At 43.9% G+C, this 144179-nt stretch overlaps 2 protein-coding genes across 4 annotated transcripts; one reads left to right on the top strand and one right to left on the bottom strand.

Moving 5' to 3' along the window:
* The first annotated feature begins 40278 nt into the window (after window positions 1-40278).
* On the top strand, window positions 40279-50012 carry LOC311127852 (uncharacterized protein). Its single transcript, XM_084159742.1, has 7 exons — window positions 40279-40684; window positions 40855-40969; window positions 46258-46373; window positions 46806-46905; window positions 47512-47633; window positions 47896-47990; window positions 49751-50012. The coding sequence occupies exons 1-7, from the start codon at window positions 40594-40596 to the stop codon at window positions 49796-49798; spliced, it is 687 nt and encodes a 228-aa protein (XP_084015868.1). The 5' UTR covers window positions 40279-40593; the 3' UTR covers window positions 49799-50012.
* A 601-nt stretch (window positions 50013-50613) lies between these two features.
* On the bottom strand, window positions 50614-127104 carry sec16a (SEC16 homolog A, endoplasmic reticulum export factor). Of its 3 annotated transcripts, none has more exons than XM_084159739.1 (30): window positions 127075-127104; window positions 121494-125018; window positions 115021-115157; window positions 114605-114693; window positions 105499-105670; window positions 103239-103437; window positions 102883-103066; window positions 102465-102607; window positions 101273-101334; window positions 100850-100988; window positions 91300-91542; window positions 90902-90999; window positions 85654-85735; window positions 84802-84919; window positions 68410-68521; window positions 67785-67890; window positions 67236-67376; window positions 66850-66963; window positions 66553-66754; window positions 61855-62255; window positions 61713-61760; window positions 61485-61628; window positions 60801-60896; window positions 60571-60627; window positions 59258-59381; window positions 58630-58764; window positions 58348-58433; window positions 58166-58219; window positions 53760-53843; window positions 50614-53440 (listed from the first exon to the last, which is right to left on the bottom strand). In XM_084159739.1, the coding sequence occupies exons 2-30, from the start codon at window positions 124941-124943 to the stop codon at window positions 53369-53371; spliced, it is 7092 nt and encodes a 2363-aa protein (XP_084015865.1). In that variant the 5' UTR covers window positions 124944-125018; window positions 127075-127104; the 3' UTR covers window positions 50614-53368. The 3 variants fall into 3 exon arrangements, with proteins under 3 accessions (XP_084015865.1, XP_084015866.1, XP_084015867.1); XM_084159740.1 differs by having other exon boundaries at window positions 121506-125018; XM_084159741.1 differs by lacking the exon at window positions 58166-58219.
* Window positions 127105-144179: the final 17075 nt, after the last annotated feature.

Below are 144179 nucleotides of genomic sequence, written 5' to 3'. Positions count from 1 at the left end.
ATTTCGTTTTTGATAGTTTGTATGATATTTCATTTATTTTTACCCACACTATTTCATTTTTTGGGATTCTTATTATTCACCCGCACAGTAGGTGGTGGAATGCATATCACATTTTTGCGAACGCCATTATACCATAGAAGAAGAAGAAGAAGGAGAAGAAGAAGGGACACTATTTGACAGAGGTTTGTCGTTTGTCTCTTATGTCATCGCCTCTGTTTATTTCGCAGAATTGATTGAACGAACAGCACACGGATCTGTGGGGATCTAGATGTGATGACTAGCTTAGAAAGAATGCATTAATGATTAAACATAAAGGGTTTGTACTGTACTGATATAAATTGTTTCACATAACAAGCTGTGATTCATGTGAGGAACGTTAGGGGGTAGGATGAGATAAGACTTGTATTTCTCACAGACACATACACACTGCCTATTTGTTAAACCATCATACTCAAGGATGTGTACTGCAAAAAGTGCTGACTTTCTGGATAAGTTGCAAAACAACTAGACACCTGGCAACAGTGGAGCGCCAAGGGACTGGGACCAGCCTGTGCGCCAACGGATTGGCTTAGTAAGTCTAAACCACGCTCAGTCTCTACCCTGATAGGCCCAGTAAGGAGTGGGAACTATCACTGTCAAGGTATTTAACCCTCCCGTTGTCCTGTCCGGGTCAAAATGACCCAGGCTACGTGTTAGAGTGAGTGGCTGTATAACCCCTAGCGTTGTCCAGTCCTGTCCTGGCTGGGGTCAAAACGACCCAGGCTACGTGTCAGTGCCTATGTGTTAGAGCTAGTGGCTGTATATCTCCTCCCGCTGTCCTGTCCTGTCCTGTCCGGGTCAAAACGACCAAGGCTACGTGTCAGAGCCTAGGTGTTAGAGCTAGTGGCTGTATATCCCCTCCCGCTGTCCTGTCCGGGTCAAAAAGACCCAGGCTACGTGTTAGAGTGTTAGAGCGAGTGGCTGTATAACCCCTAGCGTTGTCCTGTCCTGTCCTGGCCGGGGTCAAAACGACCCAGGCTACACGTTAGAGGCATAAGCTCTGAGCCAGAGGTAGTAGGTAAGCCGTAAACAAACACCAACACCAAGAACAACTACAACTACAACTACAACTACAACTACAACTACTACTACTACTACTACTACTACTACTACTACTACTACTACTACTACTACTACTACTACTACTACTACTACTACTACTACTACTACTACTACTACTACTACTACTACTACTACTACTACTACTACTACTACTACTACTACTACTAATATTGCCTCGGTGGCATGTCCGGACACGTCCCGAAGAGAGAGGTCTTGGGGACTTCCCCAGCCTGGGTGCCGAAGCTATTATGAGTGCTGTGCGTTTCACGGCCAAACAGGTCCTAGAACATATATTTTCCAATGACTCTGACTGCGACGAGGAAGCGGAGGAGGAAGCATCCGAAGAAGAAGACGGGGAGGAATACAACCCAGAGGACGAGGAGACCACAGAGGACGACGACGACGATGACTACGACGCCGCCGCCGCCGCCGCCGACGAGGATGATGTCCAAGTAGAAGAAGGCCAAGGCGTAGAAGACGAACGAGACGATGACGACGACGACAATGACGACGACGACGACCACAACGACGACGACGACCAACAAGAAGAAGAAGAAGAAGGAGAAGAACAAGGGGAAGGTGAAGGTGAAGGAGAGCGAGGAGACCGCCGCCGCTGCCGCCGCCGCCTTAGCCGCTGCCGCCTTAGCCGCTGCCGCCTTAGCCGCTGCCGCCTTAGCCCCCGAACACAACACGATATCCCTCGAGTGGAAAGAGAGACATTCGTGTCGAGAAACGGCCAAATCCAATGGTGCTCGGTGCCCTGTGACAACAATCGGGGCGTCGGAGGGGCCGCCGCAGCGGCAAAAAGTAACAGGCCGGTTGCTGAGGTGCCGGAGGACATGAGGCCCGGGCCTACTAGGCAGGCCGTAGGCCAAGCCCGCGACATCCTCTCCACGTTTCGCTTGTTTTTCACACCAGAGATAGAAGACATCATCCTGGAGATGACCAATCTGGAGGGCGTTCGAAAATACAGAGTCCGAGGCGACGGCTGCTTTGACAACGACCACCGCCACAACGCCGACGACCACGAAGACCACGACCGCGACCGCTACGGCGGCTGGAAAGCGATGGACTCCACCGACCTGCGAGCCTACGTAGGGCTGCTCATCCAAGCAGGCGTGTACAGGTCCCGAGGCGAAGCAGCCTCTAGTCTCTGGGACGCCGAGAGCGGGAGGACCATTTTCCGCGCAACCATGCCGCTCAAAGTGGGTCGAGAGGCTGCCGCTCCTCTACAACCCCGGGCCCGACGTGACGGTGGACGAGCAACTGGTCCCTTTCAGAGGTGGGCCGGGCCAACAACACCGTACAAGAGCACAACAACACCGTACACAACACAACACAACACGCTAAAGCTAATCTCTCTCTCTCTCTCTCTCTCTCTCTCTCTCTCTCTCTCTCTCTCTCTCTCTCTCTCTCTCTCTCTCTCTCTCTCTCTCTCTCTCTCTCTCTCTCTCTCTCTCTCTCTCTCTCTCCTCCAGGCCGATGTCCTTTCCGCTAGTATATTCCAAGCAAGCCGGCCAAATACGGCATCAAGACCTGGGTGGCCTGCGACTCCAAATCCAGCTACGCCTGGAAGATGCAGGTCTACACCGGGAAGGCCACATGCGGAGGCCCCGAGAAGAACCAGGGGATGAGGGTCGTGCTCGATTTGACGCAGGGACTCAGGGGTCACAACGTCACCTGCGACAATTTCTTCACCTCATACGAGCTCGCGCGCCAGCTCCTGAGGAGGAACGTCACCGTGGTCGGCACAGTCAGAAAGAACAAGCCAGAGCTCCCGCAGGCACTGCTCGCCTCAAAGGACAGGCTCCTCTTCTCCTCCAAGTTCGCCTTCACGCCCACCACCGCTCTAGTGTCCTACCTGCCAAAGAAAAACAAGAACGTCTTACTCCTGAGCACGCTGCACACCGAGGCTCACGTTAGCCGTCGCCAGGACAAGAAGCCGGCCATTGTCCTAGACTACAACAGCAACAAGGGAGGTGTGGACAACCTAGACAAGGTGATTGGAACCTACAGCTGCAGGAGGATGACCGCCCGCTGGCCCCTGGTCATCTTCCACAACATCCTTGACGTGTCCTCCTACAACGCTTTTGTCATATGGCGAGAGCTCAACCCTACTTGGATGCCTGGTAAGCTAAACAAGAGGAGGGTGTTCCTCGAGCAGCTGGGAAAGGCACTAGTGACTCCGTTCATACAAAGAAGGGCCCGTCTCCCTCGCACCGAAGCCTCTGCGGTGCTCGTCAAAGCTGTTCAGAGGGCTACGTATCGTGATCAGCCCCGGGATCACGCCCCCGCCGCACCGGACCACGCACCGGCCCAAGCAACCGACCCCGCACAACCCAGTAAGAGGAAGAGGTGTCAGGTCTGCCCCACAAAGAAGGACTGTAAAACACACACTGTGTGCACCAGGTGTAACAAATACATCTGCAAAGGCTGTTCGCACGCATACTGTCTCACATGTTCCAATTGGGCCTTTAGTGAGAGGGGGACAGTTCGACCCGGAGGGCACGGCGTGTGTACAGAATACCAGGACAACGGGAGGGTTAATGAACAGCCTGTAACAATGGATCAGTTCTCTGTCTGCCCTGCGTGGTATTTCAGTGAGCCCGTATACGAACCATCAGACTTATCATACATACATTTTGCGTATAATACATTTAGCTTTGATTGAATATCTCTTGATTATGTTTTCTCTTATTCCAATACCAGATTTGAATTACGCTATTTCTAACAATTGGTGACCTCCGACTGTGATCTGGTAGCGGAACTTCGCTGGAATTCATCCAGCCCATTGGACATCGCTGTCGTCGGACAGTGTGTTTCACAAAGTGCCCGGGCTTCTAAAAACAGGTAAGCAGACACCTATTGTTCTGTAACTAAAGTTCTGCACATTGGCTTTATCCAAATTAATTTTGTGAAGCACCTGTTTGATGTAAGTGAACCCTATTGTACTATAAATAAAGATTACAGTATACTCCTTCGATTTCACAATATACTATGCAAATGTTTGATAATTGTGATGGTAAAACCCATGGGAATTGTATGATCATCAGTGCAAGCTATGACTGAGACTCATAGGAGGTACTTTAAATAGTTAGACAGTGCGAGCTATGACTGAGACTCATAGGAGGAACTTTAAATAGTTAGACAGTGCGAGCTATGACTGAGACTCAAAGGAGGTACTTTAAATAGTTAGACAGTGCGAGCTATGACTGATACTCATAGGAGGTACTTTAAATAGTTAGACAGTGCGAGCTATGACTGAGGCTCATAGGAGGTACTTTAAATAGATAGGCAGTGCGACGCTATGGCACATATCAGTTCAGACTAGATATGACTAGGTTCATATGAGGCACTTAAAATTCTTTAAGAAAGGGGTGACGCTATTGACACGTATCAGCAAAGGCTAGGTACGGCTAAGATCAGAGGGGCACTTTAGCGAGTAGAGTGTTGTCGTCTGCATGAGAGTGTGAATGATAAACCTGTATACCTTGATAGAAAACTAATTGGGAATTAAAGATGTCTGTGGCTGTCCAAACTGTATAATTTGTGAATAACTGTTGGGTTTGTGGTTGCTTAAACCGTATAACCCGTTAATAACAATTGGGAACATAAAGGTAAAGTGATGAATGGCTAGTGTGACTGAACTGAAACGTTTGAGCTGATATGATTGAACTGTGGCGTTTGATGTTTGACATAGCATAATACTGGTTTAAAATAATTATGTTGAAGCAATTTGGTTTATAATTTGATTTAATGTTTGATGTTTGACATAGCATAATACTGGTTTAAAATAATTATGTTGGAGCAATTTGGTTTATAATTTGATTTAATGTTTGATGTTTGACATAGCATAATACTGGTTTAAAATAATTATGTTGAAGCAATTTGGTTTATAATTTGATTTAACGTTTGATGTTTGACATAGCATAATACTGGTTTTAAATAATTATGTTGAAGCAATTTTGTTTATAAATTGATTTAATGTTTGATGTTTGACATAGCATAATATTGGTTTTAAATAATTAAGTTGAAGCTATTTGGTTTATTGTTTAATTTAACGGTTGATGTTTGACCCTGCAAAATACTGGTTAAATAATTAGACGGAAATAATTTGGTTTGGGTTTGGGTGCCTTGCTCGAGGGCACATCGGCAGATTTTCCACCTGGGGATTGGAACCGGCGACCTCTCGGTTGCTGGCACGGTGCTCTTGGTTACTGGGCTACCTGCCGCCCCATATGAGTTTAAGGTTGTACCGTTGTTTGATTATGTGATGGGGTTTGACGGGTGATCGGACTATGACTGGTGTGGTTATGGAAGTCATGTATAAATAGTGGAGAGCCAGTAGGGGGCTCCATTGAACTATTATGTTTTGTTTGGCATTTCAATGGCATAAGGTGAAATCTGTGTGTATGAGTGAATTCGGCGGCTGGTATGGGTGAAGGGAGAGAGAGTTTTTTGCTGAGGTGAAAGCTAGTGCGATTTTCATTTGGTGACGTCACTTGCTCTATGAACTGGAAGTAGTTGCTTTAAGAGAATCGCAGATGGTGTGGAGTGACTGGCGATGTATGTAGAGGGTCCCGGGTTCAAACACAGGTAGGGACAGTGGGTAAAGCTTTCGCATTGGGGCTATAGACCTAGATTACTACGTGGATTGAGAGATGTGGAAGGTTGAATTAGATGGCTTGAGTGGAAGTGTTCTAGAAGGGTCTGAGGATGTGTTGCAGGGTCCCCGCGCCTCCCCCGTTGTGTAGGAAGGAGCAAACGGGGGTGGGGGGGGAGAGACAGTACATAGTTCAAAAATGATAGGGATGTGAATTAAATGTGTGCTGGTAAATTATAGCCAGTGTTGTTTTATTAATTAGGGCCTAATCAGAGAGAACAGGAATTAGATTGATACAAACAATTATTGATGGGTTAGGACTGGGGATATCTGTATCATGTTTTGTGTGTACTACCATCTTTAGATTATAACCAGGAGAAAGAGAATTAGCTTATCTCATTGGAATGTTGCCCAGGGCTAGGGGGAGCAGTAGTGAAGTTAGGCAGTATTTAGGTCATAAAAGTGAGCTACCAAATCAAGTGAGGCCTGGCTATTTGTGGTTGTTGTTTTTCAAATTGGGTTTTTCAAACAAAAACAACACACCTAGTATGATGTTTATAAAGCCTTGTTGTTTCAATTTTGGGGGGGTTTCAGCAGGTCAAGGGTGATAGGTCTTAGAGGAGCACGCACAGTGAATTTTATGGAGTTTTTTAGGTTTTGGCTGAGTTTGGGGTATATATGATTTCTTATGAGAATGAATGTCATGAAGACTTAATGAACACTTGGGATAACTAACATTTATGAAATATTTAGAATAATGGTAATGTTTAGTATACTATGGGATGGAAAAGTTCGTTGAATGATTTCAATGGCCTCTGAACTCTGTTTTAACTTTCTGGTGTTAATTAATCATCCACACTAGTAAATTCTAAAGGCATGAGAGGAGGACTTTAAGATAGTTTATTTTACTAAGTTGAGGGTAATTTATAATACTGTGAAAAGTGTGAAGAAGATTATAATTTGGTAATAATATATATGATTTGAACCATAAAATAACAGAAGAGAGAGTGGAGGGATGGCAATTGGATAATGAATTACCAATATTACCTAAGTGATTGTTTAGGTAGGTGGTAATATTGACACATGGGCAAATCATGTGTCAAAAGTGGGATGGTAGGAGATGGTAGGATTAAATAATAAATATATACGAAGGAGAGGACAAAATACTTAAAAACAAAAAACAAAAAAACAACAAGAATAGAAATTGAGAGTTGAACATGTATGTGTGAAGATAGTTTATTAACCACACCCGTATGTCAGAGGTTTTGTGCCCCACAGGTGAACTAAAGGAGAAGGTAACCCACTCCATCCAACGAGGCGACTGGGTGTGGATCCAATCCTTAAAGAAGAAAAACTGGAAGCAGCCCCGTGGGGAAGGTCTATATCAGGTCCTGTTGGTGACGGCCTTCGCCATTGGAATAGCTGAGAGATCCACCTGGGTGCATGTCACACACTGCAAAAAGGTAAACCCAGCTACACTTGACGAACAAACACATAGTTAGGAGAAAGAACCGATCACCACTAGGGCTCAGGGGTTGGCTCCTTAACGAAGATTCCCTTACCCTGTCTGATCATCCCTGTGTGAGTTCGATAGAAGGTAAAGCAATGGGTTGGCCTCTGGCGTCTGACATGTTCTCAGGGAGAGGGTGGGGATTCACAGGTCTCCTGACGGTAGGTAGCTGTCTGATTGTGGGGGCCATATTCCTAACACACTCAAACCCTCCTGATCCGCCAGAAGTAGTAGTTAACCTAACACAAGTTGATAAAATAATACCTGAGCACAGTCTACGAAGGCATAGGAGACAGCTAGACGTAGGGAAAGGGGAAGTACTAGGGACTTTAGGGAAGGACATCACCTTTTGAGGTCTTTGCGGACCAGTTGGGGAGTTGGGGACTACTGGCTGGTAGTATCGTAAAGGATGGGAGATATATATGTATGTCACCATGTACATCCTGGGACTATGTAGTTGCTCATACCGAGCGGGGGGGGGGGGGGGGGGGGGATATGTCAATCTCCATACACAGTTTAAGGACAGGTGTAGTATTGTGAAAGTAGGGAATTACCAGAAATGGCAGTGCGACCCATATAAGGGTAGGTAGGTACTGTCTGAAAGTCTGAATTACGCTAAAACAGGTTACAGACCTGACAAGTGAGATATCCTCTTCAACTGGGGCACCCTATAGAGTAAACCTCTCTGAGGGAGATAGTGAGACCGGGGCTGTGGTGAAGATATAGACCTGAAGGAAGTAGTACAGGTGGAGACGGGGTATAGAGATCTTAACCTGTGGTTGGAATGGATTCAGTATACGGCAATAACTATGTCTAAAGAGGACTGTTATGCCTGTGGGACAGCCAAACCAAGGTTAACAACTACTCCGTTCCCCTTGACAGGCTTTAACTCTCCGTCAGGTTTATCCTCCATTATTATATTGTTCAAGCCACCTGGGAATGTGGTGAAAGAGTCTTGTAGTAACTTGCACTATCGGTATCCCCCGATAACAAAGTCACCCCGACCTAGGTTGCCTCCGTTTGAAGTCTCAGGGGATTCTTATTATTGTTTATCTAGGACTAATAAGATAGGATACAGGGTAGGGCTTCTTAGCTGCTGCTCCAACACAGAGAATGTCACAACTAAAGAGACCATGACTAATCTCTCCTCTTTGTTGCAGCCAGAGGATTTTAGGAACCAAAACCAGGCCCGTGCTGACATCTGATGTTTGTGTGGTGATAACAGATTGTGAACTCACCTACAGTGGGGAGAACAAGTATTTGATACACTGCCGATTTTGCAGGTTTTCCTACTTACAAAGCCTGTAGAGGTCTGTAATGTTTATCATAGGTACACTTCAACTGTGAGAGACGGAATCTAAAACAAAAATCCAGAAAATCACATTGTATGATTTTTAAGTAATGAATTTGCATTTTATTGCATGACATAAGTATTTGATCACCTACCAACCAGTAAGAATTCCGGCTCTCACTGACCTGTTAGTTTTTCTTTAAGAAGCCCTCCTGTTCTCCACTCATTACCTGTATTAACTGCACCTGTTTGAACTTGTTACCTGTATAAAAAACACCTGTCCACACACTCAATCAAACAGACTCCAACCTCTCCACAATGGCCAAGACCAGAGAGCTGTGTAAGGACATCAGGGATAAAATTGTAGACCTACACAAGGCTGGGATGGGCTACAGTACAATAGGCAAGCAGCTTGGTGAGAAGGCAACAACTGTTGGCGCAATTATTAGAAAATGGAAGAAGTTCAAGATGACGTTCAATCACCCTCGGTCTGGGGCTCTATGCAAGATCTCACCTCGTGGGGCATCAATGATCATGAGGAAGGTGATGGATCAGCCCAGAACTACATGGCAGGACCTGGTCAATGACCTGAAGAGAGCTGGGACCACAGTCTCAAAGAAAACCATTAGTAACACACTAAACCGTCATGGATTAAAATCCTGCAGCGGACGCAAGGTCCCCCTGCTCAAGCCAGCACTTGTCCAGGCCCGTCTGAAGTTTGCCAATGACCATCTGGATGATCCAGAGGAGGAATGGGAGAAGGTCATGTGGTCTGATGAGACAAAAATAGAGCTTTTTGGTCTAAACTCCACTCGCCATGTTTGGAGGAAGAAGAAGGATGAGTACAACCCCAAGAACACCATCCCAACCGTGAAGCATGGAGGTGGAAACATCATTCTTTGGGGATGCTTTTCTGCAAAGGGGACAGGACGACTGCACCATATTGAGGGGAGGATGGATGGGGCCATGTATCGCGAGATCTTGGCCAACAACCTCCTTCCCTCAGTAAGAGCATTGAAGATGGGTCGTGGCTGGGTCTTCCAGTATGACAACAACCCGAAACACACAGCCAGGGCAACTAAGGAGTGGCACCGTAAGAAGCATCTCAAGGTCCTGGAGTGGCCTAGCCAGTCTCCAGACCTGAACCCAATAGAAAATCTTTGGAGGGAGCTGAAAGTCCGTATTGCCCAGCGACAGCCCTGAAACCTGAAGGATTTGGAGAAGGTCTGTATGGAGGAGTGGGCCAAAATCTCTGCTGCAGTGTGTGCAAACCTGGTCAAGACCTACAGAAAACGTATGATCTCTGTAATTGCAAACAAAGGTTTCTGTAACAAATATTAATTTCTGCTTTTCTGATGTATCAAATACTTATGTCATGCAATAAAATGCAAATTAATTACTTAAAAATCATACAATGTGATTTTCTGGATTTTTGTTTTAGATTCCATCTCTCACAGTTGAAGTAATAATAATAATAATATTGTCACGGTTTCGGCCGAGGCTGCTCCTCTTTCTTGTTCGGGCAGGCTTCGGCGGTCGTCGTCTCCGGAGTACTAGCTGCCACCGTTCTATGTTTCATGTTCATTTGGTTTTGTCTGTTCATAACACCTGTCCCTTATTTGTGTCTTAATTGTTTCCCTATTTAGTTTCGTGTGTGTGGGTCAGGTGTTATGCGTGATTGTTTGTTGTCAGACTGCCTCTGATGGTTTATTTCTCTCGTTGTTGGCGTGTCCCGAGAGTTCGCACTGCGTGCGCTTTTCCTGTGTATTTTCGCACTGTGTTTTGTGCGTAATTGTTTGCGCCACCCGGTTGGGTAGGCGACTATTTTTGTTCACGTGTTGAACAGTACTATAAAAGACGGTTGTAGTCATCCTGGTTCCTGCGCTTGATTCCTTCCACTCATCTACACACACCACTCTGACAGAATCACGTATCATATCCATGGAATCAGCAGGAGCGACCGAGCCGACAGCCGAGATGGCTGAACGTCTTCGTGGCCAGGAGGACCGCATCAACCAGGTCTGTCATGCCCTGGAGGGGGTGATGAATACTCTGCACCGATGGGAGACCAGCGGGGTTCCCACACCTCCACGAACCGAACCAGCCCCATCGGTCAGCCCTCCTGTCTCATCTCCGGAACCTAGTGGGATTCGGCTCTCGCTCCCGAGGGCGTACGACGGCTCCACTGCCGGGTGTCAAGGGTTCCTGCTGCAGGTGGAGCTCTACCTCGCCACCGTACACCCGGCGCCCTCGGGACACGAGAGCGTCTCAGCCCTCATCTCCTGTCTCACCGGCAAGGCGTTGGAGTGGGCCAACGCCGAGTGGAGGAGAATGGACGCCGCTACCACGAACTATGCGGAGTTCTCCCGCCGCTTCCGTGCTGTGTTCGACCATCCACCAGAAGGGAAGGCGGCGGGGGAGCGTCTATTCTACCTCCGACAGGGGATGAGGAGCGCCCAGGACTTTGCCTTGGAGTTTCGGACCCTAGCGGCTGATGCAGGGTGGAATGAGCGGGCCCATATCGACCATTTCCGCTGCAGCCTCCGGGAGGACGTCCAGCGAGAGTTGGCGTGCAGGGACACTTCGTTGACTTTCGACCAGCTTGTCGACATGGCCATCCGGCTGGATACCCTGCTCGCCACCCGTGGACGTTCCGGGAGGGGGTTGCCCATTCCACTCTCCAGCACCTCCGAGCCGAGCCCTATGGAGCTCGGAGGTGCTGGCGCTAGGGAACGGAGGAGGAGGAGCCCGAGGGGACCCGGCCCTTGCACCAACTGTGGTCGTGGAGGGCACACCGCGGCTAGGTGTTGGGGCGGGTCCTCCAGTGAGGGAGAAGGCAGGTCACGCATTGGGGGGTCCACCCAGGTGAGTAGGCGCCCTGCTTACCCAGAGCTTTCTGTCGTGCACCTAACCTTGCCTGTTTGTTTCCCACAGGTTGCACCTCGTTCCCAGCATAAGGCGCTGGTAGATTCAGGCGCAGCTGGGAATTTTGTAGATCGCCAGTTCTGTATAGAGTTAGGGATTCCCCTCCTTCCAGTGGATAAGCCTTTCCCCGTCCATGCCCTAGATAGCCGTCCGTTAGGGTCTGGGTTGATTAGGGAGGTCACAGCACCCCTTCAGATGATGGCGCAGGAGGGTCATGAGGAGAGAATTCAGCTCTATCTGATTGACTCTCCTGCGTATCCGGTAGTGCTGGGTCTTCCCTGGTTGATGACTCATGACCCTATTATTAGGTGGCGAGAGAAAGCTCTTAAAGGGTGGTCTGCTCAATGTGAGGGGCGGTGTCTGGGTGTTTCCATAGGGGCGACCTCGGTGGAGAGTCCGAATCTAATGCCAGCACTGCAGATTCCCCCCGAGTATGAGGATTTGGCACTGGCGTTCAGTAAGACTCGGGTGGCGCAGCTGCCGCCTCATAGGCGGGGGGATTGTGCGATAGATCTCCAGTCAGGAGCAGCTCTCCCGCGGAGCCATGTGTATCCCTTGTCTCAAGAGGAGAGAAAGGCTATGGAGACGTACATCTCTGAGTCTCTTAGACAGGGATACATACGGGCCTCCGTTTCACCAGCTTCCTCAAGTTTCTTTTTTGTAAAGAAAAAGGATGGAGGTCTGCGCCCGTGTATTGATTACCGCGGTCTCAATCAGATCACAGTGAAGTACAGCTATCCACTTCCTCTGATTGCGACTATGACGGAGTCACTGCACGGTGCGCAGTTCTTTACAAAATTGGATCTTAGGAGCGCATATAACTTGGTGCGCATTCGAGAGGGCGATGAATGGAAGACAGCGTTTAGCACGACTTCCGGACACTACGAGTATCTAGTCATGCCATATGGGTTGATGAATGCTCCCTCAGTCTTCCAATCCTTCGTCGATGAGATTTTCCGGGACATGCAGGGACAGGGAGTAGTGGTGTACATCGACGACATTCTGGTGTATAGTCCTACCCGTGCTGAGCATGTAGCCCTGGTGCGCCGAGTATTGAGGCGGCTGTTGGAGCATGACCTATATGTCAAGGCAGAGAAATGTCTGTTTTTCCAGAAGTCGGTCTCCTTTCTGGGTTACCAGTTGTCTGCGTCAGGGGTGAAGATGGAGGTAGACCGGGTGTCAGCTGTGCGTAATTGGCAGACCCCAACCACTGTGAAGGAGGTGCAACGGTTCTTGGGTTTTGCGAATTATTACCGGAGGTTTATCCGGGGTTTTGGACAGGTGGCAGCTCCCATAACGTCTCTGTTAAAGGGGGGTCCGGTACGCTTGCGGTGGTCAGCTGAGGCGGACAGGGCATTTGGGAGACTGAAGGACCTGTTTACCTCGGCGCCGGTGTTGGCGCATCCGGATCCCTCTTTACCGTTCCAAGTAGAGGTGGACGCGTCAGAGGCCGGGATAGGGGCCGTTCTTTCCCAGCGTTCTGGCACTCCACCTAAACTCCGTCCCTGTGCGTTTTACAGTAAGAAGCTCAGTCCGGCGGAGCGGAATTATGACGTAGGAGACAGGGAGCTGTTAGCCGTGGTCCAGGCCCTAAAGGTGTGGCGGCATTGGCTCGAGGGGGCTCAACACCCTTTCCTCATTCTAACTGACCATCGTAACCTGGAGTACATCCGGGCAGCTAGGAGACTGAATCCTCGCCAGGCTCGCTGGACTATGTTTCTAGCCCGGTTTGTGTTTAAAATCACATACATCCCTGGGTCCCAGAACGGGAAGGCAGATGCTCTGTCTCGGCGGTATGACGCAGAGGAGAGGTCAGTTGAGTCCACGCCCATACTACCGGAGTCTTGTCTGGTTGCTCCGGTGGTGTGGGAGGTTGATGGTGAGATCGAGCGGGCGTTACGTACCGACCCGAGTCCTCCACAGTGTCCTGTGGGTCGGACGTACGTTCCGCTCGAGGTACGCGATCGCCTCATTTGTTGGGCTCATACGTCCCCCTCCTCTGGCCATCCGGGTATCGGCCGGACAGTGCACTGCCTTAGCACGAAGTACTGGTGGCCAACGTTAGCTAGGGATGTGAGGATTTATGTCTCCTCCTGTTCGGTGTGTGCCCAGTGTAAGGCGCCCAGACATTTGCCCAGGGGTAAGTTACAACCCCTGCCTATTCCACAACGACCCTGGTCCCACCTCTTGGTGGATTTTGTTACCGACCTTCCCCCCTCACAGGGGAATACTACCATCCTGGTCGTTGTGGATCGGTTCTCTAAGGCCTGTCGTCTCCTTCCCATGCCGGGTCTACCCACTGCCCTACAGACCGCAGAGGCTCTGTTCACCCATGTCTTCCGGCATTACGGGGTACCCGAGGATATAGTGTCTGACCGAGGCCCCCAGTTCACCTCTAGAGTGTGGAGAGCATTTATGGAACGGTTGGGGGTTTCGGTAAGCCTTACCTCGGGTTACCACCCGGAGAGTAATGGGCAGGTTGAACGTGTCAACCAGGATGTGGGTAGGTTTCTGAGGTCATACTGTCAGGGCCGGCCGGAGGAGTGGGCGAGATATGTGCCCTGGGCCGAGATGGCACAGAACTCTCTTCGCCACTCCTCCACCCAACTAACCCCTTTTCAGTGTGTATTAGGGTACCAGCCGGTTCTGGCACCATGGCATGAGAGCCAGATCGAGGCCCCCGCTGTGGATGAGTGGGTGCGGCGCTCGGAGGAGACGTGGGACGCTGCACACGTCCATCTGCAGCGTGCCATACGTCGACAGAAGACGAGCGCCGACCTACACCGCAGTGAGGGGCCAGTATACGCACCTGGAGATCGAGTCTGGCTCTCAACCAGAAACCTGCCCCTCCGCCTGCCCTGCCGGAAGCTGGGTCGGCGGTTTGTGGGGCCATTTAAAGTCCTGAGGAGATTGAACGAGGTGAGTTATAGGTTAGAACTACCTGTTGATTACAAAAATATTAACCCCTCGTTCCATGTGTCTCTCCTCAGGCCGGTGGTAGCTGGTCCACTCCAGGACTTTGAGATTGAGGAGACTCCTCCGCCCCCGTTGGACATCGAGGGGGCTCCGGCGTACACCGTGAGGTCCATCCTGGATTCTAGACGCCGGATGGGGGGTCTTCAATATCTCGTGGAGTGGGAGGGGTACGGTCCGGAGGAGCGGTGCTGGGTGCCAAGGAGGGACGTATTGGACCAGTCCCTACTGACCGATTTCCATCGGGGTCATCCTGCGCGCCCTGCTCCGCGTCGTCCGGGTCGTCCCCGAGCTCCGGGTCGGCGCACGGCTGGAGCCGCGCGTCAAGGGGGGGGTACTGTCACGGTTTCGGCCGAGGCTGCTCCTCTTCCTTGTTCGGGCAGGCTTCGGCGGTCGTCGTCTCCGGAGTACTAGCTGCCACCGTTCTATGTTTCATGTTCATTTGGTTTTGTCTGTTCATAACACCTGTCCCTTATTTGTGTCTTAATTGTTTCCCTATTTAGTTTCGTGTGTGTGGGTCAGGTGTTATGCGTGATTGTTTGTTGTCAGACTGCCTCTGATGGTTTATTTCCCGAGAGTTCGCACTGCGTGCGCTTTTCCTGTGTATTTTCGCATTGTGTTTTGTGCGTAATTGTTTGCGCCACCCGGTTGGGTAGGCGACTATTTTTGTTCACGTGTTGAACAGTACTATAAAAGACGGTTGTAGTCATCCTGGTTCCTGCGCTTGATTCCTTCCACTCATCTACACACACCACTCTGACAAATATGCCATTTAGCAGACGCTTTTATCCAAAGCGACTTACAGTCATGCGTGCATACATTTTTTTTTGTGTATGGGTGATCCCGGGGATCGAACCCACTACCTTAGCGTTACAAGCGCCGTGCTCTACCAGCTGAGCTACAAAATGACAGACCTCTACATGCTTTGTAAGTAGGAAAACCTGCAAAATCGGCAGTGTATCAAATACCTGTTCTCCCCACTGTACATATGCAAACAATCAAACGTGTCAGAGACTGGTGAGTTGTCACGTAGAAAGTGGGACCTCCTCCCGGGATCCTTTGATGAAAGGATATATATTGATGGGATAGGAGTACCTCGAGGGGTTCCAGAAGAATTCAAAGCTAGGAATCAGATCGCAGCTGGGTTTGAATCAAGTCTTTTCTGGTGGTCAACAATTAATAAAAACGTAGATTGGATAAATTATATTTACTATAACCAGCAAAGATTTATAAACCACACTCGTGATGCAATAAAGGGATTGGCTGAGCAGACAGCGGCAACTAGCTTAATGGCATGGCAGAATAGAATAGCTTTAGATATGCTTTTGGCTGAGCGGGGTGGAGTTTGTGTTCTGTTTGGATCTATGTGCTGTACTTTCATCTCCAACAATACAGCACTGGACGGGTCAATGACCAAAGCGCTTCAGGGACTCACCATGCTGGCGAACGAACTGGCTGAGAACTCTGGTATTGATAGCTCCCTAAACGGTTGGTTTGATAACATATTTGGTAAATGGAAAACTATTGTTGTAACTATTCTGGGTGAAGTTATAGCTTCTATGGGTATACTTGTTCTTTGTGGATGTTGTCTTATTCCCTGTGTCCGAGGGTTGGTGAGAAAGGAGATGGAGAAGGCGGTTTCCCAACAGATGGTGAGATACGGCCCAATCCCGGACTCCGACCTAAGGAATGAAGGATATGACCTACCAGGTTGGGGGAGTGACACCCTAGAGGGTGTCTAAAGGGGGCCAAAATGTACTTCCCTGTTTGTGTTTTATGTTTTAATAATCTTGTGTTTTGTGTTCTATTAATCCTGTGTTAATGCTTTATTAATCAAGTTAACCATTGTGAATGTTTGTCTTTCCTAATGTGAAGGTTTGAAGTTCCTGGGTGGCTGGTAGTCAACCTAGTACAAGTTAGGTGTAGATGGAAGGACTGAAGGCCTTTTTATTATCATTATTGCCTATTAATAAAAGTGTGATTATTTTTGTTTGTATTGTATTTTAATGAGTGACACCCTGTGTTTTCTTATTTTGGGTTCACACCCAGTGGGTGTGAAAAGGGGGATTGTGGGGATCTAGATGTGATGACTAGCTTAGAAAGAATGCATTAATGATTAAACATAAAGGGTTTGTACTGTACTGATATAAATTGTTTCACATAACAAGCTGTGATTCATGTGAGGAACGTTAGGGGGTAGGATGAGATAAGACTTGTATTTCTCACAGACACATACACACTGCCTCTTTGTTAAACCATCATACTCAAGGATGTGTACTGCAAAAAGTGCTGACTTTCTGGATAAGTTGCAAAACAACTAGACACCTGGCAACAGTGGAGCGCCAAGGAGCTGGGACCAGCCTGTGCGCCAACGGATTGGCTTAGTAAGTCTAAACCACGCTCAGTCTCTACCCTGATAGGCCCAGCAAGGAGCGGGAACTATCACTGTCAGGGTATTTAAAGAACAGCCTGTAACAATGGATCAGTTCTCTGTCTGCCCTGCGTGGTATTTCAGTGAGCCCGTATACGAACCATCATACTTATCATACATACATTTTGCATATAATAAATTTAGCTTGGATTGAATATCTCTTGATTATGTTTTCTCTTATTCCAATACCAGATTTGAATTACGTTATTTCTAACAGATCCAATAGCTAGTAATATTTGCTTCCCATGGGTTTTATTAGATTTTAGGCTTAAACTAATATTGAAAAAGATAGCTAATAGCTAAATCTAATAAAACCCATGGGAAGCAAATATTCATACAGCCAAGTAGATATCAACGTCGTGGGAACATGTTTGATTATGACAACGGAACTGTTTTACTAGCTATTGGATCCGTGTGCAGTTTGTTCAGTCAATATGCGAACTTAAACAACTAACACAGATAATCATTTTGACTGCATGAATTAATTTTCCTTATGTCGTCCACAAGATTGAATTAATGAGCAGAGACGGTGTGGGAATAATGAAGGAAAGTTATTTGTCCTTGTATTTGCTAAGAGGTTGAAACAAGGCTTATGTCATATAATTGAGAAAACTAATAAGACATTTCATTATACAGTCGGGTTTTATTGTCCAAAGCTGAAGGGTTATCCAGATCGATTTATGTCTCGTAATCACTTGACTTAGATAAGGACTTCGATAAGATTCTTCATAGTTTTATTTGGAGGAACAAGCCTCACTATTTACGGAAAGATATTCTCAGTTATACCCAAGAACAAGGAGGTCTTGAGGTTTTAGATTTCAATACTCTAAATAAATTGGATTCTAAAGTATATTAAGAGCCAGAACAGTATTTGGAATTTTAGTCATTTAGCAGACGCTCTTATCCAGAGCGACTTACAGTTAGTGAGTGCGTATATTTTCATACTGGCCCCCCGTGGGAAACGAGCCCACAACCCTGGCGTTGCAAGCGCCATGCTCTACCAACTGAGCTACAGGGGACTATGGAATGTCTTCCGTAAGTATTTATTTGACTCTGTTGGTGGTTTAGAATTTCTGCTTCGGTGTAATTTTGATGTTAATAAAATCTCAGTAAAATTGGCCAAATTCCATGCACGTTTAGCTTGGATGTTAGCGTATAAACATAATTTCCCCCCTCACAGATACTTTCTATGGAACAACAAAGATATGATTTAAAAAGAAGTCTCTTTTTTTCGTAACTGGTTTGAGAATACATTTATTTTGGTTGGTCAGTTACTGAATGAGGATGGATAGCTACTCTCATATGGGGAATTTCTTGATAAGTTTAGAATTCCAATAACCCCGAAAGATGCGATTTTTGATGCAATTCCAAGTTTTTTAAATTTGTTTTTATTCCTCTGTGGTTGATGTAAGTAACATAGATTTACATTAAAATATATTAATTGGCAATATTAACATCAAAGATAAATGTAGTAATAAACAGATTAGGAATATTGTTTGTGATACTACATTTCCATCAGCAAGATTTTTTTGGTCGAATATCTATGGTGATATACAATGGGAGAAAGCATGGAAAATTCCTAACAAATCAGAATCAGTAACAAGGTAAAGGAAGTTTCATTTAAAATGTTACATAGAATTTTGACTATAATTGTGATTGATTTCTGTGGAATGGAGGATACCTTTAAATATATATATATATATATATATATATATATATATATATATATATATATATTTATAGTATAATTTTTTGGATTGACATACAGAACTTTGTTACAAAGAAAACAGGACAGGTTGTACAATTTAATGGTTTTGATATAATGATTTATTTAAGAAATTCTGACATTGATAAAAGATGTAGTATATTTAATTCAACTGCTAATAAATATTAGGTACATTTCATATTCACAAATGCAAATGATCTAATTCAAAACCTAACTTTTTTCACTTTATAAATGAATTAAACAATATAGCACTACTTTAACTAAAACAAAAAACAAAAAGGCAATTAAAACTTGTTGCATTATTAATTAATATTATTTGTTTGTTTAGGATTCCTGGCAATGTATGTATGCTTGTTTGCATGTGACTATTCCTCTTTTGTTTGTTGATATTTGTTTGTTAAACAAAAATTAAAAATAAATAAAATAAAGGACTGGTCGCCAGCTACCCATACTTGAAACTCATGAACAAGGAACTCCCGTGAAAGGCTGTTGGAGGATTGTCTTGGTAGCCGGAGAGATGGATAAAGATGGTGGAAGCGGATGATGAAGTGGATTCTGAATCTAATGGTGGTATGGGCGCTGAGTGGCGCAGTGGTCTAAGGCACTGCATCGCAGTGCTAGCTGTGCCACTAGAAATCCTGGTTTGAATCCAGGCTCTGTCGTAGCCGGCCGGGACCGGGAGACCCATGGGGCGGCGCACAATTGGCCCAGCGTCGTCCAGGGTAGGGGAGGGACTAGCCGTCAGGGATATAGCTCAGTTGGTAGAGCATGGCGTTTGCAACGCCAGGGTTGTGGGTTCGATTCCCACGGGGGGCCAGTATAAAAAATAAAATAATAATAATGTATGCACTCACTAACTGTAAGTTGCTCTGGATAAGAGCGTCTGCTAAATGTAAATGTGGTAGAATCAAGGAGGATTTGAATATTGTCCAAAAGAATGGAAAATGGAGCAAAGTAATGTACAGTGATGAGAATGTCAGTTTGTTAATGATGAGTAGCTGATCGAATTACCAATCTTGAGATATCCAAACTGGTGGAGAGAGTGCTGGGTAGAGTGAAGGCTGTGAGGAGAGAGGCGGGCTTGTTTAGATTTTTTGTGCTTCTGCGTCTCACACGATTTGATAAGTTTGAAGTGTCGTGTGTGTCTCTTAGTAACAGGGCACCCCTCAAGGGGGTTATATCTGGCGTCTCGTGGGAAGTCGATGTTGAAGACATTAAAAATATTCCTGGAGTGATTGATGCATGTCGGATGAATTGTGTGGTGAATGAATAAAAAGTGAAGAGTCTATCTGTTCTTTTGTTTTTTGATATGGAATCTATCCTTATTCAAGTGCATTTAGGGTATATTAACTACAGAGTCAGAGCATTTATCCCAAGACCAATGCAATGTGATCATTGTAAAGCTTTTGCTCATGTTTCAAGTGTTTGCAGAAGGGAGAAGCCGAGATGTCCAAGTTGTGGAAAATATTATAGAATGTGTTATAAAAGTGATGAAAATGTGACGTTGCAATTGTGATGGGAACCATGAAGCCACGTCTTTCGAATGCCCCACAAGAGTGAAAGAGAATGAGGTGGCCAAAGTCAGGGCTGTCCAGATAATTTCATATGCAGCAGCTGTTAAAAGGGTTGAGGGTTTGAATGGTGCACCTGAAGAGTCCATGGGGGTGGATAGGCCTTCACTGCAGGCTGCAGGGGTTGCCTTTCACCAGCAGGATACTGACATTTTAAAGTTTAAGAAGGTGGACTTTGTAGCCTTTATAGCTATGGTGATTAATGGAACTGCCAAGGTGGAGAGCAGGTCCAGGAAGATAGAAATCATTGTGGATGCAGCAGAGCGGTTCCTGGGGCTGAAAGATTTCTCGGCGAAGGAGTTACAGTGAGGGAAAAAAGTATTTGATCCCCTGCTGATTTTGTACGTTTGCCCACTGACAAAGACAAGATCAGTCTATAATTTGAATGGTAGGTTTATTTGAAGAGTGAGAATAACAACAGAAAAATCCAGAAAAACGCATGTCAAAAATGTTATAAATTGATTTGCATTTTAATGAGGGAAATACGTATTTGACCCCTCTGCAAAACATGACTTAGTGCTTGGTGGCAAAACCCTTGTTGGCAATCACAGAGGTCAGACGTTTCTTGTAGTTGGCCACCAGGTTTGCACACATCTCAGGAGGGATTTTCTTCCACTCCTCTTTGCAGATCTTCTCCAAGTCATTAAGGTTTTGAGGCTGATGTTTGGCAACTCGAACCTTCAGCTCCCTCCACAGATTTTCTATGGGATTAAGGTCTGGAGTCTGGCTAGGCCACTCCAGGACCTTAATGTGCTTCTTCTTGAGCCACTCCTTTGTTGCCTTGGCCGTGTGTTTTGGGTCATTGTCATGCTGGAATACCCATCCACGACCCATTTTCAATGCCCTGGCTGTGGGAAGGAGGTTCTCACCCAAGATTTGACGGTACATGGCCCCGTCCATCGTCCCTTTGATGCGGTGAAGTTGTCCTGTCTCCTTAGCAGAAAAACACCCCCAAAGCATAATGTTTCCACCTCCATGGGGATGGTGTTCTTGGGGTCATAGGCAGCATTCCTCCTCCTCAAAACACGGCGAGTTGAGTTGATGCCAAAGAGCTCGATTTTGGTCTCATCTGACCACAACACTTTCACCCAGTTCTCCTCTGAATCATTCAGATGTTCATTGGCAAACTTCAGACGGCCCTGTATATGTGCTTTCTTGAGCATGGGGACCTTGCGGGCGCTGCAGGATTTCAGTCCTTCACGGCGTAGTGTGTTACCAATTGTTTTCTTGGTGACTATGGTCCCAGCTGCCTTGAGAACATTGACAAGATCCTCCCGTGTAGTTCTGGGCTGATTCCTCACCATTCTCATGATCATTGCAACTCCACAAGGTGAGATCTTGCATGGAGCCCATTGTGTAGGGAGATTGACGAGGGAGATTGACAGTTCTTTTGTGTTTCTTCCATTTGCGAATAATCGCACCAACTGTTGTCACCTTCTCACCAAACTGCTTGGCGATGGTCTTGTAGCCCATTCCAGCCTTGTGTAGGTCTACAATCTTGTCCCTGACATCCTTGGAGAGCTCTTTGGTCTTGGCCATGGTGGAGAGTTTGGAATCTGATTGATTGATTGCTTCTGTGGACAGGTGTCTTTTATACAGGTAACAAGCTGAGATTAGGAGCACTCCCTTTAAGAGTGGGAGCCAGAAATCTTTCTGATTGAGAGGGGGTCAAATACTTATTTCCCTCATTAAAATGCAAATCAATTAATAACATTTTTGACATGCCTTTTTCTGGATTTTGTTGTTGTTATCCTTAACCTACCATTAAAATTATAGACTGATAATTTCTTTGTCAGTGGGCAAACGTACAAAATAAGCAGGGGATCAATTTTTTTTTTCCATCACTGTACATATTGTCACAAGCCTGAGAAGAGAGATATGGAGATTTGAAAGATGGAAGAAGGGGGAGTTTTGCTTTGGTTTGTCAATGTACTATTTTTATTTGGGTGGATGAAGTTAGTTTCCCTATTACGTATGGATTTTCTATTTACTTTGTTTTGGTTTCAACCCATTCAGTTGGTGGCGACAATAACCGTTTTTGTGTAGTAGTCCGCCATAAAACCGACAGAAGAAGAAGAGCGAAAAAATAAATAATAATATATATATATATACAGTGGGGAGAACAAGTATTTGATACACTGCCGATTTTGCAGGTTTTCCTACTTACAAAGCGTGTAGAGATCTGTAATTTTTTATCATAGGTACACTTCAACTGTGAGAGACGGAATCTAAAACAAAAATCCAGAAAATCACATTGTATGATTTTTAAGTAATTCATTTGCATTTTATTGCATGACATAAGTATTTGATCACCTACCAACCAGTAAGAATTCCGGCTCTCACAGACCTGTTAGTTTTTCTTTAAGAAGCCCTCCTTTTCTCCACTCATAGGTACACTTCAACTGTGAGAGACGGAATCTAAAACAAAAATCCAGAAAATCACATTGTATGATTTTTAAGTATTTCATTTGCATTTTATTGCATGACATAAGTATTTGATCACCTACCAACCAGTAAGAATTCCGGCTCTCACAGACCTGTTAGTTTTTCTTTAAAAAGCCCTCCTTTTCTCCACTCATTACCTGTATTAACTGCACCTGTTTGAATTCGTTACCTGTATAAAAGACACCTGTCCACAAACTCAATCAAACAGACTCCAACCTCTCCACAATGGCCAAGACCAGAGAGCTGTGTATGGACATCAGGGAAAATATTGTAGACCTGCACAAGGCTGGGATGGGCTACAGGACAATAGGCAAGCAGCTTGGTGAGAAGGCAACAACTGTGGCGCAATTATTAGAAAATGGAAGAAGTTCAAGATGACGGTCAATCACCCTCGGTCTGGGGCTCCATGCAAGATCTCACCTCGTGGGGCATCAATGATCAAGAGGAAGGTGAGGGATCAGCCCAGAACTACACGGCAGGACCTGGTCAATGACCTGAAGAGAGCTGGGACCACAGTCTCAAAGAAAACCATTAGTAACACAGTACGCCGTCATGGATTAAAATCCTGCAGCGCATGCAAGGTCCCCCTGCTCAAGCCAGCGCATGTCCAGGCCTGTCTGAAGTTTGCCAATGACCATCTGGATGATCCAGAGGAGGAATGGGAGACGGTCATGTGGTCTGATGACACAAAAATAGAGCTTTTTGGTCTAAACTCCACTCGCCGTGTTTGGAGGAAGAAGAAGGATAAGTACAACCCCAAGAACACCATCCCAACCGTGAAGCATGGAGGTGGAAACATCATTCTTTGGGGATGCTTTTCTGCAAAGGGGACAGGACGACTGCACCGTATTGAGGGGAGGATGGATGGGGCCATGTATCGCGAGATCTTGGCCAACAACCTCCTTCCCTCAGTAAGATCATTGAAGATGGGTCGTGGCTGGGTCTTCCAGCATGACAACGACCCGAAACACACAGCCATGGCAACTAAGGAGTGGCTCCGTAAGAAGCACCTCAAGGTCCTGGAGTGGCCTAGCCAGTCTCCAGACCTGAACCCAATAGAAAATCAGAAGGGGATCATATATATATATATGATCCCCTTCTGATTTTGTACGTTTGCCCACTGACAAAGAAATGATCAGTCTATAATTTTAATGGTAGGTTTATTTGAACAGTGAGAGACAGAATAACAACAACAAAAATCCAGAAAAACGCATGTAAAAAATGTTATAAATTGATTTGCATTTTAATGAGGGAAATAAGTATTTGACCCCCTCTCAATCAGAAAGATTTCTGGCTCCCATGTGTCTTTTATACAGGTAACGAGCTGAGATTAGGGAAACACTCTTAAAGGGAGTGCTCCTAATCTCAGTTTGATACCTGTATAAAAGACACCTGTCCACAGAAGCAATCAATCAATCAGATTCCAAACTCTCCACCATGGCCAAGACCAAAGAGCTCTCCAAGGATGTCAGGGACAAGATTGTAGACCTACACAAGGCTGGAATGGGCTACAAGACCATCGCCAAGCAGCTTGGTGAGAAGGTGACAACATTTGGTGCGATTATTTGCAAATGGAAGAAACACAAAATAACTGTCAATCTCCCTCGGCCTGGGGCTCCATGCAAGATCTCACCTCGTGGAGTTGCAATGATCATGAGAATGGTGAGGAATCAGCCCAGAACTACACGGGAGGATCTTGTCAATGATCTCAAGGCAGCTGGGACCATAGTCAACAACGAAACAATTGGTAACACACTACGCCGTGAAGGACTGAAATCCTGCATCACCCGCAAGGTCCCCCTGCTCAAGAAAGCACATATACAGGCCCATCTGAAGTTTGCCAATGAACATCTGAATGATTCAGAGGAGAACTGGGTGAAAGTGTTGTGGTCAGATGAGACCAAAATGGAGCTCTTTGGCATCAACTCAAATCGCCGTGTTTGGAGGAGGAGGAATGCTTGCCTATGACCCCAAGAACACCATCCCCACTGTTAAACATGGAGGTGGAAACATTATGCTTTGGGGGTGTTTTTCTGCTAAAGGGACAGGACAACTTCACCGCATCAAAGGGACGATGGACGGGGCCATGTACCGTCAAATCTTTGGTGAGAACCTCCTTCCCTCAGCCAGGGCATTGAAAATGGGTCGTGGATGGGTATTCCAGCATGACAATGACCCAAAACACACGGCCAAGGCAACAAAGGAGTGGCTCAAGAAGAAGCACATTATGGTCCTGGAGTGGCCTAGTAAGTCTCTAGACCTTAATCCCATAGAAAATCTGTGGAGGGAGCTGAAGGTTCGAGTTGCCAAACGTCAGCCTCGAAACCTTAATGACTTGGAGAAGATCTGCAAAGAGGAGTGTGACAAAATCTCTCCTGAGATGTGTGCAAAGCTGTTGGCCAACTACAAGAAACGTCTGACCTCTGTGATTGCCAACAAGGGTTTTGACACCAAGTACTAAGTAATGTTTTGCAGAGGGGTCAAATATTTATTTCCCTCATTAAAATGCAAATCAATTTATAACATTTTTGACATGCGTTTTTCTGGATTTTTTTGTTGTTATTCTGTCTCTCACTGTTCAAATAAACCTACCATTAAAATTATAGACTGATAATTTCTTTGTCAGTGGGCAAACGTACAAAATCAGCAGGGGATCAAATACTTGTTTCCCTCACTGTAGGTGTTCCTCTTGTCCAGGTGGGAAAGGGCAGTGTGGAGTGCAATATAGATTGCATCATCTTTGGATCTGTTGGGGCAGTATGCAAATTGGAGTGGGTCTAGGGTTTCTGGGATAATGGTGTTGATGTGAGCCATGACCAGCCTTTCAAAGCACTTCATGGCTACAGACGTCAGTGCTACGGGTCGGTAGTCATTTAGGCAGGTTATCTTAGTGTCCTTGGGCACGGGGACTATGGTGGTCTGCTTGAAACATGTTGGTATTACAGACTCAGTCAGGGACATGTTGAAAATGTCAGTGAAGACACTTGCCAGTTGGTCAGCACATGCTCGGAGTACACGTCCTGGTAATCCGTCTGGCCCTGCGGCCTTGTGAATGTTGACCTACTTAAAAGTCTTACTCACATCGGCTACGGAGAGCGTGATCACATAGTCATCCGGAACAGCTGGTGCTCTCATGCATGCTTCAGTGTTGCTTGCCTCGAAGCGAGCATAGAAGTGGTTTAGCTCGTCTGGTAGGCTTGTGTCACTGGGAAGCTCGCGGCTGTGCTTCCCTTTGTAGTCTGTAATAGTTTTCAAGCCCTGCCACATCCGACGAGCGTCAGAGCCGGTGTAGTACGATTCAATCTTAGTCCTGTATTGATAGCGGGATTTCTTATAAGCGTTCGGGTTAGAGTCCCGCTCTTTGAAAGCGGCAGCTCTACCCTTTAGCTCAGTGCGGATGTTTCCACATCAGTCACATGGCTTCTGGTTGGGGTATGTACGTACGGTCACTGTGGGGACGACATCATCGATGCACTTATTGATGAAGCCAGTGACTGATGTGGTGTACTCCTCAATGCTATCTGAAGAATCCCGGAACATGTTTCAGTCTGTGCTAGCAAAACAGTCCTGTAGCTTAGCATCTGCATCATCTGACCACTTTTTTATTAACCGAGTCACTGGTGCTTCCTGCTTTAGTTTTTGCTTATAAGCAGGAATCCGGAGGATAGAGTTATGGTCAGATTTGCCAAATGGAGGGCGAGGGAGAGCTTTGTATGCGTCTCTGTGTGTGGAGTAAAGGTGGTCTAGAGTTTTTTTTCCTCTGGTTGCACATTTAACATGCTGGTAGAAATTAGGTAGAACGGATTTAAGTTTCCCTGCATTAAAGTCCCCGGCCACTAGGAGCGCTGCCTATGGATGAGCGTTTTCCTGTTGATTCATGGCATTCAGTGCAATCTTAATGCCAGCCGACTTCTTGCAGTTCCTTTTACTACAAAAACCGAGCGACATCTTCATGTTCGACCACGAGGACTTCTCCCCCTTAGCCTCACGCCGACCCCCGGGGGGCACCTTAAACACCTCTTCTTGACGACACACACTGGCTGTGTCTCAATAGTCTAGTAGCTTCCTTTCACAGGCACTTTAGTGAGGACAATACTCTTCTTGTTAGCACTTGTCACTAGTATGTAGAGGCCCTCGAGATCATCAAATATAAATGCTTTTATTTATGTTTTGTATTTTTTTTTGTGATGGGTCAACTCTGATATGGCAATCACAAGATTTACAGTTGTCAGTTGGTGTGAATATAATAATGTATTTCATGTCTTGTATATTTTCCCAGCTTTAATTCTGTTAACTTTATCATTGAGTGTGATAATTTCAGCTACTGCTTTTGCTCTGATGTGATCACCCCATAAATTTGTAAGAATTAAGTTCAAATTTAAAGTAATGCTATTGTTTGGATAACTTAGCTGCCCTTATTTCCGAAGGATATTGTCATGTATACACATATCAATTAATGAAATCGGACAGCTGGCAAAGATGTTACAAATTCATCAATTTACAGAACTCTATGCATTTCCTAAAATGTATTGTAACATAAACAACGAACAAATTTAACATAGAAACAAACACGTTCAAGTCAACCAACTTCACATCAAGAAAAAATGGTCAGGTTCAATATTTTTGAAACCCTTGATAAAGATGAGCAAAAAAAGACTAACACAAATATAGAGTTATATTGTATGCTCCAAAAAAATGATATTTTATACTAATACAATTGCTCAGAGAAATAGATTTTATTTACCAACTAATAATTTCAAAAAGCCCAGGACAATGGATGCATGTTAGAACCAGGTATAAACAGGGCTTTTGTCTCCTTGGCAACCTGGGCAATCTTGACCTTCTACCCCACCAAAACAAACTTCTCTGGATTCATTTTGCTCTGTTAATCTTTCAAAACTGGAAAAACTAAAATACCTCCATGCAGCACTGGCACCAACTGATCATTGAATATGTACCCATGGAACAAATCACAACGACAACAACCCATCAAACAGCTGCATTCATTAAGGTCTGGAATACATTACTAGTCCATCTGAATCTCATTTCCAACTTATCAATTCAACCCCTTCATGTACACTCCAAAAGTTGTGTATCCCTACTTTGTGAGTTGTGTGTTGGTGGTTCTACCACAGAGTAAGTAGTGCGTCAAGCGCATTAGCCAAGGGCCACAGATTGAAACTAGATGTAGTAAGCCTGCTCCTGCCAGTAGCCTTTCCACTACAAAGATCAGTGGTGGAAAAAGTACCCAACTGTCATACTTGAGTAAAAGTAAAGATACCTTAATAGAAAATGACTCAAGTAAAAGTCACCCAGTAAAATACTACTTGAGTAAATGTCTACAAGTATTTGGTTTAAAATATACTTAAGTTTCAAAAGTAAAAGTATAAATAATTTCAAATTCCTTATATTAAGCAAACCAGATGGCACCATTTTCTTGTTTTTTATTTATTTACGGAAGGCCAGGCGCACACTCCAACATTGACATAATTTACAAACGAAGCATGCGTGTTTAGTGAGTCCGCCAGATCAGAGGCAGTATGGATGAACAGGGATGTTCTGTTGATAAGTGCGTGAATTTGACTATTTTCCTGTCCTGCTAAGCATTCAAAATCTAATGAGTACTTTTGGGTGTTAAGGAAAATGTATGGAGTAAAAAGTACATTATTTCCTTTAGGAATGTAGTGAAGTATAAGTAAAAGTTGTCAAAACTATAAATAGTAAAGTAAAGTACAGATACCCCCAAAAACTACTTAAGTAGTAATTTCAAGTATTTTTTTCCTAAATACTTTACACCACTGACCAAGACCCTTGCAGTGCCTCCTCATGGCAACACATATGATAAGTAGCTAATTTATGACTCAGGCTAAGATGCTTGCGATCTTGCAGCAGCAATGGGCCACAGATATGTAGTATTAACCCAGCTATGGGTTAATAGCCAGTTAAAGAACTCCAAGCATCAAAGGGTGGAGTAGGACTCTGAGCTAAAACAGCCAACAGCAAATGTCAGGAGGATCTGTGCCCCCTGATGCTCCAGGACTTGGGGAGATTGAGGCAAAAAAAGATGGTAACTATTGCCCACTACTTTTCCAATTGTAGAAAATATAAATGGTATTCTTTATTGCTATCCTCATATCCATTGATATGCCTGGTTTCTATCGTTTATTCATATAAATGCACCTGTGTCATGTAGGCCATTGGTCCAGAGTCCTTAAAGAGTAGGGTTATTGTAAGTACACATGTTATATAAGGAAATTATTTATCTGCAAATAAGCATGGAACTATGGTCATATCCATATACAATGTCATATCTAAGGTCTAGACTGGATTGTATCAATACTATGTTGGGGTGTGGATAAGGCAATGGAGCTTAAATGTAAGAAGCGTATGTTGTGTGAGAAATTGGGTTTAGGTGCAATTTACTGCCAAGCTGATGTGTGGCAGTAAATGACTGTTTTGTTTATTTACAAGTACATGATATTCAGGAGATGTCGCTCTGCATCTCAATATTTGTTTGAATCTCTTTTAAGCCGTGGGGAGGAAGACCCCTCTTCCCTCTAGAGCAGGGGTGTCAAACTCATTTTAGCTCAGGGGCCACATGGAGGAAAATCTATTCCCAAGTGGGCCGGACCGGTAAAATCATGGTATTAATAACTTAAAAACAAAAACTTCAGATTGTTTTCTTTGTTTTAATACTATCAACATAAAACATAAAGCTGGAGCCTGAGGACAGTGTGTCCAAAATAGTACAAGCACAACATCACTATTAATCATAAAGCACCTGAAGTTTATTTGGAAATTCTGAAGAAAAAGAACACACAAACACACAATGCCTCAGTGATTCACATAACTGTTTCACAGATCACAGAACTATATCAGGGTGTCATTTCTCAGGCAGAAATGTAGATACAAATAATGAAATCCTGTTCCCCAAACAAGTGCAAGAACCACAGAGTCAAGAATAGGTTAAATATACAAATAAAATAAAATCAATTAAAAACAATAGCACATCAACATAAAAACATATAAACATAAAGCTGGAGCCTGAGGACAGTGTGTCCAAAAGCACAACATCACTATTAATCATAAAACACCTCAAGTTATTTGAAATTCTGAGGACAAACAACACACAAACACACAATGCCTCAGTGATTCACAGAAGTATATCACAGATCACAGAACTATATCAGGGTGTCTCATGCAGCACTTTAAGTGGGGTTGCATAGTTTATTTGACTCCTGATACCTGGCATCTTTTAGCTTTCACCAGCGCATCAATATCAGGCGTCACATCCTGAGTGGCAGCCAACTTCAGGATGTGATTCAAGTGCTTGTGCGTGAGCCTTGAGCGCAGCTTTGTTTTATTTATGCTCATTACAGAGAACTTGCTCACAAAGATATGTGGTTCCGAACATACACAACAGTTTTGCAGCGAGGGCTGTCAAGTTGGGGTAACCTGGCAAGAGATTCTGATAAAATGTGTCCAAGCCAGCTGCGGCAAATTTGCCCTTCAAATCCGAGTCACACTGCAAGTCTATTATTTCAAGTTGGATGCTGACGGGCAGATGAGAGGGATTCACGGTGAATGGCGAACAAAAAACTTTTAAGTCTTTCTCCAGTTCACCAAAAATCTGAAAGCGTTGCTCAAACTCCCTTAACAGTCCCGTTATTTTATCTTTGAACCGCTTCATGTCTGCCACATGTTGGGTCGCGCACACATTTTTCAGACAGGGGAAGTGAGCTGCATCACCACCGGCGAGTTGCGTCTCCCACAATGACAGCGTCAACTTGAAAGAACGTATGCTGTCATAATACTGCGTGGCAACTTTGCGCCCTTGCAGCTGTTTGTTCAAGTTATTCAGGTGCTCTGTAACATCCACCATAAATGCAAGGTCCTGCATCCATTCTGCGGAATTAAATTCTAACACTGGTTTGCCCTTTTCTTCCATGAACTGTTCAATTTCTTCTCGTAAATCAAAGAAACGCCTCAGCACAGCACCTCGGCTTAACCATCTTACCTCAGTGTGGTATGGCAGGCCATAGATGTGGTCTTTCTCTCTGAGAAGGCTGTCAAACTGACAGTGATTCAGGCTTCTGGATCGGATGAAATTAACAGTTTGGATGACCACCTTCATGACGTTATCCATCTTTAATGACTTGCAACACAAAGCCTCCTGGTGCAAAATATAGTGAAATGTCCAAAAATCACGTCCTCCATTTGCAGATTGCACTTTCTCTCTGAACTTTGTCACAACGCCTGCTTTTTTCCCGATAATTGAGGGCGCACCATCTGTAGCCAGGCTGACAGCGCGGGACCAGTCCACTCCGACCCTGTCCAGCGCGCCGACGAGTGCAGTGAAAATATCAGCTGCTGTCGTTGTATCTGTCATCGGCACCAACTCCACGAACTCCTCTGTGACGGTCAATGTGTCATCAACTCCGCGGATGAAAATGGCTAGTTGTGCAACATCTGTAATGTCCGTGCTTTCATCAATTGCAACCGAAAACGCAATAAATGACTTTACTTTTTGCTTCAACTGGCTGTCCAAATCCACTGAAAGATCGGAAATCCTGTCTGCAACTGTGTTTCTTGTCAGGCTGATATTTGCAAAAGCCTGGTGCTTTTCAGGGCACACAATCTCTGCTGCCTTCATCATGCATGTTTTTACAAATTCAACCTCACTAAATGGTTTTGAAGCCACTGCGATTTCATTAGCAATGAGGTAGCTAGCTTTCACTGCAGCGTCACTGATGTCTCGGCTGTGAGTAAACACAGACTGCTGTTTCTTCAGACCCACCAACAGTTCATTCACCTTCTCTCTTCTCCGCTGTCCTTGAAAGTTGTCATATTTGTCGGCATGAAGACTCACATAGTGGCGACAAAGGTTATATTCTTTCAGCACTGCAACATGCTGTGAACACACCAAACATACAGCTTTCCCATTCAATTCCGTGAATAAATAGAAGGATGACAATTTTTCTTGGAACACTCTGCACTCTGCGTCCACTTTTCTCTTTTTTGAAAGAGACATATTGGGGCAATGAGGATGCCAAAGCACATAATGTTAAAAGTAGAAGCCGTAATAAATATTGCGGGCAAAACAAAGTAGCTCATCCGGACTGGCTGCACTTGCTTGACCTATTTGCTCTGCCCCGGTATAAACAGTTTGATTGCTTAACACAATTGCTATTGCACCATCCAGTGGACACAATTGGAACAGCAGTTTATTTTATTTAAAAATTGCAGCTCATTTTTATACTTTACAAAATCATCTTGCGGGCTGGATTAAACCCGTTTGCGGGCCTGATCCGGCCCGCGGGCCAGACGTTTGACACCCCTGCTCTAGAGAGTTTATAGCAAGATAGAGAAAATGGTTCTTGCAGCTGACTCCCTTCCTGCAGTGGTGTAAAGTACTTAAGTAAAAATACTTTAAAGTACTACTTAAGTATTTTGGGGGGGTATCTGTACTTTACTATTTATATTTTTGACAACTTTTACTTTTACTCCACTACATTGCTGAAGAAAGTAATGTACTTTTTACTCCATACATTTCTCCTGACACCCAAAAGTATGCATTACATTTCGAATTCTTAGGAGCACAGGAAAATTGTCAAATTCACACACTTATCAAGAGAACATCACTGGTCATCACTACTGCCTCGGATCTGGTGGACTCACTAAACACATGCTTCGTTTCTAAATTATGTCTGAGTGTTGGAGTGTGCCCCTAGCTATCCGTAAAGAAAATAGAAAAAAAAAAGAAAATCGTGCTGGTTTGCTTAATATAAGGACTGTGAAATGAGTTTTACTTTTGTTACTTAAGTATATTTGAGCATTTACATTTACTTTTGATACTTAGGTATAATTAAAACCAAATACTTTTAGACTTTTACTTAAGTAGTGTCGTGGAAAATCTAACCAATAAGGAGAGACTTTGTTAATTCTTCAAACCATCAATACTTTATTATACAAATTGCAATAAGGAAGCTGGTCGACCCCACACTCTTGAGTGTAAGACCGAGGCTTAAAAATCATACAGAGAATACAGGGTCTTATATAGCAACAAAAAAAAATGCTTAGTCATGGCTGGTTCCACCCCTCCCCGGAAGATCGGGCATCATAAGCTACCTTGTTTTCGTCCTGTGGCTATGTGTATCGGGTTATAGCGCACAAACAACTGATAACATTACTCCTTTCCGCTGACAGAATCGTCAAAGGTGTTCAAGCCAGCCTCTGTCACCTCATATCTCCACACAGCTGTGCCCTTGAAAGATATGAGAAGAACAGGATAGACTGAAGAACTGTGGTCACTCTCCGAGGCTCTTTGTCTTATGCCGTGTGACCAAGTTTCTCTGAATTTAAATTTTTTATGTAACCTTTATTTAACTAGGCAAGTCAGTTAAGATCAAATTCTTATTTACAATGACGGCCTACCCCGGCCAAACCCGGATGATGCTGGGCCAATTGTGCGCCGCCCTATGGGACTCCCAACCACGGCTGGATTGTGATACAGCCTGCAATCGAACCAGGGTCTGTAGTGACGCCTCTAGCACTGAGATGCAGTGCCTTAGTCCGCTGCGCCACTCGGGAGCTCCTCAGCCTCAGAAGCCCAGATGGTTGGAAACAATAACAGGTCGGTTCTGTTCCTCAAGTTATCTCTATCTCAAGTCGCAAGTTATCTCTGAGTCGCCCCATGTCCTTGACGATACGCCCAGACCAGCTGCAGGGAGAAGAGAGGGGGGAACCATCCTTTCTCAGAAGCACAGTATTGCAAGTTATGAAAATCTCTTCACCAATGTTAAGCATATAGTTATTAACTATCGATATATAGTAAACAGGACAGGTAAATAGTATTTTACTAAGTGACTGACACTTTAGTAATTTTCTATTAAGGTATCTTTACTTTTACCAGAAGAGTATTGTCCTCACTAAAGTGCCTGTGGGAGGAATCTACAAGACTATTAAGACGCAGGCACAGTGTGTGTATTGAAGGTGGCCCCTGGGGGTCGGTGGGAGGCGAAGGGAAAGAAGTCCTTATGGGCGAACATGAAGACATCGCTCGGTTTTCTTGGTAACAGGAACTGCAAGAAGTCGGCCATCATGGCACAGAGCTCTGGGTGCTGCCACAGGTACGAGGCATGCTCCGCCTTCAACTCGTCCTGTAACACACACATGTCAAGTCATGTTGGAAACTTAGGGGTTAGTGGTTTAAGAGTAAGGGACTAGGTGAAAGTACAGGGTAATGGTAGGGTTTAGGGAAACACTAATATGTCACCTTTCTATCCAGGAACTTGGAGTGCATATGCTTGTCCTCCTCCCACACCAGATGCCTCTTCTTGGCTTATCATCCCTCAACTCTGACACACATACAGTGGGGAAAAAAAGTATTTAGTCAGCCACCAATTGTGCAAGTTCTCCCACTTAAAAAGATGAGAGAGGCCTGTAATTTTCATCATAGGTACACGTCAACTATGACAGACAAAATGAGCATTTTATTTCCAGAAAATCACATTGTAGGATTTTTTATGAATTTATTTGCAAATTAAGGTGGAAAATAAGTATTTGGTCAATAACAAAAGTTTCTCAATACTTTGTTATATACCCTTTGTTGGCAATGACACAGGTCAAACGTTTTCTGTAAGTCTTCACAAGGTTTTCACACACTGTTGCTGGTATTTTGGCCCATTCCTCCATGCAGATCTCCACTAGAGCAGTGATGTTTTGGGGCTGATGCTGGGCAACACGGACTTTCAACTCCCTCCAAAGATTTTATATGGGGATGAGATCTGGAGACTGGCTAGGCCACTCCAGGACTTTGAAATGCTTCTTACGAAGCCACTCCTTCATTGCCCGGGCGGTGTGTTTGGGATCATTGTCATGCTGAAAGACCCAGCCACGTTTCATCTTCAATGCCCTTGCTGATGGAAGGAGGTTTTCACTCAAAATCCCACGATACATGGCCCCATTCATTATTTCCTTTACACGGATCAGTCGACCTGGTCCCTTTGCAGAAAAACAGCCCCAAAGCATGATGTTTCCACCACCATGCTTCACAGTAGGTATGGTGTTCTTTGGATGCAACTCAGCATTCTTTGTCCTCCAAACACGACGAATTGAGTTTTTACCAAAAAGTTATATTTTGGTTTCATCTGACCATATGACATTCTCCCAATCCTCTTCTGGATCATCCAAATGCACTCTAGCCAACTTCAGACGGGCCTGGACATGTACTGGCTTAAGCAGGGGGACACATCTTCACTGCAGGATTTGAGTCCCTGGCAGCGTAGTGTGTTACTGATGGTAGGCTTTGTTACTTTGGTCCCAGCTCTCTGCAGGTAATTCACTAGGTCCCCCCGTGTGGTTCTGGGATTTTTGCTCACCGTTCTTATGATCATTTTGACCCCCACGGGTGAGATCTTGCGTGGAGCCCAAGATCGAGGGAGATTATCAATGGTCTTGTATGTCTTCCATTTCCTAATAATTGCTCCCACGGTTGATTTCTTCAAACCAAGCTGCTTACCTATTGCAGATTCAGTCTTCCCAGCCTGGTGCAGGTCTACAATTTTGTTTCTGGTGTCCTTTGACAGCTCTTTGGTCTTGGCCATAGTGGAGTTTGGAGTGTGACTGTTTGAGGTTGTGGACAGGTGTCTTTTATACTGATAACAAGTTCAAACAGGTGCCATTAATACAGGTAACGAGTGGAGGACAGAGGAGCCTCTTAAAGAAGAAGTTACAGGTCTGTGAGAGCCAGAAATCTTGCTTGTTTGTAGGTGACCAAATACTTATTTTCCACCATAATTTGCAAATAAATTCATAAAAAATCCTACAATGTGATTTTCTGGATTTTTCTTTCTCAATTTGTCTGTCATAGTTGACGTGTACCTATGATGAAAATTACAGGCCTCTCTCATCTTTTTAAGTGGGAGAACTTGCACAATTGGTGGCTGACTAAATACTTTTTTTCCCCACTGTACATAGGGGAACATTCCTAATAGTGTGTGTCTGTGTACCTGTGTATGTGTGTGCCTGTGTGTATTTGGGGCGGGAGCAGCAGGAGCCTCATCTTGACGTGAAAGCCCACCTGCACTCGGCTGGCCAGGTACCTAAACAGGAAATGAAATCCTACAGGGAGAAAGATGGTAGGAGCAGTGGTGCCCTGTATGTCCCGGGTTCGCCTGGTGTAGGCCAGGTTACTGTAAAAGTGCTGATGTTAAAAAAAACAAAGGCCATATATAATTTTGATTGATTGATTGTATAAGTGATGTCTACATACCCATCAGGTGGAAAGTAGCAATGCCAACACTGCCAACTGCCAAGTGGCTGGGATGTCCTCCACTGAGTCCACCGTCCAAACCACCTCCACCACTTTCACTCACACAGTCTGCTGTCTGCACCTCAGCTCCCTCTGACCAGTTTGACGCGTTGACCCACCAGACTCGTCACACATTTGGGCAGAAGTGAGATTAATTCAAACACAACTGAGAACACACATCAACTTCATAGAACAGTGAACACACTCATCTTGCAAAAAACATGAGTATTATGAGTAGGGCAGACTAAAACAACTGACACACACACACACGGACGGACACACTCACATTATGTGGAGTTTGAGATGCGTGTGTCCTGGTGAAAGGAGAGGATGGTCATGTTTTTCGGGATGTTTTTCCTCAGATGGAGCAGCATCAGAAGCAGCAGGCTTGAGCCCTCACACACTAACCCCTTCAGAGAGGACAGAGTCTGCCTCCTCACTTCATACACACAGGTTAGAGCGTTCAGATACATACCCTCTAACAGAGCACATCGGGGAAACACTCACTTTGCCCCCTTACATCACACCACACAGACACGTTTTTTCTTTAATGAGAAAGACACGAATAATATACTGCTTCTCTGACACCAGGCCCAAATCCCCGCCATTCGCGTGAAGAAAATACGGAAATACAGGGGGGGGGGGGGGGGGGTCAGGGTGCCTTGTTAGAATTTGTCAGCGAGTGGGTAACCCGTCTCTACCATCCGTTCTATTGTCCAACGTGCAATCACTGTAAAATAAACTGGATGATCTCCGTTCGAGACTATCATACCAACGGGACATTAAAAACGGTAATATCTTATGTTTCACCGAGTCGTGGCTGAACGACGACACGGATAAAATACAGTTGGCTGGATTTTCCGTGTATCGGCATGACAGAACAGCTACATTTGGTAAGACGAGGGGTGTGTGTGTGTCTATTTGTCAATAACAGCTGGTGCGCGATGTCTAATATTAAGGAAGTCTCGAGGTATTGCTCGATAAACTGTAGACCACACTATCTACCAAGAGAGTTTTCATCTATATTTTTCGTAGCCGTTTATTTACAACCACAAACCGATGCTGGCACTAAGACCACACTCAACGAGCTGTATAAGGCCATAAGCAAACAAGAAAATGCTCATCCAGAAGTGGCGCTCCTAGTGGCCGGGAACTTTAATGCAGGCAAACTTAACTTCTACCAGCATGTCACATGTGCAACTAGAGGGAAAAAAACTCTAGACCACCTTTACTCCACACACAGAGACGCATACAAAGCTCTCACTCGCCCTCCACTTGGCAAATCTGACCATCATTTTATCCTCCATTCCTGCTTACAATCAAAAACTAAAGCAGGAAGTACCAGTGACTCACTCAATACGGAAGTGGTCAGATCACACGGATGCTACGCTACAGGACTGTTTAACTAGCTCAGACTGGAATATGTTCCGGGATTCATCCAATGGCATTGAGGAGTATACCACCTCAGTCACCGGCTTCATCAATAAGTGCATCGACGACGTTGTCCCCACAGTGACCATACGTACATATCCCAACCAGAAGCCATGGATTATAGGCAACATCCGCAACGAGCTAAAGGCTAGAGCTGCCGCTTTCAAGGAGCGGGACACTAATCCGGACGCTTATAAGAAAACCCGCTATGCCCTCAGACGAACCATAAAACAGGCAAATCGTCAATATAGGACTAAGATTGAATCCTACTACACCGGCTCTGACACTTGTCGGATGTGGCAGGGCTTGCAAACTAGCCGCGAGCTGTCCAGTGACGCGAGCCTACCAGATGAGCTAAATGCTTTTTATGCTCGCTTCGAGGCAAGCAACACTGAAGCATGCATGAGAGCACCAGCTGTTCCGGGCGACTCTGTGATCACGCTCTCCGTAGCCAATGTGAGCAAGACCTTTAAACAGGTGAACATTCCCAAGGCCGCGGGGCCAGACGGATTACCAGGACGTGTACTCAGAGCATGCGCGGACCAACTGGCAAGTGTCTTCACTGACATTTTCAACATCTCCCTGACCGAGTCTGTAACACCTACATGTTTCAAGCAGACCACCATAGTCCCTGTTCCCAAGAAAGCAAAGGTAACCTGCCTAAATGACTACCGGCCCGTAGCACTCACCTAGGTAGCCATGAAGTGCTTTGAAAAACGCTGGTCATGGCTCACATCAACACCATTATCCCAGAAACCATAGACCCACTCCAATTCACATACCGCCCCAACAGATCCACAGATGACGCAATCTCAATCGCACTCCACACTGCCCTTTCCGACCTGGACAAAAGGAACACCTATGTGAGAATGCTGTTTATTGACTACAGCTCAGCGTTCAACACCATAGTGCCCACAAAGCTCATCACTAAGCTAAGGACCCTGGGACTAAACACCTCCCTCTGCAACTGGATCCTGGACTTCCTGACGGGCCATCCCCAGGTGGTAAGGGTAGGCAACAACACATCTGCCATGCTGATCCTCAACACGGGGGCCCCTCAGGGGTGCGTGCTTAATCCCCTCCTGTACTCCCTGTTCACCCACGACTGCGTGGCCAAGCACGACTCCAACACCATCATTAAGCTTGCTGATGACACAACAGTGGTAGGCTTGATCACCAACAACGATGAGACAGCCTATGGGGAGGAGGTCAGAGTCCTGGCAGTGTGGTGCCGGGGCAACAACCTCTCCCTCAATGTGAACAAGACAAAGGAGATGATCGTGGACTACAGGAAAAGGAGTGCCAAACACGCCTCATTAACATTGACGGGGCTGTAGTGGAGCGTGTCAAGTGTTTCAAGTTCCTTGGTGTCCACAGTCTTGAAGAGGGCATGACAACACCTGTTCCCCCTCAGGAGACTGAAAAGATTTGGCATGGGTCCCCAGATCCTCAAAAAGTTCTACAGCTGCACCATCGAGAGCATCCTGACCAGTTGCATCACCGCCGGTATGGCAACTGCTTGGCATCTGACCGTAAGTCGCTACAGAGGGTAGTGCGTACGGCCCAGTACATCACTGGGGCCAAAGCTTCCTGCCATCCAGGACCTATATACTAGGCGGTGTCAGAGGAAGGCCCAAAAAATTGTCTAAGTTTCCAGTCACAGTAGCATAGACTGTTCTCTTTGCTACTGCACGGCAAGCGGTACCGGAGCACCAAGTCTAGGTCCAAAAGTCTCCTTAACAGCTTCTACACCCAAGCCAGAAGACTGCTGAGCAATTAATCAAATGGCCACCCAGACTATTTACATTGACCCCCCCCTTTGTTTTTACACTGCTGATACTTGCTGTTTATTATCTATGCATAGTCACTTTACCCCTACCTACATGTGCAAATTACCTCGACTAACTTGTATCCCCGCACATTGACTCAGTACCGGTACCCGCTGTATATAGCCTCGTTATTTTAATTTTATTATGTTACTCTTCATTTTATTTTTTACTTTAGTTTATTTAAGAAAATATTTACGAAATCTATTTCTTGAAATGCATTGTTGGTTAAGGGCTCATAAGTAAGCATTTCACGGTAAAGTCTACACCTGTTGTATTCGTCGCATGTGACAAATACAATTTTATTTGAAATAAACAGAAATAAATCTCCTACGATTCTCTGTGAAGATTTTAAGCCTTTCAAAATAAAAAATTGCACACACAGACACACACATATGACCATTTGTGTGTCTGTGTGTGCTCATCCAATCCTGTGTGTGCGTGTTACCTGTAGGAAATGGCCGAACTGCTGCAGCAGCTCCATGTCTATGGATGTTCTGCTCTCTACTGAACAATTGTGGTGGGAACCATGAAGCTACATCTTTCGATTGCCTGACAAGGGTGAAAGAGAATGAGGTAGCCAAAGTCAGGGCTGTCCAGAGCATTTCATATGCAGCAGCTGTTAAAAGAGTTGAGGGTTTGAATGGTGTTCCTGAAGAGTCCATGATGGTGAATAGGCCTTCACTGCAGGCTGCAGGGGTTGCCTTTCACCAGCAGGACCCTGATATTTTAAAGGTTAAGAAGGTGGACTTTGTGGCCTTTACAGCTATGGTGATGAATGGCACTGCCAAGGTGGAGAGCAGGTCCAGGAAGATAGATATCATTGTCGATGCGGCTGAGCGGTTCCTGAGACTGAAAGATTTCTCAGCGGAGGAGTTACATGGAATATTGTCACAAGCTGTGGCCTGTTAGGCCCTAGAGCCTGAGAAGGGAGATATGGAGATTTGAAAGAAGGAAGAAGTGGGAGTTTTGGTTTGGTTTTGTCAATGTACTATTTTTATTTGGGTGGATGAAGTTAGTTTCGTTATCACATACGGATTTTCTTTTGACCTTGTTTTGGTTTTCAACCCGTCCAGTTGGTGGCGGCAATACACATTTTGGGGTTGTAGTCTGCCATAAAACCCACAGAAGAAGAAGAAGAACGAACAGTTTATGGATCTTGTTGTTGTCGATGTGCGCTCTGAATCAGATATGTGTCAACAAGCTAGCTAGCTAGCTAATTTTGCTATACATCATCAATTGAGTCTCACTGTCAGTCAGATCTAGCTAGTCGATCACAGTTGATATGTGTTGCAGCTTTTGAAGATAGTTAGTTAGCTCTGTACTTTTCGTTCGACGTCTCAAAGATGAACTTCTAAGTCGGAGACTAATCAGACGGTAGAAAATGGCCGGTTAGCATTGTAAACAACAACGACAGCAGTGAAGAACCAGCCAAATATCACATCATCATGGAGGATGAGGAAGATCTCGAGGTACTTGGTGAACAGCTGTATGATTTAATTTACCCCAAATACGCCGAGATCGCCGGGAAACTCACAGGTGAGTCACCCAAAACGTTTTACATTTACACTAACATTCAAATTGCAAAGCATTACGCAGCTATGTAGGCATATGCATTACTACCAATATGTTATAGCTAGCTAGTAGATTACATTTTTACAACATTGTTTCATATGGTATATTGAGATGGCATTGTCATTGGGTCGCAGGCATGTTGCTGGAGCTACCTGGTCCTGTTTTGACTCAGATGCAGCAGGATGAAGCTATGCTGACAGAGGCCCTTGAGAAAGCCCTCAGAGCTCTGCAACTACCTCAGGGCCCAAGGTAAGATTGAGAAATCCCCATTCATAGACGCTAACTACTTTAGCGCCTATTGACGAAAGTATCTTCTGATCGGAGGAGTTTTGTTAAGAGCCCCGAGTCTTGCTTTAACACGCATCGCTTTCAGTACTGTTTTGGAAACATAAGCAACGAATCTTTCATATCAGCGAGAAATAATAATATAAAAAAAGGTAAATTACTACACACCTTTTCTAGGGTTAATGTTCCCACACATACCTACATGTTACAGGGCTTGTTTACAGAAGACAAAGGCGACCACCTGTGCTAATTAGCTATGGAGCCTGCACCGAACACCTTTACATTTTAGTCATTTAGCAGACGCTCTTATCCAGAGCGAGAACACCTGCGCTAACTGGGGAGGAAATTTATGGATTTCACATGACTGGGCATATGCCCACCCACTTGGGAGCCAGGCCCAGCCAATCAGAATGAGTATTTCCCCACAAAAGGGTTTATTACAGACAGAAATACTCATCAATTTCATCAGCTGTCCAAGTGGCTGGTCTCAAACAATCCTGCAGTTGAAGAAACCGGATGTGGAGGTCCTGGGCTGGCGTGGTTACATGTGGTCTGCGGTTGTGAGGCCGGTTGGACCTACTGCCAAATTCTCTAAAAAAATCCAATCAAATTGTGTTTGTCACATGCGCCGAATACAACAGGTGTAGACCTTACCGTGAAATGCTTACTTACAAGCCCTTAACCAACAATGCAGAAAAATAAGAGTTAAGAAAAGATTGACTAAATAAACTAAAGTAATTTTTTTAAAAGAGTAACAATAAAATAACAATAATGAGGCTATATACAGGGGGTTCCAGTCAATGTGGGGGGGTACAGGTTAGTTGAGGTAATATGTACATGTAGGTAGGGGTAAAGTGACTATGCGGGGGCGGGATCAATGCAAATAGTCTAGGTACATTTTACATTTTAGTCATTTAGCAGACGCTCTTATCCAGAGCGACTTACAGTTAGTGAGTGCATATGCTCTACCAACTAAGCTACAGGGGACCTGCACAGGTCCTCAACTGGCAGCTTCATTAAATAGTACCCGCAAAACACCAGTCTCAACGTCAACAGTGAAGAGGCGACTCCGGGATGCTGACCTTCTAGGCAGAGTTGCAAAGAAAACGCCATATCTCAGACTGGCCAATAAAAAGAAAAGATTAAGATGGGCAGTCTGAGATATGGCTTTTTCTTTGCAACTCTGCCTAGAAGGTCAGCATCCCGGAGTCGCCTCTTCACTGTTGACGTTGAGACTGGTGTTTTGCGGGTACTATTTAATGAAGCTGCCAGTTGAGGACCTGTGAGGCGCCTGTTTCTCAAACTAGACACTAATGTATTTGTCCTCTTGCTCAGTTGTGCACCGAGGCCTCCCACTCCTCTTTCTATTCTGGTTAGAGCCAGTTTGCGCTGTTCTGTGAAGGGAGTAGTACAAAGCGCTGTACGAGATCTTCAGTTTCTTGGCAATTTCTCACATGGAATAGCCTTCATTTCTCAGAACAAGAATAAACTGACGAGTTTCAGAATAAAGTTCTTTGTTTCTGGCCATTTTGAGCCTGTAATCGAACCCACAATTGCTGATGCTCCAGATACTCAACTAGTCTCAAGAAGGCCAGTTGTTTTGCTTCTTTAATCAGCACAACAGTTTTCAGCTGTGCTAACATAATTGCAAAATGGTTTTCTAATGATGAATTAGCCATTTAAAATGATAAACTTGGATTAGCAAACACAACGTGCCATTGGAACACAGGACTGATGGTTGCTGATAATGGGCCTTTGTACGCCTATGTAGATATTCCATTAAAAATCAGCCATTTCCAGCTACAATAGCCATTTACAACATTAACAATGTCTACACTGTATTTCTGATCAATTTGATGTTACAAAAAAATTGCTTTTCTTTCGAAAACAGGAATTCCTAAGTGACCCCAAACTTTTGAACGGTAGTGTATATAGCTATTAAAATACATTTCAATTCTAATGTCTTGCATATCTTAATTTCCATCAATATCAATTAATATGCGTAATAATGTCGGCAGTTCATGCGAAGGATTGTTACCTATAACCCGGATTGCCATTGTTCTACATTACATTTTTGTCAAGCAATTCTTATTTTAGCAAACAATTATTGTGGTTCATCCTATATTCTCCCTAACATCCTTACCCCCTTGCAACAGATGTGGGATACACGCACACGCACATTCTCAACCCCTTTCCTCCACAATCAACCTTAAGCTCAGATGCTCAACGGTTGTTACATTCCAGAGCCTACCTCAAGAAAGGACCTGATTTACGAATGCATATACAGTTACAGCTGTTTGAAAAAGCATGCAAGATTGAGCAAAATTTGACACATTTGAGCTTTGATTAACCTATGTCAAGTCCTAGGTGATGGAGATCAGATCCACCCCCTTCCCCTGAAACACACAAACTCTGGTCCCCCGTTGTAACCATTTTCCCAAGCATCTCCGTGCAGTCAGACCTTTGATTATTTTGTGCCACCAGGGCCACAATAATATGCCCCCTCTCTGATTGTCCAAGTGTGACCCCCTCCCCATGGGTTACTGCAGCTAGTGTTGCCAGCACTGCCACTACCTGGGTGGGGGTTCCCACCGGAATCCCCACCGGCTAGGTACAAGGTCGTCAAGGTTCGCATTAGCAGCTTTGAGAAATTCCTAGTAGATTATGCTCTCCAATCAAGGGGACTCTGCCTTTGTAGGACCAACCTTGCCAGGCAGGCTCAGAATCTTGAGGGGGCGGTGCTGCTCTAGTAGGTCTCTGACCGCATTTATCTTTCTGTTTTGGCTGCATATAGGCAACTTACAGCAGGGCCATAAAACAGATGGGGACTTCTCTTTGGTGTATGAGTCGCTCAGGTGGGTGTCTAGGATATAGGGTTGGGGACCGTTCCATCATGATAGGACAATAAAAAATCAATTAGATGTATACGTTATTTTAAAATGTATATCCCTCATCTGCACAATTTGAAAGCTCTCTCTCTCACAACCCCTGCTCACAGACACACATTGGTTCTGGGATATGCAACCATTTCCTTTCTCACTCACTTAACGCCACACTTTTCCAAACACAAAAACGCACACCACACCTTCCATCACAATACATCCACACATACCCACATACTGTGCCTTCTATGTCTTCTGTTTGCTATGTTTTTATCTCCACTATGTTGAGTACTTTTGTGTTCTTAAGAGCTGCAGTTAGTTTCAGAGTGGGTGGCAAGGAATAAGTTAGTCCTAAATATTTCAAAAACTAAAAGCATTGTATTTGGGACAAATCATTGACTAAACCGTAAACATCAACTAACTCTTGTAATGAATAATGTGGAAATTGAGCAAGTTGAAGAGACTAAATTGCTTGGAGTAACCCTGGATTGTAAACTGTCATGGTCAAAACATATTTTTATTTTTTTTAATACAACAGTAGCTAGGATGGGGAGAGGTCTGTCTATAATAAAGCGCTGCTCTGCATTCTTAACAGCACTATCAACAATGCAGGTCCTACAGGCCCTAGTTTTGTCGCACCTGGACTACTGTTCAGTTGTGTGGTCAGGTGCCACAAAGAGGGACTTAGGAAAATTGCAATTGGCTCAGAACAGGGCGGCACGGCTGGCCCTTGGATGTACACAGAGAGCTAACATTAATAATATGCATGTCAATCTCTCCTGGCTCAAAGTGGAGGAGAGATTGACTTCATCACTACTTGTATTTGTGAGCGGTATTGACATGTTGAATGCACCGAGCTTTATGTTTGAACTACTGGCACACAGCTCGGACACCTATGCATACCCCACAAGACATGCCACCAGAGGTCTCTTCACAGTCCCCAAGTCCAGAACAGACAATGGAGGCGTATAGTACTACATAGAGCCATGACTACATGGAACTCTATTCCACATCAAGTAACTCATGCCAGCAGTAAAATTAGATTAAAAAAACAGATACAAATACACCTTATGGAACAGCGGGGACTGTGAAGCAACACAAACATAGACACATGCATGCAAACACGCGATAACATACGCACAATACACACGTACACATGGATTTTGTGTTATAGATATGTGGTAGTAGAGTAGAGGCCTGAGGGCACACACTTAATATGTTGTGAAAGCTGTTATGAATGTATTGTAATGTTTTTCAAATGTATAACTGGCTTAATTTTGTTGGACCCCAGGAAGAGTAGCTGCTGCAGCTAATGGGTATCCAAAATAAATACAAATCTGTTGCCAATGACCTTGAGCCTTCTTGGATGGGCACTTCTAATGTAACTATGGCAGCACCCAAGGGGCTTGAATTCTTGAATTCTCGAACTCTCCCCATAGATTGTGCGGTGACGTAGTGTCCCCATGAGTGACAGAACACTGAGCCAATCACGGCGCAACTAGAGAACATTACCAATCCCATATTTAATTCCAAGTAAGTCACATCCTATATGTGCAATTTATAGACTATAATGATTTAATAAAACAAAATGTTGTTTAAATGCTGAGTGTTTTATGTCCCTACCAGTCTATTGTGTCGCACTCGCAAATGCTTCACAATGTATTTCTTTGTAGGCTATAGCCTTGAAATAATTGAAATAATATTGCCTAAATAATTCATTTTCAGGCTCCCTGTCTGGCACCTGACCTATTTATGCTATTTAATGACATGTAGCCTATTTGAAATGATGTGTGAGTCTTACATTCACCTTTTCATGTTTATTCAAATACTTTTCATTCAAATCATATGGTTTGGTTTCAATACTTCAAAACCAAATGGTAGGTCCAGGTAGTCACAACAATAGATGGATGTTGGTTAAATTGTGATTTTAATTAATGAAGCGAATTTGGAGCTGCAGCTTTTTTTCCTGTGAGCACGGAGCAGTTTTTAGCTGAGTGGTTGGAAAAAGACCGGAAATCCAACCACTCAACTCCGCTCACATACTCTGATCTGTAGACACCTCCGCCACACCGTCATTTATTTGATCTCCACCCCAAACGAATAGCGGGTGAATAGCATGCTATTCTCATGCTTAAGTTCAAGGTCAGAATACGTGTAGAGAGAACAGTGCATACAAAGGGAATTACGTTCCATTTACGAATGCTTAACTCGGGTTGGACTCCGCCCCCATGTGAGTTTCTGTGTCACAATTTGGTTGAGTTTGATCTTAACTAACCTCCAGAGCCCAGGCTTCTCGTAGATTTGGAAGGATGGCCATGTGAGACTAGATCTCAACTAACTATGATCTCTCCATGACTTCTGTCCTGTCAGCAATACGGGGATGTCAAAGGAGGAAGATGAAGCATCTGCCTCTTCTGACTCGCTTGGGGAACAGCTGTTTGAGCTAGTGGACTTCTGCAACACTGGCCACACACAGAAAATCACTGGTAATCAACCTACTGATCAGTAAGCCAATCATCTCTCCTCCCTCCAAACGTATTATTTATTTTATTTACTTAACCTTTATTTTACCAGATTAGTCTCATTGAGATAAAAAAAAATCTGGCCAATTTTACCAGATTAGTCTAATTGAGATAAAAAATCTGGCCAAAAAAGCAACACACAAAGTTTGACACTTTTCTGCTTGACCAGAAAAGCTTAATTCCTGAATGATTTTAGTCTTTTTTGACTCAACTAAAATCCTATTTTATTTAAAACATTTTAAATGTTGGGGGCCAAGAAAATCACTTGCTGGCCGCCTGTTGCCGACCCCTGCCCTATACAATGTGAATCCACACAGTGCAAGCGCAGGCTGATCCTTTATGAACCAACAGCTTATTATGCTTCCCTAACATGTATGTACCAATGTACCACTCCAGGCATGCTACTGGAGCAGCATAAAGAAGCGGTGCTGCATCTTCTCTCAGAACCCTCACTACTGGAGGAGCAGGTGAACCTGGCCTTGAAGACACTGCAGGAGTGAGTGTGGAGCGTGGACATCATTGTGGGGAATAAAGATATTATGAAGGACTTTATTTGTATATCCGGACACAACGCCTATCACAGATATTATGATGAACCTCTGAATGGATGGAAACTAGACTGTGATTAGGCTACTCTGTTAATGGCTGTTATTAATTGTAGATCTGTCAGTCAAGCAGACTGAGGCCCTGTCCAAATATAACCCATATTACCCTAGATTTGGGTAGGTATAAGCAATATGATAGTAGCCACTGATGAACTAGATTATATTTTTCTGCCATATTGGTTATACCTATCCACACTCAGATCTACTAAAAAGCCTTGAGGACTAGGGGTTGTTTCTGAATGGGACATTGGTCTCGAAAGGAGAGCCTAGAAGCCTGACACGGAAGGCTTCCCACTTATACAGTAATATAACATTATTCATCCATTTTATGGTGTCATTATTGTACATCCAATAGTAAATACATGGTGATACCAGAATAATATCTAATATCTCACTAGTCGCAGGCCATAATGTGTGGGAAGCTTAGCCTATAATGTGCAGTTTTTTAAAATGATATTCATAGCATGATATGTTTCCCCTACCCTGTTTTGCTGTAGGCTGGGTGTGGAAGAGACAGATGTGAGTGACTCATCAGATGCCGATGACACTGAGAGGCTGGAAGAGAGGCTGTTTCTACTGGTGCAGGAGATGAACGCAGCGCACTCAAATGACATTACAGGTTAGCCCTGCCACTAGCGGGTCCCAATTTGATCCCTACTCTCCTTTTGGCCCTTCAATATTTGCAGATCTGTAAGGCGGAAGCAATATGGTGGCAGCTTTACCACTAAACTGTTTAAACATATTGCGCATTTGGTTCTAATCTCTAGAACAAAATGTCTCATTGAGTGAACTGTAATATCACAGATACCGCTAATGTTTTCTTTCATAAACCATATTAGTGGTCTGTAATGGTTGGAATTTAGAAGGACTCTGTCTCGTAGGCATGCTTCTGGAGATGGACCCTGCAGCTCTCAGACAGATGCTGAGCGACCGCACCATGTTGGAGGGAGCTGTTCAAAAAGCACAAGCAGCGCTGGTAACATTTTACATTTACATTTTTAGTCATTTAGCAGACGCTCTTATCCAGAGCGACTTACAGTTAGTGAGTGCATACATTATTATTTTTTCATACTGGCCCCCTGTGGGAATCGAACCCACAACCCTGGCGTTGCAAACGCCATGCTCTACCAATTGAGCTACATCCCTGCCGGCCATTCCCTCCCCTACCCTGGACGATGCTGGGCCAATTGTGCGCCGCCCCATGGGTCTCCCGTTCGCGGCCGGCTACGACAGAGCCTGGATTCGAACCAGGATCTCTAGTGGCACAGCGATGCAGTGCCTTAGACCACTGCGCCACTCGGGAAACTATCCATGTCAATACATTGATTGTTTGTTTCGTACACTAATTGGTGCCCCGCACATATGGGCTTATAATACACTATTTCATCAAGTATGTGTGCACAAAGCTACATTTAACAAACTAAATGCATAATTAACCTCGCCCCCAGGCTATTGTGCACAGCACATATTATAAGCCTGGGATATCAACGATTCAAAGTTGGCCTTAGTGGGAGTGACCTTACTGAGTAAAGTATTTGTCATCATTTAATTTTAGCGAATCACATGGCTACAAATGGAGGCAAGACACGTACGGGGAGGGTAGCCTCAGCGCAGTCATAAAATAACCATATGTTCCGGTTTTCAAGGGAAATTGAAGAGAGCCTGTGAATGGACTCCCGCTTTCGGACGTTAACAAGGCGACAGTCCATTTCACCTCCACATTTACTTGATTGGTTGAACACTGCAGAAGAGAACCTCTCGACAGTTTTGTTATTCTCGTCAAGACCAGAATGTGGGGGATCTTGTTCCAGGCACTTATTTTACGACTGCCAAGTTAGGTTAGGAGGAAGGTGCTGTGGGAGATGATTGGTTGGTAGATTAAGCCGATTAAAATAATGCCTATGCGCAGGGAGTTTATCCCATCCTTTCTATTCGCTAAAGAAGGCCAAGGCTGCTACTGAAAGATTGGGCGGAGTCGAATATGCTGAGCCGCGGGGGCACCGGTCTATGGCCCGTGAAGTGAACGTTCAAAAGGGGTGAGGGAGGAGAGCCTTTCTCAAATCGAACAGTAATCTGCGCCGCTCGGTCATGTTGTCAACAAGGCAGCATCTTCCAGAAACATATCTCTTTCCCATAAAATGTTAGAATTTTCATTGGGAAGGCAGATAAAGCGTTTTTATCAAAAGCAATCACTTTTGCATGTGAAAACATAGAATCCTACCCATTACTCCACGTGCTTAATTAAGTCACGTTTGTTTTGAGCCTACTTTAACGGGGCACCTGGCTCAAACCCGGGAGGCAGCCCGGTTCCCAAATGAATGCAATCAACTTTCACCCAGTGCAAAACAGGCCTACCCGGCACCCGTGCCAGATTAATCTAATTCCATCATTGCTATAACATGACGTTAGCTGATACTTAAAATACCTACCAGGCGTTATAAGATCTGGCATGCGTCAGCAATGCCTGGGCAGAGGAACGCTCCCCAAGTTTGACACTTTGGTCCACCAGATTCTTTGTGCATTTGGGAGAAAGTGTCTGGGAAAGAGATTAATGCATAATTATCAATCATAACAAAGTACAGCTTTCATCTTGTCACACTACACAAACACTTCTCCCCCAGGCTTTTGAAATAAATTGTGCAATGTCGAAAACTCCCATATACACATGAATTATAATCTATAATTTGTTAGCCTATAGATTGAGTAAATTTGTGTTTTATTTTGGGATTTTTATAGGAAAGCCTTTGGATCCAAGAGGACAAAGAAATCACCAAATCCAAATGAAGTTGGCAAAAATACTGTGACATTTCAGCTGAAGAACACTACTTTATGAACACAAGCAGAGTTATGTGCCACTAACCCACAGGATCATAGATTGCCATGAAGGGATGTATGTATACTGCACTGTAAGCGGTTATTCCAGACTTCTGCCATTTCTCATTGCAGATATTTTTCCCACTCTGACTCCCAACACTTGTCAGTGACGTGTTTCGGAGTGCAATGCACTTTAGTTAAGCCACACTCATGATTGGACAGGAAGGGGAAACTGAGCCAGTGAAGTGTGCTGCGATGCCCTCACACGCTTGCTAAAAATTAAACCAGGCACCCTACACTCCTGGAAATGCAAATGCTTCTTTAGACTGCAGACTTCAGGAGTGGAGAATGGGACAGGCCTGTATTCTTTTTGCTTCCAATTTGACCACTGTCTGGGTTGATTAACAACTCGGGCAAGTAGAAAAATCCAATGAGGGATAGGTAGTGCTGGTCCAAAATACTTTTATCCTGCAGAAGGGAACTACATCTGTAGTGCGACAGTGATGCCAACAGTCTTGATATTGCACACATTTTAGGTCCACTGGTTTGTAATTCACTCAATAATAAAAATGAATTCAGTAACATTACACAAAGATGAATATAATACTCCATATTCAGACAATTTTAGCCAACTGTTGTGATGTACTGCAATAATGTGTGAATAGGAAATGTATTTTGATATGTAGATAAATGACACTCCATGATGAACCTTGGATACTAATCAGAATAGAACGCACCCTTCACTAGACATACAACAAAATGAAACATACTTTCTTTCAAAGTGCTAAAGAGCGCAAAAATATCTTTATTACCATTTTTGTCAAGAATTTTACAGGGTTGAATTCTAAAACAGGAAAAACAAAAAGCTTTTCTCAGACAAAGGGGAGCTTTGGAAAAAACTAAATTGGGTGTTCAACACAGAAACAAAGTCAAGAACACAAAAGGGGAAGCAAGGCATTTTGGATAAAGAAAAAAAAAGAGGGCATTTTGAGTAAAATTTGCTCTCGTTTCACAGATTAATTAATGATGGGCTAGTTCATCTGCAGAAGCAGCTGATACAAATGTGAATCCAGGTATTATATCATCTATTAATGACATTTCAAAGCTAAATCAGCGGAAAAAAAAGTTGCTCTCCACACTTTTGCTCATGACTTCAGCTCATAAATACAATCGATCATAAATATTTGGATAGATTAATGACATTTAAAAATTGTTGTCTCAAATGACACCATGACTATTCCCAATAAAGTGCACTACTTTTGACCAAAGCCACCTAGTTGTGCACTATATAGGAAATAGGGTGTCATCTGAGACTTGACCGATGTATAGTCCTGGGGCCTCATTTATAACTGTTGTGCAAATTTCACACATTTCTGCATGAGCCATTTCTGAAAAGTCAGTGCAAGTACAAAAATATTTAGATTTATAAATTTGATGCACACCCTATATACCCATGTTTGTTTCCTGTTATAAATCGGACCGGTTGTAAAACTGTACGCGCATTAAAACTCAGCCTGGAAAACCCCTCCATTCACCTTTTATGGTGACAATAACGCACTTTATTTGCTGTATAATTTGGAATTTGGAATTAGGCCATGGCAGTATCTAAAATAGCAATTGCAATTTTGATCACATTTCTGTGGGCAGAATGTTTTGCAGTTACTTTCAAACTAAACATGCATGGTGCCTATAGCAAGTGCCTGATGTCTGCGCATTCTGCAAGATTGATTGTAGCCTATAATTTAAAAGTAGGCTAAACATTACACTTCAGTGCAAAATACAAATTGTTCAATATTTTGTTTATCAATAGATAGAAACAATGTCCTGCCTTTAGTATAGGCTCTGATTAAATTGACAATGTCGTGCTTCTATCGCACAGCAATACAATATCCTACCCATACTCTCAAATATTTTACATAAACTACCGGTCTATTTACTGTGTTGGCAGAATGTTCTAATACAGTTTCTGAAAGAGAAAACAAAGGCAAATTGTGTTTGAATTCAACAATGTTTTGCATCGACTTTTCACCTAAATATGATGGGACTGGCCGTGAATTCTGAAACATTGTCTAAGGCAGGCTACCAATTTATTTTTATTTTTATTACAGTAGGCCTACTTAAATGTAAAATAAACTGTTCACCTTTTAAATTAGACTGTAGGCTATATTATAAACCGAACTGCCTATGGGATTGCAAATCTTGAAATACATAGCCTATCTATTTACTAGGCTCCTAGGTCCAATTAAATGAAAGATGCACATGCTAATTTGTTGTATGGCTTCTTTGAGAATATGAACCTGTCACGGCTAGAAAAGGTGAGGAATTTATTCTGCAATGGTTATGAAAATAGATTCAAATGTCTAATTATTTTAGAGTAAATAAAGATTTTCGATCTTCTCACTAACAGATGCATTCATGTTAATGTTGTCCTGTTTTTAATTTTTTTATGAATAAGCTTTTCATCATATCCTCCATTTGCACAAAATACTTACTTGCCAGCTTGCAATACAATATTTCAACCACTAATAGATGTGCGTACGCATGGTCTAAACGGGGAGCTGAGCACATTCTCACGTCACGTTAGATTTTTATAAATGCCAACTTGAGCGTGAACTGGTGCATGCACATTTTGGGGTATATTGTATGTACGCACGGTTTATAAATGAGGCCCCTGAATCCCGCGATTCGGAAGCTCACTCCTTGTTCCTATAAAGGCCTGCTTCTAAACTCAGTTGGGAGAGGGGGAGCCTAGCTGAGACTTAAGACCTTTGTGCATGATAATGAGGTGTTGGTAGGCAGGAACATTTTATAAATATCCAAAAAGCACATTCTAACACTCAAACTTCTAAACTCCTGCGGTAGCGAGGCGTGACAAGACAGTTGCTCTTATTTCCTCTGCTGGACCCCACCTCACACCTGAGCACATCTGAATGAGGGGTGACTGAGGGAGAGGGAACACAGCAGGCATTGCATTACTGATACTCCACACACATACTTCAGCGCTACCTTCAGTATCTGTACAGGAACATTGAGAAGCCATATACACTAGTATAAACAGTGAGTTGAGCTCCCGAAGTGCTACACATTTTTTAGTCTTTTACACACCAACACACTCACCAAAGGGGCCAAAGACACACATAATAGATAAAAATAGGACCAGAACAGGCCCCGTGTGTGTAGAGGGAATGTTGTCTAAGAGCTGAACACACTAGCATGTCTGTCCCCACAGTCAGGGGAGGGCAATATGTTTTCACATACAGTATAATCAAGAAAGTTAAGATCCATTGCAGCAACTAACTCCGTATGGACACATGAAAAGCCCTTTATGACAATCTTGCCTGCAAATAATTATTAACTCATTTTCATATATTTGTTTTAATTAGTGAAAGAGTGGTATAGCCGTTTGACGATGATGGTAGTGCTCATCTGGGGTGTAAGGGGGGGTCCTTCAGAGAGGGAGTCGAGGTGTCTACGCGCTTCAGTCATTCACAGGGGGTGGTTAAACCCATAGTCTGTTTTAGGATGAACTAGGCTGGATGTTTACTTCAGCACTGGGTATGCCCTCTGACCGCCCAACCGGCCAGACAGAAGCCGTCCCGATGGAGTACTCGTCTGGGGAGAAGGAGAGAGGGTTGATTTGACAGTGTTAACATAGCCACTGGTGTGTCCTAACACCCCAATGGTGGAACAAGCCTTACTTTTCTTTTCTTATTAGCACCGATTTCACTGCTATATTGAGGAAAGTTTTACTTGCAATGGCTGTGATATGTGGTTGTACCTTTTGGCTAAATTACCTTAATGTAAATGGTGTCATCACAACTTCACTTGAGATCCTCGAATTTTCCCACAGATGTCAATGTAAACATTTACATAAGTGTTAAGTCTTATTGGGAACCCTGGCCTAACCGTTCTTAGCAGAACCCTAACTTACCTGTGCAAACTGGGCGGGGTCATAGAACGTCACGCCTCCAGAGGGTGGAGCTCCCTGGGGAGGAGGCTGCGGAGTCAGGGGCACCTGGAAGGCATAGAGGCCAGAGTTACCATGGTAACCAGGCAGTGAGGCAAGGCAATAATCCCCTTTCCTCCATGGCTACAGAGAGGACAATCTGTGATCACAGGGTCGTGTTCATTAGGGCACAAAATGGAAAAGTTTTGCAATGGAAAGCGAAAATGAGCATTTCTTGTACAGGTAATAGTTTGGTACCTAATGAACACGACCTAGGTTTCCTCTACTGACTATGGACTATGGGGATGGAAAAACAGACAACTCTTGTTGAGTTGAGAGAATCCACCTGCCATTCCACCCCGAAGTATCATCATACACGTGACATCACGCCAGAAGCCTGGGGTCGGGGAGGATGACCAGCGGCGTGGGATCTAGAAGCATCATTTGCCACCACCCACTGATGTTAATAAGCATGTGTAGCTTGGAGGGTTAATGATGTAACCAAGGGAACAGGCCAGGGGCAGGAGCAAGTCTCCAGCATGCCTCTAGTTTGTAATCCAAGGTATTTTATCAGTTTTTGTATTATCGTATTTGTGATATACACTGAACAAAAATATAAACGCAACATGCAACAATTTCAAAGATTTTACTGAGTTACAGTTCATATGAGGAAATCAGTGTATATCAATTAGGCCCTAATTTATGGATTTCACATGACTGGGAATACAGATTTGCATCTGTTGGTCACAGATACAGTGAGGGAAAAAAGTATTTGATCCCCTGCTGATTTTGTACATTTGCCCACTTACAAAGACATGATCAGTCTATAATTTTAATCGTAGGTTTATTTGAACAGTGAGAGACAGAATAACAAAAAAAACCAGAAAAACGCATGCCAAAAATTTTATAAATTTATTTGCATTTTTATGAGGGAAATAAGTATTTGACCCCTCTGCAAAACATGACTTAGTACTTGGTAGCAAAACCCTTGTTGGCAATCACAGAAGTCAGATGTTTCTTGTAGTTGGCCACCAGGTTTGCACACATCTCAGGAGGGATTTTGTTCCACTTCTCTTTGCAGATCTTCTTCAAGTCATTAAGATTTTGAGGCTGATGTTTGGCAACTCGAACCTTCAGCTCCCTCCACAGATTGTCTATGGGATTAAGGTCTGGAGACTGGCTAGGCCACTCCAGGTCCTTAATGGGCTTCTTCTTGAGCCACTCCTTTGTTGCCTTGACCGTGTGTTTTGGTTCATTGTCATGCTGGAATACCCATCCACAACACATTTTCAATGCCCTGGCTGAGGGAAGGAGGTTCTCACCCAAGATTTGACGGTACATGGCCCCGTCCATCATCCCTTTGATGCGGTGAAGTTGTCCTGTCCCCTTAGCAGAAAAACACCCCCAAAGCATAATGTTTCCACCTCCATGTTTGACGGTGGGGATGGTGTTCTTGGGGTCATAGGCAGCATTCCTCCTCATCCAAACACGGCGAGTTGAGTTGATGCCAAAGAGCTCGATTTTAGTCTCATCTGACCACAACACTTTCACCCAGTTCTCCTCTGAATCATTCAGATGTTCATTGGCAAACTTCAGACGGCCCTGTATATGTGCTTTCTTGAGCAGGGGGACCTTGCGGGCGCTGCAGGATTTCAGTCCTTCACGGCGTAGTGTGTTACCAATTGTTTTCTTTGTGACTATGGTCCCAGCTGCCTTGAGATCATTGACAAGATCCTCCCGTGTAGTTCTGGGCTGATTCCTCACCGTTCTCATGATCATTGCAACTCTACGAGGTGAGATCTTGCATGGAGCCCCAGGCCGAGGGAGATTGACAGTTCTTTTGTGTTTCTTCCATTTGCGAATAATCGCACCAACTGTTGTCACCTTCTCACCAAGCTGCTTGGCAATGGTCTTGTAGCCCATTCCAGCCTTGTGTAGGTCTACAATCCTGTCCCTGACATCCTTGGAGAGCTCTTTGATCTTGGCCATGGTGGAGAGTTTGGAATCTGATTGATTGCTTCTGTGGACAGGTGTCTTTTATACAGGTAACAAACTGAGATAAGGAGCACTCCCTTTAAGAGTGTGCTCCTAATCTCAGCTCGTTACCTGTATAAAAGACACCTGGGAGCCAGAAATCTTTCTGATTGATAGGGGGTCAAATACTTATTTCCCTCATTCAAATGCAAATGAATTTATAACATTTTTGACATGCGTTTTTCTGGATTTTGTTGTTGTTATTCTGTCTCTCACTGTTCAAATAAACCTACTATTAAAATTATAGACTGATAATTTTTGTCAGCGGGCAAACGTACAAAATCAGCAGGGGATCAAATACTTTTTTCCCTCACTGTACCTTAAAAAAAAAGTAGGGGCGTGGATCAGAAAAAACAGTATCTGGTGTGACCACCATTTGCCTCATGCAGTGCGACATCTCCTTCGCATAGAGTTGATCAGGCTGCAGATTGTGGCCTGTGGAATCTTGTTACACTCTTCAATGGCTGTGTGAAGTTACTGGATATTGGCGGGAACTGGAACACGCTGTCGTACGTGTCGATCCAGAGCATCCCAAACGTGCTCAATGGGTGACATGTCTGGTGAGTATGCAGGCCATGGAAGAACAGACATTTTCAGCTTCCAGGAATTGTGTACAAATCCTTGTGAAATGGGGCCATGCATTATCAAGCTGAAATGAGGTGATGGCGGCGGATGAATGGCACGACACGGTATCGATAAAATGCAATTGTGTTCGTTGTCCGTAGCTTACGCCTGCCCATACCATAACCCCACCACCACGGGGCACTCTGTTCATAACGTTGACATCAGCAAACCGCTCGCCCACATGACACCATACACCTCACATTGTCTGCCATCTGCCCGGTACAGTTGAAACCGGGATTCATCAGTGAAGAGCACACTTCTCCAGCATGCCAGTGGCCATTGAAGGTGAGCATTTTCCCACTGAAGTCGGTTACGATGCCGAACTGCAGTCAGGTCAAGACCCTGGTGAGGACGACGAGCACGCAGATGAGCTTCCCTGAGATGGTTTCTGACAGTTTGTGCAGAAATTCTTCGGTTGTGCAAACCGACAGTTTTAGCAGCTGTCCGGGTGGCTGGTCTCAGATGATCCTGCTGGTGAAGAAGCCGGATGTGGAGGTCCTGGGCTGGCGTGGTTACACGTGGTCTGCGGTTGTGAGGCTTGTTTGGACGTACTACCTAATTCTCTAAAACGACGTTGAGGCAACATATGGTCGAGAAATTAACAGTCAATTATCTGGCAACAGCTCTGGTGGACATTCCTGCAGTCAGCATGCCAATTGCACACTCCCTCAAAACTTAATACATCTGTAGCATTGTGTTGTGTGACAAAACTGCACATTTTAGAGTGCCCTTTTATTGTCCCCAGCACAAGGTGCACCTGTGTAATAATCATGCCGTTTAATCAGCTTCTTGATATGCCACACCTGTCAGGTGGATGGATTATCTTGGCAAAAGAGAAATGCTCACTAACAGGGATGTAAACTAATTTGTGCACAACATTTGAGAGAAATATGATTTTTGTGCGTATAGGAACATTTCTGGGATCCTTCAGCTCATGTTGTGTTTATATTTTTGTTCAGTGTAGTATCTTAACGTTTCAAAATAGAGTCAGAGCACCATCAGAACAGCTCTAATTGGCTGCATTCTCCTCCAATCTGAGGGATGTCGTTTACCTCCAATCAGTTGAAAGTTAGCTAGCATGCTAGTGGGTGAGAGAGTGGTGCTTGAGATAGCCAGGGGAATACAGCTGCGGGAATGTTGAGCAGCAGGGCAGTGAGGTGAGGGAGTGGGGGGGGGGCGATTGAGGCCCAGCTAGAGGTACCTGGTTTATATGCTGACTCAATTCACGTGATAAAGAACTCATTGAGCTAGAACGCGACAGCTAAAGACGGCGGGGGAGGGAAATAAACACGGACAAACACAAAACCACAGACCCAGATTAATTATTTAATCATACCATGCATGGATTAGATCAAAAACTGCCTCCACTCCCAGTTTAATATAATCTCCTCAAAAGCAGATTTAATCAAAACATAAATCATTATTGTCAAAATGCACAACATGGACAATCTTGGGGAGAGGATCCATTATTAGACAATCAACAGCAAGAATATGTGAGTCTTTTACATGTCGTCCTGCCCAGGTGTTTGCATGGTTATGAGGCCCACATCGGAAAATAAAGGCTGGAAGTTGAAACATGCGCCCATAAACACGCACGTACCAACCACCACTCCACTCAACCAAGCTAGATGACTGTTAAAAGTGGAAGGTCATATGTTTCAATGGGGGCATGAGGGTTTATGGTAGAGTAGCAGGGGTACTACAGTCCTCTAGGAGGATAGAGGTGCTTCTACCTCCCCTGATGGGAGCCTCTCTGGACCGGGCGGTAACAACGTTGGGTTGAACATCTGGACAGATCAAACAACATCTTAATTCAGTTCTGCAGATATTGAATTGGTGTGTCTAATCTGATGGTCAGTTGGTGTGAAATATAGTTTATACAACTATAACCATCACTGGAAGTGTAATACAGTACCTGGGGCACAGCACTGGGGTTAGGGTCACTCTGTTCCTGGTTTCCTCCCGTCTCTGGGACATTACCCTCCATGGGCTGCTGCTCCTCTGGAGCCGGACAGGAGAGAACACATTAGAATACAGATACAGTACACACACAAACACACACAGAAACACACACACACACACACGTCTCAAAACAACACGCAAACAAACTAATATTCCCAACCCAGTCACACTCATAAAGACCTATGATGACCATCCTAGAGTACATTGATATTTTTTTTTCCAAAGGTTAGCATACCTGCTCCAGGCACAAACAGGTTGGCTGGCATGGGAGCCAACGGGGCAAAGAAGTCTGACGGGGCAGGTGCCGATCCACCGGGCTTGGCACGGGGTCCACCTGGGTTCAGGACATCCACGTAGCGGCTCTTAGTACCTGAGATGGGTGAGAACATAGTTTTATTTTTTTTTCTGGTAAAAAAAAATCCCCACAAAAATCTGACGTGCCAAAATGACAAGCACTATTAGTGTGGTTCCTAGCAGTTTGTAGTGGTTTCAAGTACAATGTGACATGTATAATTATTTTTCATCCCATTCCTGAAAGCCAAGACTCTCAGGAACATGCACCTGCCTCTGTTTCCCTCTACAATGTTCACAAGCCATGCAGGACTTGCTAGAACTGGGAGTGAAACACACCTGGCTAATTCAAAGCGTACTCCCTTCAGACAATATCATATTTGCCAAGTGTGAGCAGCGATTGATCCGCTCCCACTGTAGTCAATGAAACCTGATACACTTGCCATATGAGCAGCAGCACAAGTGAAGCGTAGCCGCAAGAGGTTTGCGGCACTGCATTGAATCTATAACCTGTATCAGCTAAAAACCCACAATGATGGTCTGCTTACGTTATGCCAATGAGTAAATCTCACCTGCTCTCCTGGAGAACATGTTGACAGGCGGCCCACCAGTAGGGGGACCTCCAGGACCCCCTTGTCCCGGCATGGGTCCCAACATCTTAGGGAAGCCCGAGGGAGGAGGAGGAGGGGGCTTGTACTGGTTACACACACACAAACACACATCAATACTTTATTATTAGGATCAATGATTTCTCTGTGTTAGTATGATAACCCAAAATACTGTATAAATACAGATGGTCATACATGTGCTAGGACACTGATCTAAACCTCTTATTATGAGGACTAGGAAAGCACATTTCGGTCAATTTTGCTACCGACTAACCAACCCTCATTAACCGGTCAACAAACGGTTAAAAAAAATCCAAACAGTAATTTGACGTGACCAAGGGGTAATACTATGCATGCATACAAGGAACTGACATTTTTCATTAAGAGCTTAATGGAAACATGCAACAATAGCAAGCCTATCGTCTTACAGTCAAAAGGCTATACTATTCAACATGCAACTCCTATAATGAAGCAGCTAATAAAAAGTCATTTTCAAACATTTGCCAAAATACAATTCACGGGAAAACACCCTTCTAAACAGCGCACCTAATGCGAGCGGTTCCATATGTGACAGAGATTAAAATCTTTGTTCGAAACTTAGAAAGAGAGGGAATCTAAAGGTGCAACAACTAGGATGGGTTGCTAATATGACCAGGATTGTGCCATTGGCTTCTAAACAACTAAAGAAAGTTGATATGAAAACCAATAGAACAGGAGAGAAATGATGGTTAATGGCATGAGGAAGTCTTTATAAAATAATTGCCTCATTTTTCTATGGATGGATTGTGGCTAGGCTACTTTGAAGTAATGTAAGACATGCCTCATTATTTGAAGTAAAGTAAAACAGGTTTCAAACAACTATACTGCCTCAAACTCACATTGCAAAGTTTAACACGCGATTGCATTTAGAATTGTTATTTGTTGCGCAATGCCTGGGCTTATAAAAGCACACATTTCACTCCAGAACCAGATTTTTGAGGAGCTGCTGTCGCGCTTTCTGACAGGTGATAGGCTATTCTGCTCCTCAAACTAGGCTCTGTAGCTGTACGCATGTGATAAATAAGGACTAACATAAAATATACATGCCAATTTAATTCCACTAAATTATGCAAGTTAACCTATAGACCGATAAGCATGACCGGTCAAATGTAGCTTTGGCGGCTAACCGATTAACAGATAACCGTTAACATCCCTAATGAGGACTAATAAAAAGAACAATACATATAGACTTGCTAATCATAACGGCTGGAACGCACGCACACAAAACACAAACTCACCTCCTCCTCTGGCTCATCCAAGTTCACCCATTTCTGTTTCTTCTCATCCCAGACAATCTGACAGAACAGACCAGTCAACTAAAGCCACTCATCAGCTCCAATACACACACATACTGACCACACTACCATGTATAAATTGTGAGCTTTTACAGACAGGGCTCAGCAGAGTAGTAAGGAAGAATAAGTACAAAGATGACTGGAAAACAAGGAGTGCCGAAGAGTTGACTTACAGATTTGTTCTTGTCATCCGGAAGGTGGGCCTCATTCTTCCCCTTCCTATAGAGCCAGTTCAGCCAGCTGCCACCACCACCCCCCCCTCCACCTCCCTGAGAGAGAGAAAAATAAAACCCGAAATGGTCAGCAGAAATAAAGAACCTTTAAATGTGTAAGAGCTGAAACGATAAACTGAAAATTAACGACACCAACCACAAATCAAAGACATTTTGCTGATATCAATAATTACTATAAGTAGCCAATATAAAAATGAGTTTAAAAAAAAAAGCTGATCTGGGCGATTGCAAACGGGACAATTTATAGCTACAAAATTCAAAGTAGTAGTAGTTTTAAGTAAGTAAGTAGCCTTGCACGAGCAGTGGCTTGTGCGAGCTGGAACGGCTCATAGTGCAGGAGCCTATCTCCTGTTTCTGTAGTGTGAGGCAGCTTGATGCTTGATATTTTATGTACATGTACACCCCCTGGACAGGATGCTTGTCTATCACAGGGCCTTACCCACAATCTATCTCCTTAATGCTGAGTGCCAAGCAGAGACGCATCAGGTCACATTTTTACAGTCTTTGGTATGACTCGGCCAGGGATTGAACTCACAACCTTCCAATCTCAGGGCGGACACTAACCACAAGGCCACTGGGGTAATAATAAAAAGTAACTGTGGTGTGTGTGTGTGTCTGCATAACCTTTTTAGGTGAGTCCTTCTTGGGCTGCTCAGGGATGGAGGGTGGAGGCGGAGAGGACTGCTTGGCTGCTGAGTTGCTCCTCTCTCGTCCTCCGGAGTGTGTGGAAGATTCCGACATGGTGCGGGAGCGGCGACCTGGAGGCTGCTGCAGACAGAACAGAGCCAGTCAGTCAAACACATGCACACACACTGCCAAAGGTAACAGTGACGTGACACGCACACACCCTACCATGTGCATTGAGGACTGTGAAGTAGTCCTGGATCTTCTTCCTGGGCCCTGTGCAAACAAGACAAGAGTTAGTGACATCGCCATATCGCCTCAAACTATCTATTCCAACAAGGCTAAATGCACGCAACACACACACACGCACCATGTGAGCCATTTGGTCATAGAAGTCCATCTGAGGCGTGAAGGTGTTCCTCTGTGGAGAGGTGGACATGGGAGGAGGCTGTAGTTCCGGTGGACCCGTCGACTGATTATCGGCAGAGGGCATCATCTGTGGCTGCTGCATTTGCAGGGGCATCATTTGTTGCTGATGCTGTGGTGGCACCATCTGCTGGTGCTGGGCTCCAGCAAACATGTCAGGCTGGTCCGGTTGGGGCTGCTGGGGTTGGTAAGGTAGGGCAAAGCCAGAGCCTTGGGGAGGGAACCCTGATAGGGGGATCTGGCCGGGTGGTGCAGGGAGACTGGGGGGTACTGGGTAGAACTGGACCCCCTCGTTGGGGGGTAGCGGCTGGGAGACCATGCCGTCCTGGAAGATAGTCGAGGGAGCTAGATGGGAGGGGAATGTTTCCGTGATTAGTGGTAGCTGCTTTGATTTGTGAATTGCTTTAGGACAGTGGCTGTTTGTGTTTGTATTTATATCCCCATTAGCTGCTGCCAAAGCAGCAGCTACTCTTCCTGGGGTCCAGAAAAATTAAGGCAGTTGTACATTTAAAAAACATTACAATACATTTATAACAGATTTCACAGCACACTAAGTGTGTGCCCTCAGGCCCCTACTCCACTACCACATATCTAAAACACAAAATCCATGTGTACGTGTGTGTATAGAGCGTATGTTATCGTGTGTGTATGCATGTGTCTGTGTCTATGTTTGTGTTTCTTCACTGTCCCCGCTGTTCCATAAGGTGTATTTTATCAGTTTTTATTTTAATTTTAAATCTGATTCTACTGCTTGCATCAGTTACCTGATGTGGAATAGAGTTCCATGTAGTCATGGCTCTATGTAGTACTGTGCGCCTCCCATAGTCTGTTCTGGACTTGGGGACTGTGAAGAGACCTCTGGTGGCATGTCTTGTGGGGTATGCATGGGTGTCTGAGATGTGTGCCAGTCGTTCAAACAGACAGCTTGGTGCTTTCAACATGTCAACACCTCTCACAAACACAAGCAGTGATGAAGTCAATTTCTCCTCCACTTTGAGCCAGGATAGATTGACATGCATATTATTAATGTTTGCTCTCTGTGTACATCCATCTAATTATGGACATACTTCTCCCCATCCTAGCTACTGTTGTATCAATATGTTTTGACCTTGACAGTTTACAATCCAGGGTTACTCCAAGCAGTTTAGTCACTTCAACTTGCTCAATCTCCACATTATTTATTACAAGATTTAGTTGAGGTATGGAGTTTAGTGAATGATTTGTTTGAAATACAATGCTTTTAGTTTTATAAATATTTAGGACTAACTTATTCCTCGTCACCCACTCAAACTGCAACTCGTTGTTAAGTGTTGCAGTAATTTCAGTCGCTGTAGTAGCTGACATGTATAGTGTTGAGTCATCCGCATACATAGACACACTGGCTTTACTCAAAGCCAGTGGCATGTCATTAGTAAAGATTGAAAAATGTAATGGCCTAGACAGCTGCCCTGGGGAATTCCTGATTCTACCTGGATTATGTTGGAGAGGCTTCTATTAAAGAAAACCCTCTGTGTTCTGTTAGACAGGTAACTCTTTATCCACAATATAGCAGGTGGACTAAAGCCATTACACATACGTTTTTTCCAGCAGCAGACTATGATCAATAATGTCAAAAGCCGCACAGAAGTCTAACAAAACAGCCCCCAATCTTTTTATCATCAATTTCTCTCAGCCAATAATCAGTCATTTGTGTAAGTGCTGTGGCTGTTGAATGTCCTTGTCAATTTGTTTACTGTAAAATAGCATTGTATCTGGTCAAACACCATTTTTTCCCAATAGTTTACTAAGGGTTGGTAACAGGCTAATTGGTCGGCTATTTGAGGCAGTAAAGGGGGCTTTCCTATTCTTAGGTAGCGGAATTACTTTTTCTTCCCTCCAAGCCTGGGGGAACACACATTCTAGTAGGCTTAAATTGAAATTATGGCAACATCGTCCACTATTACCCTCAGTAATTTTCTATCCAAGTTGTCAGTGGCTTGTCATTGTTTATAGACAACAATAATTTTTTCACCTCTTCCACACACACTTTATGGAATTCAAAATTACAGCGTTTTTCTTTCATAATTTGGTCAGATATACTTGGATGTGTAGTGTCAGCAAATGTTGCTGGCATGTCATGCCTAAGTTTGCTAATCTTGCCAATGAAAAAATAATTAAAGTAGTTGGCAATATCAGTTGGTTTTGTGATGAATGAGCCATCTGATTCAATGAATGATGGAGCTGAATTTGCCTTTTTTCCCAAAATTCCATTTAAGGTGCTCCAAAGCTTCTTACTATCATTCTTTCTGTCATTTATATTTATTTCATAGTGTAGTTTCTTCTTATTCAGTTTAGTTACATGATTTCTCAATTTGCAATATGTTTGCCAATCGGTTGTGCACCCAGACTTTTTTTGCCATTACTTTTGCCTCATCCCTCTCAACCATACAATTTCTCAATTCCTCATCAATCCACGGGGATTTAATAGTTTTTACAGTTATTTTCTTAATGGTTGCATGCTTATTAGTAACTGGAATATGCAATTTCCTAAATGTGTCAAGTGCAGTGTCTGTTTGCTCCTCCTTATACACCACGGACCAACATACAGTGGGGAAAAAAAGTATTTAGTCAGCCACCAATTGTGCAAGTTGTAATTTTCATCATAGGTACACGTCAACTATGACAGACAAAATGAGAAAAAAAATCCAGAAAATCACATTGTAGGATTTTTAATGAATTTATTTGCAAATTATGGTGGAAAATAAGTATTTGGTCAATAACAAAAGTTTCTCAATACTTTGTTATATACCCTTTGTTGGCAATGACACAGGTCAAACGTTTTCTGTAAGTCTTCACAAGGTTTTCACACACCGTTGCTGGTATTTTGGCCCATTCCTCCATGCAGATCTCCTCTAGAGCAGTGATGTTTTGGGGATGTCGCTGGGCAACACGGACTTTCAACTCCCTCCAAAGATTTTCTATGGGGTTGAGATCTGGAGAATGGCTAGGCCACTCCAGGACCTTGAAATGCTTCTTACGAAGCCACTCCTTCGTTGCCCGGGCGGTGTGTTTGGGATCATTGTCATGCTGAAAGACCCAGCCACGTTTCATCTTCAATGCCCTTGCTGATGGAAGGAGGTTTTCACTCAAAATCTCACGATACATGGCCCCATTCATTCTTTCCTTTACACGGATCAGTCGTCCTGGTCCCTTTGCAGAAAAACAGCCCCAAAGCATGATGTTTCCACCCCCATGCTTCACAGTAGGTATGGTGTTCTTTGGATGCAACTCAGCATTCTTTGTCCTCCAAACACGACGAGTTGAGTTTTTACCAAAAAGTTATATTTTGGTTTCATCTGACCATATGACATTCTCCCAATCCTCTTCTGGATCATCCAAATGCACTCTAGCAAACTTCAGACGGGCCTGGACATGTACTGGCTTAAGCAGGGGGACAACGTCCGGCACTGCAGGATTTGAGTCCCTGGCGGCGTAGTGTGTTACTGATGGTGGCTTTGTTACTTTGGTCCCAGCTCTCTGCAGGTCATTCACTAGGTCCCCCCGTGTGGTTCTGGGATTTTTGCTCACCGTTCTTGTGATCATTTTGACACCACGGGGTGAGATCTTGCGTGGAGCCCCAGATCGAGGGAGATTATCAGTGGTCTTGTATGTCTTCCATTTCCTAATAATTGCTCCCACAGTTGATTTCTTCAAACCAAGCTGCTTACCTATTGCAGATTCAGTCTTCCCAGCCTGGTGCAGGTCTACAATTTTGTTTCTGGTGTCCTTTGACAGCTCTTTGGTCATAGTGGAGTTTGGAGTGTGACTGTTTGAGGTTGTGGACAGGTGTCTTTTATACTGATAACAAGTTCAAACAGGTGCCACTAATACAGGTAACGAGTGGAGGACAGAGGAGCCTCTTAAAGAAGAAGTTACAGGTCTGTGAGAGCCAGAAATCTTGCTTGTTTGTAGGTGACCAAATACTTATTTTCCACCATAATTTGCAAATAAATTCATAAAAAATCCTACAATGTGATTTTCTGGATTTCTTTCCTCTATTTGTCTGTCATAGTTGACGTGTAGCTATGATGAAAATTACAGGCCTCTCTCATCTTTTTAAGTGGGAGAACTTGCACAATTGGTGGCTGACTAAATACTTTTCTTCCCCACTGTATGTTAACGAGGGCTATTTTGAGCACTTTTCTGGGATGCTTATTTGTTTTTATTGCTTTACTGGGAAGCTTAGCAGCAGTAGATGTGCTCATGTTAAAATAATAATTATAATAATGCCATTTAGCAGACGCTTTTATCCAAAGCGACTTACAGTCATGCGTGCATATATATATTTGTTGTTCTTTATGTTAGTGCAGGGTGAGCTGCAGACAGTGGACTTCCTCCTCGGGCACACCGGCTCAGTGCTAACAGTATAAATCTGGTTCTTAGGCACATGATTACTGCATACAATAGCTGTAGGATCAGCAGAGGCATTCAGGGCAGTTAGAGGGACATAAATGAGGTTACTTATATTGTGTCTACCGACGCCCCTTGTGTAATGTACATTGATTAGGAGTCAAAAGGATCTAAAACGTACATGAACAAACACACACTTTCAAACACACACACACACACACCTATCGTGTTACAAGATAGGCTTGTTGCTCACCTGGAGGCATCAGCTGCACCCCTTGCGGAGGCGGTCCGGGCATGAGTGATGTCATCAGAGGGTTGTCGGAGGTGTGGCCATCCATGTCCAGAGGCTGAGCATATGGCTCAGGCGGGCTGGCCTGGTCTAACTCAGAACTGGGGGTGCTGCAGTCATACTGCTGAGGAGTAGCCCTGTCTGCATCGTATGCAATCACCCCAGTCTATGGGGAAAAATAGAACAGCCCAGTCAGTTACAGACACACCTACAACAACATGAATTGGCTTCTCATACACATTAATAAACAAACACACACACCCTCATCTGTCCATCCAGCTGTCTCAGATTAATCAGCCACTCTGGCTCGTTGAAGAGCTCCTGATCTGCCTTCTCCTTCAGTTGTGGATCGAAGAATCGCATCTTCTCAGACATCTACAATTAACAGCAGATCAGACATTCACAATTCTCACACATAGCAACAATCAACACCTAAGAGATGGGTAAGAGTAAGTGAGTGTGTGTGAGCGCATGGATGTGTGAGCGCATGTTTGCGTGTATCTATGAGTGAGTGAGTGTGTGTGTTTGTATGTGTGTGCAAGTCTGAGTAAGTGAGTGAGTGAGTACGTGTGTGTGTTGAGAGCACGCTTGTGTGTGTGTTGTGAGAGCGAGTGTTTGTGGGTGTGTGTGCGCGCACGTGTATCTACCTGTATGAGCTGGCTGGTGAACACAGGAGAGTGGTAGGACGGCTGCATGAGCACACTCCTGGAGATAACCTCACAGTAATGGAAGGCCTGAGCACACAGGCCGGCCTCGGCCAGGCGACACGCATAGATCAGCTTGAACACCTAGAGGGAGACAGGATGAAGAAAGGGCAAAGGTCACGATAGCTGATTTAATCGCACAGAGGCCGGGTACATTCACTTACATTAGGAGTGAAGAGGAAATTCAGCATCTCTTGGAGGGCAGTGGAAGTTCATCAAAATGCTTCTTTAATGATAAAACCAACGTGTTTCAGTCCTTAGCCTTCATATCAGGGTTTCACTTAAATTCGGAGAACAGGGATCAGACGGCACTACTCGTAGAAATATAATTACTAGAACAGACATTCTATTTCTATGCGGCTACTGTTATGCTATACAGCATCTCTAGATGACCATTCAGTCAATTTCTGTAAGATCATAGGGGGAAAGCTTCAGGAGGTATTTCTATTGTGTGTTCTCAAGTTCAGATGTTGGATACGTGTGTGTACTTACCTGGAAGTTGGGCAGGGAGCAGGGCTGTGAGCCCAGAGACTGGGCATACTCATAGGCCTCCGTCCTCTGGATCGCTTCGTTAGACGCAAACTGGAAGAACGACAGACTAGCGAGAGAGAGAGAGAAAGGAGAGAGAACTCATTAAAGCCTTTGTATGCCATATGCATGAAAGTTCATATTTGTATGTAAGATGCCTGTGAGTTTATGGTCCACAATGTGGCAGCGAAAGCAGAGCAGAGAGGTGTGTGTGTGAGAGAGAGTGAGAGTGAGTGACTGACTGCCCGTGTCCGAATACCCGTACTTGCGTTCTAAATAGTAGGCATTTTGGGTATGTGAAAAAATAATGTTATAGTATGTGACATTTCAAAACTTGAGTATGCGTTAAATGCCAGGATGTCATACTAATTTCAGCTAGTCATCTAGTAGAATTTGCTGTACCACCATTGAGGAAGAGAATAGTATTTAATAGTATTTAAAAACCAAAATTAACGAATGGCGGGAATCAATGCAATATGTAGTATGTAGTCTGATTACTACACAGTACTCAGTTTAAGTAAGTAGTAGGGAAGCCAGATTTCCACAACGGCCAACAAGTGAGAAAGGGACAGAGCAGCAGATGTCTAACCTGTGGTTTGAGCCGATTAGAACCATCTTGGTGCTCTTCTTGGTGAACACCCCCAAACCAACCTGGGCCATCAGGTAACAGAAGTGGGCCGCATCGGTTAGCCCCTTGGAAGCTGTAACACACACACACCAATCGACTGTTGAAAAGAGCCTGACTGTACCTCAAATTCAACTCAATTGATGAATATCCCAACTATGTTCTAACTTAGCTAATAAAAAATGTATTTGTTTTCGGTCAGGATTTCAGCAGGTAGTTATATTGCATTTATTATCATAATATATACAGTGGGGAGAACAAGTATTTGATACACTGCCGATTTTGTATAGGTACACTTCAACTGTGAGAGACGGAATCTAAAACAAAAATCCAGAAAATAACATTGTATGATTTTTAAGTAATTAATTTGCATTTTATTGCATGACATAAGTATTTGATACATCAGAAAAGCAGAACTTAATATTTGGTACAGAAACCTTTGTTTGCAATTACAGAGATCATACGATTCCTGTAGGTCTTTACCAGGTTTGCACACACTGCAGCAGGGATTTTGGCCCACTCCTCCATACAGACCTTCTCCAGATCCTTCAGGTTTCGAGGCTGTCGCTGGGCAATACGGACTTTCAGCTCCCTTCAAAGATGTTCTATTGGGTTCAGGTCTGGAGACTGGCTAGGCCACCTGACCTTGAGATGCTTCTTACGGAGCCACTCCTTAGTTGCCCTGGCTGTGTGTTTCGGGTCGTTGTCATGCTGGAAGACCCAGCCACGTCCCATCTTCAATGCTCTTACTGAGGGAAGGAGGTTGTTGGCCAAGATCTTGCGATACATGGCCCCATCCATCCTCCCCTCAATACGGTGCAGTCGTCCTGTCCCCTTTGCAGAAAAGCATCCCCAAAGAATGATGTTTCCACCTCCATGCTTCACGGTTGGGATGGTGTTATTGGGGTTGTACTCATCCTTCTTCTTCCTCCAAACACAGCGAGTGGAGTTTAGACCAAAAGGCTATATTTTTGTCTCATCAGACCACATGACCTTCTCCCATTCCTCCTCTGGATCATCCAGATGGTCATTGGCAAACTTCAGACGGGCCTGGACATGCGCTGGCTTGAGCAGGGGGACCTTGCGTGCGCTGCAGGATTTGAATCCATGACGGCATAGTGTGTTACTAATGGTTTTCTTTGAGACTGTGGTCCCAGCCCTCTTCAGGTCATTGACCAGGTCCTGCCGTGTAGTTCTGGGCTGATCCCTCACCTTCCTCATGATCATTGATGCCCCATGAGGTGAGATCTTGCATGGAGCCCCAGACCGAGGGTGATTGACCGTCATCTTGAACTTCTTCCATTTTCTAATAATTGCGCCAACAGTTGTTGCCTTCTCACCAAGCTGCTTGCCTATTATCCTGTGGCCCATCCCAGCCTTGTGCAGGTCTACAATTTTATCCCTGATGTCCTTACACAGCTCTCTGGTCTTGGCTATTGTGGAGAGGTTGGAGTCTGTTTGATTGAGTGTTTGTACAGGTGTCTTTTATACAGGTAACGAGTTCAAACAGGTGCAGTTAATACAGGTAATGAGTGGAGAATAGGAGGGCTTCTTAAAGAAAAACTAACAGGTCTGTGAGAGCCGGAATTCTTACTGGTTGGTAGGTGATCAAATACTTATGTCATGCAATAAAATGCAAATTAATTACTTAAAAATCATACAATGTGATTTTCTGAATTTTTGTTTTAGATTCTGTCTCTCACAGTTGAAGTGTACCTATGATAAAAATTACAGACCTCTACATGCTTTGTAAGTAGGAAAACCTGCAAGATCGGCAGTGTATCAAATACTTGTTCTCCCCACTGTAGTTTGTCATCAACATGAACATCATAACGATTAGTGATGGGTGGGAAAGAAACGATAGTTACATATCGCAATATTATTTTGACCAATATTATACAGATACTTTGACTCCAAGTATCGATTTGTCAGCTGTACTTGCGCCAAAACGCCTGTATTTTTCATCCTATAGCTTGTTCTCCATCTTTTTTTTATTTTATATAGCGAGCCAATATGTTTTCAGCACTTTTATTTCCATGACTGATCAAAACTTGTTGTATTATGGCTCTCTTGTCTCTGCAGCAGACAAATAGTGAGCAATATGTTTGGAACATCAATTCACAAAATCACAATACCAAATGGCAACAATGGAGGCTCCTCAGAAGAGGACCATCCTAGTCAGTGAATTTAAGATAAATAAAAAGTGAAACATAAAAAGTTATCGCTCTTAGATTTTCACTACATTACCAAAAGTATGTGGACAGCTGCTCGTCGAACATCTCATTCCAAAATCATGGAGTTGGTCGCTCATTTCCTGCTATAACAGCCTCCACTCCTCTGGGAAGGCTTTCCACTGGAACATTGCTGCGGGGACTTGCTTCCATTCAGCCACAAGAGCATTAGTGAGGTTTGGCACTGATGGGCGATTAGGCCTGGCTCACAGTCAGCGTTCCAATTCATCCCAAATTTGTTCGATGGGGTTAGACCTCCCTTTGTACACAGGGGCATTGTCATGCTGAAACAGGAAAGGGACTTCCCCAAACTGTTGCCACCAAGTTCGAAGCACAGAATCGTATAGAATGTAATTGTACGCTGTAGCGTTAAGATTTCCCTTCACTAGAACTAAGGGACCTACCCCGAACCAGTATTCCTCCTCCTTTACAGTTGGCACTATGCATTGGGCAGGTAGTGTTCGCCAAACCCAGATTTGTCCTTCGGACTGCAAGATGGTGAAGCGTGACTTATCACTCCAGAGAACGCGTTTCCACTGCTCCAGAGTCCAATGGCAGCGAGCTTTACACCACTCCAGCCGACGCTTGGCAATACGCATGGTGATCTTATGCTTGTGTGCGGCTGCTCGACCATGGAAACCCATTTCTTGAAGCTCCCGACGAACAGTTCTTGTGCTGACGTTGCTTCCAGAGGCAGTTTTAAACTCGGCAGTGAGTGTTGCAACTGAGGACAGACAATTTTTACAAAGCTTCAGCACTCGGCGATCCCTGTCTGTGAGTTTTGTGACCTACCACTTCGCGGCTGAGCCGTTTTTGCTCCAAGACATTTCCACTTCACAATAACAGCACTTACAGTTGATCGGGGAAGCTCTAGCAGGGCAGAAAGTTGACGAACTGATTTGTTTGCTGTACAGCTATAGGATCAGGTGCAGCGCAAACGTCAAATTGTAGGGAGAGAGGATTGCCATAATAAATATGCAGCTCCAAAAATAGTTTGGTGATCAAGAATATTAACCGTTTACTTTGCAAGGTCACCAGCAATGGGGCAACAATTACTAGCATAGGCCTACTGTTCTTTTGGTTTGTAACAATTGTTTGAAATTGATCAATTTAATTATGAAGCTTGTATTTGGAATTTGTTGTTAAAATGAATTTTTACTGTGGCGAAGATGCAACATAGGCGCGGCTCTTCACTTGCGCCCGCCAGTGGAGGGTGCTTTTTTTCTCTTGTTGAAATGTTTGCTGTTGTATTCACACGTTTAAATGCATAGGCCCTATGTGGTAAAATCTATATTCCATCTAATACTACAATAATTGGTAGTGTTTCATCAGTCTCATAGCAAAGGGTCTGAATACTTATGTAAATAAGGTAGTTCTGTTTTTTGCAAAGATGTCTAAAAACCTGTTTTGCATTGTATTGTGTGTAGATTGATGAGGGAAAACATTTATTTAATCAATTTCAGTATAAGGCTGTAACGTAACAAAATGTGGATAAAGTGAAGGGGTCTGAATACTTTCCGAATGCAATGTATGTCTTGATCATTTTTGTTGCGCGTAATAGGAGGGCGCGCGACCCAGTGCACATTGAAATAGGATACGTGGCCTGCACTCCACGCTTTGGAGTCAGAACGTTGAATAAGACAAAATTATTGTTCCATGTATGCATGGTGTTGAAATATCATGAATAATCATTAAGTCTGATTAATGCTCAGCATATGTGGGAACTCCTTCAAGACTGTTGGAAAAGCATTCCAGTTGAAGCTAGTTGAGAGAATGCCAAGAGTGTGCAAAGCTGTCATCAAGGCAAAGGGTGGCTATTTGAAGAATCTCAAATATAAATTATATATTTTGATTTGTTTAACACTTCTTGGGTTACTACATGATTCCATACATGTTATTTCATAGTTTTGATGTCTTCACTATTATTCTACAATGTAAATAATTGTAAAAAATAAAGAAAAACCCTTGAATGAGTAGTTGTGTCCAAACTTTTGACTGGTAGTGTATATAGTGTGTAAACTCAGCAAAAACAGAAACGTCCCTTTTTCAGGACCCTGTCTTTCAAAGATAATTCATAAAAATCCAAATAACTTCACAGATCTTCATTGTAAAGGGTTTAAACACCGTTTCCCATGCTCCATAAACAATTAATGAACATGCACCTATGGAACGGTCGTTAAGACACTAACAGCTTACAGACGGTAGGCAATTAAGGTCACAGTTATGAAAACTTAGGACACTAAAGAGGCCTTTCTACTGACTCTGAAAAACACCAAAAGAAAGATGCCCAGGGTCCCTGCTCATCTGCGTGAATGTGCCTTAGGCATGCTGCAAGGAGGACTGCAGATGTGGACGGACAGCTGATCGTTCTCGCAGTGGCAGACCACGTGTAACAACACCTGCACAGGATCAGTACATCTGAACATCACACCTGCGGGACAGGTACAGGATGGCAACAACTGCCCGAGTTACACCAGGAACGCACAATCCCTCCATCAGTGCTCAGACTGTCTGCAATAGGCTGAGAGAGGCTGGACTGAGGGCTTGTAGGCCTGTTGTAAGGCTGGTCCTCACCAGACATCACCTGCAATAACGTCGCCTACGGGCACAAACCCAACGTCGCTGGACCAGACAGGACTGGCAAAAAGTGCTCTTCACTGACAAGTCGCGGTTTTGTCTCACCAGGGGTGCTGGTTGGATTCACGTTTATCGTCGAAGGAATGAGCGTTACACCGAAGCCTGTACTCTTGAGCGGGATCAATTTGGAGGTGGAGGGTCCGTCATGGTCTGGGGCGGTGTGTCACAGCATCATCGGACTGAGCTTGTTGTAATTGCAGGCAATCTCAACACTGTGCGTTACAGGGAAGACATCCTCCTCCCTCATGTGGTACCCTTCCTGCAAGCTCATCCTGACATGCATGACAATGCCACCAGCCATACTGCTTGTTCTGTGCGTGATTTCCTGCAAGACAGGAATGTCAGTGTTCTGCCATGGCCAGCGAAGAGCCCGGATCTCAATCCTATTGAGCACGTCTGGGACCTGTTGGATCGGAGGGTGAGGGCTAGGCCATTCACCCCAGAAATGTCCGGGAACTTGCAGGTGCCTTGGTGGAAGAGTGGGGTAACATCTCACAGCAAGATCTGGCAAATCTGGTGCAGTCCATGGGGAGGAAATGCACTGCAGTACTTAATGCAGCTGGTGGCCACACCAGATACTGACTGTTACTTCTGATTTTGACCCCCCCTTTGTTCAGGGACACATTTCATTTATGTTAGTCACATATCTGTGCAACTTGTTCAGTTTGTCTCTCAGTTGTTGAATCTTGTTATGTTCATACAAATATTTACACATGTTAAGTTTGCTGAAAATAAACGCAGTTGACAGTGAGAGGACGTTTCTTTTTTTGCTGAGTTTATAAGCTGGAAGTAGAGGCCTCAGCGTTGTTGTTCACTAGTTGACTCCAATTAGGGGAGGGGTGGTAGGGTTAGAAAGTAATAAAGGAGAATATATTTTTTTAAAGGATATGTATATATACGTATGTATGTATATGTATATACAGTCAGGTCCATAAGTATTTGGACAGCGACACAATTTGCATCATTTTGGCTCTTTTCGCCACCACAATGGATTTGAAAGGAAACAATCAAGATGTGCTTGAAGTGTAGACTTTCATCTTTAATTTAAGGGTTTTGTCAAAATTATTGTATGAACCGTGTAGGATTTACAACTATTTTTATACATAGCCCCCCAATTTTAGGGGCTCAAAAGTAATTGGACAAACTAACATAATCACAAATTAAATTGTGAGTTTTAATACTTGGTTGCAAATACTTTGCAGTCAATGACTGCCTGAAGTCTGGAACCCATAGACATCACCAGATGCTGGGTTTCTTCCCTGGTGATGCTCTGCCAGGCCTTTACTGCAGCTGTCTTCAGTTCCTGCTTGTTCTTGGGGCGTTTTGCCTTCAGTTTTGCCCTCATCAATTGAAATGCATGCTCAATTTGATTCAGCTCAGGGGATTGACTTGGCAATTGCAGAGCATTCCACTTCTTTGCCTTAAAAAAGTATTGGGTTGCTTTCGCAGTATGCTTCGGGTCATTGTCCATCTGCGCTATGAAGCGCCGTCCAACTACTTTTTAAGCATTTGGCTGAATCTGAGCAGATAATATAGCCCTGAACACTTTAGAATTCATCCTGCCGCTTTTAATAATAAATAATAATACGCCATTTAGCAGACGCTTTTATCCAAAGCGACTTACAGTCATGCGTGCATATATTATTATTTTTTGTGTATGGGTGGTCCCGGGGATCGAACCCACTACCTTGGCGTTACAAGCGCCGTGCTCTACCAGCTGAGCTACAGAGGACCACTTTTGTCAGCAGTCACATCAATAAATACAAGGGAACCCGTTCCATTGGCAGCCATACATGCCCACACCATAACACTACCTCCACCATGCTTCACAGATGATGTGGTATGCTTCGGATTGTGAGCGGTTTCTTCCCTTCTCCATACTCTTCTCTTCCCATCATTCTGGTACAAGTTGATCTTTGTCTCATCTGTCCATAGGATGTTGTTCCAGAACTGTACAGGCTTTTTTTAGATGTTTTTTGGCAAACTCTAATCTGGTCTTCCTATTTTTGAGGCTTACCTCTTGTTGTAAACCCTCTGTATTTACTCTGGTGAAGTCTTCTCTTGATTGTTGACTTTGACACAGATACACCTACCTCCTGGAGGGTGTTCTTGATTTGGCCAACTGTTGTGAAGGGGTTTTTCTTCACCAGGGAAATAATTATTCTGTCATCCACCACAGTTGTTTTCCGTGGTCTTCCGGGCCTTTTGGTGTTCCTGAGCTCACCAGTGCGTTCTTTCTTTTTAAGAATGTACCAAATAGTTGATTTGGCTACACCTAATGTTTTTGCTATCTCTCTGATGGGTTTGTTTTGATTTTTCAGACTAATGATGGCTTGTTCACTAGTAGTGACAGCTCTTTGGACTTCATATTGAGGGTTAACCGCAAAAGATTCAAACTGAAAATGCCACACTTCAAATCAACTCTAGACCTTTTATCTGCTTACTTGTAAATGAACTAATGAGGGAATAACACACATGGCCATGGAACAGCTGAGCAGCCAAGTGTCCAATTACTTTTGGTCCCTTAAAAGGGGGGGGGGGGGACCAAAAATAAAAAGTGCTGTAATTCATACACCGTTCACCCGATTTGGATGTAAATACCCTCAAATTAAAGCTTAAAGTCTGCCAGCTAAAATAATAATAACTTGATCAATGTCCAAATATTTATGGACCAGACTGTATATGGGGGATTGGAAGTGACGCAGACAATTACATTGATGGAAGTTACAATCTAACTGCAATATTCAAGCTAATCTACCCCCTACAAAAAATCTATACAAAAATAACAATAAAAAAACAAAACAAAAAATTAAAGTCTTGACCTGTTCTACTTGGGACTCGGACCTTGTGACTTGCTTGTGACTCTAATAATAGTGAGTGACTTGGTCCCACCTCTGTCTGCCGGTGTACCTGTTAAACTGCTTGCTGTCCACTGTACTGCGTGATTGTACACATGGATTGGATTGTAGATTTACTAACTAGTTCCAGTTTGTTGACTATAACATTAAAATGGTGACAAGAGGAGAGGAGGAGAGCGCGTAGATGCGAAAAGGAATTATACAACAAGCAAAGTGGTAATGCTGTTTTGTGGCTGCTATGATCGGCGGTGTATTCATTTAGCCGATTCTGTTGCAAAACTTTTCTTAAAAGGAAGCAAACGGAATGAAACGGGGAGGGATCTACCTGAATTTGTCCAATAGAAACTCTTGTTTTAGTTGAAAAACTGAATGTTTTTGCAACTGTTTGGACTAATGATTACACCCTAGGTCAGCTAGATGCAGGCAAGAGGGTGCAAGGCAATATTGAATGTGTTACTGTCCTTGATTACTCCAATATCTCTCAAATCAAAATATTTTATTTGTCACATGCGCCGAATACAACAGATGTAGACATTACCATGAAATGCTTCCTTACAAGCCCTTAACCAAAAATGCAGTTCAAGAAATAGTTAAGAAAATATTTACTATACTATAACGAGGCTATATACAGGGGGTACCGGTACCGGGTCAATGTGCGGGGGTACAGGTTAGTCGAGGTAATTTGTACATGTAGGTAGGGGTAAAGTGACTATGCATAGATAATAAACAGTGAGTAGCAGCAGTGTAAATAGTCTAGGTGGCCATTTGATTAATTGTTCAGCAGTCTTCTGGCTCGGGGTTAGAAGCTGTTAAGGAGCCTTTTGGACCTAGACTTGGCGCTCCGGTACCGCTTGCTGTTCGGTAGCAGAGAACAGTCTATGACTAGGGTGACTGGAGTCTTTGACAATTTATTGGGCTTTCCTCTGACACCGCATAGTATATACAGTGGGGAGAACTAGTATTTGATACACTGCCGACTTTGCAGGTTTTCCTACTTACAAAGCATGTAGAGGTCTGTAATTTTTATCATAGGTACACTTCAACTGTGAGAGACGGAATCTAAAACAAAAATCCAGAAAATCACATTGTATGATTTTTAAGTAATTAATTTGCATTTTATTGCATGACATAAGTATTTGATACATCAGAAAAGCAGAACTTAATATTTGGTACAGAAACCTTTGTTTGCAATTACAGAGATCATACGTTTCCTGTAGGTCTTGACCAGGTTTGCACACACTGCAGCAGGGATTTTGGTCCACTCCTCCATACAGACCTTCTCCAGATCCTTCAGGTTTCTGGGCTCTCGCTGGGCAATACGGACTTTCAGCTCCCTCCAAAGATTTTCTATTGGGTTCAGGTCTGGAGACTGACTAGGCCACTCCAGAACCTTGAGCCACTCCTTAGTTGCCCTGGCTGTGTGTTTCGGGTCGTTGTCATGCTGGAAGACCCAGCCACGACCCATCTTCAATGCTCTTACTGAGAGAAGGAGGTTGTTGGCCAAGATCTCGCGATACATGGCCCCATCCATCTTCCCCTCAATACGGTGCAGTCGTCCTGTCCCCTTTGCAGAAAAGCATCCCCGAAGAATGATGTTTCCACCTCCATGCTTCACGGTTGGGATGGTGTTCTTGGGGTTGTACTCATCCTTCTTCTTCCTCCAAACACGGCGAGTGGAGTTTAGACCAAAAAGCTATATTTTTGTCTCATCAGACCACATGACCTTCTCCCATTCCTCCTTTGGATCATCCAGATGGTCATTGGCAAACTTCAGACGGGCCTGGACATGCGCTGGCTTGAGCAGGGGGACCTTGCGTGCGCTGCAGGATTTTAATCCATGACGGCGTAGTGTGTTACTAATGGTTTTCTTTGAGACTGTGTTCCCAGCTCTCTTCAGGTCATTGACCAGGTCCTGCCGTGTAGTTCTGGGCTGATCCCTCACCTTCCTTATGATCATTGATGCCCCACGAGGTGAGATCTTGCATGGAGCCCGAGACCGAGGGTGATTGACCGTCATCTTGAACTTCTTCCATTTTCTAATAATTGCGCCAACAGTTGTTGCCTTCTCACCAAGCTGCTTGCCTATTGTCCTGTAGCCCATCCCAGTCTTGTGCACGTCTACAATTTTATCCCTGATGTCCTTACACAGCTCTCTGGTCTTGGCCATTGTGGAGAGGTTGGAGTCTGTTTGATTGAGTGTGTGGACAGGTGTCTTTTATATAGGTAACGAGTTCAAACAGGTGCAGTTAATACAGGTAATGAGTGGAGAACCTTCTTAAAGAAAAACTAACAGGTCTGTGAGAGCCGGAATTCTTACTGGTTGGTAGGTGATCAAATACTTATGTCATGCAATAAAATGCAAATTAATTACTTAAAAAATCATACAATGTGATTTTCTGGATTTTTGTTTTAGAAAAATTACAGACCTCTACATGCTTTGTAAGTAGGAAAACCTTCAAAATCGGCAGTGTATCAAATACTTGTTCTCCCCACTGTAGGTGCTGGATGGCAGGAAGCTTAGCCCCAGTGATGTACTGGGCCGTACGCACTACCCTTTGCAGAGCCTTATGGTCGGATGCCAAGCAGTTGCCATACCAGGCGGTGATGCAACCGGTCAGGATGCTCTCGATGGTGCAGCTGTATAACTGTTTGAGGATCTGGGGACCCATGCCAAATCTTTTCAGTCTCATGAGGGGTTAAAAGGTGTTGTCATGCCCACTTCACGACTGTCTTGGTGTGTTTGGACAATGATAGTTTGTTGGTGATTTGTATTTGTATTTATTAAGGATCCCCATTCCTGGGGTCCTGCAACATTAAGGCAGTTATATACAATTTAGAATATTACATGACATTATATTTCATAACACTTTACACAATACATTTAGTGTGTTCCCTTAGGCCACTACTCCACTATCACATATTTACAATACAACATCCATGTGTACGTGGGTGTAGAGTGAGTGTCTATATGTATGTGTGTATGTGCCTGTGTGTGTCTCGTCACAGTCCCCGCTGTTCCACAAGGTGTATTTCTACCTGTTTTTTAAAAATCTGATTCTACTGCTTGCATCAGTTACCTGATGTGGAATAGAGTTCCATGTAGTCATGGCTCTATGTAGTACTGTGCGCCTCCCATAGTCCGTTCTGGACTTGGGGACTGTGAAGAGACCTCTGGTGGCATGTCTTGTGGGGTATGCATGGGTGTCCGAGCTGTGTGCCAGTATTCCAGACAGACAGCTCGGTACATTCAGCTCGTCGACACCTCTCACAAAAACAAGCAGTGATGAAGTCAATCTCTCTTCCACTTTGAGCCATGAGAGATTTGCATGAATGTCATTAATGTTAGCTCTCTGTGTACTTTTAAGGGCCAGCCGTGCTGCACTGTTCTGAGCCAACTGCAATGTTCCCAACTCCCTCTTTGTGGCACCTGACCACACTACTGAACAGTAGTCTAGGTGCGACAAAACTACGACCTATAGGACCTGCCTTGTTGATAGTGTTGTTAAGGCGGCAGAGCAGCGCTTAATTATGGACATACTCCTCCCCATCTATCAATATGCTTTGACCGTGTCAGTCTACAATCCAGGGTTACTCCAAGCAGTTTAGTCACCTCAACTTGCTCAATTTCCACATGATTCATTACGAGATGTAGTTGAGGTTTAGGGTTTAGTGAATGTTTTGACCCAAATACAATGCTTTTAGTTTTGGAAATATTCAGGATTCATTTATTCCTTGCCACCCATTCCAACTCTTTGTTGAGTGTTGCAGTTATTTCAGTTGCTGTAGTAGCTGACCTGTATAGTGTTGAGTCATCCGCATACATAGACACAATGGCTTTACTCAAAGCCAGGGACATGTCATTAGTAAAGATGGAAAAAAGCAAGGGGCATAGACAGCTGCCTTGGGGAATTCCTGATTCTACCTGGATTATGTTTGAGCGGCTTCCATTAAAGAACACCCTCTGTGTTCTGTTAGAAAAGTAACTCTTTATCCACATTATGGCAGGGGGTGCACTGAAGTCTACAAAACAGCCCCCACAATCATTTTATCATCAAATTCTCTTAGCCAATCATCAGTCAGTTGTGTAAGTGCTGTGCTTGTAGAATATCCTTCTCTATAAGCATGCTGAAAGTTTGTTGTTAATTTTTTTACTGTAAAATAGCATTGTATCTGGTCAAACACCATTTTTCCAATAGTTTACTAAGGGATGGTAACAGGCTAATTGGTCAGCTGTTTGAGCCACTAAAGGGGGCTTTACTATTCTTAGGTAATGGAATTACATTTGCTTCCCTCCAAGCCTGGGGGCACACACATTCTAGTAGGCTTAAATTGAAAATATGGCAAATAGGAGTGGGAATATCGTCCGCTATTATTCTCAGCAATTTCCCATCCAAGTTGTCAGACCCCGGTGGCTTGTCATTGTTAATAGACAACAATACATTTGTTCACCTCTTCCACACTCACTTTACAGAATTCAAAATTACAGTGCTTGCTTTCATAATTTGGTCAGATATACTTGGATGTCTAGTGTCAGCAATTGTTGCTGGCATGTCATACTTAAGTTTGCTAATCTTACCAATGAAAAAATTATTAAAGTAGTTGGCAATATCAGTTTTGTGATGAATGAGCCATATGATTCAATGAATGATGGAGCCGAGTTTGCCTTCTTTCCCAAATTTTCATTTAAGGTGCTCAAAGCTTTTTACTATCATTTTTTTGTCATTTATCCTTGTTTCATAGTGTAGTTTCTTCTTTTTATTCAGTTTAGTTACATGATTTCTCAATTTGCAATACGTTTGCCAAATGGTTGTGCAGCCAAACTTATTTGCCATTCCTTTTGCCTCATCCCTCTCAACCATACAATTTTCAATTCCTCATCAATCCAAGGGGATTAAAATAGTTTTACAGTCATTTTCTTAATGGGTGCATGCTTATTAGTAACTGGAATAAGCAATTTCATAAATGTGTCAAGTGCAGTGTCTGTTTGCTCCTCATTACACACCATGGACCAACATATATTCTTTACATCAACATAGGAATCACTACAAAACGTATTGTATGACCTCTTATACACAATATTAGGCCCAGCTTTTTGAACTTTTGTTTTCCTAGATATGGCTACTATATTGTGATCACTACATCCAATGGATTTGGATACTGCTTTCAAACAAATATGATCAATACATGCTGACGATGTAATTGATGTACTGTTTGTAACCACCCTGGTAGGTTGACTGATAACCTGAACCAGGTTGCAGGCACTGGTTACAGTTTGAAGCTTTCTCGAGTGGGCAGCCTGATGAAAGCCAGTCAATCTTTAAAATCACCCAGAAAGTATACCTCTCTATTGATATCACATACATTATCAAGCATTTCACACATGTTATTCAGATACTGACTGTTAGCACTTGGTGGTCTATAGCAGCTTCCCACCAGAATTGGCTTTAGGTGAGGCAAATGAACCTGTAGCCATATTACTTCAACAGTATTTAACATGAGATCCTCTCTAATCTTCACAGGAATGTGGTTCTGAATATAAACAGCAACACCTCCACCATTGGCATTTCCATCTTTTCAGTAAATGTTATAACCTTGTATTGCTACCACTGTATCATCAAAGGTTTTATCTAAGTGAGTTTCAGAGATAGTCAGAATATGAATGTCATCTGTTACTAGGAAATTATTGATTTCATGAACCTTGTTTCTTAAGCTACATATGTTAACGTGGGCTATTTTGAGCACTTTTCTTCTGGGATGCTTACTTGTTTTTATTAATTAACTGGGAAGCTTAGTAGCAGTAGATGTGCTCATGTTCTTTATGTTAGTGCACGGTGAGCTGCATACAGTGGACTGCCTGCTCGGGCACACCGGCTCAGTTCTAACAGTATACATCTGGTTCTTAGGCACATGATTACTGCACACAATAGCTGTAGGATCAGCGGTGGCATTCAGGGCAGTTACTTATATTGTGACTACTGATGCCCCTGATGTAATGTATATTTGCTGAAGCATTTTGACAACTCTGCGTCACAATGGTAGGGATTAGCTGAGCTGAACGCAGTCTTATAATGCTGTGAAAGGATCCAGGAACCCAAATGATTTGTATGGATCCCATCCTCCTTATAAAACGTGTTTTGTTTCCAAAAGGTATCAAAATTGTCAACAAAAGTTACACCCATTGAGCTGCAATAATCACGTAGCCAGTTGTGAAGAGCAAGAATCCTGCTAAAGCGTTCAATGCCACAATTCAGAGAGGGCACAGGGCCAGATATGATGGGTTTTTTGTTAGTGTCTAGCAGAGAGTCAATCAGCTCCTTAAAATCCAGTTTCAACTGTTCAGAGCTGCCCTTCATAATGTCATTAAAACCAACATGGACTACGTTAGAATTGATTTCCATGTCCTGACAAAGTACATTCGGGAGCAGCTTAGTAATGTAATTTACTCGAGCTCTGGGAGAGGACATTGTTTTTGCAACAGGAACGGTCACGTTTCTTACCATGGAGCTGCCCAAAATCACGGCTGGCGAGAAGGACGACGAAATATGCCCACTCTTCACAGGATGCAGGCCTCTGACAGATGGAGAAGCCCCGCTCGATCCAGAGCAGGGACGGAAGGTTGCAGACGTCGACATCGTAGTAGTAGGCACTGCGGCGCAGACACAGGCACCCAGAGTGACGAAGGTGCAGGAAGATCAGGCTCCAGGACGGCGAAACTATTTGTTGTTTTTATCCGCTCCGGGCCTCTCGTTGGGAGTGTAGACTGCTTTGCGGGAGGTCGCTGTCTTCGGCTTCCACGGCTCGTGACATGCAACCATCGTTGATTGCCTTTCTCCTCATGCTGTGCTCTTTCGACGGCGCTATCAGATGGGGGAGCTCAGGGCAACACCGGCCAGTCGGATAATGACAAACGACAAGGCGGAGATGCATCCAACAAGTGCGAACGCCGTCCAGCCACCGGCGTAGAAAATGTAAACATTCCACTCTGCGTTTTCCCCAGTTTCTTACGTAGGCTGGCGACCTGCGTGATCAAGGAAGCCACCTCAAGCCTATAATCCTCGGCAAGTAAACAATTGCCACATTGGAACTCTGAGTGATCCGGTTTGTCCCGAAACAAAGCGTAATAGATACAGCTCCTACAGCACTGGAACCATTCATTTAGTTCTCCAGACAAAGAGGGCTCCATTGCAAAACTCATCTGGTACCAACTTCGTTAGCTTGATGGCTAGCAGCTTAGCGTCTCTGTTAAGCAGGCTTCAACCGGTCTCTTGATGGCTAGCAGCTTAGCTATGCTAGCGGCTTTTTCAAGGAGACTTTAATCTGTCAGTTAAGCGGGATTCCGGGTCAAGAGATAATGGTCCTAGTTGATAAAAGCTAACCGCAATGCGGAATCCAGGCAAAAACACATTCGGTATTTATGTTTAACAAAGATTGGTTATGTTTTAGTTAAAATAACAAACCTAGTGTTTCCAGCATACAGTGTTCAGCTGCGCACTCTGATGACGTCAGACATGTGGACACCAAGGAACTTGAAACTCTCGACCCGCTCCACTACAGCCCAGTGAATGGGGGCGTGTTCGGCCCTCCTTTTCCTGTAGTCCACGATCACCTCCTGTGTCTTGCTCACGTTGAGGGAGAGGTTGTTGTCCTTGCACCACACTGCCAGGTCTCTGACCTCCCTATAGGCTGTCTCATTGTTGTCGGTGATCAGGCCTACCACTGTTGTACCATCAGCAAACTTGATGGTGTTGGAGTCATGTTTGGCCACGCAGTCAAGGGTGAACAGGGAGTACATGAGGGGACTAAGCACGCACCCCTGAGGGGCCCCCGTGTTGAAGATTAGCGTTGCAGATGTGTTGTTGCATACACTTACCACCTGGGGGTGGCCCATCAGGAAGTCCAGGATCCAGTTGCAGAGGGAGGTGTTTAGTCCCAGGGTCCTTAGCTTAGTGATGAGCTTTGTGGGCACTATGGTGTTGAACGCTGAGCTGTAGTCAATAAACAGCATTCTCACATCTCGACCTGTGTTATAAACTTTAATTTGTAGGCTAGGTTGTAGCAACCTCATGATGGGTATAGGGCAAATTCAAGTATCATGTAGTAGCCTAAACCTATCGATGTTACATTAAGCTGGGTGAATGGAATAAGAATGATAGTCATCGAAATTATGCTGTAATAGAAATAAGGCCATGCTTATAAAATGAATAAATAATCACCCTCCCTAAGCTTAAAATGGCACTGACCACCACTGAATCGCAATACATATAGAACCGTGAGAATCGCGATACATATCGTACCGGCACCTAAGTATAGTGATCATATCATATTCTGAGGTCCCAAGCAATTCCCAGCCCTAATAACCATCATAATTCACATGATGATGCTGATCATGGTTGATGACAAACTATTATGATGATAAATCTTAAATTCATGATAGGGAACATTTAGATGGCATTGTCACTTGTCAGGGCACAAGAGTACAGCAACATACATCCTCCATACATCCTATGCATGTAACGTGATTAGGGAGCAGAGTTTCTCCTCACCACATATGACCTGACCAAGAAAACTATGGTTAGGTTACATGGTCAGGGAAAACTTCTGGCCCACAAACGTGACCTTAGATGTCTCACCCAGAGTGTCTCCCATGGTGGTGATGGTGCGTGTGTCCAGGTCCAAAGTGTGGGTCAGGTTGGACAGCACCATGGCCAGATGGGGGCGCCAGTCGCCCCACTTCTCATCCCCACAGCACTGCAGAGACACTCTTATGTAACTTTTACAGTATACTGCTGACCCCAACGGAACTCTTTTGATCCGTCCTTCAATCAGTGCAGTTCAGTATTGAACAGCCAACTTTAATTTCGCATTGCTGAAAGATCACTTTTTTATTACATTAAGTGTTCATTAAGCCACAAGAACATTTTAATTTTAAACATTTAATGTTAAAGGTCCAATGCAGCCGTTTTTATCTCAATATCATATAATTCCTGGGTAACAATTAAGTACCTTACTATGATTGTTTCGGTTAAAATGGTCAAAAAGAAACAAAAATTAGGTTAGCAAAGAGTCATTTCTCATGCAACAATGTTGCTAGGACTGTCTGAGTGGGGAGGGGAAAACTGAAAACAAATTTATTGGCAGAGAGGTTTGGAATTCTTTATTATTGGTCTATTAACTAATTTACCACCTGGTAATGTCACCAGGCAAGCCAAAACTCCATCGCACCAAAACAGAATTAACTTTCAGGCGATCTTTTCAAAAAGCTATTACACTAAAAGGGCATTGTCATAATTTTCCCAATTTCACAGTATTATTCCAACCTTTTAGTGTGGAAATATATATTAAACACAAATCTTGTTGTTGACTGCACTGGGCCTTTAAAATGTTAATTCCTGTTTAAATGAATAACTAATTTAATAAATTAAATAAAACAATTAAATACTTTTGTTATCAAATTCGAAAAGGTACCACAGGGTCATACTCACAGTAGCTGAGGCGGGCATCCTCCCAGACATCAGTTGGTACACTGTCTGCAGAGGGTCGTTGATGGGCAGACTGTTCGCAAACCTGACCACCCCAAGAAAAAAGGATCACAAGTTTAATCTTCTGTCAATACATTCATCTTTTTTATTCTTATTGCCGCGGCAGTGGATAAAACGTGTTTTGCTATTTTGTGTGTTTTTTCTAAATTGATCTTAACTTTTTTGTACATACAATGCCTTCAGAAAGCATTCCTACCCCTTCACTTATTCCACATTTTGTTGTGTTACAGCCTGAATTCCAAATGGATTGAATAGATTTTATTTAGATCTACACACAATACCCCATAATGACAAAGTGAAAACATATTTAGAAATTGTAGCACATTTACTGACAATGAAATATAGAAATACACTACATGACCAAAAGTATATGGACACCTGCTCATCCAACATCTCATTCTAAAATCATGGGCATTAATATGGAGTTGGTCCCCCCCTTTGCTGCTATAACAGCCCCCAACTCTTCTGGGAAGGCTTTTCACTAGATGTTGGAACATTGCTGTGGAAACCTGCTTCTATTCAGCCACAAGAGCATTAGAGAGGTCGGGCACTGATGTTGGGCGATTAGGCCTGGCTCACAGTTGCCGTTCCAATTCATCCTAAAGGTGTTTGATGGGGTGGAGGTCAGGGATCTGTGCAGGCCAGTTATGTTCTTCCACACCGATCCCGACAAACCATTTCTGTATGGACCTCACTTTGTCCACGGGGGCATTGTCATGCTGAAACAGGAAAGGGCCTTCCCCAAACTGTTGCCACAAAGTTGGATGCACAGAATCGTATAGAATGTCATTGTATGCTGCAGCGTTAAGATTTCCCTTCACTGGAACTAAGGGGCCTAGCCCGAACCATGAAAAACAGCCCCAGACCATAATTACTCCTCCACCAAACTTTACAGTTAGCACTATGCATTCGGGCAGGTAGCGTTCTCTAGGCTTCCGCCAAACTCATATTCGGACTGCCAGACGGTGAAGCGTGATTCATCACTCCCGAGAACGCGTTTCCACTGCTCCTGAGTCCAATGGCGGGGAGCTTTACACCACTCCAGCCGACGCTTGGCATTGCGCATGGTGATCTTAGGCTTGTGTGCGGCTGCTTGGCTATGGAAACCAATTTCATGAAGCTCCCGACGAACAGTTCTTGTGCTGACGTTGCTTCCAGAGGCAGTTTGGAACTCGGTAGTGAGTGTTGCAACTGAGGACAGACGATATTTACGCGCTTTGCAGTTTAGCACTCGGCGGTCCCGTTCTGTGAGCTTGTGTGGCCTACCATTTCACGGCTGAGCTGTTGTTGCTCCTAGACGTTTCCACTTCACAATAACAGCACTTACAGTTGACCGGGGCAGCTCTAGTAAGGCAGAAATTTGACAAACTGACTTGTTGGAAAGGTGGCATCCTATGACGGTGCCACGTTGAAAGTCACTGAGCTCTCCAGTAAGGCCATTCTACTGCCAATGTTTGTCTATGGAAATTGCATGGCTGTGTGTTCGATTTTTTTTACACCTGTCAGCAACGGTGTGGCTGAAATAGACGAATCCACTAATTTGAAGAGGTGTCCACATACCTTTGTATATAATGTATCTCATTTACATAATTATTCACACCCCTGAATCAATACTTTATAGAAGCACCTTTGGCTGCGATTACAGCTGTGAGTCTTTCTGGGTAAGTCTCTAAGAGCTTTCCACATCTGGATTTAGCAACATTTGCCCATTATTCTTTTCAGAATTCTTCAAGTTCTGTCAAATTGGTTGTTGGATCATTGCTAGACAACCATTTTCAGGTCTTGCCATAGATTTTGAAGTAGATTAAAGTCAAAACTTAAAAAAGCAACTCCAGTGTAGATTTGGCCTACTGTTATTGTCCTGCTGAACGGTGAATTCATCTTCCAGCGTCTGGTGGAAAGCAGACAACCAGGATTTTGCCTGTGCTAAGTTCCATTCCGTTTCTTTTTTATCCTGAAATACTCCCCAGTCCTAAATTATTACAAGTACACCCATAACATGATGCAGCCACCACTATGCTTGAAAATATGGACAGTGATACTCAGTAATGTATTGTATTGTATTTGCCCCAAACATGACACTTTGTATTTAGGACAAACAGGATGCATGTTTTGGAATATTTGTATTCTGTACAGGCTTCCTTTTCACTCTGTCAATTAGGTTAGTATTGTGGAGTATCTACAATGTTGTTGATCCATCCTCAGTTCTCTCCTATCACAGCCATTAAACTCTGTAACAGTTTTAAAGTCACCATTGGTGTCATGGTGAAATCCCTGAGCGGTTTCCTTCCTCTCCGGCAACTGAGTCAGGAAGGATGCCTGTATCTTTGTAGTGACTATGTGTATTGATACACCATCCAAAGTGTAATTAATAACTTCACCATGCTTAAAGGGATATTCAATGTCTGCTTATATTTTTTTTTTACCCATCTACCAATAGGTGCCCTTCTTTGCGAGGCATTAGAAAACGTGGTCTTGGTGGTTGAACCTGTGTTTGAAATTCACTGCTCAACCTTACAGATAATTGTATTTGCGGGGTACAGAGATGAGGTAGTCATTCAAAAATAATGTTAAACACGACTATTGCGCAGAGTGAGTCCATGTAACTTATTATGTGACTTGTTAAACAAATGTTTACACCTGAACTTATTTAGGCTTGATTCAAGACATTTCAGCTTTTAATTTTGTATTAATCAGATTTTTTTTTAAACAACATAATTCCACTTTGACATTATGGGGTATTGTGTGTAGGCCAGTGACAAAATCTCAATGTAATCTATTTTAGGGGGGTGAATACTTTCTGAAGGCACTAATGTTTCCGCCATAATTTCCTATGATGGAAAAGAGCTTCTGGATTTCAGAACAGCGATCACTAGCCTCGATTTGGATGAAGATTTCTACTTCAACGAGTCGCCAGCACTGGACGTTATGCTTACCCTGGACAAGGAAAATGGGGGCGTGTTGAGCCATGACCAACCTTTCAAAGCATTTCATGGCTACAGGGCGATAGTCATTTAGACAGGTTACCTTGGCGTTCTTCGGCACAGGGGCTATGGTGGTCTGCTTGAAACATGTAGTCATTACAGACTGGGTCAGGGAGAGGTTTAAAGTGGCAGGCAAGACACTTGCCAGCTTGTCAGCGCATGCTCTGAGTAAGCATCCTGGTAATCCGTCTGGCCCTGCGGCCTTGTGAATGTTAACCTGTTTAAAAGGTCTTACTCACATTGGCTACGGAGAGCGTGATCACACAGCCGTCCGGAACAGCTGGTGCTCTCACGCATGGTTCAGTGTTGCTTGCCTCGAAGCGAGCATGGAAGGCATTTAGCTCATCTGGTAGGCTCACGTCACTGGGCAGCTCGCGGCTGGGATGCCCTTTGTAATCCGTGATAGTTTGCAAGCCGTGCCACATCCGACGAGTGTCAGAGTCGATGTAGTAGGATTGGACCTTAGTCCTGTACTGACCCTTTGCCTGTTTGATGGTTCGTCGGAGGGTATAGCAGGATTTCTTATAAGATTCCAGATTAGTGTCCCGCTCATTGAAAGAAGCAGCTTTAGCCAAATAGTTAACCAAATAGCTACCCTGACTATCTGCAGTAACTTCTTTGCACTCACTTTTGGCTCATCACATACACTGCTGCTACTGCTTATTATCTATCCTGTTGCCTAGTCACTTTACCCCTACCTATATTTACATTTACATTTTTTGTCATTTAGCAGACGCTCTTATCCAGAGCGACTTACAGGTAGTGAGTGCATACATTATTATTATTGTTTATTTTTTTCATACTGCCCCCCAGTGGGAATCGAACCCACAACCCTGGCGTTGCAAACGCCATGCTCTACCAACTGAGCTACATCCCTGCCGGCCATTCCCTCCCATACCATGGACGACGCTGGGCCAATTGTGCGCCACCCCATGGGTCTCCCAGTCGCGGCCGGCTACGACAGAGCCTGGATATGAACCAGGATCTCTAGTGACACAGCTAGCACTGCGATGCAGTGCCTTAGACCACTGCGCCATGTATGTACATATCTACCTCAATTACTTCATACCCGTCCACTTCGACTCGGTACTGGTACCCCGTGTATACACTGCATTTGGAAAGTATTCAGACCCCATTAATTTTTCCACATTTTGTTACATTACAGCCTTATTCTAAAATTGATTTGTATTTTGAAACCTTGAGTGGTGTACTACGAATCTGGATAGAGGAGTTAGCGAGCTAACTTTGGTCAACTCGGAGTTGAACTCGGGATAACCGAGTGGCGCACCTTTTTTTTCCTATGGTAACGAATCCTTCAGAACTAACCTGCTCTGGGGAAGGCTAACTCAGGGCTAACTCCACTTATCTTGAATGAAGTGTTTGAGCCTCGAGTAGAGGACCAATTAGATTCCCTCCATCTCGCAAAGAGTGTGTCATCCCTTCATTCTCCTGACCATAATTGAGGAAGACACCTAATTAAATATTTAAAATGTTCTTGTGTTAAAAATGGTTGTATCCAAATACAAATCACACTACACATTTATGACAGGGTGAATTTGAAACTTCAAGCACAGTGAAACTTTCATATAATTTAATTTAAAAAAAATCTCGATAGAGGGGATAAAGGTGATTGTGCATTTCACACCAAAGATGGCGTTAATGATACGAGTAAAAAAAGAAAGACGGTCTTCTAATAGCCAATTTCCCACCATAGCCTGCTGAATATCTTTTCTTTCATTTTCATTTCTGAAATAATTCAAATGTGGCACTGACTCACTCATGGATTGATGGTTTGGCATTTTCTCAATGAAGAGTTCGGCATTTGACTAGCTGGGGTGACCACTTGCAACATGTACGCGCAGTTACAAGCATGGCCCGAGTTCTACTCAAGCTAGCGGTAGCTGTAGGATCACAATTCACCTTCGTAACATGGATGAAGCCTGAGCTTGTGAAGCTAACTGAAGCTGGCTAGCTTTAGAAAACCCTGAGTAGATCTAGCTAGATTCGTAGTATACCCCTCTGGTCCCAGATCTGTTGCTGTATACCTCAGGTCCCAGATCTGTTGCTGTATAGCCAACTCCTATGATTGTTATCATGCTATGTTTGGCAGATCTGGGACCAGGCTAGCAGCATAGATCAGTGTTCAGAATCGTCTTTTTTTGCTGAAGCCCCTGACTAAAGCCGTTGCATGCTTTCTCTTCACCCACCTGGTCATGACGCGAGCGTGTGTCCGGCTGTCCATCTTACTGGCCAACAACAGGGCGTGGCCCCACAGAGCTCCCTTCATGGCTGCCTCCAGGGCATCCTACACACGCACAGGTAGTAAAAAGGATCTAACTCGTATAGCTATAGTACACATAATCACAACACAGTCAAAATACTTTCTAAATATACCCTAAATGGGTTAACTAAGTTCCCATACAATCACGTTGTTCTGCAATTTTATCCTGCTTTGCACTGCATTTTGGAAGTAATTAAAGTTCTCATTCGATTCTGCAACAATCTCGCGATGCATGTTTTTCACATTGTCTCCTAAAAATATGCATTTCCTCCTACTCTCCCCCTTAACATAAACCAGTAAATTCAAGGTAGATGGCATTCAAACCTTCTTGCGACCAAATAGCAGCAGTTCCCTGAAGCGCTCCGTTTCCTTGCCGACGTTCTCGGGGACAATCATGAAGGTGTCTGATAGGAGGGACAGTGGTCCCGTCCCAGGCTCCTCCTCGGCCCGCGCCAGTGGCTCGTTGTTGAAGTCAATCAGGTTGGCCTCATTAGGCGACTTGCCCGGCAACCACACTGAGCGATGCTCCTTCAGCAACAGATCAGCTATGTCTGTCCCAACCACGGTCTGAGAGAAAGGGAGAGAGAGGGAAGATCGAGGAAGAGGGAGAAAGAGGTTTGTTTAGATATAGGTCTACACCACAGTCATTACCAAAATTATTGGCACCCTTTATTAAGATGAGCAAAAAATACTATAAAAATAATAAAAACATATTTTACACTAATACAATTGCTCAAAGAAAATAATTTGTTTGCCAAAAATCTGGTTGCCTCTGCCAGGTGGCTGAAACTTGGCCGCAAGTTGATCTTCCAGCAAGACAATTACCCCATGCTAGGGCTGGGCTATATGACCTAAAAATCATCTTGATTCTTTCAAACTTATGGGTGGGTCACAATATATATCTCAATTTTGTTCTACTTTCTAAGCTTTGTTGCACAATTAATGGTCAATACACTACATTTCTAACGGTCAGGAATATTCGAATGCCACGCGCGTCAGAAACTGAGCATACATTTTCCACAACATGTTCATTGATACTCGCGTTTTAGTAAGGTCTGCTTTGTTCTACATTTTGAGTTGAGACAGAAAAAGGGTATCGTTAGAAAGGTTAAGTTCTCATCTATTACAGAAAAATTATGTGGAAGTGTTTCTGTGTCCATATGACGATTGTTGGACCAAACCTCAAATGCAAATGGCGAGTTTAAACTGCTTGTTGTCAGAGAGTTACGTTACAGCCTTATTCTAAAATTGATTAAATTGTTTTTGCCCCCCCTCAATCAATCAATACCTCATAATGACAAGGCAAAAACAGATTTTTAGAAATGATTACATTTACATTAGTATTCAGACCCTTTACTCAGTACTTTGTTAAAGCACCTTCGGCAGCGATTACAACCTAGACCAGGGGTGTCAAACTCATTTTAGCTCAGGGGCCACATGGAGGAAAATCTATTCCCAAGTGGGCCGGACCGGTAAAATCATGGTATATATAACTTAAAAACAACAACTTCAGATTGTTTTCTTTGTTTTAATACTATCAACATAAAACAAAGCTGGAACCTGAGGACAGTGTGTCCAAAATAGTACAAGCACAACATCACTATTAATCATAAAACACCTGAAGTTTATTTGAAAATTCTAAAGAAAAAGAACACACAAACACACAATGCCTCAGTGATTCACATAACTGTTTCACAGATCACAGAACTATATCAGGGTGTCATTTCTCAGGCAGAAATGTAGATACAAATAATGAAATCCTGTTCCCCAAACAAGTGCAAGAACCACAGAGTCAAGAATAGGTTAAATATACAAATAAAATAAAATAAATTAAAAACAATAGCACATCAACATAAAAACATAAACATAAAGCTGGAGCCTGAGGACAGTGTGTCCAAAAGCACAACATCACTATTAATCATAAAACACCTCAAGTTATTTGAAATTCTGAGGACAAACAACACACAAACACACAATGCCTCAGTGATTCACAGAAGTATATCACAGAACTATATCAGGGTGTCTCATGCAGCACTTTAAGTGGGGTTGCATAGTTTATTTGACTCCTGATACCTGGCATCTTTTAGCTTTCACCAGCGCATCAATATCAGGCGTCACATCCTGAGTGGCAGCCAACTTCAGGATGTGATTCAAGTGCTTGTGCGTGAGCCTTGAGCGCAGCTTTGTTTTATTTATGCTCATTACAGAGAACTTGCTCACAAAGATATGTGTTTCCAAACATACACAACAGTTTTGCAGCGAGGGCTGTCAAGTTGGGGTAACCTGGCAAGAGATTCTGATAAAATGTGTCCAAGCCAGCTGCGGCAAATTTGCCCTTCAAATCCGAGTCACACTGCAAGTCTATTATTTCAAGTTGGATGCTGACGGGCAGATGAGAGGGATTCACGGTGAATGGCAAACAAAAAACGTTTAAGTCTTTCTCCAGTTCACCAAAAATCTGAAAGCGTTGCTCAAACTCCCTTAACAGTCCCGTTATTTTATCTTTGAACCGCTTCATGTCTGCCACATGTTGGGTCGCGCACACATTTTTCAGACAGGGGAAGTGAGCTGCATCACCACCGGCGAGTTGCGTCTCCCACAATGACAGCGTCAACTTGAAAGAACGTATGCTGTCATAATACTGCGTGGCAACTTTGCGCCCTTGCAGCTGTTTGTTCAAGTTATTCAGGTGCTCTGTAACATCCACCATAAATGCAAGGTCCTGCATCCATTCTGCGGAATTAAATTCTAACACTGGTTTGCCCTTTTCTTCCATGAACTGTTCAATTTCTTCTCGTAAATCAAAGAAACGCCTCAGCACAGCACCTCGGCTTAACCATCTTACCTCAGTGTGGTATGGCAGGCCATAGATGTGGTCTTTCTCTCTGAGAAGGCTGTCAAACTGACAGTGATTCAGGCTTCTGGATCGGATGAAATTAACAGTTTGGATGACCACCTTCATGACGTTATCCATCTTTAATGACTTGCAACACAAAGCCTCCTGGTGCAAAATACAGTGAAATGTCCAAAAATCACGTCCTCCATTTGCAGATTGCACTTTCTCTCTGAACTTTGTCACAACGCCTGCTTTTTTCCCGATAATTGAGGGCGCACAATCTGTAGCCAGGCTGACAGCGCGGGACCAGTCCACTCCGACCCTGTCCAGCGCGCCGACGAGTGCAGTGAAAATATCAGCTGCTGTCGTTGTATCTGTCATCGGCACCAACTCCACGAACTCCTCTGTGACGGTCAATGTGTCATCAACTCCGCGGATGAAAATGGCTAGTTGTGCAACATCTGTAATGTCCGTGCTTTCATCAATTGCAACCGAAAACGCAATAAATGACTTTACTTTTTGCTTCAACTGGCTGTCCAAATCCACTGAAAGATCGGAAATCCTGTCTGCAACTGTGTTTCTTGTCAGGCTGATATTTGCAAAAGCCTGGTGCTTTTCAGGGCACACAATCTCTGCTGCCTTCATCATGCATGTTTTTACAAATTCAACCTCACTAAATGGTTTTGAAGCCACTGCGATTTCATTAGCAATGAGGTAGCTAGCTTTCACTGCAGCGTCACTGATGTCTCGGCTGTGAGTAAACACAGACTGCTGTTTCTTCAGACCCACCAACAGTTCATTCACCTTCTCTCTTCTCCGCTGTCCTTGAAAGTTGTCATATTTGTCGGCATGAAGACTCACATAGTGGCGACAAAGGTTATATTCTTTCAGCACTGCAACATGCTGTGAACACACCAAACATACAGCTTTCCCATTCAATTCCGTGAATAAATAGAAGGATGACAATTTTTCTTGGAACACTCTGCACTCTGCGTCCACTTTTCTCTTTTTTGTCAGAGACATATTGGGGCAATGAGGGTGCCAAAGCACATAATGTTAAAAGTAGAAGCCGTAATAAATATTGCGGGCATAAAAAAGTAGCTCATCTGGACTGGCTGCACTTGCTTGACCTATTTGCTCTGCCCCGGTATAAACAGTTTGCTTGCTTAACACAATTGCTATTGCGACATCCAGTGGACACAATTGGAACAGCAGTTTCTTTTATTGAAAAATTGCAGCTCATTTTTATACTTTACAAAATCATCTCGCGGGCCGGATTAAACCCGTTTGCGGGCCTGATCCGGCCCGCGGGCCGGACGTTTGACACCCCTGGCCTAGACTCTTCTTGGGTATGACACATGCTTGGCACACCTGTATTTGGGGAGTTTCTCCCATTCTTCTCTGCAGATCCTCTCAAGCTCTGTCAGGTTGGATGGGGAGCTTCGCTGCACAGCTATTTTCAGGTCTCTCCAGAGATGTTCGATCGGGTTCTGGCTGGGCCACTCAAGGACATTCAGAGACTTGTCCCGAAGCCACTTCTGCATTGTCTTGGCTGTGCGCTTAGGGTCGCTGTCCTGTTGGAAGGTGTCCTGAGGTCCTGAGCGCACTGGAGCAGGTTTTCATCAAGATCTCTCTGTACTTTGCTCTGTTTATCGTTCCCTTGATCCTGGCTAGTCTCCCAGTCCCTGCCGCTGAAAAACATCCCCACAGCATGATGCTGCCACCACCATTCTTCACCGTAGGGATGGTGCCTGGTTTCCTCCAAACGTGACGCTTGGCATTCAGGCCAAAAAGTTCAATCTTGGATTCATCAGACCAGAGAATCTTGTTTATCATGGTCATATAGTCCTTTAGGTGCCTTTTGGCAAACTCCAAGTGGGCTGTCATGTTCCTTTTACTGAGTGGCTTCCGTCTGGTCACTCTACCATAAAGGCCTTGATTGGTGGAGGGCTGCAGAGATGGTTGTCCTTCTGGAAGGTTCTCCCATCTCCACAGAGCAACTCTGGAGCTCTGTCACCCATGTGACCATCGGGCTCTTGGTCACCTCCCTGACCAAGGCCCTTCTCCCCGATTGCGCAGTTTGGCCAGGCGGACAATTCTAGGAAGAGTCTTGGTGGTTCCAAACTTCTTCCATTTAAGAATGATGGAGGCCACTGTGTTGTTGGGGACCTTCAATGCTGCAGACATTTTTTCATACCCTTCCCCAGATCTGTGCCGACACAATCCTGTCTCTGAGCTCTATGGAGAATTCCTTCGACCTCATGTCTTGGTTTTTGCTCTGACATGCACTGTCAACTGTGGGAGCTTATATAGATAGACATGTGTGCCTTTCCAAATCATGTCCAACCAATAGAATTTACCACAGGTTGACTCCAATCAAGTTGTAGAAACATCGCAAGGATGATCAATGGAAACAGAATGCACCCGAGCTCAATTTAGAGTCTCATAGAAAAGGTTCAGAATACTTACGTAAATAAGGTATCTGTTTTTTATTTGTAATACATTTGCAAAAACTTCTAAAAAACTGTTTTCGCTTTGTCATTATGGGGTATTGTGTGTAGATCAGGTGTGCCCAACCTTCTTTGATGTGAGATCTACTTTTTCATTTGCCAGCCTGATGAGATCTACCAGTCTCTAAATCTAAACCAACCAACAAAATGTATGAAACGCAACACACCACTGAGTATGGACCTGCCACTATGATACCTATTTGATACCCAAATATAATGTGGACCATTAACATGTTTTCCACAAATAAGTGCAACTAATTTCATTTCCTACCTTAGTGTGACTTTTGGCATTGGGTGGAGGCAAGTCGTTTTTCATAGTCAGCTTGTTGCAAGTCTCATACAGGCCACAAGGTGGTCATCAGTCATAGTACAGTCGTGGTCAAAAGTTTTGAGAATGACACAAGTATTGGTCTTCACAAAGTTCGCTGCTTCAGTGTTATGAGATATTTTTGTCAGATGTTACTATGGTATACTGAAGTATAATTACAAGCATTCCATAAGTGTCAAAGGCTTTTATTGACAATTACATTAAGTTTATGCAAAGAGTCAATATTTGCAGTGTTGACCCTTCTTTTTCAAGACCTCTGCAATCCGCCCTGGCATGCTGTCAATTAACTTCTGGGCCACATCCTGACTGATGGCAGCCCATCTTGCATAATCAATGCTTAGAGTTTGTCAGAATTTGTGGGTTTTTGTTTGTCCACCCGCCTCTTGAGGATCGACCACAAGTTCTCAAATGGGATTAAGGTCTGGGGAGTTTCCTGGCCATGGACCCAAAATTTCGATGTTTTGTTCCCCGAGCCACTTAGTTATCACTTTTGCCTTATGGCAAGGTGCTCCATCATGCTGGAAAAGGCATTGGTCATCACCAAACTGTTCTTGGATGGTTGGGAGAAGTTGCTCTCGGAGGATGTGTTGGTACCATTCTTTATTCATGGCCGTGTTCTTAGGCAAAATTGTGAGTGAGCCCACTCCCTTGGCTGAGAAGCAACCCCACACATGAATGGTCTCAGGATGCTTTACTGTTGGCATGACACAGGACTGATGGTAGCGCTGATGGTAGCCCCAGTCCTCAGCAGTCCAATCCCTGTACCTTTTGCAGAATATCAGTCTGTCCGTGATGTTTTTCCTGGAGAGAAGTGGCTTCTTTGCTGCCCTTTTTGACACCAGGCCATCCTCCAAAAGTCTTCGCCTCACTGTGCGTGCAGATGCTCTCAAACCTGCCTGCTGCCATTCCTGAGCAAGCTCTGCACTGGTGGTGCCCCAATCCCGCAGCTGAATCAATTTTAGGAGACGGTCCTAGCGCTTGCTGGACTTTCTTGGGCACCCTGACGCCTTCTTCACAACAATTGAACCTCTCTCCTTGAAGTTCTTGATGATCCGATAAATGGTTGATTTAGGTCCAATCTTACTAGCAGCAATATCCTTGCCTGTGAAGCCCTTTTTGTGCAAAGCAATGATGACGGCACGTGTTTCCTTGCAGGTAACCATGGTTAACAGAGGAAGAACAATGATTTCAAGCACCACCCTCCTTTTAAATCGTCCAGTCTGTTATTCTAACTCAATCACCATGATGGAGTGATCTCCAGCCTTGTCCTCGTCAACACTCACCTGTGTTAACGAGAGAATCACTGACATGATGGCAGCTGGTCCTTTTGTGGCAGGGCTGAAATGCAGTGGAAATGTTTTTGGGGGATTAAGTTCATTTTCATGGCAAAGAGGGACTTTGCAAATAATTGCAATTCATCTTATCACTCTTCATCACATTCTGGAGTATATGCAAATTGCCATCATCAAAACTGAGGCAGCAGACTTTGTGAAAATTAGTATTTGTGTCATTCTCAAAACTTTTGACCACGACTGTAGATCTGTACTTGGACTTTATTATCTTCATGTGAGAAAATGTAGACTCACAAAGGTAGGTTGATCCAAAAAGGGCTGATAAGTTGAGAGCACATCTTCTTATGTTGGGATACTTCTCCTCTAGCAGTAGCTCCCAGAACTATTCCTTCATCTCAGTGGTTGCCCTGGATTTCAGCTGAATGTCATTTTGAAGTGTGAGAATTTCAGTTTCTGCTATAGTTGTGTCCAACTGAGAAAGTGATCCCATTTTGGAGGCAATGACTTCCACATTTATGTCTGTGCCAAACGGAAAGCACGTAAGTGGCAATAGGCTCAAGTGATGCAAAGTCAGTGAAACGACTGTCAAACTCAGATAAGATGCTCTGGACTTGCTCCACGTAACGTGCACTGTCAAGTTGTGCTGTATCCTTGCCCTGACGTTCAAGTTCTGAACGCATGTGTTGAAAGAAGTGCAGGTCCTTACATTGCAGCTTTCTTGTGAGCAGTTGTAGTTTGCATTTAAAAGTGTTCACAGAGCTGATCATGTCGATTACGGTTGCCTTTTCTTTGCAGCTCTACATTCAATTCATTAAGAATGTAAGTTAGGTCAGTGAGAAAAGCTACATCCAGGAGCCACTGTGTCCTCTAGCTGAGCATATTCTGCATGTTTGGAGACCTTGAAAAACTCCTTGATTTCAGGCAACAACTAACTGAATCTCCCTAAAAATGTACCTCGGCTCAGCCACCGCACATCCGTGTGCAGCAGCAGGTCTGTGTGCTCCGCTTCAGTCTCTTCTAAGTGAGCGCAAAATAGCTTCCGCTGTAGGCTTCTTGCTCGAATAGAACACACAATCTTCATCGCAACATCCATCACCTCTTTCATGTTTAACATCTTCCCGCACAAAGCTTGCTGATGAATTACGCAGTGATAACTAAGAAAGTCCGGGAAAGAATAATCTCGTTTGTACAATGCAACAAACCCACTAATGCGGCCTACCATAGCAGGCGCCGCATCGGTAGTAATGGAGACAAGCTTACAAAAGGGAAGTTGGAATTTGCTAGCAAACTCCATAAAAAGCATACAAAATATCTTGTATGTCCTTTCAGTGGCAAAATGGCGAGTAGTTCCTCCTTTGTACTCATGTTGTCAAATACCATTCTGATGAAAATGCATAACTGTGCCACATCTACCATTTCTGTGGACTCTTCAAACTGGAGGGAATAATACTCGCAGTTGTCGATATCCTTCTTCAGTTGATCCTCGAGGTTCTCCGCTAATCCCTCACATCTTCTTGTCACCGTATTTCTGGACAACTGAATGTTATTCTTAAAATCCACAAACAGCGAGTCTGCAGCCTCAATAAATGCTTCTTTGATAATCTCTGTAGCTCAGCTGGTAGAGCACGGCGCTTGTAACGCCAAGGTAGTGGGTTTGATCCCCTGGACCACCCATACACAAAAAATGTATGCACGCATGACTGTAAGTCGCTTTGGATAAAAGCGTCTGCTAAATGGCTTTTCTTTTTTTTCTTTTTAACAACTTTTTATGCTTAGCAAGAACGTGACTCACACGATAAGATGCTATGGTTGCCGCCTTCCCTTTGGTCACAGGCCTTATGAAAATGGACTGCTGCACTGCCAGTTGATTGTTTAGTTCTTGTACCTTTCTTCTTCGTAATTCAGTCTTTGCTGGAAAATCTCTTTCTTGGGTTTTGTGTGTGGTTTTAAAATGTCGTTCTATGTTACCTTTCTTTGGAATAGCGATGCTATTATGGCAGATGAGGCACACACATTTTGAGTTTGACATGACGAAAAAATTATCCTCCTCCCATTCCTTGTGGAAATGATACGTTTTCTGTTTTTTGTATCCTTCCCTTCACTCATTATTGCTGCTGTCCACCACACAATTTAAGAACTAATCTGGCTACAAAGTTAGCTAGCTAGCTACCTGCCTGGCATCACCGTGACCTCGACTTGGAGTTGGCGGGCGGCATCTAACCGCACTAAGTAGGCATACGTCAATAAGTGGGCAGGGACTGGTCATATTTTATGTAAATCACGTGACTTTTCAGACATTGCTGTGAATGGAGGACTGTCGAACATTAAAACATAAAGAGATTATAGGCATTGATTTGTGTGGCTGAATTTTTGTAGATGTATAATCATCTCACGATCGACTGGCAAGCAATCCGCGATCGACCAGTAGATCGCGATCGACTGGTTGGGCACCCCTGGTGTAGATTGATGAGGAAATTAATTAATTAAATCCATTTTTGAATAAGGCAGTAACGTAACAAAATGTGGAAAAAGGGAAGGGGTCTGCATACTTTCAGAATGCACTGTACACACAAGTATGTCTGATGCAACGGTCTGTGTATGCTCGATGCAACGGTCTATAACAGGGTTATTTAAATCCAACCCTTAAAGGTCCAGATATATTGCTGGTTTTCTGTTTTGCCTGATAATGGCACCCACCTGGTGTCCCAGGTCTAAATCAGTCCCTAATTAGAAGGGAAGAATATAAAAAAAAGCAGTGGAACTGGCTTCAAGGTCCAAATTTGAATTTGAAGGGTCTATACCATGTTTATCTTTTTGTTGTTGTCTTTTAATGCATCTGTAATAAACAGACAATGAAACTATATATATAATCTAAGAGTCTTGTCCCACCTCCGACCACCAGTCTTACCCCGTTCTGCCTACACAGCAGCACGATGAAGTCCCAGAGGAGGGCAGCCGAGTCCTTGTCCAGGAGGTCGTTGTTGCGGGCACACTCCAGGCCTTTGTTCTGGGAGAACTTTATCACGTCGACCTTGTGAGTCTCCTCCCTGTGAGAAGTAACACACAGCTTGTTTGAGGGAACCAGTTTGAGCAAGGCGAGGCACAGAATTGCTCATTTTGATCACAGAATTTGGGATACAAGTTGATTTGTAGATCAATCCTTCTGCATAGTCCGCCTGCAATGTAATCAATCTCACACAGACCGACAAGCAGGTAGAACACGTAGCTAAGCAGTTGGGGTTAGAGACTAGCTAGGATCTAGCCTTATCTTTATCTCATCCTAGGAGACTAGGCATTAGGGGTTAAGGGTGAAAGGTCAAAGCGCTCTTACTTCAAAAGCGGTCCGGGGAAGGAGCGCAGCTCGGACTGGTCTGGTGTGTCCTGCAGCATCGTCTGTAGGAAGAACAAGAGATGTTCGAGAATTACACTTCAAAAGGACATTTAATGGTCATACTTTCACAATCTAATCAAATTGTGTTTTTTCCTATGGTGGATAATAAAACAATGACTTTGTTTAGCATCTGTATTGCCTAATCTATAACAGCCTAGTTTATTAGCTGTGCAAAATGGCTGTCCTGCGTACTTACGTCACAAAAATACACACAAGTGTGCAGGTCAAAATCTGTAACACGATGCAACTACGCAAGAAAGCAATTTTGCGTAGCTAATGGCGTACTTGCGTTGCGTACTTACGTCGGGTATAAAATATGCTATATACAGAATTCAGCTGTGGTAAATCCTTCATGCATGTTCAGTTCTGTATCCGTCTGATGATACATGAGCTGCAAGTGAACCGCCATCTCCTCTAGTCATTGCCAATCTCAGTCCATTCGTATCCTTACACCCATGTGCTAAAATGCTGATCGTTCCTCACACCTTCTCACAACAATCAATGACAGACCCCCAGTTAAGGATGTCTTACACAGACTAGCTGACTCATCAGAAGCATCAACACCACCGAAGCAGACGGTGAAACACCAGGGCCATGTTCAGCACCTAGCTGACCTAAAGTAAGTAAGAGCCCATAGCACAACTACCTACTACATCAGGGGTATTCAAATCAGACCCTGAAGGATCCAGAGTACTGCTGGTTTTCTGTTCTACCTGATAATTAATTGCACCCACTTGGTGTTCCAGGTCTAAATCAGTCCTTGATTAGAGAGGAAGAATGAAAATCAGCAGTGTTACTGGCTTCAAGGTCCAGATTTGAATTTGCCTGAACTACAACATTCTTCTCAGGTTATTTATGCTGTATTGAAGATGTCAACCTCATTATGGCCAACACACTTCACAAGCTGCTTAGTGGACATCCCATCACCTCCCTGTGTATTTAAAGATTGACATCACATGGATATTACCATGGGATATTATTGACACAAAGCCACACCCGTACTTCAAATATTTGTTTGAATCCCAGTATGGATTTATTATTTCCAGTGCTCTTTGAAACGCTATCGGTGACGATTGAATTCCGGCCTCAGCCGATCAGAAGGCTGGGTTGTGGGTTGGGTTCACAGGGTTACCTCCATGTTGTGGATCTCCACTAGAGCAGGCTGGCCGGCCGAGGGGAGGTTGGGCAGGACCTGGATCAGCTGACCCCCTGGCCCGAAGCGGGCACAGCGGTGGGATACCGAGTACTTCTCTGGAGTAACGGGACGAGGAGGAGCTGGGGGGGAGAGGGAGAACTTTATCAACAATCCAAAATCTGAACAGACTGAACATTCTGTTCCAATTTCCACTACTCAGGACTGTGACGAGCACAATCGAGACAAATCAGAGGGGAAAAGGCTACAAGCCATTTCAAGAATCAGATAAGGTCAGCAATCAGGAAAATCCCCAGATCAGTCAGAATCACTCATCGGACTCAACACCTACTGGTTCTTTCTTCTATTCTGCAAACCAGAAATGACAAATGAATGTTACCAGTAACAATGTTCTTACGCTGCTCAGCGGCAACCCAGGTGCTGTCGTCTGCCTGGTAGCCCGAGGTGTAGGGGTACTGGCTGAAGCTCTGTCCGGGGTCCGTCTGCTCTGGGTATTGTCCATAGGAGTAGTCCACAGGCAGGGTAGACACAGTGGGGTCGTAAACCGCTGTCAGGTCAGGCTGGGACCTATACACCTCGCTCTACAGGGCAGAGGGGGGTACATTAGTTAATATTTTGGATGGTTTGAAGAAACTACAACACAAAAGTGATTCACACACAGATGTGATGACCCACACTAAAAACAAAGAAAAAAGTACCAACACTGGGAGGAAATTAAGACAGTCTTTCTCAAATCCATATAGACACACAAACCTGTTGTGAGCGGGAGCTAAAGCTGCTGCGTCGGCTGCGATGGCTTTGGGAGCTGTGTAGACTGTGGGCCGACTGTTCGCTGTGGACGCTCCGTCTGTCAAAATCGTCCCTGTACGGGTCCCTCTGCCGCCGGTAGTCATCGTCAAAACTGGCATCGTAACCAGGATAGTAGCGCCACTGGTCGTCATAGCCATGTGGCCTACACACAGAAACTCCATTAGAACTAGACTTGGCCATGTTAGGCGGCACAACAATCATCACACTGGGGGGCGATTACTAACGCTGAGATTGGAATGCAGAACAATCATTTCAGGGCTGGTCTCTCATTAAAGGGGTAGTTCACCCCAAAAGTTAGGAGGTGGTGGCAGTGGCTAAGTAAACAAACCTAACCCATGGAATGCACCATGTCCTTGTCCATACAGTGAGGAGAAAAAAAGTATTTGATCCCCTGCTGATTTTGCACGTTTGCCCACTGACAAAGAAATGATCAGTCTATAATTTTAAAGGTAGGTTTATTTGAACAGTGAGAGACAGAATAACAACAAAAAAATCCAGAAAAACGCATGTCAAAAATGTTATAAATTGATTTGCATTTTAATGAGGGAAATAAGTATTTGACCCCCTCTCAATCAGAAAGATTTCTGGCTCCCAGGTGTCTTTTATACAGGTAACGAGCTGAGATTAGGAGCACACTCTTAAAGGGAGTGCTCCTAATCTCAGCTTGTTACCTGTATAAAAAGACACCTGTCCACAGAAGCAATCAATCAATCAATCAGATTCCAAACTCTCCACCATGGCCAAGACCAAAGAGCTCTCCAAGGATGTCAGGGACAAGATTGTAGACCTACACAAGGCTGGAATGGGCTACAAGACCATTGCCAAGCAGCTTGGTGAGAAGGTGACAACAGTTGGTGCGATTATTCGCAAATGGAAGAAACACAAAATAACTGTCAATCTCCCTCGGCCTGGGGCTCCATGCAAGATCTCACCTCGTGGAGTTGCAATGATCATGAGAATGGTGAGGAATCAGCCCAGAACTACACGGGAGGATCTTGTCAATGATCTCAAGGCAGCTGGGATCATCGTCACCAAGAAAACAATTGGTAACACACTAAGCCGTGAAGGACTGAAATTCTGCAGGGCCCGCAAGGTCCCCCTGCTCAAGAAATATACAGGGCCGTCTGAAGTTTGCCAATGAACATCTGAATGATTCAGAGGAGAACTGAGTGAAAGTGTTGTGGTCAGATGAGACCAAAATCGAGCTCTTTGGCATCAAAAGAGTGGCTCAAGAAGAAGCACATTAAGGTCCTGGAGTGGCCTAGCCAGTCTCCAGACCTTAATCCCATTCAAAATCTGTGGAGGGAGCTGAAGGGTCGAGTTGCCAAACGTCAGCCTCAAAACCTTAATGACTTGGAGAAGATCTGCAAAGAGGAGTGGAACAAAATCCCTCCTGAGATGTGTGCAAACCTGGTGGCCAACTACAAGAAACATCTGACCTCTGTGATTGCCAACAAGGGTTTTGCTACCAAGTACTAAGTCATGTTTTGCAGAGGGGTCAAATACTTATTTCCCTCATTAAAATGCAAATCAATTTATAACATTTTTGACATGCATTTTTCTGGATTTTTTTGTTGTTATTCTGTCTCTCACTGTTCAAATAAACCTACCATTAAAATTATAGACTGATCATGTCTTTGTCAGTGGGCAAACATACAAAATCAGCAGGGGATCAAATACTTTTTTCCCTTACAAGGTAAAGAAACAAATATGTAATTTTGTAATTCAGGTGAACCATCCCTTCAACATAAATATGTCAAACTTTTATTAGAAAGTTAGAGTTTAGCCCACAATCATTACCACAACAGAGAACAGAAATCACAATATAGACAACAGCCATCGAAGTAGAAATGCTGGACTTTTGAATTCAGTCATTCTTGCTCCTGTAGTGTGTGATGGATGTTACAAGTTGGTTGTGGATGAGGCGAGTTAAGCTAAATACCAAATGTAAACCACTATGACTGAGCATCTGGAAGTGCTAATCAATCAAGTGCTAATTAATCCATAGTCTGGTTTAGTGGTAGCACTTCTAACTCCGGACCACACATTGCCCCTTGCGGCATGGTTTCAAACCCTGCCTGCACCTTCATTCTGTATTCCTCTACCCATTTGTTTTTCCCTATCATTAGTGACATTATATCTCAATGAAAAAATGACCCAGAATATATATTTTTACAACAATCAAGGCTGTATAACCGAATACCTGGCGGTGGCGGCAGGGTACTGCTGGGTGGGCTGCTGGTTGTAGTAGGCAGCCTCCCTGCCCCGGTAGGCCTCAGGGTTGTAGTTGTACCAGTAGTTCTGGTCATAGTAGTCTCTGTAGCGGGGGTCGTAAGCGCCTGCTGAAGCATTGTAGCCCTCCCACCTGCTCCGGTCTGAACAAACACAGAGACCAGTGGAGACCATCAGGATTACGTCAACGTTAGCTACACTCCATTAGAGTTCTTATTATTATATCATTGTTGTTGCAATTAATCCTGATGTTTACTGTATTTATATTGTCAATTATGTATGTATATTTTGTATGTTGACTTTGTGTCTGTATTCTGTTTGTACATTGTCTATTGCTGGCAGCACCTATTCACTAAGGGCCCGATTCAGAAGAAATGTACGCCTTTCCTACGTACTTCTCCGTAGTTGGTATTCAGATCTTATGCAGGTGCGTAACGGGCTTTCCAGGCGTGGTTCCCTATTGTGCGCTGAATACATTTTATTAAACCGCTGAAAACCCTCCCACTTGCTGGACAACAGATTTTCTCATGGAGTTTTCATTCAATAGGGTTTTCAGTACATTTATCTAAAGCCATCCCTTTAAATTTGGTGTACCTTTAATTAGAATTTTCTCAACAGACTCACTAGAATATATGGAGAGAACGGTTCAGAATATTAGGGATCAATGAAAGAAAGCGATGTAAATACACACATATTTTCTCCTTTTCAGCACCAATTGGTAGATTTTAAAATATTCAGATCTTGTAAATAATTTTGTATTAGGAAAGTATTGATGAATAATACAAATAAATAACGGTTTGGAGAGCCTTTACGCATGAAATATATTGGTGAATAAAAAATTTGTTTGATTTATCCTGAAAGTTGCCATATTCAAATAGTTCAATCCATGAAATATTAGAAGGTTAAAAAGTGTACGATAGGTGTTGAACTGTAGTCCTATAAATCTACCCTAATAATTCTCACTAATCATGGAATTGTGATGACAACGGTCCAGTCGTCGTGAACCATGCGCCAGGCTCCAGGTTTAAAACTGCTAAATATGGTCTGTCCATAATGATTCAAATAGGCTACATGTCCCAAATTATTGCACAACTTGTAATGGCCTACGTTAACCTAATATGATCCACTATTGCTAGCGATCCTCAGTAAGAACCACACAAAGGTGACAGAAGAAAGAAAGGTAAACTAACGATGTAATGGAATGATGCAAAATGTAAGGGAACTAACACGAAAGTCAGTGACCGTTATAAATGCATGTGGGTATAACTGATGGTGGATACAGAGTGGCTAATATTTAACACCATACAAATTGATTTTTTTAAAAAGAGTGGAAAGTCCGGGCATATAATTAAAACATTCTAGAAATTATAAATCAACTCGGTAGGTTTGGCGCTATACTGTAATTTGCGCATGGCTACAGAAGCCTATAGCCTGGGTCTCCAAATTTCATCCCAAATTATAAGGCCAGCATTTCATAAACTTCACTGTGGAAAAGGTGATATGTTTATATACACTTCAGTTTACTGCCATATGACTGGTTTCACATTTGTCTCCAGCGATAAGGTAAAATAGATCTAAAACAATTGTCATTTATATTTACAATCCCCTTATCCAAATGGCTTACCTAGCTCTTATCAATATCTCTTCTCAATTTGTAAATTGCAGTGTATGGATAATGGTGTTATTTCTATCTGAAAAAGAAAGTAGATGTTCCACTTGGAACCGATAGGTTACTCAATCTTATTCATCGTTTCATCACGCGTAAAGGGGGTGGAATTATGAGGGGAATTAAGTCAAGGTCAGAACATGGCGCATCTGTAGACACACATCCACCACACCTTCATGTTTCTCATGCTTAAGTTCAAGGTCAGAATACGCGTAGAGAGAAAAGTGCAGAAAAAGGGAATAACTGGAAAAACAAGTACAGTGGGGAAAAAAAGTATTTAGTCAGCCACCAATTGTGCAAGTTCTCCCACTTAAAAAGATGAGAGAGGCCTGTAATTTTCATCATAGGTACACTTCAACTATGACAGACAAAATGAGAAAAAGAATCCAGAAAATCACATTGTAGGATTTTTTATGAATTTATTTGCAAATTATGGTGGAAAATAAGTATTTGGTCAATAACAAAAGTTTCTAAATACTTTGTTATATACCCTTTGTTGGCAAAGACACAGGTCAAAAGTTTTCTGTAAGTCTTCACAAGGTTTTCACACACTGTTGCTGGTATTTTGGCCCATTCCTCCATGCAGATCTCCTCTAGAGCAGTGATGTTTTGGGGCTGTCGCTGGGCAACACAGACTTTCAACTCCCTCCAAAGATTTTCTATGGGGTTGAGATCTGGAGACTGGCTAGGCCACTCCAGGACCTTGAAATGCTTCTTATGAAGCCACTCCTTCGTTGCCCGGGCGGTGTGTTTGGGATCATTGTCATACTGAAAGACCCAGCCACGTTTCATCTTCAATGCCCTTGCTGATGGAAGGAGGTTTTCACTCAAAATCTCACGATACATGGCCCCATTCATTCTTTCCTTTACACGGATCAGTCATCCTGGTCCCTTTGCAGAAAAACAGCCCCAAAGCATGATGTTTCCACCCCCATGCTTCACAGTCGGTATGGTGTTCTTTGGATGCAACTCAGCATTCTTTGTCCTCCAAACATGACGAGTTGAGTTTTTACCAAAAAGTTCTATTTTGGTTTCATCTGACCATATGACATTCTCCCAATCCTCTTCTGGATCATCCAAATGCACTCTAGCAAACTTCAGACGGGCCTGGACATGTACTGGCTTAAGCAGGGGGACACGTCTGGCACTGCAGGATTTGAGTCCCTGGCGGCGTAGTGTGTTACTGATGGTAGGCTTTGTTACTTTGGTCCCAGCTCTCTGCAGGTCATTCACTAGGTCCCCCCGTGTGGTTCTGGGATTTTTGCTCACCGTTCTTGTGATCATTTTGACCCCACGGGGTGAGATCTTGCGTGGAGCCCCAGATCAAGGGAGATTATCAGTGGAAGGACTGCCCGTTCCATGATCTCGCCATCACAGTTGACAACTCCGTTGTGTCCTCCTCCCAGAGTGCGAAGAGCCTTGGCGTGACCCTGGACAACACCCTGTCGTTCTCCGCTAACATCAAGGTGGTGACCCGATCCTGCAGGTTCATGCTCTACAACATTCGGAGAGTACGACCCTGCCTTACACGGGAAGCGGCCAGGTCCTAATCCAGGCACTTGTCATCTCCCGTCTGGATTACTGCAACTCGCTGTTGGCTGGGCTCCCTGCCTGTGCCATTAAACCCCTACAACTCATCCAGAATGCCGCAGCCCGTCTGGTGTTCAACCTTCCCAAGTTCTCTCACGTCACCCCCCTCCTCCGCACACTCCACTGGCTTCCAGTTGAAGCTCGCATCCGTTACAAGACCATGGTGCTTGCCTATGGAGCAGTGAGGGGAACGGCACCTCCGTACCTTCAGGCTCTGATCAGTCCCTACACCCAAACGAGGGCATTGCGTTCATCCACCTCTGGCCTGCTGGCTCCCCTTCCTCTGCGGAAGCATAGTTCCCGCTCAGCCCAGTCAAAACTGTTCGCTGCTCTGGCACCCCAATGGTGGAACAAGCTCCCTCACGACGCCAGGACAGCGGAGTCACTCACCACCTTCCGGAGACATTTGAAACCCCACCTCTTTAAGGAATACCTGGGATAGGATGAAGTAATCCTTCTAGCCCCCCCCCCCCCCAAAAAAAATAATAATAATAAAATAAAATAAAAAAATGTTGTTGTAAAGTGGTTAACCCACTGGCTATAGGGTGAATGCACCAATTTGTAAGTCGCTCTGGATAAGAGCGTCTGCTAAATGACTTAAATGTAAATGTTGTATGTCTTCCATTTCCTAATAATTGCTCCCACAGTTGATTTCTTCAAACCAAGCTGCTTACCTATTGCAGATTCAGTCTTCCCAGCCTGGTGCAGGTCTACAATTTTGTTTCTGGTGTCCTTTGACAGCTCTTTGGTCTTGGCCATAGTGGAGTTTGGAGTGTGACTGAGGTTGTGGACAGGTGTATTTTATACTGATAACAAGTTCAAACAGGTGCCATTAATACAGGTAACGAGTGGAGGACAGAGGAGCCTCTTAAAGAAGAAGTTACAGGTCTGTGAGAGCCAGAAATCTTGCTTGTTTGTAGGTGACCAAATACTTATTTTCCACCATAATTTGCAAATAAATTCATTACAAATCCTACAATGTGATTTTCTGGATTTTCTTTTCTCAATTTGTCTGTCATAGTTGACGTGTACCTATGATGAAAATTACAGGCCTCTCATCTTTTTAAGTGGGAGAACTTGCACAATTGGTGGCTGACTAAATACTATTTTTCCCCACTGTATTTTAATAATTTGTTGTTACACTGTTTTCACAGCAGTGATCCTAAACCCAGGAGTGGGCAAACCTTTTGGCTCGAGGGCCACATCGGATTTCTTAATTCCATGGAGGGCCGCACAGATTATTTTGGGACCGATTTGTTCATCAAAATCAATTTGTGAGCAAGAAAAAGGGCAGTTATTTCATTATAATTTCTACATACTTTCTATCTGGTTTTACATGTTCAAGTTAGGGATGCACCGATGTGGAAGTTCTGCGCCAATACCGATATAATTTTTTTTATAATTTTATGGTGTTTATAACCATTCTAGCACAGACAGAATCTGCAACAAAGTTTATATGTTCATAAGGCTAATATGAAAATATGTCAAATGACTTGAATATAGGAAAGGTGTAACAATTGCATCACAAAGTGAGGTATTGAAAAGTTCAGGAAAACATCAGGGAAGATCATCAGGTAACACAGACGGAGAAGGGCGACATCTTACGAGTTCCAACCCAACTATATAAGGCCATAAGCAAACAAGAAAATGCTCATCCAGAAGCGGCGCTCCTAGTGGCCGGGGACTTAAATCCGTTTGACCTAATTTCTACCAGCATGTCACGTGCAACCAGAGGAAATAAAAAACTCTCGACCACCTTTACTCAATACACAGAGACACACACAGAGCTCTCCTCGCCCTCCACTTGGCAAATCTGACCATAATTCTATCCTCCTGATTCCTGCTTTCAAGCAAAAACTAAAGCAGGAAATACCAGTGACTCGCTCAATACGGAAGTGGTCAGATGACGCGGATGCTACGCTACAGGACAGTTTTCCTAGCACAGACTAGAATATGTTCCGGGATTCATCCAATGGCATTGAGGAGTATAGCACCTCAGTCACCGGCTTCATCAATAAGTGCATTGACGACCGTACGTGCATATCCCAACCAGAAGCCATGAATTATAGGCAACATCTGCACCGAGCTGAAAGCTAGAGCTGCCGCTTTCAAGGAGCGGGACACTAATCCGGAAGCTTATAAGAAATCCCGATATGCCCTCAGATGAACCAACAAACAGGCAAAGCGTCAATACAGGACTAAATTGAATCCTACAACACCGGCTCTGACACTCGAAGGATGTGGCAGGGCTTGCAAACTATTACGGACTACAAAGGGAAACTACCAGGCGAGCTAAATGCCTTTTATGCTCGCTTCGAGGCAAGCAACACTGAAGCGTGCATGAGAGCACACGACTGTGTGATCACACTCTCCGTAGCCGATGTGAGCAAGACCATTAAACACAGTCACAAAGCCGCGGGGCCAGACGGATTACCAGGATGTGTACTCAAAGCAACTGGCAAGTGTTTTCACTGACATTTTCAACCTCTCCTTGACCGAGTCTGTAATACGTACATGTTTCAAGCAGACCACCATAGTCCCTGTGTCCAAGAAAGCGAAGGTAACCTGCCTAAATTATTGCCACCCCGTAGCACACACGTCGGTAGCCATGAAGTGCTTTGAAAGGCTGGTCATGGCTCACATCAACACCATCATCCCGGAAACCCTAGACCCACTCCAATTCGCATACCGCCCCAACAGATCCACACATGACACAATCTCAATCGCATTCCACACTGCCCAGCAGGACAAAAGGAACACCTTTGTGAGAATGCTGTTCAGTGCAGCGTTCAACACCATAGTCCCCTCCAAGCTCATCACCAAGCTAGGGACCCTGGGACTGAACCCCTCCCTCTGCAACTGGATCCTGGACTTCCTGACGGGTCAGCTCCAGGAGGTGAGGGTAGGCGACAACACCTCCGCCACGCTGACCCTCAACACAGGGGCCCCTCAGGGGTGTGTACTTAGTCCCCTCTTGTACTCCCTGTTCACCCACGACTGCGCAGCCGCGCATGTCTCCAACACCATCAAGTTTGCTAACGACACAACGGTGGTAGGCGTGATCACCAACAGCGATGAATCAGCCTACAGGGAGGAGGTCAGAGACTTAGCAGCGTGGTGTCAGAACAACAACCTCTCCCTCAACCTCAGTAAGACCAAGGAGCTGATCGTGGACTATAGGAGAAAGAGGGGAGAGCACGCCCCCATCCACAGGGCTGTTGTGGAGCGAGTCGAGAGCTTTAAGTTCCTTGTTGTCCATATCACTAAAGACTTAACATGGTCCACACAAACCCGTCCACACAAACCCGCAGTCGTGAAGAGGGCACGGCAGCAACTCTTCCCCCTCAGGAGGCTGAAGGTTTGGCATGGGCCCTCAGATCCTCAAAAAGTTATACAGCTGCACCATTGAGAGTACCTTGATTGGCTGCATCACCACAAAGTGCTATACAGGGTGGTGCGGACAGCCCAGGACCTCTATATCAGGCGGTGTCAGAGGAAGGCCCGGAAAATTGACAAAGACCCCAGCCACCCAAGCCATAGACTTTTCACTCTGCTAAAGTCCTGCAAACGGTACCCTAGCATCGGCTCTCGTACCAACAGGCTCCGAGACAGCTTCTACCCCCAAGCCATAAGACCGCTAAATGGCCAGACTGCTGAATAGTCAATTAATGGTACAGGAATTATCTGCACTGACTATTTTGCACTGACCCTACGCACACTAATTAGACTTTGTATATACACACACACTACTGTCACTCCCACAAAAATCCCTCACACATTCTAACACTACATACACACACGCATACCGACACAACACAAAAACATACACACACTTTTACACTCATCATTTTCTGCTGCTACTCTGTTCTTTATTTTACCCTTATTATTATCATCATTGTCTATCCGGATGCCTATTGACTTTACCCTGCCTTCATGTACATACAATGCATTCGGAAAGTATTCAGACCCCTTCACTTTTTCCACTTTGTTACGTTACAGCCTTATTCTATAATGGATTTTTTATTTAAAAAAGCAATCTATACACAATAATGACAAAACAAAAACAGATTTTTATAATTGTTTTCACATTCATAAAAAATGTAAAACAGAAATACCTTATTTACATAAGTATTGATTATTGTTATGAGACTCGAAATTGAGCTCAGGTGCATCCTGTTTCCATTGACCATCCTTGAGATGTTTCTACAACTTGATTGGAGTCCACCTGTGGTAAATTCTATTGATTGGACATGATTTGGAAAGGCACACACCTGTCTATATAAGCTCCCACAGTTGACAGTGCATGTCAGAGCAAAAACCAAGCCATGAGGTTGAAGGAATTGACCGTAGGGCTCCGAGAGGATTGTGTCGAGGCACAGATCTGGGGAAGGGTACCAAAAAATGTCTGCAGCATTGGTCCCCAACAACACAGTGGCCTCCATCATTCTTAAATGGAATAAGTTTGGAACCACCAAGACTCTTCCTAGAGCTGGCCGCCCGGCCAAACTGAGCAATTGGGGGAGAAGGGCCTTGGTCAGGGAGGTGACCAAGAACCCAATGGTCAATCTGACAGAGCTCCAGAGTTCCTCTGTGGAGATGGGAGAACCTTCCAGAAGGACAAACATCTCTGCAGCACTCCACCAATCAGGCCTTTATGGTAGAGTGGCCAGACAGAAGCTACTCCTCAGTAAAAGGAACATGACAGCCCACTTGGAGTTTGCCAAAAGGCACCTAAAGTACTCTGACCATGAGAAATAAGATTCTCTGGTCTGATGAAACCAAGATTGAACTCTTTGGCCTGAATGCCAAGCATCACATCTGGATGAAACCTGGCACCATCCCTATGGTGAAGCATGGTGGTGGCAGCATCATGCTGTGGGGATGTTTTTCAGCGGCAGAGACTGGGAGACTAGTCAGGATCGAGGGAAAGATGAACGGAGCAAAGTACTGAGAGATCCTTGATGAAAACCTGCTCCAAAGTGCTCAGAACCTCAGACTGGGGCGAAGGTTCACCTTCCAACAGGACAACGACCCTAAGCACACAGCCAAGACAACACAGGAGTGGCTTCGGGACAAGTCTCTGAATGTCCTTGAGTGGCCCAGCCAGACCCCAGACTTGAACCTGATCAACATCTCTGGAGAGACCTGAAAATAGCTGTGCCGTGACACTCCCCATCCAACCTGACAGAGCTTGAGAGGAAGAATGGGAGAAACTCCCCAAATACAGGTGTGCCAAGCTTGTAGCGTCATACCCAAGAAGACTCAAGGCTGTAATCGCTGCCAAAAGGTGCTTCAACAAAGTACTGAGTAAAGGGTCTGAATACTTATGGAAATGTATTTATTTCAGTTTTTATTTTTATTACATTTGCAAAAACTATTAAAAACCTGTTTTTGCTTCGTCATTATGGGGTATTGCGTGTAGATTGATGAGGGGGGGAAAAACAATTTAATCAGTGTAGATTGATGAGGGGGGGAAAAACAATTTAATCAATTTTAGAATAAGGCTGTAACGTAACAAAATGTGGAAGTCACAAGGGTCTGAATACTTTTCGAATGCACTGTTGGTCCATGCCCCGACGAATTAAGGCTGTTCTGAGGGCAAAAGGGTGGAGTGCAACTCAATATTACGAAGGTGTTCTTAATATTTTGTACACTGTAAATTAGGCTTAACCCAATGTACATTACTATGTGTAGTAATAATTACTGACTACAACAGTGTAATTATTTGTGTTTAGTAGACAGTGTAACACTATTGTAAGGTTTTATACCATAGTTGTCGCAATGTAACTAAGTCATTGGTGGTTGGTACTGTGGCTCTTACCTCCGTACTGGTTTTTGTAATACTCTGCATAGTAGTCATCATAAGCACTTCGGTTAGCTCTCTGATAGTCTTCGGGAAGGAGACCTTGCCTGGGATGAGCAGAAAAAAGGGAGGATTGAGTGTCCACAAGCTCACGGAGGGGTGGTCAAAAATGTCAGACGATAGGTTCTTCAACTAACTGACAGTTACAGGTGGTCCTTACCTAAATGTTAGGCTCTATAGCAACTACACACACAAATACATGAAGCAAACAAAGGCTTTTCCAGTCCCAAACTGTCAATGGAGGTGTGCAGGAATTTTGACCATCCCACCCACCCACGTAAACAGTACAACAGTAACATGCACACATTGACTTCTCCACAGTTTGCATTGGTAATGGGGTACTGTTACTGGTACTAGTGTAACTCTCCGCTGACCTGGAGGAGGGTCTGTCTGAGTACTGGCTGGTTCTGGAGCTGGGTCTCTCTGGCTGGGGCTCTCTGTATAGGGGGTAGGCTGGGTTGGCTCCTTCATATCTGCTGTAGCGAGGGTCCGCTCTCATGTATGGGTCATCCTGAGGGAAAAAAGACATGGTCAAATTGGAATGTGGAAGGACATACACAAGGGAGCATGGCTGTCTTGTTTTACCCAGCACCTGTGTGAGAAATACTGGATGCAGGTACGCTAATGTGATAGTTTCTACCCACAGATAGGGCTGGGCGCTATATCAAATTAATTTGAATGTATGTTTTGGCGCAACAGTACAAGTGTGACCCGTTTCAGAAAGCTGGGCGTATGACGAACGTCACTACTTCACCGGAGGGATTTGAATGTAAAAAAAAGCTTTCATCTTATGCAGAAATGCCTTTTTGAGCATGTGAACTTTTATGTGCCGTAATAAACTTGCATATAATCTGTAAATATGAATAAAATGTGAAATCACAAAGATGTTCAGACATGGGACATTCACGAGAAAGAGTCACAAGGCTTCTCTGTCAAATGGCACATCCTGCTCTCCGCTACCATGGATATTTGAAAGATCCATTGGATTTACTAATGTTTTAATCATGAACTACATACAAAGTGTAGCTACAGCTTTCAATACCAGTGTTGTCCTGACTAGGGCTATGGCGGTCATTACATTTTGTCAGCCGGTGATTGTCAAGCAAATAACTGCCCGTCTCACGGTAATTGACCGTTAATTAACATAAACATATTTAGCATCTCCTGGCTTCCACGCATAGCCTACAAGCCACTGATGCAGACCTTTGGAACATCTACATTTAAAAAAGTCTAATAAATCCATGTAATATAGCCTACACCATCACAACAAATCAATTATTTATTTTAGACAGGTCTAAAGAAACATGATATGAAGAAAATGTAGTCTATTTCAGAAGAACAGAATAGCATACTCTGCGATGTCCTTATGTTAGGCCCTGATCTGGCTATGCCTTATGGCGGTGGGCTATACTAGTTCATTTAGCAGACAACATTTGCTTAGAATTCCGTGGCATTATTTTATATTATTTTATAGTATGAAGAATACCATTGAACATAGTTGAATAAAATAGAAAGGATATTTGTTCGAAAGGATTTGAGGGAGTGCGCACATGCGGCTATTCTGTGTTGAGCGGTTAACAATGAAACAGGTACTCCTACAGTGGGGAAAAAAAGAATTTAGTCAGCCACCAATTGTGCAAGTTCTCCCACTTAAAAATATGAGAGAGGCCTGTAATTTTCATCAGAGGTACACGTCAACTATGACAGACAAATTGAGGGAAAAAAAATCGAGAAAATCACATTGTAGGATTTTTTATGAATTTATTTGCAAATTATGGTGGAAAATAAGTATTTGGTCACCTACAAACAAGCAAGATTTCTGGCTCTCACAGACCTGTAACAACTTCTTTAAGAGGCTCCTCTGTCCTCCACTCGTTACCTGTATTAATGGCACCTGTTTGAACTTGTTATCAGTATAAAATACACCTGTCCACAACCTCAAACAGTCACACTCCAAACTCCACTATGGCCAAGACCAAAGAGCTGTCAAAGGACACCAGAAACAAAATTGTAGACCTGCACCAGGCTGGGAAGACTGAATCTGCAATAGGTAAGCAGCTTGACTTGAAGAAATCAACTGTGGGAGCAATTATTAGGAAATGGAAGACATACAAGACAACTGATAATCTCCCTCGATCTGGGGCTCCACGCAAGATCTCACCCCGTGGGGTCAAAATGATCACAGGAACGGTGAGCAAAAATCCCAGAACCACATGGGGGGACCTAGTGAATGACCTGCAGAGAGCTGGGACCAAAGTAACAAAGCCTACCATCAGTAACACACTACGCCGCCAGGGACTCAAATCCTGCAGTGCAGACGTGTCCCCCTGCTTAAGCCAGTATATGTCCAGGCCCGTCTGAAGTTTGCTAGAGTGCATTTGGATGATCCAGAAGAGGATTGGGAGAATGTCATATGGTCAGATGAAACCAAAATATAACTTTTTGGTAAAAACTCAACTCATTGTGTTTGGAGGACAAAGAATGCTGAGTTGCATCCAAAGAACACCATACCTACTGTGAAGCATGGGGGTGGAAACATCAAGCTTTGGGGCTGTTTTTCTGCAAAGGGACCAGGACGACTGATCCGTGTAAAGGAAAGAATGAATGGGGCCATGTATCGTGAGATTGAGTGAAAACCTCCTTCCATCAGCAAGGGCATTGAAGATGAAACGTGGCTGGGTCTTTCAGCATGACAATGATCCCAAACACACCGCCCGGGCAACGAAGGAGTGGCTTCGTAAGAAGCATTTCAAGGTCCTGGAGTGGCCTAGCCAGTCTCCAGATCTCAACCCCATAGAAAATCTTTGGAGGGAGTTGAAAGTCTGTGTTGCCCAGCGACAGCCCCAAAACATCACTGCTCTAGAGGAGATCTGCATGGAGGAATGGGCCAAAATACCAGCAACAGTGTGTGAAAACCTTGTGAAGACTTACAGAAAACGTTTGACCTGTGTCATTGCCAACAAAGGGTATATAACAAACTATTGAGAAACTTTTGTTATTGACCAAATACTTATTTTCCACCATAATTTGCAAATAAATTTATTAAAACTCCTACAATGTGATTTTCAGGATTTTATTTTCTCATTTTGTCTGTCATAGTTGACGTGTACCTATGATGAAAATTACAGGCCTCTCTCATCTTTTTAAGTGGGAGAACTTGCACAATTGGAGGCTGACTAAATACTTTTTTCCCCCCACTGTATATGCTTAATTTAGAGTTATTTATGTAACTTTAGTTGTGATACAACTGTTGGGCTATATGTTTTGATTTTTAATACATAAAGCTGCATGATGCGACTCTAATGATGATTTGAAAAAAGTTGAATAAAAAGCATGAGCTCTGCTTTGTTTTTTGCGCAGGCTGTACACACTTCATCAGTCTCTCATTCACAATTTGACAAGCACTTGATAATGCCTCTAATTTCCCGGGTGCATCCCCTTTGTGCGGCCATAATCCCCCTAAAAATATCCATGCCTTTTGCGGCCAGTGACTGTTGTGCCTTTGGGCTGATTATAATAATTATAATTCCTCTCTCCCCGCTGCGGCCGAAGCACGTCTTACTCACATAGCTCTCAGTCACGTGATCGGGTCTTTCTCACAGGTTACAAGTGAAGACAGACACATTGGGGACGCAACTGTGTGCGTCCTAATCCAATTACGAGGAGCATATTGAAGATATAAGAACTGTCCACATTTACTTTTCGTCAGCCAACAAGATGAGTAGGCCTATCAAACAGCAAAAGCACTAGCCTATGTCAATCTACTATCTCCCATAGTACAAAAGTTGACCTATTCTATTCTGTGCGATAAATACATATTCCAAACATAGTCTGGGACAGTTGTGGGATGCAATAGATCCCAAATTAATACAACCACTAGCATCAAAAAACCTGTTTTAAGCAATGAGCCTGAAGCAACAGAAGAGAACGTTTAGCTTAAAATGTTGATAAACTATTAGGCAATTTTTTCACATTATAAGTGCAGCAATGCGCACACGACAGTAGGTTATAACCGCAAATGTTCCATTAGCAGGAAAACGATTTTTATGGTGAAAATTATCTTCCCCAAACTTGAAACTCACGCTCTGCGTATGTATGCCAGTTAGGCTCTACACCTGTTGTAAAGCGGATGAATGTGCTTAATTTTAAGAAGTTATTTGACCACTTTAGTTGTGATACAAACCTTATCAAAACATATAGGCCTATGGGCTAGGCTACATGAGGTGTGCGACTATGCTTGAAAAAGCATGTGCTGTTTCTTGCCTTAAACTGGGCATCATTCACAAGTGATAATACAGTTGAAGTCGGAAGTTTACATACACTTAGGTTGGAATCATTCAAATTAGTTTTTTAACCACTCCACAAATTTCTTGTTAACAAACTATAGTTTTGGCAAGTCGGTTAGGACATCTACTTTGTGCATGACACAAGTAATTTTTCCAACAATTGTTTACAGACAGATTATTTCACTGTATCACAATTCCAGTGGGTCAGAAGTTTACATATACTAAATTGACTGTCACGTAGCATAACAGGATGGTTTGAGCAGAGTAATAGGATGGGCCTACTTAAATTCGCTTTCGAAGATACTTTACTTAGGACAGCTAATCAGCCGTCCTAAGCTGTCCTAAGTAAAGTATCTTCGAAAGCGAATTTAAGTAGGCCCATCCTATTACTCTGCTCAAACCATCCTGTTACGCTACGCCTATCACCCCATTGGGAATCATCGATACGGCTGGCTAGCCTATCTTCAAAGAAGCATCTTCAAGAGCGAATGGAAGGAAAATCAACTCTGTAGTTCTGTTCAGGACTACACGACAAGTCATCGGAGACCGGACAACTACAAAGAAGAGAACAATAGAAGACTTCTTGGAACCTTTTTGGACAATCAGAGCCTTACAAGCGTGCCGCGAGAAGGCCCAACTCCCTTTCCAGGGCTGTCCTGTCCACCAAGAGAGATACACAGCGAACCACGCATTTCACGTAAATACATTCATGATTTCTTACTCAAAGAGGGCGGTGGTTCGTGTGCAAGGTAAATGGTTACTATAGAGGAGAGTAGTTTCTGAATGTGGCAATGTTAAGTGTCTCTCTCTCTCTTCTTGTCATTCCACTAGGGTCTGGTTTTCTCCAGTTAATAACCGGTGCAGAGTGTGTATGTTTATCCTATGTTCGCTAGTAAATAAATAATTAAACCAATTTGTTTAGTATTGAATCATAAGTAAGGCTGTTTTTTGCAGATGCAAGGAGGTTTACGATGTTCAGAATGATGATATGAGCCCCGTGTAGCTCAGTTGTTGTTTGTTCGTTTCCCACGGGGGGCCAGTATAAAAAAAAAAAAAAAAGCACAAGCCCATGTGCCCTATTTTGTAGTTGTTCAAAGTTAAATAAGGCATACTTTTATGACAGCTGAATACCAACTATCAATCACTTAGATCATGTATTTTCAGCAGTCAAAAGAAACACAGACCGGACAAGTAGATGCGCAATGGATTATGGTCATTGTAGTTAATTACCATATACTATGCGCTAAACTATGTAGAATATTGGCCTGTTGGAAACTACAACTCCCTACTACATCGCACAGTTCAGGCTGGATCTGATTTATCTCTAGAAAACTGTGTGCGATGTGCGCATTGAGCTCACAGAAGAAAAAAACCAGACGAAAATCGAATTCAAATAATTGAACAGACGTAGGTCAATTAGTTGTTTAAAAACTGAAAAATAACCGACATTTCAGTTAATCACTCAGCACTACTAAATATGTTTCTCCAAGGAATAATGTAGAGCAAGGGTGAAAATTGCAGCAAAATGTTTGAATGCCCTTTTTTCCTAAATTGGGAGAAAGCAGCATTACTTCCCCATGTTTCCTCCAAATACAGTGACGAGCGTATTTTTTATGAGCGTTTATCTCCACTTGTTCTCATGTCTTTTTGGTTGTCTCCTTCGCTCCTTCTGTGCTGTGTGTACATTTCTATTTACACACACACCAAGCACCTCCCACTGCAACTCAATTGGGGTTGGCTGGTATCCAGATTTTCATACGTCATACTGTTTCTGTAACACACCGGGGTATACGGTATTACCGGAAGTGCACACAAGGGGCGCTATTTCTTTAAAAAAGACACGAGGGGATTGATTGTCTCTGCTGTAACCAAGAAGCTTGATCTTGCCATTTAGCCACTTAGCAAACCAAATGATTAGCTGGCTACTCACTGGCACATGGGCTTGTGCTTGAGAGATTGTTTAAGAGACTTATGTTAATTTCCTATAATGACTGCTACAAGAAGTTAGTCATTATTAGTGAATGTGCATTATGCATGGTTCTGGTTAAATTTGTAACAAAAAGGGCATTTTCATAGAAAGACTTGAAAGCCAGATAAGTGATTATTGCAAAAAAGCAGGTTAAACGATAAAAGAATGAAATGATTAGTGGGTCTCATGGTTGTGCAAGGTTTATATTAAGCCTAGGTATAATTTCACAAGCCCTGAATTCATTAGATTATTCCTGACTGTTTGAAATGCAGTGTATTTGACCTTTAATTGTGCAAAAAAAAGTTTTAGAGAAAACGTCAAAATAAAAATGTTGATATATAAATTAGAAAAAAGATAGATATGATTTTTAGGCCATATCACCCAGCCCTACAGAGTACCCCCCCCCCCCCCCCATCCCTAAACTCCATTAAATCCCACAGGCAAATTAAACCGTACAAATATTGTAGCTTCACTTCACTCTGCAACAGTTTATGGTGAAATATACAGTATCAAGAGAACCAGATATCTTAGACCAGTGATTCAATATATAAACTATTGCAAGCAACACTGACTGACTTGTGAGTATGTGTACCTGTATGTGTACCTGATAATACTGCTGTGCTCTGGGGTCAACAGGTGCAGGTGGGTACTGAGCAGGAGGATATGATGCTCTGCCATCTGGGTACTCTGGGTAGGCACCTCCGTAGTATCCCCCATACACCTGCCCTGGAGGAGGGGGGCCGTACCCCTGCTGGCTCCCCAGAGACGAGGGAGGTCGCGGTTGGTCTGTAGGGGCTGGCTGGGCTGGAGGAACCCCGGTTCCTGGTGGAGGGGGGTTGGCTAGAGGCACAGGTCCCCGAGGTCCAGGGTAAGCCGCAGAGGGGGTGGGTGCATTCCCCCTGGCAGGCCCCTGCATTAGGTGTGGGTACTGCCCTTGGGGTGGTGGTGCTCCACTGAGAGGGGCTGCAGGGTCATCTCCTTGGCCCTGGTGCCCAGGCTGGGGGTTGGGTACCATGGATGGCTGTTGAGTGTTTGGGGCCACTGGGGGGGGCATGGGTTCGGCAGTTATCTGTGCTGTGGAGGCATCCCCATTGCCTCTACCCCCCTGCTGAGCATCTTTGGTGACTTGCAGGTAAAATCCAGGGGCGTTACTCGCCAGGGGCAGGCCCTGCTGGAGGGAGAGAGGTGGCAGCCCTGTGGCTTGGTTTGGGATCTGAGATTGGTGCATAGAAAAATCAAGCAGCTCGTAATTTGACAGCTGATTATAATTGGCGGCAGCAGGAGCAGCAGATGCAGCAGGAAGAGGAGCCTGCAAATTAACAGGTAGAGAAGAATGGCTGTTTCCGCACATTGATTGGCCCTTTGAGAGAGGGGGGCGGGCAGGCTGGGACGGTAGGGGCGTGATCTCTGGTTTAACCCCTTCCCTGTCGTCCCGAACCAGATTGAGGGGGCTCTGACTAGAGGCGGCGCTGAAGCTCATTGGTGTAGGAGCAAACAATGGGTTCTGATTGGAGCTCAGGGGAGGACCGGGCTGTGCGGCACTGGCTCCTTGAGCCTGCGAGGGCGGTCTCACAGGTAGGGTGGCCTCCCTGGGGCTGATCTGATTGGCTGCGAGTGCAGGGTTACTGGGAGGAATCACGCTGTAATTGGAGGTGGGTGGGGCAATCAGCACAGGCCGGTGGAGAGATTCAGACACCAGGAGAGAGGCATAGCCCAGATTGGGCTGTGGGTCAGACGGCTCCCCCTCACTCACCTTAGGAGGGTTCTCCAGGTTCTCCGAGGGGTGCTGGGAGGGTGGAGGGGCGCGTTGAGGAGGCTGAAGGTCCAGGAGGACATCCTCGGGGGGCTGGATGACCTCGGCACTGGGCTCTCGCAGTGGGGCAAGGACCGGAGGGGCAGCGGGGATCAGCAGAATGTTGGTTCCCAGGCTAGCGGGGTCGTGCTGGGCCCACAGGGTGGTGGCAGGGCTCTCACAGGGCCGGTGGGCCACATGAGCCCGGGACGAGGGCCTGGAGTGGGAGTGACTCAGAGGGTATGCAAGAGGAGGTGCCCCAGCTCCATTCCCAGCTTGAGTGTGCCCTGTAGCTGCTCCGTAAATATTCTCCAGGTTGTCTGGAGGCTGCTCCTGGTTCCCAGGCAGTGAATCAGAGCCCCTCTCTGCCACCATCCGGGCACGGTCCACCTCCGCTGGGCGCACTGCGACACTGTGTGAGCGCACAGGCTCAAAGGAGGAGTTGGCGCTGGCCTGGAAAATGCCGGTGGGTTTGGGAGGACTGGGTGTGGGGGGCTGGCTGTGGCACATTCTCTCCGGGATGCTCTGGTAAGCAGCGGCCATATCCCCGGCCGGAGAGGTGTCAATCTGCTCAAAGTAGCCTCCGGCAGCGGCTGAGGAGAGTGCGTCCTCTGAGGGCCGAGGGCTCTCCTGTTGGATGAAGGTGCCTACCACTCCTTGGTGCTTGCGTGGAACTGTACCAGTACCGCTGCCGTGGCTCAAGTTGCTGTAGCTAGAGGACACGCTGGCAGAGCGTATGGGCCGGGGTACAGAGTCGGGGGTCTCCAGATTGGGGCCTGCCTCATAGCAATCTCCCCCATGGGTGGGTGCTGCAGCAGGGCTGCTCTGGGGCTCGCTAGGTAGGACCTCCTGGTTGGGCACACACTCCAGGTTCTCCACATGGTCAAACTGGGCCTCAACGGGTTTCTGCTGGACGGGTTTGCCAGCTCCAGGAACGTTACCATCGTTCATGTAGGTTAACGATTGGCCAGCTTGTGGGGGGGGCCCACAGTGGGTGGCCTCTGCACGAGCCACCAGGTTGGCTTGGGGTTGAGGGGAAGACATCTGCTGGTGATTATGGGAGGGCTGAAAGTCCTGGAGCCCATTCACTGCTCTGCCTCCCTCGCCGGCAAGGGTCTCCTCGTTCTCCACGTCGTTTCCTTTGAAGAACATGGAGATGGTGCCGTCTGGGACGAAGGGGACCGGCACTGGGCCAGGGGTTGATCCATGGTAAGAGCCATGGTGGGATCCATGGTGAGACCCGGCCGAGTCGGGCCGATAGTGAGATCTGGCTGAGTCTGGCCGAGCCAGGCCAGGGCCAGCTCCCATCTGGTGGTAGGCCAGGTCCTGGGGGTGCTGGTTGAACCAGGAGTCCTGGGAGGCTGAGCTCTGGCTGAAGTAGGTCTGAGCCTGAAAAGTGGAGTTGTGTTGCTGGGGTGCGTTTGCACCTGCCAGGTCGGGCCATTGGGAGCTAGTTGGCCTGTCTGGGTGCTGAGGAGGTGGTTGCTGCTGGGGGTGTGTTGGAGGGGTGCTGTGGGGCGAGGGTGTGTGTGGAGGTATCTGGGACTGGGGAGGGGCGTTATAAGCCTGGGGTAGAGGATCACTAGTGGGTTGGAAATAGTTCTGAACCGACGGGGGGCGGCTCCCATGGTCGGGCACCCACTGAGACAAAACGGGAGGCACAGGCTTAAAGGGCATCGCCTGAGGGGGATGGTCTCCTCCGTGGTCCTGGCCATAAGGCGCTTGGCCAGACATAGGGGCTGAGGCCATGGGAAGGGGCCCTGGGGTCATCGAGGGTGCTGGCTCCCTAGAGTTAAAATAGCCCTGCTCTGCACTGGGTGGTGCATGGCCTGGGGGGCCAGGTAGCTGTCTAGGGAAAGGTACAGGGGACACAGTACTGTGAGGGGTTAAGAGGCTTACCACTGGGGTAGAGGGCAGTGGTGGGCCGATGGGCACAGCCCCAGCCTGTGCACCATCCAGTAGTTGTGGTTGGTGCAGCCCCTGACCCATGCCAGCCTGGTGGTACATACCAGGAGGCGGGGCTTGCATAGGCAGAGGGCTGCTATTGGGTGGCGGCGGGTGACCACCTGTAGCCATAGGGGCTTGCCTGCCAAATGCGAAGGGGTCTGTCATGGGCTGGGCAGGTAGTCCTGCCATGGCCACTGCTCCTGTTTGCTTGTGGGGCCTCGTCCTCCGGAAGGCGTTGGGCCCACCGCCGGCAGGAGGGGTGCCGGATGCGCCTGGGGGGCCGGTCCGAGGAGGGGGCTGCATGGCTGCAGTTCTGACAGGTCTAAGGACCAGGCCACTCGGTAGTGACGTCACTGAAGAGGTTGAGCTCAGACTTGGCTGTAGGGAGAAGAGAGGAAAGAGTAGGGTCATTACGGTGCTTTTGTCGGACCGACCCACCACACCCATATTTGTTCCACTCTATGTACCTAACCATCTTGTACAGCGTGGCAGTTCTAATGTAAACCTGAGAACAGGCTAAAGATTCTAGAAGATTGTGGAGTTCCAGAACACAAGCACCCCACTTTCCTTGACCAACAGGAATGCATTTGTCACATCCGATTCTCTGCAGCACCCTGAAGTCCATTCTAGCAATTTAGCCAAAAATGCAGAAATTCTTGAGTAGCTTAAGGATTTATGGAGGAAAAACCCTTTACACCCGCTTACCCACACAAACAGACCAAGGTATTTATTTGTGTATAGGTGAGGGTGTGTGTAGTATATTGCTGTCCTGTGTAGCTCAGTTGTTAGAGCATGGTGCTTGCCATTCCAGGGTTGTGGGTTTGATTCCCCAGGGGGACCAGTGCGAAAAAATTATGAAAATGTATGCACTCACTGCCGTAAGTCGCTCTGGATAAGAGCGTCTGCTAAATGACTAAAATATATCTCCAACAACCACTTGACTTCATCAAGGCAAACTGAGCATATTTAAACGGCTTTTGTGGTGAGTGTACTGCATCCAAAAGCAAATGGTGTGGCAGAGATAAAGACTGCTAATCTCGCATTGAACTTTGGAGTTACGGTCATTTTCACAACAGGAAAATAACGCTACACTACAAGCAATAATACATACACATTTTACAACATCCAAAGCCATGTTAGCTAAGCATTTCAGCAAATAATACCGAATTAATAAGATTTTCCACAGACCTATACTAAGGGAATTCCAGATCAACACTCATGAATCCTTACATTCCAAACGTTACAGAGAGGGGAGCGTGTTGCGTTGGGATATCTACTGCCACTATGCGTCTGTTTGTCATAATATGACACTTGTCACTGAGGGAGCATGAGGAGGGGTTTGCTGACATAAGCAGCTGAAATGTCAGTATGCCAGAGGATTAGCGAGCAGAACTCTGATCGGCCAGATCTAGCTAGAAGGCAATCGTAGCTAGTTAGCTTGTTCTAGTCCGTTGGTTCCATCATGATAGCAAGGTAGGATGCTAGCTTGCTAGCTTCCATGGATTAAACATGAAGGACGACAGCCAGCAAATTTCAATTTGGAAACTTCATAGCTAAATATTGCATAACGACGTTAGCAATAGGTTATGAAAGCGGAACAAGACGCTTAGCTTTTGTGCTAAGCGTCAGTGCTATCCGGAATCCTTGGGACGTCCCTACACTAAAGCATACCCATTTTAAAATGTCAACTTCAATGGGATAGGGACGTCCCAAGGATTCCGGTTAGCATGGACCGTGTGCTAAGAGTCAACGTCAAACTGAGCTACATTCTAGCTAGCCAACTAGGCTCCCACTATGAAATTGATAGCAACTAGCTAGCTAGCTAACTAGCTAACTGCTATACGATCTAGTTAGCTAGCTAACGTACTGTCCTATCATTGACAAACCACCAGGTTACATCCTTCGGACAACGATTCCAATGTTAGTTAACAACACATAACTTCGTGGATCATTTTGAGTGTCCGCACAGCTACCGGACATTGGCGTCTAAAGTAGCTACCTAACGTTAGCTAGCCAATTTAGCTAACGTTAGTTAGCTGATCCATGACTGCAGTCAACATTTGTTCACGGATTAAAAGAGAGAGCAGCACATCAAATGGATGACACAAAACATGTGGATTAATTGAGATAACGTACAGAATTTTACAGGACTCGAGACTGGATCTGTAGCATCAATACGCTGTTATTACAAGACTTAGCTACACACAAATCCGGTCCAGGAACTTCGGATATAGCTAACGTTAGCTAGCTATAGCCTATTCACGATTTACTTGATGACTGACAGGTATAGCTAGCATGTACTTAAATAGCGGTTTATTTCTAAAATACTCTGAATACCAAAACACTGCCCATTAGTCCTTACGAACAACACATTATCTTACCTATTCACGATCAAATAAAATATGAAATGAAGGATTAAATATGAAATTCTTACAAATGTGCAGGACAGTGAGGCTGACACACAGCCGCCATATTCAATGAACACATCCTACTAGGCTACGTGTAGCCTACCAGCAACGTCACTCTTGTGCCACGTTCAAAACAACTGGGAACTCAAAAATCTCCGAGTTCCGACTTCAGTGCGTTCATAACAACTGGGAACCCGTAAAAAAACGAGCTCCGATTGGGAAAATTCGATTTGAACGGTCATCCAAATCGTAATTCCAACTCGGGAACTCGAGCCTCTTTCTAGAGCTCCGACTTTCCAACCTCAAGATCACTGATGTCATGATTTGACCTCGTATTTTTCCGAGTTCCCAGTTGTTTTGAACGCAGCATAATATCAAACACGATTGCCTCACCCGGGGATCTTCAAGGGGCCTGGGTTCGGGTCGAGAATCACGGTTTCGACTGCTCCTACAGTTTTGCTTCGTTACTGCAGTTTAACTGCCGCCCAGCCCAGAAAGAAGTGTCATAATACTCATAAAACCTAGCGGTCAAACGGAAATGGTTCCAATCGTTTTTCCACCATTCATTTTCCCATAGGGGATTTTAGAAACTCTTAAAATAAGGGCTGTGTTTCATGTAAGCTTACCCTGGCGTGACGATTTGATAACCATGTAAATCTCATTCGGACAAGATGACTTTTATCAATATATTCGGCTCTGTTTACTCAAAGATTCCAAAATGCTAATTGTCATCAAAATAGACATAATGCAAAACTACAAATCCCTGCAAGCTCCTGCACATCATCTCAAGCTGACACCTTTGCAAACAGCTATTGTGTCAATTTAAAACTAGCAGAAGACAGTTCACAGAATTGTCAATTTAAAGAAATGTAGCCAATTTTTGCATTACTACATTTAGCTAAAATTAGATTGTTAATCCAGAGATTCTTACCTTCGACAGTCTCGTCCAGATCATCATGGCATTTGTAGTTCTTTATGATAGCCACATTAGCAGCTAATGTGTAGCTCAGTTGGTAGAGCATGGTGCTTGCAACGCCAGGGTTGTGGGTTCGTTTCCCACGGGGGGCCAGTATGAAAATGTATGCACTCACTAACTGTAAGTCGCTCTGGATAAGAGTGTCTGCTAAATGACTAAAATGTAAAATTAGCATTTCATTTTTGGGGGATAAATACAGGCAAACATATTGATATATATTCCCTTATGGGAAAAATGATTGGAAAAATGATTGGAACCATTTCCCTGTTAGACCGCTAGGTTTTATGGGTATTATGACTCATACTATGGTACTCTATTTCCACAGATGACCACATCACCCGATTAGACTACAGGGATGGGCAAAAATGTCAAAATACAATGACAAAATACAGGTACAACATACCATAAAGATGAATGTATCAACATAAACTACAAACTAATTGTATGTTTTTTTTAAATTAAAATACATGTATTTTGTATTTTAAAATACATAAATACATTTGCAACTAGCCAGCCTGAACAGCAACAACATTCTCAGTAACGGTTACAAAAACGTTTTACTAGCTATTGTAGTATATAGTACCGCGCACTTTTACTATCAGTGACAAGCGTGTAGTAATATGGGGTTGTCATGTAGTCTGAAAGGAGTTCCGGTCTTGAAGCTACCAATGAGTTCAACATGTGATCTAAAGTCCGCTAATAAACCTTGTTATTATATATTTAAAGTTATGTTTCACTAGTCATCTACAGTTGAAGTCGGAAGTTTACATACACTTAGGTTGGAGTCATTAAAACTCGTTTTTCAACCACTCCATACATTTCTTGTTAACAAACTATAGTTTTGGCAAGTCGGTTAGGACATCTACTTTGTGCATGACACAAGTAATTTTACAACAATTGTTTACAGACAGATTATTTCACTTATAATTCACTGTATCACAATTCCAGTGGGTCAGAAGTTTACATACACTAAAATGACTGTAACTTTAAAAAGCTTGGAAAATTCCAGAAAATGATGTTATGCCTTTAGAAGCTTCCGATAGGCTAATTAACATCATTTGAGTCAATTGGAGGTGTACCTGTCGATGTATTTCAAGGCCTACTTTCAAACTCAGTGCCTCTTTGCTTGACATCATGGGAAAATCAAAAGAAATCTGCCAAGACCTCAGAAAAACAGTTGTAGACCTCCACAACTCTGGTTCATCATTGGGAGTAATTTCCAAACGCCTGAAGGTACCACGATCATCTGTACAAACAATAGTACTCAAGTATAAACACCATGGGACCACGCAGCCGCCGTCATACCGCTCAGGAAGGAGACGCAGTCTGTCTCCTAGGTATGAACGTACTTTGGTGCGAAAAGCGCAAATCAATCCCAGAACAACAGTAAAGGACCCTGTGAAGATGCTGGAGGAAACAGGTACAAAAGTATCTATATCCACAGTAGAACAAGTCCTATATCGACATAACCTGAAAGGCCGCTCAGCAAGGAAGAAGCCACTGCTCCCAAACCGCCATAAAAAAAGCCAGACTACGGTTTGCAACTGCATATGGGGACAAAGATCTTACTTTTTTGAGAAATGTCCTCTGGTCTGATGAAACAAAAATATAACTGTTTGGCCATATGATCATTGTTATGTTTGGAGGAAAAAGGGGGGATGCTTGCAAGCCGAAGAATACCATCCTAACCGTGAAGCACGGGGGTGGCAGCATCATGCTGTGGGGGTGCTTTGTTGCAGGAGGGACTGGTGCACTTCACAAAATAGAAGGCACCATGAGGAAGGAAAATTATGTGGATATATTGAAGCAACATCTCAAGACATCAGTCAGGAAGTTAAAGCTTGGTTGCAAATGGGTCTTCCAAATGGACAATGACCCAAAGCATACTTCCAAAGTTGTGGCAAAATGGCTTAAGGACAACAAAGTCAAGGTATTGGACTGGCCATCACAAAGCCCTAACCTCAATCCTATAGAAAATGTGTGGGCAAAACTGAAAAAGCGTGTGCGAGCAAGGAGTCCTGCAAACCTGACTCAGTCACACCAGCTCTGTCAGGAGGAATGGGCCAAAATTCACCCAACTTATTGTGGAAAGCTTGTGGAAGGCTACTGTAGTATCTAAACAGTTTATGACTTTGCTGACAGTTTATGACTTTGCAAATGGTGTGTTAGAGGAAGTTGACTCTGCTTGCGGAAGCATCTGGAAAGCATTACTATAGGGGCCCCCTAAAACAGAGGAAGTCTGTTATGTGAAGGCCAGGGATTGGTCTGTAGGAAAATCACCCATATTATGTTACATATTTTAAATACCATGTTTGGAACAAAGGACGGGGAGAAATAACATATTAGAGATTGGGTTGGTTGTTCTCCGGATTTTCTGCAGAAATCTGTAAATTGACGCTGAAATCTTTAATGTAATAAACCATTATAATCAAGGACAGTGTCAGCGGATTTCTTGTCATCACAGCATAATCAGCATCGTTATTTCGATACCACAGAATGGTGACGAGGACCTTTGGGACGTGTTGCGTCTCTCCAGCGTTCCATTCATGAGCTACGAAGTGACTCCCGCTCAAGACGCTGGCACATAAGGTGAGATTTCTCACAATTTTGGGCGCTGGTCGGTTCGTGTGCTTGTGTGGGTGTGTGCGCTGAGGAGATGTACCGTTTAAAAGACTTATGTGTGCACTTTGCTGTTATTTGCTGTGGGATAAGAATCCGTTTTAAATTTCTAAATTTGTTTGCGTTGAAAACAACGCAAGCAGGGGGGAGTGTCTATAGGAATTGATAACACTGGGCACAGGGATATTTGGCTTGAATAAAATTAAAGGGAAAAGGAATAGAATGAAGGAATAAGGCCAGGAACTAAGGAAATATGTATACTAATTAGGACGTCGTTGACGGAAGCCCTCAAACGAGGCGATCTAGGTTGATTTTTAAGGTCAGTTCTGGGAACTGGAGTTTGTGGTAGATACATTAATTTGCATGTTACCCCTCGACATATAGTTTTTTTTTTTTTTTTTTTTTTTTTTTTTTTATAATATGTTTATTATTTTCCAATAAAAATAAAGTAAAAGAGACAGCAATACAAACAATGACATTCATTGTACTGTTGGATGGGATGGCCAGTTTAGAGGACAAAACAAAAGTTAACTCACACATACACAAAATAAAACAAAATCCTATTAGGTGGTACGTGTATAAGAAGACAGCATATAGTCATTACAAGCAGTGTAGTTAGCCAAAAATAAATATTGAGTGGAGTACAGCACAGAGTAGCAGCAGATCGTCAGCCCAGTTATGAAGCGGGACTAGACCATTTATCCAGTATCGGCTGCCATATTTTGTAAAACAATGGACTTCTATTGGAGGTGTTGTATCGAATCTTTTCCATATGGATTACATTCCCTAAATCCCGTAACCACATTTCAAAGGTAGGTACAGTCTCCAATTTCCAAAATTGCAATATGAGCCTTTTGGCTAATAGAGTACAAAGAGAGACAGCTTTCCCCTCCTGGTTATTCCCATCAACTGTACCAAACAGAGCGATCAATGGGTCTGGGGCTAGAACTCTATCAAAGGCCTTAGATAAGTAATCAAAAATGAGAGCCCAGTAAGCTTGTAATTTAGGGCATGTCCAGAATAAGTGGGACAACGTCCCCTCCTCCTGCTTGCACCTCTCACACAGTGGTGAGGTGTCCGGGAATATTTTATGCAGTTTTACTTTTGAGTAGTGTAACCTGTGTATCACCTTAAACTGTACAAGGTTGTGTCTGGCATTCACTGAACTGTGGTTTATATTCCTGAGAGCTTCTATCCAGTCCTCATTTGAGATTTCTGAACCAAGTTCTTGTTCCCAAGCCCTTTTAATGGTGTCTGTGGATACCTCTATGTGGGCCTGTAGCACATCATACAGTCTGGAGACCGACCCTTTTGAATGGGGTTTGACAAGGATCAAGCTATCTAATGTAGGACTATTTGGCTTCATGCCATACTGTGGGATGTGTGTCCTTAAGAAATTCCTGATTTGGAGGTATCTGAAAAAATGTGTTGTTGGCATGTTGAACTTTGCCTGTAGTTGTTGAAATGAAGCTAACTGACCATCTATGTATAGATTACCAATTGTTGTGAGCCCCTTCTCCCTCCACTGTGAAAACACCACATCATCCATTGCAGGGTGGAAAGCATGATTCCGGCTAATCGGGCTGTCTATGTACACAGTGGGTATGTTAAGAAAATCCCTAATCTGTTTCCAGATCCTAAGAGTATGACAAATGACTGGATTGGAGTCATAAGTGGCTTTTTTCACATATGATGGGCTATTAACAAGTGCAGGGAGTGAGGAACGTTGACAGGAGGCCTGCTCAATCAAAAGCCATGAAGGCATATCCTTCCGTCTCATCTCAGGTAAACTTTCCCTCCAGAAAGACACAATGTTCAGATTAGCAGCCCAATAATACAGTTTGAAGTGAGGAAGGCCAAAGCCCCCCTCTATCTTGTACTTGCATAAATGCTTCTTTGCAATTCTGGCTGCCTTGTTATCCCATAAAAATGGAGTTACTATTGAATCCAGTTTCTTAAAATAGCTTTGTGGTATGAAATTGGGTAGACATTGGAAGAGGTAAAGAAACCTGGGTAGGACAACCATTTTAATAGCGTTTATATGACCAACCAAGAAAAGAGTTTTCCAGAAATCTATATTTTGTTTAAGCTGATATATTTTCATGTCCCAATTCACTTTCAATAGCTGGTCAAGGTCTCTTGTCACTACAATGCCAAGGCTTGTGAACTTGTCCCTCACTGTTCTAAGCGGGGTAGATTGCAGAAATTGCATATCCACAGGCCGTGATATTGGCATCATCTCACTTTTTTGCCAGTTTATCTTGTAGCCAGAGAAGGAGCCAAATGTGTTTATCAAGTTAAGTAATGGTGGAATAGACGTTTTAGGCTTGGACAAAAACAAAAGAACATCGTCTGCATATAGGGAAATTTTGTGCTGTGTGTCTTTTATTTTAACAGAAGCTATATCGGCACATGCCCGAATGCGCGTAGCAAGGGGTTCCATGGCTATAGCGAAGAGAGCAGGCGAAATAGGGCACCCCTGTCGGCACCCCTTGAACAGGCGGAATGACTGCGACATTTCCTGATTGGTCACCACGGACGCCATTGGGTGTGCATAAATAATTCTTATCCAATTAATAAATTCCTTTCCAAATCCGAAATGCTCCAGAACCGACATCATATACTTCCACTCAATCTGATCAAACGCCTTCTCTGCATCAAGAGCTATTACCACTGCCTCAACTTTATGATCATGATACATTACGTTGAAAAGGCGTCTCAAATTGTAGTATATATGTCGGCCCGGGATAAAACCTGTCTGGTCAGGGTGTATGATGTCGGAAATATATTTTTTCAATCGGTTTGCCAATATCTTTGTCAACACCTTGTTTTCTATGGGGAGTAACGACACGGGGCGATACGACGACATCTCCATGGAATCTCTATCTTTTTTCAAGATCAGGGCTATTGTAGCCTCATACAGTGTTTGCGGGAGTTTGGTATTTTCTTTGGATTGTTGAAACATTCGCAGCATAAGTGGAGATAGACTAGCGCAGTACTTCTTATAGAATTCTATTACATATCCATCGGGCCCAGGGGCCTTGCTGTTTGGAAATTGTGCTATCGCTGTGTTAATTTCATCTAAGGTTATCCCTGCATCGAGTGCGGCAGCTGCCCCCCTGTCTAGTTTAGGAAGTTCACAATCAGCGAGAAAGCGTTCCATAGTTTGTGGATCAGTAGCATCGCATTTTGATTGGTATAGCTCTGAGTAAAACTGTGCAAAGCATTTATTAATGTCCTGCGGATCTGTTACTATTTTACCCTTCTTGTCTTTTATTTTGTGAATAGCTCTAGATGCTTGTACATGCCTTAGCTGTCTTGCTAATAATTTATGTGGTTTGTCCCCCAGTTCAAAATAACTTTGTTGCGTTCTAGCAAGTAAAGAGCCCACCCGTTTCGAAAGGATGGTATTGTATTCATACTTTAACTTTGTGATCTTCTCAAGGACTGTATACGAGGAATTTGTCCTAAAAACGTTCTCCTGTTCCCCTAACTCTCTTTCAATTTCTCTCAGCCTAGTATTGGCACGTTTCTTCCTCTCTGATGTATAAGAAATAATGTAACCTCTAATCACAGCCTTTAGAGATTCCCAAAGGGTGGAGTCGTCAACATCCCCCGTGTCGTTAGTACTGAGGAAAAAGGCAATCTGCTCCTCCAAATACTGACAAAAAGCCTCATCTTTCAACAGGTATGCGTCTAAGCGCCACGGTCGCCGACCTGTCGACATATTGTCGAGTTTCAGCACCATGGACAGAGGAGAGTGGTCCGTAATTAGAATGGGGTGATAGGTAACCGACTCAGCTGCTGAGATTAGTTTGGAGTCCAACAAAAAATAGTCAATTCTGGAATATGATTTATGAACTGATGAGAAGAAAGAATAATCCCTGTCTGTTGGGTGCGTCAGTCTCCAAATATCGACAATGTTAAGGTTTGTCATCAATGTATTTAGACAGACACTGGCATTTGATTGTTGAAGTGACCTTGATAGCTGTTTATCTAAAAGAGGGTCTAACGTACAGTTAAAGTCACCTCCAACAATAACACTTGTATCCGAGATATTTGGTATGGCCTTAAATACCCTTTGAAAAAATAATGGATCATCGAAGTTGGGTCCATATAAATTGACCAAGGTTATTGGTTTTGAATTCAGTGTACCAGCCACAATAATATACCGACCATTAGGATCTGAAATCGAGGTTGAGTAAACAAAAGGAATGTTTTTCCTTATCAGGATTGCTACCCCTCTCGCTTTTGCATCAAAGTTAGACTGGTATATCTGACCGATCCAGCCGACTCGTAGCTTGGCCTGCGCGGGGCGTTTAATATGAGTTTCTTGAAGAAGCACTATGTCAGCACCCAGTGATTTAAGATGAGAAAAAACCTTAGCTCGTTTCACGACATGCCCTAATCCATTACAGTTCCAGCTGACTATCTTTATTCCACCTGGTCTACTCTGTGCTCGGTCACTATGTGGCATTTCTTATTTTAAAGCAAATTGCTGCTGTCATACAAAACCCAGAAGAAAAACGTCCCGCCGTGCGGGAGCTTGTCATGCCACCTGTACTAATAAACGTGAACATAAAACACAGACCCCAACCCCCCTCCCGTCCCTTTACTGAGTGACTTCCCCAAACGAAGCACTCCTTGGCTAACACACAAACGTTAGGGTGTCTAGACATAAAGCTTGAACTAACTCGTCGTCTATAGATGCTCCGCATATAAACTAATATTAAATAACACTTAACTTAACTCTCATGTTAGGGGGTGAGTGGCGCTAAAACATGACATGCCAAACAATGCTATATTAGCCACAACATCTCACCTATCCTATAAGTCCCAATTTCTGATCTTCTGATCGAAAAGACATAGGCCGGAAATTCAATTCACACACATTCCTGGCCTGTATTTGGCCATTTAGCCTGCTGGCACAGCCGTTCTGTATCCTCAGCCGGGGAGCTTGCTTGTCAAGAACAGATCTGCCTCTTTTGCGTTGTCAAACGTACGTGTTGATCCCTCGACTGTCACCTTAAACCGGGCTGGGAAGAGGAATCCATATCGGATGTTGGCCGCCCTGCATTTGTTGCGTACCTCATCATACTCTTTCCGTTGGTTCCTCACCTCCAAGGTAAGATCTGGGTAGAAAGACACCCTGGCTCCGTTGTAGTTAAGGGGGAACTTTTGACTAGCCAGCTTGAGGATGAGATCCCTGGTGTGGGGATAGTGCAGCCTTACAATGAATGGCCTTGGTGGCCCGCCCTTGGCCGGCTTCGTTGCCTGTGCTCTGTGTGCGCGGTCGATCAGGATGGCCGTTTTGAAGTGTTCACTCCCCAGCAATGCCGGTATCAGCTCCGAGACAAATTCAGTGGGTTTCCCTTTCTCCGTGTCCTCCTGGATCCCACATATTCGGATGTTCTGGCGTCTTGAATGCGACTCGAGCATTTCCAGTCGGGCCTTCAGGGTTTTGTTGTCATTTTTGAACGTTGCGCACTGTTTCTCTATGTCCTGTAGCCTGGCCTCGTGATCGATTGTCGTCTGCTCAACCTCGTGCACCCTTCCCTTAGTTGCCTTCACAGTTTCGGCCAAAGTCCCAATACTCTTTGAGATATCAGCCAACCTTGTGTCCACCTTCTTGCTTAGTGCGTTTATGGCAGCCAGTATGTCACTTTGAGTAGGATCTGTGGGGAACTCTTGGAAGCTAGCCTCTTCAGCTAGCTCCTCGTGGGTCGGCGACGTTGAAATTGGTTCGTTGTCTATCTCATTCCAATTATCTTGTTTAGCGCCCCCTTTTTTGTTGCCTTTTCCCTTTGTCATATTTGTTTGAAGTTATAGGTTGTGAGAGGTTAAGATAAATATTAATTTGTTTCAAAATTGAGCGGAGCTCTAGCAATGCACGTCTACTCCATAGCACGCTCTCTAGCGCCCCCCCCCCCTCGACATATAGTTGACGAGGTATATGTTCGAAGTAACCGCTCATTGAAAATCTGCAACTCGAGGTAGCAGAAATTTAGGAAGGAACGATGAGAAATAAGGAGCGATGGTAGCATGCTTTAGAGGACCGTAGGAACGGATGCATTCCTCTTGAATTGTGTGTGTGTGCGAAAAAAATAAAAAATATATAAAATAAAGACGTCTCTGTTGTGTTTCAGTTGTGTGTCGACTCATGTTATGATAAGATTTATGTTAGAGATATATACGTATATATGTTTTGGTTGAGAACAGGGGTTTTAGTTTTTTGTAAGGAAATATGTAAGTTAAGGTTAAAATCTTATGAGTCTCCATTAGCGAGAACGTTAATAATTGTTAAAAAACGATGAGCCCCCTGGGAGGAAGTTAAGGTTAAAATCTTATGAGTCTCTATAAAAAGAGAACGTTTAATAATTGTTAAAAAACGATGAGCCACCTGGGAGGAAGTTAAGGTTAAAATACTATGAGTCTCTATAAAAAGAGAACGTTTAATAACTGTTAAAAGACTATGAGCCTACATGGAGGATTTTAAGAGTGTATAGAGATGTTTTGTAATGGATAAGAAAATAACTATAAATCTGCAGATTAGGATAAGTGAAGTTAAGAAATGTCAAAGTAGGATTTGTGTTCTATGTTCTGTGTTGGTTTGGGAGTTTTGTTAAGTGTTACTGTTTGTCTGTGTTGGAAATAACGGAGGGACAGCTGGTCTGTCTGCTTTCTGTTGTTTAGCTTGGAGAGAACTGCTTGGGAGCTCTTCTCACTCTGAAATCGCACTGGTGCATGAACTGCGTATGCGTGGGATTTTATGAGTTTAGAGTTACGTAGAGCAAATATGCCACTCCCCTGCCTGCACTGAGCTGCTGTGACATGCAGACAGAGAAGGAGGGGGAGACTTACACACGAATAAAGTATTCTGTTTGTTAAATCGGCTGTTGCTTAACGATGAAACTATTTGATTGAGATATATTGAATTTATAAATGAGAGATATGTTGACTTGAGTTAAGCTGTTTGCTTATTTCTTAGCGCGAATGGGAACATAGGTATGTCTAAAAGGGTATTGTATGGTTGAAATAACCCAGTGAGTGCATAAAAGACTAAATTACATAAGCTACATAGTCTAAAGTATTTTTTGGTTTACAAATTAATTGGTTTAAAATAATAATAATAATAAAATAATTCACAATAAAGGAATATAAAATAGTTGTTACAATGGGGAAAAAGGACATCAAAACTATGAAAGTAATTACTCCTGTTGATGTAGTAGAAAATAGTAATCCTCTAGTTAATGGTATTGCAAGGTTATCTGGAAAATGGAATAAACGTTAGCCTGACATTGAACAACCATGGCCAGCGGAAGGGACTCTTAACCCTGACGTCATCAACATAATGAAAGTGCTTGTGTCGATTTATAAGGCAGATAAAAAGAAGGGCAAAAAAAGGGAACAACGTAAAGAAAATAGACAAAGAGAGCTGGGTGTTCTTAAGCTGTTTGAAAATGAAGGACAAAAACTGATAAAAGATACCAAAGATAAAAGAAACAGAGGTATAGAGAAAATGGCAAAATAGGTGAAGGTGACAGAAAAACTAATGGCAGAAGTCAATACACCTTTCTCACATACGGATTCAGCAAAAAGACCCCCACCTTACGAGAAAGAAGTAGAGTTTAAGGACGTCTATCCTCAGCTTCCAATGATCATTCAGGAGGGTGATTGTTGCATCAGAGATGAAGATGAACGAATAATAGAGAGAGGACAAGCAGAAACGACCATAAAGATGAATCCAAACTCCAAAAGTAAGAAGAAAACGAGATGTCTGGAAACTAAGGGTGGAGTGAGGTTCAGGAGGATGGAACTTGAAGATGATGATGATGATGATGATCAGAGTGATTCAGAAGAGATCATGGGTGGATATGACCCTGTGATCAGACGGAGGTTGGCCAGAACGGAAAGAAGGGGTGATGGAAGTTGGAAGAAGAAGAATACAAGAGATTCGAGTTCTGATGAAAGTGAAGATGAAGACAGCGACAAAGATTTGAAGATTAAAGATGCTTCATATTCAAGAGGATTTTATCCTACAATGACTAGCACAGAAGAAATAGAAAGAGATATAGACCGATGCATATTATGCCTGGATAAGGCAAATAATTTAGAAGAAGTAACAGAATTGGAAGAACAACTCAAGAAGCTGAAGATACAGAAGAAAAAACTGCTGAGAAAAGGATCCCAAGAATTGGAGAAGAGGTATACATTGAGGCCAAGGAAAGAGAGCACAAGTAAGAAGATGATGCCAGTGATAATTTGAGGACAGAACCTGGAGTATAAGCCTTTGCAGAATACCGATATGTCAGATATACTTGAGAAGCTGCCTACTCTTCAAGATGGAGCATATCCTTGGATTTCAAAATTGGAAGAAATTACGGTGGGAACACAGTCTGCCATAGGAGACATTAAGAGACTCTTGGCTAATCTCCTTGGGATTCCAGATATGGAAGACATTTTTCAGAGAGCTGGACTTAATAGATATGTGGGGACTGCGGTGAATGATCCTGAATTGTTGGCTGCAAGTAGAAATCGGCTGTGGAGAGCACTGAAAGATACGTTTCCAACAAATGTGCATCCTGACAACATTCCGATTGACCCACTAGGACAACAAGAAAATCAGAGAGCCTATGTGTCAAGAGTTCATCAAGTGTGGAGAAATATTACAGATCATATAGCCCATCAAGTGGATCTATACAGGAAAAAGGAACACAACCAGAAAGAACAGGACCAAGAAACTCTCAGAAAACTCAATCAAATACAACTGGTGGAGAATAAGAAGGAGAAGAAACAAGCTTTGGTTATGCAGAATCAGTGTGCACCAAATCAACAATCACTGCCACAGCTTCAACTGAACCAGGTCAAATGCAATTGTACCAGCCACCAATAGCGGTACCAGTTGTTTCATATCCATAGCCAGTTTCTGGACAGACACAGAATTGGAGAGGAAGAGGACGAGAAGGCTTAGGAAGAGGAAGAGGAGGAAGATTTAAGCCATACTTCCAGCAATCTTCAGAAGTGTGTTATAATTGTGGACAGGTTGGTCACTTTGCCCGTGAGTGTAATGGGCAAGGAGGAAACCCAAGAGGGAATTTCAGAGGAAGATACAGGGGCCAGTCAAGATCATCTGGAGGACCGCTGAACCCTTATAGGGGCCCGGAGCAAGGATTCTAGGGGTGCCGAGAAGATCCGAAAGGGGGGTGTCAGCTGGTAGCATCAGGACCGGAAAAAGATCCAACAATTGAGGTGAAAATAAACAACCGACCATTGGAAGTGATGGCGGATAGCGGAGCTGCTTTTACCTGTGTTCGGCCTGAAGATGCTACACATCTCCCTATATCCAATCAACTAATTAGGACATTCGGATTTGAGGGAGTGAAACAGCTGATTCCTCTTACGGAACCAATTGAGCTCTGCTATGAAAATCAGAAAATTACAATACCCATACTGGTATCAGAACATACACCTATTGCATTGTTGGGAAGAGATGCATTGTGTAAGTTGAACTGTACAATAAAATGTACACCAGATGGCTGTCTGGTAGAAGTGCGAAAGGAAAAGGTTTACCAATTGTTGATGATGACAGAGATGGATTCTTCTTCAGTATTCTGGATTGGAAATCTCAGTGAAGATTTTTGGAAGCAGGCTAAGATATGGGAGAAATTCATTGTGGCAAATATGCCAGATGCGAGGCTTCCGGAATATCCATTTCATTGTACGCTCAAGTATTCCAAGAAAGCTGCCCAATTGAACTCAGAGGAATGGTTGAGTCATCAACCAAAGAAAGTTCAACTCAGCTCATGTTGCATAATTTTAGGACCACAAGGAGCAGCTATGAAGATAAACACAGACGATTATCTGGATAAAGAATTTGAGATTGAGAAGAGTGTGCCACATGTGACCTTGTTGGTTTCTGAAGGCTATGAGCAGAAGCAAATAGGAGAAATGATGACAGAAGCAGAGAAAGCTGTTTTCGTACCGATGAAAGCGAATTTGGCGATTTGGAGGAGTGAAGATCAGCGATTTCTCAAAATCATGATTTCGGCTCAAGGACAAGGAGAGCCACAAGCTGTACGGATGACACATGAATCTATTTGCAGTGTGAATATGGATTCAGACCCTATGACAGAGGAGATGTTGAAACAAGTTCCAGAATGTTTGTGGTCTCAACACAGTACCGATATTGGACTTGTGAAATCAGCCCAATTGAGGTGAAAGTTGAACTTCGACCAGGAGCCAGACCTCCTTGGAAGAATCAATATCCATTGAAAGATGAAGCAATCCAAGGGATTGAACCACAAATTGAAGGACTTTCGAAAGCAGGTGTTTTGAAGACAATAAAAAATCCTCAGAGTAGCAATCCTTTGTTGTCTTTGGAGAAACCATGAGGGGTTGATAGTACCGCCTCTAGACCTATTAGGTCAGATGATTTAGGAAGCTATGGGTTAGCTAATGTTGCAAGGGGGGAGGTTAGGAGAAAGATCACAAAGGAGTATGGTTTTTGGGAACCATATTTGCTTGAACAGGTTGACTATGTCATAGGCAGGTGCACAATCTGTCTGAAAAATAATGTTCGCAGGGGTGTGACTGTTATTCTTGGTTACATTCCTACACCAAGAGGTGCATAAGATGTCCAACTAAGCTAAAATATGCTCAATCGGTTGCCAAGTTCTTGTGTAAAGAAGTCATAAGCAGGTGGGGATTACCTGATCGAATATCCTCAGATAATGGGAAGGAATTTGTGGATAAATCAGTGAAATTGATGTTGCAAAAATTAGGAATTAAGCAACATCTTGGAGCAGTTTATCACCCACAAAGTCAAGGGATTTGTGAAAAAATGAACGGTGTCTTGAAAAATCGCATTGTTAAAATTTGTCAGCATACGGGTCTAAACTGGATAGCGGCGCTTCCTTTAGCATTAATGGTGTGTCGCTCAAGTGAGTTGCGTGATCTACGTATGACACCCCATGAACTGGTCACAGGAAGAAGGATGCCTACGCCTTGTTTGCGAACAAGCGGAAAGGGTCCAAGCTTGGCTCTTTTGGAAGATGAAATGAGAGCGTACGTTACATACAGTGGGGAAAAAAAGTATTTAGTCAGCCACCAATTGTGCAAGTTCTCCCACTTAAAAAGATGAGAGAGGCCTGTAATTTTCATCATAGGTACACGTCAACTATGACAGACAAATTGAGGAAAAAAAATCCTGAAAATCACATTGTAGGATTTTTTATGAATTTATTTGCAAATTATGGTGGAAAATAAGTATTTGGTCACCTACAAACAAGCAAGATTTCTGGCTCTCACAGACCTGTAACTTCTTCTTTAAGAGTGTTTCCTCTGTCCTCCACTCGTTACCTGTATTAATGGCACCTGTTTGAACTTGTTATCAGTATAAAAGACACCTGTCCACAACCTCAAACAGTCACACTCCAAACTCTACTATGGCCAAGACCAAAGAGCTGTCAAAGGACACCAGAAACAAAATTGTAGACCTGCACCAGGCTGGGAAGACTGAATCTGCAATAGGTAAGCAGCTTGGTTTGAAGAAATCAACTGTGGGAGCAATTATTAGGAAATGGAAGACATACAAGACCACTGATAATCTCCCTCGATCTGGGGCTCCACGCAAGATCTCACCCCGTGGGGTCAAAATGATCACAAGAACGGTGAGCAAAAATACCAGAACCACACGGGGGGACCTAGTGAATGACCTGCAGAGAGCTGGGACCAAAGTAACAAAGCCTACCATCAGTAACACACTACGCCGCCAGGGACTCAAATCCTGCAGTGGCAGACGTGTCCCCCTGCTTAAGCCAGTACATGTCCAGGCCCATCTGAAGTTTGCTAGAGTGCATTTGGATGATCCAGAAGAGGATTGGGAGAATGTCATATGGTCAGATGAAACCAAAATATAACTTTTTGGTAAAAACTCAACTCGTCGTGTTTGGAGGACAAAGAATGCTGAGTTGCATCCAAAGAACACCATACCTACTGTGAAGCATGGGGGTGGAAACATCATGCTTTGGGGCTGTTTTTCTGCAAAGGGACCAGGACGACTGATCCGTGTAAAGGAAAGAATGAATGGGGCCATGTATCGTGAGATTTTGAGTGAAAACCTCCTTCCATCAGCAAGGGCATTGAAGATGAAACGTGGCTGGGTCTTTCAGCATGACAATGATCCCAAACACACCGCCCGGGCAACGAAGGAGTGGCTTCGTAAGAAGCATTTCAAGGTCCTGGAGTGGCCTAGCCAGTCTCCAGATCTCAACCCCATAGAAAATCTTTGGAGGGAGTTGCCCAGCGACAGCCCCAAAACATCACTGCTCTAGAGGAGATCTGCATGGAGGAATGGGCCAAAATACCAGCAACAGTGTGTGAAAACCTTGTGAAGACTTACAGAAAACGTTTGACCTGTGTCATTGCCAACAAAGGGTATATAACAAAGTATTGAGAAACTTTTGTTATTGACCAAATACTTATTTTCCACCATAATTTGCAAATAAATTCATTAAAAATCCTACAATGTGATTTTCTGGATTTTCTTTCCTCATTTTGTCTGTCATAGTTGACGTGTACCTATGATGAAAATTACAGGCCTCTCTCATCTTTTTAAGTGGGAGAACTTGCACAATTGGTGGCTGACTAAATACTTTTTTCCCCCACTGTATATGGCCAATTTTCATAAAAGGTTGTCCACATATGTTTCTGACAGGCAAAGAAAAGAAGAGGTGCAGGAGAAGCTTGATGAGCAAAAAAGGAGTACAGTGCAACCTGGGGACAAGGTGTTCGTGAAGGTATTTAGAAGGAAGTGGTATAACGAACGTTGTGAAGGACTATTTGAAGTTGTTCGTAGTACTGGAACAGCTGTCCAGGTTAAAGGGTCTCCAATATGGTATCATTTGTCATATTGTGTTAAAGCGCCTGGAGAAGAGGTGCCACGCGCAGAGAGACAGGATGTTGAAGGCTAAAGAGAGCAGGATGAAGTTGGGGAGAACAGGCAGAAGGAGGGATGCATGACAATATCCAGAGTCAAAACCCAGAAGGAGAGATTGTCCATGTTGTGGACAACGTTGATGATAATGTTTACACTTCTGATGATGCCAGAGATGACTCTGCAATGGATGGAAAGGAAAGGAGATTTGGGGAAATTGATTTTCAATACGTCCCAGAAACAACAGGGAATATTTCAGTGGAATGTGAAACAGCGGAGATCACCAAGGGCAACTCTGTTACAGGAGAAGCTGGTGATTCGGTTAGACAAAGTAGGCCCAGACCAGTTAGGAGAAAAGTCAGACCAAAACGTTACGAAAACTAGAGTTGAAGTAACTCTAGGAAAGTCAGCTCAGCTTCCATGTCAGTGCACGAGAGAGAACAGTGGTGAAGGGAAATTTTGAGTTCAGTGGGAAGATAGCTATGGCAGGAGTTTAGATCTGTTAGGAGCAGTTGCATTGAGAAAGTATGCGTTGCTGAATGATAAGAGAAGACTGAAGATTGAGGGTGATTGCAGTCTCTATGTGTACAATTCCCAGCAGG

The sequence above is a fragment of the Coregonus lavaretus genome, assembly GCF_964263955.1.
Source record: "Coregonus lavaretus genome assembly, chromosome: 4".
Taxonomy (NCBI): Eukaryota; Metazoa; Chordata; class Actinopteri; order Salmoniformes; family Salmonidae; genus Coregonus; species Coregonus lavaretus.
Note: the sequence above shows the minus strand (reverse complement) of the source record. Positions and strands in the feature narration are given on the sequence as shown.

Bases quoted from the DNA above. Each gene is read 5' to 3' on its own strand.
- LOC311127852 (XM_084159742.1), top strand. From the start codon at position 40,594: ATGGAGGATGAGGAAGATCTCGAGGTACTTGGTGAACAGCTGTATGAT. The intron at 46,374-46,805 runs GTAATCAACCTA...GTACCACTCCAG, and splicing joins CCACACACAGAAAATCACTG to GCATGCTACTGGAGCAGCAT. The intron at 46,906-47,511 runs GTGAGTGTGGAG...GTTTTGCTGTAG, and splicing joins GCCTTGAAGACACTGCAGGA to GCTGGGTGTGGAAGAGACAG.
- sec16a (XM_084159739.1), bottom strand. From the start codon at position 124,943: ATGCAGCCCCCTCCTCGGACCGGCCCCCCAGGCGCATCCGGCACCCCT. The intron at 58,220-58,347 runs GTACTGTATTAC...TGATCTGTCCAG, and splicing joins ACCCCAGTGCTGTGCCCCAG to ATGTTCAACCCAACGTTGTT. The intron at 53,844-58,165 runs GTAGAAGCACCT...TATGCCTTCCAG, and splicing joins AGAGGCTCCCATCAGGGGAG to GTGCCCCTGACTCCGCAGCC.